This window comes from Acinonyx jubatus, chromosome A2 (assembly GCF_027475565.1).
Source record: "Acinonyx jubatus isolate Ajub_Pintada_27869175 chromosome A2, VMU_Ajub_asm_v1.0, whole genome shotgun sequence".
NCBI classification, from domain to species: domain Eukaryota; kingdom Metazoa; phylum Chordata; class Mammalia; order Carnivora; family Felidae; genus Acinonyx; species Acinonyx jubatus.
In genome coordinates this window covers 121,455,174-121,599,352 of record NC_069383.1, presented here as the reverse complement: position 1 = coordinate 121,599,352, position 144,179 = coordinate 121,455,174, and the positions used below count along the sequence as shown (strand labels likewise).

At 40.1% G+C, this 144,179-nt stretch overlaps 4 protein-coding genes across 16 annotated transcripts in view; 2 read left to right on the top strand and 2 right to left on the bottom strand.

Moving 5' to 3' along the window:
- Positions 1 to 36,326, top strand: part of LOC106969548 (contactin-4) — an 884,673-nt gene extending 848,347 nt beyond the window's left edge. For 7 of the 8 annotated variants that reach the window (XM_027042501.2, XM_027042502.2, XM_053219037.1 and 4 more), the window contains 11 exons: positions 8,118 to 8,293; positions 12,432 to 12,552; positions 16,674 to 16,832; positions 19,505 to 19,654; positions 21,181 to 21,251; positions 22,341 to 22,575; positions 23,522 to 23,634; positions 24,414 to 24,600; positions 25,033 to 25,145; positions 30,305 to 30,473; positions 33,150 to 36,326. In XM_027042501.2, the coding sequence (XP_026898302.1) occupies positions 8,118 to 8,293; positions 12,432 to 12,552; positions 16,674 to 16,832; positions 19,505 to 19,654; positions 21,181 to 21,251; positions 22,341 to 22,575; positions 23,522 to 23,634; positions 24,414 to 24,600; positions 25,033 to 25,145; positions 30,305 to 30,473; positions 33,150 to 33,250 (1,595 nt within the window). In that variant the 3' untranslated portion in view covers positions 33,251 to 36,326. The remainder of the gene's footprint in view (positions 1 to 8,117; positions 8,294 to 12,431; positions 12,553 to 16,673; positions 16,833 to 19,504; positions 19,655 to 21,180; positions 21,252 to 22,340; positions 22,576 to 23,521; positions 23,635 to 24,413; positions 24,601 to 25,032; positions 25,146 to 30,304; positions 30,474 to 33,149) is intronic. The other variant, XM_027042504.2, reaches the window with a different exon arrangement.
- A 4,198-nt stretch (positions 36,327 to 40,524) lies between these two features.
- On the bottom strand, positions 40,525 to 81,333 carry IL5RA (interleukin 5 receptor subunit alpha). Of its 2 annotated transcripts, XM_015066058.3 has the most exons (13): positions 80,707 to 81,333; positions 79,322 to 79,465; positions 76,196 to 76,250; positions 75,569 to 75,653; positions 73,926 to 74,071; positions 72,755 to 72,893; positions 69,585 to 69,738; positions 69,323 to 69,510; positions 67,139 to 67,284; positions 63,682 to 63,820; positions 51,445 to 51,541; positions 49,838 to 49,922; positions 40,525 to 46,659 (listed from the first exon to the last, which is right to left on the bottom strand). In XM_015066058.3, the coding sequence occupies exons 2-13, from the start codon at positions 79,354 to 79,356 to the stop codon at positions 46,573 to 46,575; spliced, it is 1,356 nt and encodes a 451-aa protein (XP_014921544.2). In that variant the 5' UTR covers positions 79,357 to 79,465; positions 80,707 to 81,333; the 3' UTR covers positions 40,525 to 46,572. The 2 variants fall into 2 exon arrangements, with proteins under 2 accessions (XP_014921544.2, XP_053075009.1); XM_053219034.1 differs by lacking the exons at positions 76,196 to 76,250; positions 80,707 to 81,333 and having other exon boundaries at positions 79,322 to 79,458.
- Positions 81,334 to 92,944: 11,611 nt separating this feature from the next.
- TRNT1 (tRNA nucleotidyl transferase 1) lies at positions 92,945 to 113,330 on the top strand. Of its 3 annotated transcripts, none has more exons than XM_015066062.3 (8): positions 92,945 to 93,063; positions 94,136 to 94,310; positions 100,607 to 100,800; positions 104,594 to 104,732; positions 108,841 to 108,967; positions 111,009 to 111,202; positions 111,978 to 112,231; positions 112,404 to 113,330. In XM_015066062.3, the coding sequence occupies exons 2-8, from the start codon at positions 94,163 to 94,165 to the stop codon at positions 112,656 to 112,658; spliced, it is 1,311 nt and encodes a 436-aa protein (XP_014921548.1). In that variant the 5' UTR covers positions 92,945 to 93,063; positions 94,136 to 94,162; the 3' UTR covers positions 112,659 to 113,330. The 3 variants fall into 3 exon arrangements, with proteins under 3 accessions (XP_014921548.1, XP_014921547.1, XP_014921549.1); XM_015066061.3 differs by lacking the exon at positions 92,945 to 93,063 and adding an exon at positions 93,070 to 93,344; XM_015066063.3 differs by lacking the exon at positions 92,945 to 93,063 and adding an exon at positions 96,373 to 96,436 and having other exon boundaries at positions 94,170 to 94,310.
- A 361-nt stretch (positions 113,331 to 113,691) lies between these two features.
- Positions 113,692 to 138,292, bottom strand: CRBN (cereblon). 3 transcript variants are annotated; one of them, XM_027042507.2, is made up of 11 exons: positions 138,135 to 138,292; positions 133,911 to 134,023; positions 133,071 to 133,273; positions 132,087 to 132,236; positions 128,033 to 128,192; positions 119,666 to 119,728; positions 118,361 to 118,445; positions 117,647 to 117,762; positions 116,947 to 117,011; positions 116,176 to 116,307; positions 113,692 to 115,198 (listed from the first exon to the last, which is right to left on the bottom strand). In XM_027042507.2, exons 1-11 carry the CDS (start codon positions 138,199 to 138,201, stop codon positions 115,018 to 115,020), a joined length of 1,335 nt encoding a protein of 444 aa, XP_026898308.1. In that variant the 5' UTR covers positions 138,202 to 138,292; the 3' UTR covers positions 113,692 to 115,017. The 3 variants fall into 3 exon arrangements, with proteins under 3 accessions (XP_026898308.1, XP_026898309.1, XP_053075010.1); XM_027042508.2 differs by having other exon boundaries at positions 133,911 to 134,020; positions 138,135 to 138,219; XM_053219035.1 differs by lacking the exon at positions 132,087 to 132,236.
- Positions 138,293 to 144,179: the final 5,887 nt, after the last annotated feature.

Genomic DNA, 144,179 nt, shown 5'->3' with positions numbered 1-144,179 from the left:
TAGCTGAAGATACAGGGCAGTAAGATGGGTTGGAGAGCTGTATGGAGACGTGGGTCTTTGGGCCCCAAATCCCAGGACATGGGATAGTTTTGAATGTGGGCGCAGAAATGCTGGGCTGAGGGGACAGTTGACAAAGTTGGGAATTGGTTAGGCTGAACAAAAAATAAAGTGATTAAGCAAATAAGTAAATGATTTTTGGTGTTTTGTTTTCATTTTTTAAATTTTAAATCCAGTATAGTTAACAAACAAATTTATGTTAGTCTCAGGTGTACAACATAGTGATTCAGTAATTCTATACATTACTCAGTGTTCATCACGATAAGTGTAATCATCACCCATTTCTCCCATTTCCTCCACCCACCGCCCCTCTGGAAGAAACTCCATCAGTTTGTTCCCTATATTTAAGATTCTGTTTCTTGGTTTGTCTTTTTCTTTTTTTTTCCTTTGTTCATTTGTTTCTTAAAATCCACATATGAGTGAAACCATATGGTATTTGTCTTTCTTATACTGACTTATTTCACTGAGGATTATACTCTCTAGCTCCATCCATATTGTTGCAAATGGCAAGATTTCATTCCTTTTTATGACTGAATAATATTCCATTATATATAGCTACTACAACTTCTTAATCCATTGATCTATGAATGGACACTTGGGCTGCTTCCATAATTTGGCTATAGTAAATGCTGCTATAAACATTGGTGCATGTATCCCTTTGAATTAGTGCTTTTGTATTTTTTGAGTAAATACCCAGTAGTGTGATTTCTGGATTGTAGGGTAGTTCTATTTTTAATTTTTTGAGGAAACTCCATATTGTTTTCTCGCTGGCCCAGTTTGCATTCCCACCAACAGTGCATGAGGGTTTCTTTTTCTCCACAACCTTGCCAACACTTGTTGTTTCTTCTGTTGTTGGCTTTAACCATTCTTACAGGTGTGAGGCAATATCTCATTGTAGTTTTGCATTTCCCTGGTGATGATGAGTGATGTAGAGCACCTTTTAATGTGTCTTTTGGCCCTCTGGATGTCTTCTTTGTAGAAATGTCTGTTCATATCTTCTGCCCATTTTTATTTATTTTTTGGGTGTTGAGTTGAAATAAGTAAATGTTTTGAGGGTAAGATCTAGAAAAAATTATAGATGTATATGTGTATTATGCATGTGTAGGTATGTGTGGGCACTCAGCTCAGGTCCTAGAATCAATAAACACATGGTGTCCACATCTTAATTTATCAAAACCATCTTCCACTAAAAAGAACCAGTCTTCCCTACAGAAATTGCTGTTTTAAGCACTACAGCAAAGTGTAAGATGTGCGTGGAACATCTTACTGGGCCAGAAAGTAAGGAACTATTCAACAAATGAGCATAATGTCACAGGGACATAAGAGTCAGCTTAAAAGGACTCCCGCTGGCCAAGATGGGTACTATTTGATCATCAAAATAAGTAACAATAGTAATGTATTACCACCCAAATAGGAAGCCAAGAGTAAACAGATGAATGAATGAATGAATGAATGAATGAATAAACATGAGAGAGAGAGAGAGAGAGAAGTTCTTCCTTTAAGGAAAAAGTCATCCACCACATGTACAAAGAATGATGGAAACAGACTTGCCATTCAGCAACCATCACAGAGGTGGTTGCTTCAAGCAAGAATATTTAACAGATCGTAAGTCTGTGGGTAAAGGTTTGATGAATATCAGAAAATTGGTACAGTTTCAGAATACCCCCCCCAACAAAATTCTAATCAGTTACACGGAGGGAAATTGTTCAATATGACGTAGAGAAACCAGAAACAGCAACATGACCAGATGATCAGGGTTCAGATGATCAGTGTGAAGATGAGTTCACAACACATCACCTGACCCAATGCACTTAAAAGATACACCACAGCATTTTAGCGTTGGTCCTGCTGAGAATATACGATCTAAATCAGGTCATGAGAAACATCAGATAAATCCAGGTTGAGAATAATCCTACAGAATGTAAGGCCTATGCTCTTTAAGACTGTCAAAGATTTGAAAGGTAGGGAAAGGCTAAAGAAACGTTCTAACTTGATGGAATCTTAAGAAGCATGACAATTAAATTCAGCACACATTCCTGGATAAGGTCCTGGACTGAGAAAGGTAGCATATTTTGAACAAGATCTCGATTAAAAAATGGTGATGTACCAATTTTGAGTTCCTTATTTGGAGAGTTGTGTGCTGTTAGGAAAGTGTTCTTGTTTGTGAAAATACGTGCTGGAATGTTTAAGGGTAACGAGATCTCTTGTATGTAGTTGCTTTCAAAGGGTTAAGCAAAAGGCTAATGATAGTGAGTAAACATTATATATTATAGATAATATCAGGTTTATTTATTATATATCATTACATGCAAGAAAGAAAGGAAAAGAAGTAAACAAATGCAGTAACATATTAACAATGGAGGGGTCTGTGTGAAAGTAAAAGAATCCTTTGTATTTCTGGATACTTTTGTGTAAATTTGAAATTATTCAGAGATAAATTGTTTTTAAAATAAATTGCTTTTTACAAGCAAGAAAAAAATAAACCCTAAATGTCGCCTTAGAGGCAAAAGTCAGTAATGAACACAGAGGAAGAGCCAGAGTATATAGAGTGAATGAACCCTTAGGTGGCTCCTTTTTTATGTTCTATGTACATAATAAGAAAATCAGCACAATACCTTCCCAATCTACAGCACTTCAAGGTTCAGGGCCTTATGTTTATCATTAACCAATATCACCATTCACAGTTTGTCAACAATTTATCTTAACCAGCCCTCATGAGTAGGTACAGAGCTAGGCTGCAGGGATTATAAAAGTATAGGATGTGGTCCCTGACCCCAAGGAACCTGATTGTAGGGGAGAAACTGAATATATGTAAATGATAGTCTTCAACAATGCTCAGGTTTAATGTTGAAGAAATAAAATAGTTGATGCTGACAAGCTTCACTAAAGGAAAGGATCACTAGTGAGTAAGGTGGTCAGGGAAGCATCCGTCTTCCGAGCTCTAATAGGCTTTATCCAGCCTCGCTGGCCTTCAGTGTAACCTGACATATCTTCTCTAATGGTGCCTACCTCTACTAAAATACTTTCAGAAATGGTGATTCATGTTTTCCTGAGGCAGCCCATTTCCCTGTTGAAAAGGTCTAATTATTGGAAAGTTCTCTCTTACACAGAGCCAGAATATACCTCTTTGTACCTTGTACTTTAGGGCAACACAAAATAAGTTTAGTTCATCTTCTGCCTATAAAGCCTTCACATATTTGAAGACTACTCTCCTATCTCCTCTAATTTCTCTTTCTGTTTCAAACATTTTGTTATTTTAGCTGTTATAGATTTATTAGGTGCTTCACTACCCTACGTGCACTAATCTGCCAAGGAAGCCAAAGGCTGTTCCTAGCAAGCTGTGGTCTCATTAATGCAAAATACAACGGAACTTTTACCTTTCTAAGATGGAATACCACACGCTATTTGTGCAACTTAAGATCACATTCGCTTTTTTTTTTTTTTTTTTTTGGCAGCTTCACAGACCCTGTTGACACTGAAATGTTCTAGTCTTTTTTACATGAGCTGCCAATCCAGTCTTCCTCCAGCCTGTACTTTTGTAGCTGATTTTTTTAAGGGTAACCTTTTGCCTTTATCCCTATTACATTTCATCCTAAATGAAAAGAAGTGGTCCAGCTTGAAATCATTGTGAATTTGGACTTTCATCTCATGTTTAGGGTATTCCTTTTAGATGTGTGTTTTGTGCAGAATTGATAAATATAGTTCATCAGACACAGGTTTTATTTTTATTCCAAAGATGAGACCAACTAAGAGTGCGCTTCATCCCTAGGATGCTACCTCCAGATTTATCGTGAAAATTAACCAACCATCTTTGTTGTAGCATTTAACTATTAAAAATAGCTCTCTGGCCATTCACCCTGTGTCATTTGAGGGGAGCTGTCAGCTTTGACTACCTCATGGTTTTGAAGAATCCCATGTTTAAAATTCCATCTATAAAAATGAATTTAAAAAAGAAGACACAACCTAACTAAAAGGCATCATCAAAACCATTATAGTGAAGAAATTCACTAACAAAAGGAAGAATGAAGAGGAATAAAACACACATTAAGTACTTTCCTGGTAGTCACCAAGTGAATATCTTGGCACTGTGAATCAAAGTATTTATCAACTGAAATGAAGGAAGGGTTGGTATTGTATAGGGGAAGCAAAATCAAAATAGAATTCTTACCCTGTGGACTCACAGGTACTTGTTTTTACAAATAATAAAAGCCCTGGATCAGAAAGCTTTTCCATCAACAATGAAAGTCTGAATATAATATGACTTGGATAATAATTTATGTATCTGTTGACGTAAACATTAACAGAATTGAACATAATTGTCTCTCTCGTGGTTGTCATGCTCTTTAGAACAAAGCACTTAGTTTATATTCTGTCCTCTATTATAGAAAACAATGTAGAACATATATATTATTTTATTTTATTTTGTTTTGTTTTGTTTTGTTTTGTTTTAGGGGGGTTAAACACTTGGTAAATATACACATTTCAAACATCATTCTTCTGGAGTTCTGAATTTATCATTCTCTGCAGGTTGAACCAAGAGCAAGCAGCAAAGTTTAGGTGTGTTGTTGGTCATGTTTATTGTTGGTATTTAATTATATCCAAATCCAGACATCAATTCACATCTTGAGCCCTAATTGCCTTTGAGAGTTCTATGCACAGAACAATAGCTGGAGTGACTCTTCAGAACAGAAGTCGTAAATATAGGTTCTTCCTCATCTTGATGAATTAAAACCCAAGGAGGGGAGACAGTTTTGTTTTGAAGAAGCCATCTGTTTATTTGTGTACAGCGTTTGTATTCAGATTTAAGGAAATTAATCAAGTGAAAAGCATCAGAATTCACAACATAGAAAGCAAGAGTACTGAACAAGCATACAATTTCAGAAAACCAACTAGATAATGAGGTTTCAACCTCTTTAGTTTAATTTTCTCTAGTCCCAAGGAGACCTCTCTGGTGTGTATATACTGCATGGCTTGGTTTGCATTGATTCTTGCTGCTTGAGGGCTCAGAACATGAATCGGTGACAAGTGTTAAGTTAATGAATTAGCAGCTGTCAGCCCAGACTGTACCAGCATAATCCTTGATTCAGGGAACTTTTCTAGTCCTTGGTTAACAGGCCACTGAGTTCACTGATAATAAAATCTGTCCCCAATCCATACATGTGCATAAAGGGATGAACATTTCTTCAGGAAACAAATGTCAATTAAAAGTGTGAGCCAGAATTGCATATGACTCTAGGCTTTGGAACATGTGCCAACTCCTTGTTGCTCACCCAGAAGTTGTCAGAAGTAGGGAGCGAAGACATTTTTATGGTCTTGAGCCTGGACATTTGACTCTGCTCTCAGAAGTCTGGTGTGTAAGCTTAGAGCTGGAGCCAGCATTTTAGGCATAAAGTCATTGCTGTTTTTTATACTTTGTTAAGGTAGTAACTTCATTACTCTTGCAATAAAGCCCTCTGAAACTGTCTTCACCCCACATCCTTCTCAGAATTTCTTCTGCATTTAATTCAATTCACTATTGAATTAAGCAAGAGTACAAATTGCAGTATTATGCCCTTAGACTTGTTCTCTGGATGATTCGTGAATGGATATCATGTTTTCAGCTAAATGAAAGGAGGCAGCTTAGCACAGTAGATAGTTCCTTAACTGCTATTAGGCATCAGTTTCCCTCATCCGTTAAGTAGAGATGATAATAGTACCTATTTCTTAAGAATAAATGAAATAATCCATGTAAAGTGTTAATACAGTGTCTGGAATGTAAGTGGCTCACTTCATTATTATGAATGCTTTTATTCCCTCATTCTTTTTTATATCTCTTTTGGTACCAAGACATGGTTATACCTACAATACACACTACACAATTGGTGGATGATAAATCAACAAATGAATGAAGGTTCATTACGATAAGAACCTAAATTGTGAAATCAGTAGACAGCTAGTTAAAGGAAAATTAGGCAAAAGCTTGCCGAATAAAAACCATACACACCTATGATTTTAACCAGGAATCACTCATTCCAGTTTCCATTTTATAGATGAGGAAAATTTAAATTTAAAAGTGAGAATTATTCTAAGATGTTTTGCTCTCAATTCGTTCCCTCATTTAAAAATCTCAGTCTGTATCTATAGCTGCAGGTCAGTTAATCAATAGAGCAAATTTTGATTATGTAACTTGTAAAGCCTCAGATTTTAAAATAAAGGATTTTACCTCCCATTACCTCTTATCTGACAATGCCTGTTTGTACCTGCTCATTTCGTGGACATCACTCATACAGCAATGAACGAAAACACACCAATCTATTTATGATCTTGTCCTATTTTTGGAAAACAGCAAAAGGATATCTCAACCCGAGATAATAATCTGTTTATGGACACAGACTTTCCTTTTCTAATGACTTGAGATGTTTGCTTTCCATGGTTGGATAAGAAGAGGGCAGAAAAACTCTTTTAAATACTCTCTTTAAAGAAATTGAGTATGTGTTGTTAGAAAGTAAGGCCCATCAAACGTGTTCTATGAGATATCATTTCAAAATTTCCAGCTGAGATTTTAGTTGGGGAGGTACACTTAATTAATATTTATATACCCCACAGCCTGAAATACAATCCTGTGAGTATTGAAGGGTATTAATATTTTTTCATTGTTTTGTTTGCTTTTGATTTGTCTTCTTTTTTAAAAAAAATTTTTTTTCATGTGTATTAATTTTTGAGAGAGAGAGAGAGAGAGAGAGATTGCGAGTGGGGAAGGGGCAGAAAGAGAGAGGGAGACACAGAGTCTGAAGCAGGCTCCAGGCTCTGAGCTGTCAGCACAGAGCCCAACGTGGGGCTCAAACCCACAGACCATGAGATCATGACCAGAGCAGAAGTTGAATGCTTAACCAACAGCCATCAAGGTGCTTCTGATTTGTCTTCTTTATTATGGTTTGTTTGGTTGATTTTGTCTGATTTGGTTTAGAGCGGAGAAATTTCTGGAATATGGCTGAATTCACAATTTCATTCTTTAGGTACTTATGTGATCTTTACGTTGAATTCAAGTTGCTTTCCACCATTGTACTCTCTGACAACATTTATGAAATAATGTTGCAGTGGAAAAATAAAAGATCATTGGCATGTGAATGTAGTATTGGGGTTTATAAACTGTCTCAGCTACACAAGCCCATTTCATTTTCAATTAAAATCATAATGTAAAGGGTAAATTTAGAAGTGAATTTGTTCTTATTTTAAAGATGTAATCTACATATACAAATATATATAATTTTGTCAATGAGTTCATTACAGAATTTTTATATTACATTTATAATAAAAGTTGCTAAACTGTCTTAGTTTCAAATAGGCTGAGACTATAAACTTAATAGTACATGATGCAGATTATAAAAATATGTGGATACAGAAATCTATATCATAGTAAGCAGAGGAAAAAAGATAAATCATATGTGTATTGTGTTTATAATAATGCAAAACAAAACAACTAAAAAACTATAAATCAAGAAGACAGAGGAAAATTATATCGAAATGAAAATAGAGGTTTTATCTGGACAGTAAAATAGTAAGTAGGATTTGTTTGGTTTGGTTTTGTTTGTCCCTTCTTTTAACTTTCTTGAATTTCCTAAATTTCCCATACTAAGCATTTATCACTTTTATAATAGGGAGAAAAATAGCCAAACAAACTTGAAATTAACATGGCTTTTCCCTGTTTGTACTCAACTGAATTACTGCTTTCTAGTGACACTGGGGAGATATGAAAACCTTTTTAAAGAGGCAATTTCTGAGCAGGACTGCCAGAAGTGGGCCCTTCCGTGAGTGTCTTCTGAGATCTAACCTCAGTGCTCCCCAGCTGAGTTTTGTTGCTCTGTGAAGGTTCTCATAATGAGTGTTTTCATCTTTTCATATTAAAAATGACCTCCTGGCCAGAGTCTCAGCTTCCTAGATGACTGAGGTTTGCTGGTCACAGCCTAAGAAAAAATAAAGCAAAACTACTTAGTGTTTTATCCTGCTCTTGGATCCTGCATTTTATTTCCACACAAGCTCTCAGGCTTTGTTGTTTGTTTGCCTTTGTTTTCACCCTCCAGATCCAACAAGGGTGATGGTCCCCCCTTCCAGTATGGATGTCACTGTTGGAGAAAGTATTGTTCTGCCATGCCAGGTAACACATGATCACTCGCTGGACATCGTCTTTACTTGGTCATTTAATGGACACCTGATAGACTTTGACAAAGATGGGGACCACTTTGAGAGAGTCGGAGGGGTAAGTATTAATATCAGACTATCTACGGGAAATTCAGTATGCAACTGAACTTCTCAAAAGTGACTCAACTTGTTTAGACTAACATGAAAACAAATGTATGGTTATTCTGTGATCATTTTGTTCAAGCACCTTATTTTAAGAAATTCTTGGTTAATTCCTGCTCCGTTTTGCCTGATCAGCATGGCTCCACTTACTTAGTAGAGCCTATACGGCAGTCCTCGTAACCCTCACAGCAATGCTATAGGCTAGTTATTCCATGCTATGTATGAACGAGCAAACTGAAGCTCGGGGGAATTGTATGGCTTGCCTTGGCCTCAAAGCCCTAAATTGCAGAACTCAGCTTTAAGGTTCAAAACCCGGGCTCTGTGCCCCATACAGTACCATATATCATGGCACCTGGTTAAGAAAAATATCTTAAGAATACTTTACTCATGTGTTTTTAGGCAGCTGATTAAACTCCCCTTGGAGCCACATCACTGCGACATTAGGGCTCTCTTTCTTGAATCTGAAAGTCTGATCAGAGTATTTATTATCCAGGTAATTTTGAATTCAAAAGTTTGAATTTTCAAAAGCCTTACTTTCCATAAAAATACATACTACCATTGAACACATGCCAAGATGAGGTTAAATCTGGAAACAATTTGTATTTATCACACTTGTTCTCAAAAAATTTTGGAGGGGCCTACCACAGTCCTACATGCTCACTAGTAATGAAGATTCACTCTGACTGCCATTCTTATGGAGGGTCCAACCATAAAGCAGTGGAAAATAAGAATGAGGCTATGATCCGAAAAGCCTTCCCCAGCCCCTGCCATAGGAATCCAATGTGCCCGCTTCATTTTGCCTCACCTCCCCCTTATGTTGAGAATAAGTGGGCTAGTTTATAAAATTATCCAGATGATAGGTTGAGGATCTGCTTTCCACTCGACCATATATATTACTACTCATGTTAATTACTTGACTTACATTCTTGCTGCCTTTTCAAATGATGTCTCTCACAGAACACCAAGAGTTATTTTTGAGCATTTTGTCCATTTTCCCAGATATCATATACAACTGGTACTATTTTGGATACGTAGGAGAGAAGTTAGATTATTCTATCTGTGGATGCCTTGGGTCATTAGGGGATTCCCTCTTGGAACCCTGGTTGAGAAAGGCTGTATGAAATTGCCAATATTAAGCATTATGGACTTCTTTGATATGATGCAGCTTGGAAACCAAGTGGGAGAAATATTAATTTCACAAGGGCATTGAAGATATTAAATACCTCCGGGTCTAGAAAAGTTCATAGCCCAATGCCTACCACAAAAGAAGTATTTGATACATTTAAATAGTTGTACTAATTGAAGGAAGAGTAACATTGATGTTAATAACAGGAAACTATAAATTGAGAAAACTTTTCATAGATTAAGCAGAATATTCATTTTCATACTAAGACCAATGTCTTGGGCAGGAGAGATGCTAAAAATATTATCTCCCAGAACAGCACAGGCACCAACCAATTAGAACAGCTGCCTGACTCATTGAAATAAATGCCCTGCCAGTCAGACACATGAGGACTTTATGCTGGACTGGCTGTTGATCAGCCAGGGCTGAGGCACAGGTGGAGACACCCCTAATGGAGTCAAGCTCTAATGACCACCTTCCGTAGAGAGCTCTATCTGTGGAATCACTCTCGTTAGCCTTTCCTGTGGGAAATGCTTGTCTGTTCTGTGAAACTCTGCTAACACCAATCAGTTATTGCTAATAAGTGCAAGATTCAGGACAGCACTACAAATTGTGAGAAATAAGTATATTAGCTACCAGGATCGTTCATGTCTGTAGAGGTAGGACTTGTCAATAGAAAAGGTAAGGAAGCAATTCTGAAGTCAAGCCATTTTGCAGTTTCTGCTTCCTGGGTCAGCATAGTGGAAGTTATGCTTGGGAGAGCCAGCCTAGAGCAGTTTTTGGAAAAGCTGTTATTCCATTGTCCTTTGACAGCCTCCAAGTGCTCTGTCAGAAACAGAACAGACCACAGCAGGGGAAAATAACCTGGTGCTGTTTTGTTCATTGTGGTGGGAACATGAATGTAGATCTCAGTGAACTGTTTGATCTGGGTGACTTCAAAGGAAAAGAGAAAGTTATTGTGGTCTCCTTGTGTGAGACTCTTTCCTCAATCCTGACTTTATTTTTTGTCTTTGTTTCAGTTTTACTTTAAAAACACAACTCTGGTCAAAATCTGTAAACAAAGACAGCACATTCTGTTAATACTTTGCTGTACTCTGAAATTTCCAGGCTATAGCTAGTCTCCTCGGCCCTTAAGCCCTTGGTGAATAAAATGGATTATTGGCACAGTGTATACATTTCCTTAAAACAAATATAGCTTTCTGTCTTCCCTGCACGTGCCCCCTCGTGAGGCATATTTTCTGTTGAAACCTATACTCAAGAGTCCTAACACACGAATGTCTTGGGTAAAGAAGTACCAATAATGGTGGCGATGATGGCTTCTGTTTGCAAAGTGCCTGCTGATTTATCAAGCACTTTCATGTATATAGGCTCTTTAATCCTCACAGAAAACCTGTGAGATAGGGTAACAATTATTATCCTGTTTTACTGAGCAGTTATAAAACTTGATTAGTAAATACAATCTGAATGAGAACCCAAGTGTTAAAAATGAAACAGATTTCAGGTAAAAAAAAAAAAATCACAGTTCTTCTTGAATTAGATTTAATACCTTTGACATGATCGCTCATGGTCATCAGTAATACCAATTTGCACTCTGTGCTTCACAGTTTTTAGGATTTCACGTACATGTACGGTCTCGTTTGATTCTCACAACCTCACCTAGTCAGTGAGCTAATACCCAGAGACTTTCATGAAATCACAGCCCAAGATAGCTGAGGACCAACCATCAACTTTCCCTTCACTGAATGCTTGAGCCTCTCTTCTCAACCTATTTACAACTATTGGCAGTTCCAGGTCTTCCATTGTCCTGGGTAAATTTGGGATGTGTTGCTCTAAAACAAAGGGAATTAAGTACACCTTATTTAGAATGAGAATAAGGTCTTTCTGGATGGTAGAGTGGCCTGACCTTATGGGTTCACATCCCAGCTGTGCCATTTACTACCTAGGTGACCTTAGGCAAGTCATAGAACCTCTTTGTGCTTGAGTTTCTTCATCTGTAAAGTAAGGATAACAAGAGCACTGACCTCGTAGAACATGTGAGTATTCAGCTTTAATATATGGTTCCCATATTCTAATACTATTAAGCATTATCCAACATTATTGTCATTTGGAAGAACAGCAACAGGGCCAAAATAACCTATGTTATCTTGTTATCCATTGGGAGGTTAGAAGTAAGCATAGCTTCCTGAATCTGGCCTGTAGAGAGCACTTATACGCAAGCCACCTGTTCTCCAAGCTTTTGAATAACCACCCTCCAAGGTGTAGCCATGTTCTTTGGTTAAAATGCCACCTTTGCGATAACCTGCAGAGACATCTTGTCATATTTATTAAAAGTACCATGCTGGTGGATGAGTAGAAATATTTCTGTGGCACACAGACATCCATACTGGGATGTAATCAGTCCTATTCATCTGCTAATCAAACTTGCATTTGGCATTTGAAAAACAAATTAGCAGCATTCCACACTAGGTGATGCTAGATTTCCTTAGAGAGTCTGGTCCTCATAATCTTTTAATTCAAATCTGGGAGCAATCAAAATGCTGGCTATGAGACAGAGTTGTGCAGTAAAATGCAGATGCCTCCAAATGTGGGCTTGCCTCCCCTTTCTAAATATAGAGTTCCAAAGTATTGGAATGCCAGTGAAGGCTTCAGGCTCAGCGCATATCTGAAGCAACGCACAGGACTAAATCGAGAGCCACCGTAAGTAGTTTAAGTGCTTCCAACATGGGTGCAAACTGCTCCAGAGACCCAGAGAAGCCACATACCTGAGGTCTTGTCTAAGGTGTGTCCTGAAAATGTTGGCGTTTTTATCTCTCAAGCAGGCTCACATATTCTTAATAGGCTATGGCTTGCATCACTAATGTTTTCATCAGCCAGTGTAAAATAAATCCATTAGTCACAGTGTCCTTCATGTGATAATGATATTTAGAGCTCATTAAAAAGTAATTGTAGCCACTTTCCCCTACTTTATCAGCAGGATTCAGCTGGTGATTTGATGATCCGAAACATCCAGCTGAAGCATGCTGGGAAATACGTCTGCATGGTCCAAACAAGTGTAGACAGGCTGTCTGCTGCTGCAGACCTGATTGTCAGAGGTATGTGGAATTCTGGTTTCTCTTCTTGAAACGCTTTTATGATATCTACCGCTGCACAGATTTCTAAAAACCTCACCACTTGAGAATTATGGAAGAAAGTCAGGTAGAAGCTGAACATTGTAAAAGTGGTTAACAGCCTACAGAAGTTCTGTGCGGATCTCTTTTTCATAGGGGTATCACCAGAAAGTGCAGAGCAAATCCGGTTACTCCATACTGAAAATAACTCCTGTGAGTGCCCCGAGTGCCCCGATTTATGGCTGTTGGAGTTGATATGACCTTCTAGAATAATTTTGGATTAACAAAAGCAAATAGTTTAAAGAAGGATCAAACTGTGCCTTTTGATGTTTCATATGGGCTAAGCCAAATTAGTGATTTAGGGCACTGATATAACAGTGGCTTCAGAAAAATCACCACATTTTCTCAGTTCCCTTTTTTCCCTAAAGTTAATAGTTCTATACAGTTCTTAAAATATGCCTTTAGAGGAACTGCCCAGGATGTAGTAAATAAGCTGGAGGCTGATGACAAATGACAAAATGACATTTGTGAGATTTTCTTGAGCACAATCAGCATGGCCTAAGTTCAACCTAATGGCTACACAGGCCCTGCCTGAGCCCCAAGAAACCAGTTTATAAAGGAACAGAAGTAAATGGAGTTTTAAAAAATATTTTTTTAAGTTTATATATTTTGAGAGAGAGAGAGAGAGTGCGCACACGTGTGCGCACAGAGGAGAGGCAGAGACAGAGGGATAGAGAGAATCCCAAGCAGGTTCTGCGCTGGCAGCACAGAGCCCGACATAGGGCTCCATCCCACAAACTGTGAGATCATGACCTGAGCTGAAATCAAGAGTCAGACATTCAACCAATGAACCACCTAAGTGCCCCAGAAATATTTTTATATTGAAATTAAAATCTTTGGGAAGCAGGATACGTACCAAAATCAAACCGATGCATGCACAAGGCTTTTCTAAAGTATTAAAAGTGCCTTTTGATGTTTCATCTGGGCTAAGTCAAATTAGTGATTTAGGGCACTGATATAACAGTGGCTTCAGAAAAAGTATTGAAAGTAAAGCCAAATCAGAACATCAAAATACTCTCTTGTCTAGCACCTCCTTCATCTGAACCCTAACTATTGGTGTTTAGGAATCTCTAGCCAGCAGAGTTTTGAGTGCAAGCATACAAAACTCCAGGGGAAATTAGTTGTGGAGGCAGGGTGAATCCGAGTGCAGGGTGAACAAAGTATTGTGGGAAGCAACTGAAGTGTTGCTGTGCCCTCTAGGCATAACCTGAGTGGGGGAGATGTGTGGGAGTTAGCTACTTAAACTCATTGTCAAGAGAGGTTAAAGAAAAATAGCTTTTCCATCCTGTCTGCTTTAGTTCCTCTTTAAATTGCCTACAAAAACCTTTCTGTAGGTAATGGTACAGATAAGAGTCAGATAAGAGAAAAAAAACTTGCAACCTGGGTTGAGCTGCCCATTGAATAACTTATAGAAACGTGTTTATTTCCACTTTAAAATACATGAGAGCTGGTTTGCTCTACCCCTGGGGACAAAAGAATTCTGTTGCTGAAAATTTATCCTCTATTTAATTAGGATAATGTTCAGATCAGCAGTTTAAACACCAATAAATTAGACTAATAAATATTTAAATCAGTAATACTTGAAGTTCTTAAATGATATTGTATACTTCATTTCACAGAAAATAACATTAAATACCAAGAAGAATTTGCAAACTCAGTCTAAAAGAAAATCTAGTCTAATCAGTTAATAAGGCCAATAAATTAATATGCCATTTTAAACCATAATCTTTCCTTTTATTTCCTTTAGCTCTGCTCTTGCAGCTTTTCTGCATATTACAGAAAGGATGCAGAAATGCATTCCACTGCCCTGTAAGAGATTTGTGTATCTGAAACTGGTAAAGCTTTGAGTCTCGGCTCCAGCTTCCTTGATTCTCGGATACCTGCTTTATTTAGTCTGTTGCACTAAGACAGGTGGAAAGGTCATTCATCACTGGGAGAGCAGCAGAATCACTGTTCTCACACCAACATTCCCTCTTCTGTTGCCTGTGACAGAAACATCTGTGGGCTCCTGGCCATGTGAACATTTTGTTCAGAGGATAAACATTTGCTCATTTTGTCATTTTGAAAGAGTGACCCAACTTCCCCAAGACAAAGTTGGTAAACATTCTGTGAGGTCATATCTCCACACTGGTCAGGAGCACACAGCGTCAACAAAGCTTGAAAGTACCATCTCATCTCCAATGGCCAAGTTCATACACCCTTTCATTTCCTTTATTTGGTTGACAGCAATGGGCTCAGATAATTCCTATCAATTTAATTTATTGAGGAGTTTGGAGGGGAACACTTTTGTGCTTGTGTACTTTGATTTTAAAGGCCCTGAAAAGAGCACCCATTGAAATGGGGGTGGGGCATAGATCTAGGATAAGAAAGCTAGTGGGAAACAAGAAGATGGTACTGTCTTCTGGACTTTATCTGGTTAAGACCAAAGTTTGCCTCCGCTCTATCCAGGTGGCATTAGACTGACATGTTCAAATGTCACCATGGAAAATTAATCAGTTTCAGCATACAGATTTCCAGACCTTTCATTCAGGAGTAGGAGGGAGAAGCTAAATTTAGTCTCACCTGTAGGTCTATAAAAATGATTTTTTAAAAAAGAAAGAGAAAGTTAGGACATCATAGGAAGGGTACAAGAGTGAATCTCAGAACAAAGTCTTACTTCAGGAAATTACATTGAACTTTTCAGCACTCTGCTAGACGTCTCTTTCTTCCCTGCCTGGTGACCTGGCCCAGTCATATTTAGCAGTACACTTGAAAGCTCTATGGGGCTGAACAAAGCCCTCCTAGGAATATCTCCTTAATCCCTCCTTAGGGACATGAGATTTGTCATCCTGTCTCCCTCACAATCACCTTCCTTCCTGAGGTGGTCACCTGTGCCTTGCCACAGATACATTTAACTGCCTACTAAGAGCTTTTCTGTTGGAATCTAGGACAGCTCCGGGTCTTTGCTTGGGCCGTGTTGATACTTTGTTTTTGCCTACTGCTTTCCATCCCTCTACTTATTTATGATTTCCAAGCCTTCGTTTAAAACTGATTTCCTCTTGCCTCCATGGTTTAAGTACATGGGCAGAAACAATGAACATCAGGAAGATAAGTGGAAAAATAGAGATATGACTTACGGAAACTGCAAATGAGAGAGAGTCTTTAGATTCCAGCCCCGTCCTGAAGTTCCAATGAAAAAGCCACAGTCTGGTGACTCTTTTGAGCACTGGTCATTTTCACAGCAGCTCCCTTGCATACAAGCGTGTGTTTGCATATGATGCGGGACAGCAGCGGGGTTAGTAATTACAGTGCAGCAGGAATGGGAATGTAGGAGCAGTGCTGCGACCACCAACATTCTAAAGCCCTCTCTGCTCACATCCGCAGCCTCAGTGGTAGAAATGACCATTTCCAAAAGACTCTTATCTTCATTTATCACTACTCTATCCACAGATAACACTGCCTGACCCATACCAGAAACCTGTAAACATATGATAGATGAATTAAGGAATTTGGACTTCTGTGGTATCCCAGTATTCTCTGCTAGCATTTGGAACAGATACTCTATTTTAATTCTGTTTACCTTTTTTTTTTTATTATACAGTGAGCCCCTAGAAAGAAGGGGCCGTGTCAGTGCGCCTGGGTGACTCAGTGGGTTAAACATCTGACTCTTGGTTTCAGCTCCAGTCATGATCTCACATTTCATGGGTTCAAGCCCCGCATTAGGCTTTGTGCTGACAGTGCAGAGCCTGCTTGGGATTCTCTGTCTCCCTCTCTCTGCCCCTTCCCCCCATGTCTCTCTCTCTCTCTCTCTCTCCCTCCCTCAAAATAAATAAACTTAAAAAAAATGAAAGAAAGAAAGAAGGGGCCATGTCTCGTTCATCTCTGTAGTTTCAGGGCCAGAAGAATTCTGGACACCCAAAGAGGTATTCAAAAGGGAACTGACAAGTGATAAATCTGTGAGTGGGTGAACAAATGGTTGAATGGATCAGCTCTGCATTCAATTAAGCAATCATTTGCTTGGACATTTGAACGCACTGCTCCCTTCTGAGGGTCTTGCTCTTTCACAGGTCCCCCAGGACCCCCAGAGGCTGTGACCATAGATGAAATTACAGATACCACTGCTCAGCTCTCCTGGAGACCCGGGCCTGACAACCACAGCCCCATCACCATGTATGTCATTCAAGCCAGGACTCCGTTCTCCGTAGGCTGGCAAGCAGTCAATACAGGTACCATATTGGATGCCTGGTGCTGGTCTTTCACAGGGGCTTCTGAAACTCAGCATAATGGACAAAGCACTGTGGCAGAAACCAAGGGCCACCTAGGTTCTCATTCAGACACAACTACAAATGTTTTCTAGACCTCATCTAATGGTACTATCATTCATTTAATGTTTTTCTTTATATCAGCTCTTTGTTTGTTTTTTAACTTATCCTAAGCAACAATGTCTATCACATGATAGATCTGTATGTTGGTTATATTTTTTCTTAACATACATGATAAAATACATTAGTTGTAAAAATAAAATGCATCAATCTGCTTATTACCTAAAATTATCTGTGTACTATTAATGATATACTTTGAAAAGCAGTGGATTATGCTAGTCTACATAGCCTTTGTAAAAGTTTATATAGTGTTCTCAAAAAAAACAATAACTAAAGACTGCCTGGAGCCCCTTGACTTGCTGCCCATTTTTATTTAGATAGCTAAATTTGGGCATAAAGAGGTATGAGATTTTGTTATATTAAAAAGTATGTCTGTGATGCCCTTAGATGTTGGGGGCTACACACGTACTACACTGCCTGGCTCAGCATGTGCCTACCCTACACCGGCAGGTACAGGTAACCCGTTGAACCCCACTCATGATGGGGATCAGGGATTGCAATTATTCCCCATGAACAAGGAATTCCCAGTAAGCGCAGGTCATAAACTTGTGTTGATTAAGCCCCTGCCCTTTGTACACATCGCCTGTCACTACTACAGATTGGATGGTTCAGCGAGGCCCTCAGATCTGCCCCACCAGGTAGGCCCATGGCCCTGGTGGAGCAGAGCCCTGAGAAGATGGTCAAACTTGAAAAATAAAGGAATGTGAGTTGACCATACCTTCCCTGCCCCCCCCAATTGACTCTTTTTGTTATTTTATCTAGGTTTCATTTGAGGAAAAATGGACAGACAAGTAGTTTTTGCAAGCAAGATACACACTCTTCTAGTTCCTAAGAGTTGGCTGTGTGACCTTAATGTCTTGAGGTAGAAATACATGGAGTGATAGGCCTGGTTTTCTGCAATTCAGATGAATCCTATTGATTTTCACAACCTCTTTTTTTTTTTTTACTTCAGCTTATCCAACCTCAGAAATGGGTTTGTGTGTTTCCAGCTCATTGATTTTCTTCTGAATCTCAAAAGTGCTTAGGAAGGAAAGATACGCAAAAATCTTAAAGTTAGGGGATCATTCTAGCCCTGACCCTGCTAATCAGCACATCTCTATACAACTATGCATCTTCCTCTTCTGTGAAATGGGCATGATAAGATTTGGTTATGACCCAAAAGAGAAATGATTGTGAAACTTTTTTAAAAATAGGAAGTGCTACAGAAATATAATGAAAGAAAAGAGGAGGATGAAGCTGCCGCTGCTGATGATAGTGATGGTAAAAAAAGAAACAAACAAAAAAAAAAAACACTAGAATTTGTTGAACCCTTGCTATGTGCTACATGATATGCTCTGCTAAGTGCTTTTCTTGGATTTTCTCAACAGCATTGTGAATAGATATTTTTATTAGCCTCATCGTATGATAGGGAAACCAAAGCATGGAAAGGTTAAGCGACTTGCCCAAGGTCATTGGGCTACTAAGTGTCGATTCAGGTTTAGAATCCAGATGATCTGACTCCAGAGCCCCACTTTTTACCTTTGTAGGCTAGGACTGTGTAATTGTGGTATAAGGAGGCTGGCAGCCACCGAATCCTAGTGACCAGTGTGATGGCCTCAGCTTTGCCACAGGGAACCTCCCTTTGAATCTTCTGGGCCACATGGGAAATCTTTATTTATTTTTTTTTGTTTTATTTTTTTAAGTAAATTCTGTACCCATCGTGGGGCTTGAACTCATGACCCCGGAGATCAAGAGTCGCATGCTCTAGTGATTGGGCCAGCCAGGTACCCCTCACGTGGGACATCTTTATGATAACCAGTTTAAAATTCAAAAAGTTGTTCAGTGAGCACGGAGGCAATGTCCAGAGCTTCATGGCTTATGGTGTCAAAACAGTGGGCCATGTCCTCTTGGGAGGGAGCCCTTCTCCAAATACTAGTAGGTGAATATTGTCAAATTCTCCCTCTCTGACTTCTTTTTTGTGTGCTTCGTGGCCATTCCTTTTGTGGTTACAGATTCTTTCATGAGATAGGTTAGTACAGCTCACTGTCAGCAATATTACGGAATTGTAATATTGTAGATTCATTATTATGTTAAGTTATAGAGCTTGGAACACACGGACAAAGGAGCAAATCCAGCGCAATCTTGAATGAGTAACAATCTTTATAAGGCGCATTTTCCTCATCTGTATAAATAAACACAGCAATTTTACTTTACTCATAGAATGATTGTAGAAATTGAACAGTGTGCCCAATACTATACGGTAAATGCTGAAAAACGTGTCAGGTAACAACAGTCATGATTACAGTCAAGCACTTTTGGGCCTTGAATACTGTAATGTCATCTGCTGGTGTCTCATTTGAACTTGTTAGTTTAGTATAGAGAGTTCTGGGATGACTTGCTTGTAACAGCTGCTGTACAACTAGTCTCAGACCACCTACAATGCCCTGCACACAGTAACAGTAATCATGACGGATGGAAGTTCCTATCTGCTTAACATGGAATCCTGTAAAGTATCTCCACCTTTTGATGTCTTTCAGTGCCAGAACTTATTGATGGGAAGACATTCACAGCGGCTGTTGTGGGTTTGAACCCTTGGGTCGAGTATGAATTCCGCACTGTTGCGGCCAATGTGATTGGGATCGGGGAACCCAGCCGGCCCTCGGAGAAGCGGAGGACAGAAGAGGCTCGTGAGTAGTATCTAGGACACGGAGAGTCTGTGCCAGTGGCTATTATTCCTTAGGAAAAGGCTTTGAATTCTTCCTGCTCTTCAGCCCTAATGAGGCTCTGTATTAGCACCCCCTTCCCTTGAATGTTCGTAATGATCAGAAACCAGACCGGCAGATGCTCAGTTTATTGAATTCAAGAGTTAAGTTCTCACTCATTCCTGGGTCTCCTTGTACAGGGAGAGACACTCTGTGCTTAGTTCTTCCAAACACCACCTCTTCCTTCAATGGTTCGTTTGTCACCAAGATTCTTCAACCAGGATTTACTTTTTAAGGCACACCCCACATTTCAAATGAATTCAACACACAGAAATCACTCGTCGCAAGGAATAAGTTCTTCAGAAATATTTAGTAAGATTTTTTTCTTAGAGTATAAGCCATTCCCAGAAGCTAAGATTCAGAACATCCTGCTCACTCATACGAGGCCAGTATGTATGTGTAGTATGACCCTCTGTAAGCACAGCTTAGAATGAGCACAGGGAGGGAGTAACATGAATTCATCTGCATTGGTTGTACATTTCCTTCTCTCATGTAATGTGGGAGGCCTAGGTGTGGGTCTTTGTAGAGTCCCCAGCTGTGATAATGCCAAATGTTTGTTGAAAGAATAATAGCAAGGTCCTTGAGCAGATGGGAAGTCTGACCCTACTCCTGCACAAAACTCCATCTAGACCTATTTCATTGGCTTTAACCAAGGGAACACACCCAGACACCAATGGGGTCTTTTGTTTCCCTGATGATAATGTAGCTAATCCCCATGCTTTCTTCCCCCCCACCCCTCCAAAACTGTAACTTAATTAACTCCTCTCAGCAATCTTGGGGAGGAAGCTAGCCTAATTTCCCCTCTTTTACAGAGAAAACTGGGGATCAGAGAGGTTAAGCACAGTGAGCCAGGGGTCAACCTATGTCCACCACTTCCTTCAGCACCCAGCTCAAAACTCACCTTCCTCCGAGACGCCATTAGCCCATCCCTACTCTGAGCAGCCTGCTACTTCAGAACGCCACTGCACTTCTCCATTCTCTCTGCACCGTGTTCTTTATTGTCACCATTCCTCTGTATGTTCTGCATGTGCGCTCTACCTCAACTAGGTTGTAAGCTCTGCACGGGCAGAGTGTGTATTGTCTGTCTTTTGTGTATCACCACCTGGTTAATAAATGCCTATCCAAGCAATAGAACCAGAACCTCTGTCCTTTCCTCCTGCCACTGAAGCTTGGCCTCTAGGGACGGAGCTGAACAATTGGTCACACATGTCACATAACATGCATATCTTGTTGAATGGGAAACAGGTAACTAATGGCAGTTTCCATGGTACGTTTCACTTCTTTAAGCTGATGCTTTGGGCCACTTGACCACACTGTTTCTGATCTCAAAAGACAAAGATATATGTTTATCAGAGTATTTTCTTAAAGTGAGTCACTTCTGTCAGGCAACCTTCTTTCCTCTCATTTGCTTTTAACACCAGATATGACTTGTTTTTTTGTCTCCTGCACAGTCCCCGAAGTCACCCCAGCTAACGTCAGTGGTGGCGGAGGCAGCAAATCTGAACTGGTTATAACCTGGGAGGTAAATGAATCATGGAACAAAAGGAGTATACATTAGCCTAGGCTATTTTTTTTCTCTATGTTAAACAAATAGAAGAAATTTTCTCATCTCTTGTTAAGAGCTGAAATTTACTTGAGTGCAAACACCCCCTCTCACATAGCTAATTGCCAGCAAGAAAAGGTAGCACTTGCCCATCAATTGTTGAGTTAAGTTTTAATTTGATTTAACACAGAAAAAACAATCATGAAATGGAAGACCACACAAGAAAAAAATACACACACACACACACACACACACACACACATACACACACACACACACACACACACATATATATATATAGAAAGCTGGTTCAAAGAAAACCAGTTTTCCTTTCTTCCTGAACTGATGCATGGCCAATTAATATAAAATGTCTGCCAGCAATAGATTCAGTGTACCAGCACAATTTCCTGGCATTTGGCTTTGCTTCTAGAGTCCTCTTTTATAAGGTGGTTTTTAAACAACTTGGAGGTAGGTTAGTCACCAATTTATTAAAAATTGATTTTGAGAAATGAGATTGGAGTTTTAGAAAGGTTCTTAATGTTTTTGGAAGATTCTAGACATTACCCCCAAAGTTAAAGATCTTGCATTTAACCAAAGCCCCAGCAGTGAAAGAAATCACCCGCTCCAGCCTCACTCCTCATTTCTGAGGGGGAATAGCTTTCTTGAGCCAAGACGGTCTTCTTCAACGAAGTCTTATGCCTGTTTGGCCCTGGAGGAAGATTCTTATTGGATGGTATATGTTGGAATGTCGGTTTCTAGATCAACTGTCCAGTGACTTTCATTTGCAAGAACTTCAGAGCTGGGTCTCCCCCATCAAGAAGCCAGGCTCTCCACTGCAAATTCTCACTGGGTTTTTTGTTTATTTGTTTGTTTGTCTGTTTAACCTACTTCGATACCTCATCCATACTGATGGCAAGCCCCAAGCCTAATACTCTTGACAAAACCCAAAGTAAGATAGGTGGGGAAGAATGTATGTATAAGATTGTGGGAGGTAGGGTAAAAGAAAACAATTGTAGCATTTGAATCGAACTGCTGTGATTTCTGAAGGCTGCCTCCCTTCTTTCCCAGACGGTCCCTGAGGAATTACAGAATGGTAGAGGCTTTGGCTATGTGGTGGCCTTCCGGCCCTATGGCAAAATGATCTGGATGCTGACAGTGCTGGCATCAGCCGATGCCTCCAGATACGTGTTCAGGAATGAGAGTGTGCGCCCCTTCTCTCCCTTTGAGGTTAAAGTGGGCGTCTTCAACAATAAGGGAGAAGGCCCCTTCAGTCCCACCACAGTGGTATATTCTGCAGAAGAAGGTATGGCTTATGCTGCCTATATATTTGTTATTTGTTCAGTTCTGAGATGCTGCTGATTTTAGGACTGAAGTGTTGACAGGCTCTCCTGAATCTCAGTCAAGTCATTTGGCTTCCCTTTGTTCTTTTGCTCTTATTTTCATAATCCAGTGACTAGGACTCTCACCTATGACAAATGCTGATTAAGAAGGATGTGTATTATGGGTCGCCTGGGTGGTTCAGTTGGTTGAGCATCTTACTCTTGATTTTGACTCAGGTCATGATTTCATGGTTCATGAGTTTGAGCCCTGCATCGGGCTCCATGCTGACAGTGTGGAGTCTGCTTGGGATTCTCTGTCTCCCTCTCTCTCTGCCTCTCCACTGTTCGTTCTCTCTCTCTCTCTCAAAATAAATAACATTTAAAAAAAGAGATGTTTAAAGAAGGGTGTGTATTAAAGGATTTGCTAGCTATGAAAACTTGGTGCTTGAACTTAAGGAATCCTGGGTTGCTTCCCTTCCAGCTACCCCCAAATTTAGAAATCAAAGACTTTGTCTTTACCATTTCTGTCACAATTACCTTCTAGCTGTTAATCATAGCTCTTCTATAAAATGAGTGTTAGTGTCCTCATCACTAAAGGCTGTAATATAACTATGGATTATTTGCTCGTTGGAATTTTAAAGTTTTTTAACTTTTTTTTTTTTTTTTTTTTGAGAGACAGAGACAGAGCATGAGCAGGGGAGGGGCAGAGAGAGATGGAGAATCCAAAGCAGATTCCAGGCTCTGAGCTATCAGCACAGAGCCCGACACCGGTCTTGAACTCCCTAACCATGAGATCATGACCTGAGCTGAAGTCAGCACTTAACTGACTGAGCCAACCAGGCGCCTCAATTTGCTCCTTATAATGCCAGTATCTAGAAGCTGTTCTGATGCAGTTGATAAAGTAATCACTTTTTCCACACTCATCTGCAGAACCCACCAAACCACCAGCCAGCATCTTTGCCAGAAGTCTGTCTGCAACAGACATTGAAGTTTTCTGGGCCTCCCCCATGGAGAAGAATAGAGGACGGATACAAGGCTATGAGGTAAGCAAGAGATATGTGCGTTGGGTCTGGGAAAGATGCACCCCTCAGTGAGAACTTCAACATACACTCTATTGGGAAAAAGACTCAGATTCCCATTTAGAGGGATTTGTTAAGGCTTCTAGCAGATACTTATTGAACCACTGACATTCTACACTGAAAGCACCCTTTTCCTGCTATACTCCAGAAATCTTTTTCAAAATAGATGCAGATCTAAGAATTTATAAGAAGAATGGAGAAATGAGTTTTGACTTTTGATACACCCAGTATACACTTGGACTCAAAACAAATGTGGGGGAAAGGTGAGAAATAGCCAACAATGGTTGTGCCCACTTTCGATCTCACTATGAAGCTGAGAACGGAAAGGGAGCCCTTCATACTGCCCAGGAGTGCTCGGGGCATACAAAGCCCTTGGCTCTGAAAGCTCTGCTTATGAGTTGGTAGGAAAACATCAACTCCATCATCAGAATCTGCATTTTAAAGATCAGATGAGGCGCCTGGGTGTCTCAGTGGTTTAAGCATCCTACTTCACCTCAGGTCATGATCTCGCGGTTCACGAGTTTGAGCTCCACATCTGTCTCTGTACTGACAGCTCAGAACCTGGAGCCTGCTTTGGATTCTGTGTCTTCCTCTCTGTCTGCTCGTCCCCTGCTCGTGCTCTGTCTCTCTCTCTCAAAAATAAATACACATTTAAAAAATTTAAAGAAAAAATAAAAAGCTGCTACCATTGGAAATATCTCTAATAGGTATGATTCCCACAGTCTTCCTTTTTATTTTCTCAGGTTAAATACTGGAGACATGATGACAAGGAAGAAAATGCTAGAAAAATACGAACAATTGGAAATCAGACATCAACAAAAATCACCAATTTAAAAGGCAGCGCGCTGTATCATTTAGCTGTCAAGGCATATAATACTGCAGGGACAGGCCCATCCAGCGCAACGGTCAATGTGACAACCAGAAAGCCACGTAAGAACATTCTTGTTCAGAAATATTTTAGGGATTTCATCAGACATATCCCAAGTTCATTCCCCATCCCCACCTCCCAGTGATCATTTGCATACTAATTGGTATCATTATGTGTATTCAAATTTACCTTAGCATTTTAACTGAACCTTTCCGAATACCATGCAAAATTCATTGCTCCAGAGGACAGAAAGATAAATGTTTTTCTCTTCATTGGGAAGGGCTACTTCTTTTAGATATAAATGTTAGGCGACCAAGTGAATCTTTTTCCATTTGCAATGCTGTATCTCGTCAGATTTTAGTGACCTTGAAGACACATATTAGTGCAATAGCCCATTAAATTGCCTCCACTCTTGAATTCTAGTAAGGAGATGTTCCTCAGAATCCATTGAGACTTAATAATCTGTGACTTCGTATATCTTAATTTTTTTATAGCACCAAGTCAACCCCCCGGAAACATCATATGGAATTCATCGGACTCCAAAATTATCCTGAATTGGGATCAAGTGAAGGCCCTAGATAATGAGTCGGAAGTAAAAGGATACAAAGTGGGTAATTTCTTTTTTGCAGAGGCTCCTAATCCTGCTGTTAGTGAGAACAGTCTCTTCACACAAAGTCATATGAACTATGTTCTCACTTTCCCTGATGATGCCTCACAGCCTCTCTAGGAGTCTCTGTCCCCAGAGTGGTTTGCTCTGAGTTTTATAAATGGTCCGTGGCCACAGGCCAGAGTTAGAGATTGCCTAATCTGATTCTTTGGACTCAGGCAGAGTCTTTCAGAAATGGTTGAAGAACCTATGGGTGTGTCTTCAAAAACTCAGGAAAAACCGCATCTGTAACATTTCTCCTGTCAGCTTTGTTTTGTTCTTGTCCTGGTTGTCCTTTTTTTTTTTTTTTTTTTATCAACAGTATTATGAATGGTTAATCATTTTTGTTCCTGTTCCTATCATTAGGGAGATTTATAGAGAGAAAAAGAAACTAGGGAGTTTTTAGACAATTCATTTGTCTGCTCCCATAGTATTAGTCTGACTTTATTTAGCTAGAAAAGAAAGAGTGTTTAGCCTTGGTGCCACAATTAACAGGAATTGTTACTGTCTTGTTTTGTGTTACTTTTAAGCAATGTGTGGGGCAATGCAATGCAGGCCAGACAAAACTGGCGTGCAAGCTGTGGTGTGTGGCATTTTTGCAGGAAGTGTTGAGAGTAGCATAGAGGCAGTGCTGTCAGGAGCTCATGAAAGGACATGGGCCTGTTGGAAAGTAGTTGATCAAAGCACAGCTGGAATTAGGAGTGGATGTAGTGGTGGTAGAACCTTGGGTAACATGAGTAGAGAAGAATTCAGGAAAATGCTCCCTGTCACGACTTCCTTTTCTTTCCTTCACGTGGCACAGTGATTTGTATTCTGCCAACAGAGCAACATTGCCTAGAAACTCATCTGCAGAACTTTTCCTGTGCCCTTTTATAAGAGCAAACTCTTCTGGAAGGGTCTTCTAGCATAAATTAGGAGGCCCACATTTTGGTCCTCTATTAACTCTGTGACTCTAAATCACTTAACGTCTTAGGGCTGCATTTTCTCTTTTATTAAAGGAGAAATTTCCTAGTATCTTCATTTTTCTCTGAACTTTTACTCTAGACATTTCAGTTGGGCCATGAAAAAGGAAAGAAGATAGGCAGCTCTCTGGGAAGGAGTGTTCCAAGCACAATGAACAAGATGTGCAAAGGTCCTGAGGTGGGCACATGCCAACGTGATGCAATAGGAAATATTGGAGACTGTGATGAATTAGAGATTTTCTCATTATCCAGAAGAGGCAGTGGATTCTGGGCTCTAGCCTATTATTACCAAACAGTGTGGCAATATCTTCTAATTTTTTTAGTAGAACCCAAAATTGTTTCATGTATAATTTGGGGGGGGGTGGTAAATGTTGACATCTAACTCAAAATAAAATAAAATAGCAAGATGAAATAAACACTGTAAGAGCGAAACACTTAACATATGCAGGTCAAATGTGACCCACGGACTGTCAGTTTTCTACTAATGGACCCCCTTGTTTTGCATTCATGAAGACAGAGACCAGAGTGGGGAAGCAATTTTCCCACACAGATGGTAGCCAAACTAGACTGAGTTAAGCATTTAGGCTATTGGCCCAGACCACCTACATTTGAATGCTAAATCTACCACTTACTGCTCATGGTACCCTGGGAAAATTGCATAATATCTTCAGGTCTCAGTGTCCTCATTTTTGAAATCAGAGTAATAACAATGCCTGTCTCAAGAGGTAACCGTGTTACTACTTACAACATACAGTGTTCTCTGGCCTCATTGAAGATGTCAGGCAGATCCCTCCAAAGCCACAGTGACGTTGCCCAGGGCCAGGTGTCACATAACATGGTAGAAGGTGGTGACAGATCTCTCGTTGCTTATGAAGACATCTCCAGGCTCCAAGTATATGTCTGTGTCAGTGAGGTGGGGAGAGGTTCTCTGCCAGATTCTATAGATTATGTTTTGAATCGAAGCATAAGCCAAAATAGCACAGTTAGGCGCTCTGATACCAACCACCGCCTCATCTTTCTCTCTGCTACAGTGGTCTCGAAAACCAGACCACTTGTGTGTGGTTGTAGCCAAAGAGTGGAAACAGCCATACAACATAAAAACACCTGAATGTCGTTTGTTGTAATATACAGGGAAACGGTTTGGGACGTCCAGTGAAGAACAAGGAGCAGAGAAAATGCACTTTGAGGCATAGGGGAAGGATGTAGCTGAGAGTCGTATTGTTAGTCTTGATTATGGGAGCATCTCAGTGATTTAAAAATATCCATGGACCACAGCTGCAAGCACAGAAGCACAGAACTGTGCACTAAGGCCATCCCTGAAGGGTCACTGAAGTCCAGGTCACAAGGCACACCTTTGGGAGGCGGTAATTTCACTTTCTTTTTGAGTACTGATGGTCTGGACACTTCATATATTGATCGACATTTAATAAGAAAATCAGAGATCCATTGGCTCCAGTTCAGTGGCTCCTACTGATTCTTGGGGAAAAACTCATCATCTTTGATAAATTAGGACACATCTCCACTTTGATGTTTCACCCAGACATTGAGAAATAGACTATAACTGAAATAATGTCAGGTTGTCTAATGTGATAAGAACAAAGTTTAAATTACTCTTACTTTTCACGTAAAAGAAGAACATAGAGTGTTGAAGCACAAAGTAAGCATTCAATAATGTTTGTTACTGTTATCATTACTTCCATGAATCCACTCTTTCTGCTTTTCTTCTGCCCTGGGTTATATGAAATGCAAGCACAGCCTTCAAGTCAATCAGCCGAACCAAGTGTTTGGTGTAAATAAAGGTTTTACAGGCTCTTATTTAGGTTCCAATGCAGTCCCTAATATTACAAGACTGATAAGCAGTGCTGATAGCAAGGCTGCTTTTTCCTGGAAGTGTTTCTTTTGGATTTATATTTGAAACTGGTTGAAGTCTCTGTGCTCTGGCAAGGACCAGAGGTAAATCAAAGAAGCAATTTATTCCTCAAAGCCAGATGTGCCCTTGCATCCCATCAGCCAGCCCGTGTTCCTGAAGGGCCGTGATGAGACGCTTTGACACTCCTGAATGTGCCTGAGGATTTATTTGAGCCTGATCATTAGTGAGGGGATGCTGAGTTTGATACAACTGATGTTCCGGAGAAGGAAGGGGACACTTATGAATCTTTCCACCTTAAGGAAATTGTGTTTTCCACCATGTATTAGAGAGATATAAATTAAGGTGATGAAATGCCAGGGAACAAATGGGATCTATACCATTTTAAGGGAATTTCATGAATTTTACTTGTGTTTGCTTTTTATTGCAGTAGTAGAGTGGCCTTATGTCCCTAACTTCAGCAGGTCAGAATTTTGAAATGTGAGCAAATCTTACGGTTCTCAAAGTGTGGTTCCTGAACCAGAGGCAGTGGCATTATTTGGGAAAATGCAGATTTTCAAGTCCAACGTCAGACCTACTAAATCATAAACTCTGGGGTGGGGTCTAGTGACCTGGGTTTTAACAAGCCCTCTAGGCAATTCTGATGCACCCTCAGGCTTGAGGACCCCTGAGTGAATGCAAGATTTACAGCCACATTAACATCACATCAAACTCGTTTTAAGTACCGCAGCCTGGCCCCTACCTCTGTAGCATTACCTCTGGAGTGGAGCCATAGCAGGCTTCCTGGGCCTCCTCACTTCTGCCAACTTGAGCTGGATAACTCTCAGCATGGAGACTGTCCTCTGCATTCATTGCAGGCTGTTTTGCAGCATCCCTGGGCTCCACCCAATAAACAGTAGCACCTGTTGTGACAACCACAAATGTCTGCAGACATCACCAAATGCCCCCTGGGGGAGAGGAGCAAAATTGTTCCTTCAACCCTCCCACCCTGTTGAGAACCCCTGAGCGTCAGTATTTCTCATGTTCCCCAGGTGTTTCTACCACACAGCCAAGACTGAGGACCACTGATCTCACCCAACCCTATGTTTCTTAACTACCAGCAGAAACTGAAGGTACTGGATTGTAGTGATTTAAGAGTACGGGTTAGGAATTCTCACTAGCTCTGTGACATCTTCCGGCCTCAGGCTCCTCATCTTTGGCAAGGACTAATAATGCCTGTCTTGTCAGACTGCTGTGACAGTTAAACATGGTGATGTCAATAAGGGACCTAGGTCACAATAAACATCAGAAAGTATTATCAGCACAGTCTTTATATCCAAAACAGTAGATGCACTTGTCCAGGCTTTTAGATTTTGTTTCTAATCATAGCTGATGGCAGTCAGAGTAGGAAATACCAGGCAGGCAGGTAGATGTGTTTTCGGGAGACCTAGTTGGGTACCTTGTCAAATGAGCCACCAACCCAGACCCAGACCCAGGGGAGGCCAAGAAGGGAACCATGCATGAATAGGACCGGTGAAGCTATAGACACTTCTGGAGTGACAGTGACTGCCACATAATACCCCGTTTTCCACATAGCTCAAAAAGGGGTCTCCGTGCAAGGAAAAGGGGTTCCCGCCCTTGCCTTTTGGAAATCTCTCCCTGTGCTGAAATGTGCTTTCTCCAAAGGATTCATGGTGATAATAACGTATGATGCCTTCCTTGTGCTTCTCACCTTTGCCACGTGTGTTTTTTATCTCTTGTTCCCTTTAAGCCTTCATAAATACTATGTCTTACATGCTTCATTTGAGCCAAGTCCTTCACTTACAGTCAGTCCTTTTGCAACCTTGAAAACACCCCAGAAAGGTGGGTGTCATTGTTTCCATTTTACAGATGAGGAAAATGAAGCCCAGAGAGGTAGTGAGGACTTTGGTCCTCTTTCTAGTGGCCAAGTTGATTCCGATGCCAGAGCCCCTCATGTATAACTGAGCTCTGTACATCTTCCAAGAGGTATTCATCTTCCAGGTGTATTATCTGAGCCTTCCAGAGGTTATGTGAAGCCACATGGCGTGGTGGGTGACTCATGCTAACCCCATCCCCATGCTGCAGTGTCCTGTAAACTCTTTCCTCATCATGAAATCGTGGCTGCAGATGTGCCCCTGGGTATAAATGAGCCTCCCAAATGCGTGCGGGCAGTCTGACAACCTCCGTGTTCCCACATTTCGCTGGTGCCCAGAGGTGAGAACGAATGAATGCTCCATCTTTGGGGCTTTTGTGAGGACAGCAGGTGACACCTGTTCTTTCTGCATTGGCAGGTCTTGTACAGATGGAACAGACAAAGCAGCACATCTGTCATTGAGACAAATAAAACATCAGTGGAGCTCTCTTTGCCTTTTGATGAAGATTATATAATAGAAATTAAGCCATTCAGTGATGGAGGAGATGGCAGCCCCAGTGAACAAATTCGAATTCCAAAGATATCAAGTAAGAGTGTGTTTTTCCTCCCTTGCCCCTCCCTGCTGTAGCTCCTAAGCCTTGCGAATGAGTCCGGGCTCAGACAAAGTGAAGGCCACAAAGAAAGTCTTCTCCAAAAATGGCAGTGCCGTCCCCTTCCATCAGACAAGTGATGTTCACTGATCACAGGCGGTTTCACACAAAAAGACGATGTGACCAGTTTTGACTGATTTTATCAGTTGCCAATCAAAAAATCAGATTAAAGCAGCCCCAAATCCATCACACAGGTTTTCCCTTGTGGACCTGTGTGGTGTGCATCTACAACAACAGCGAAATTGCAGCTTAGAAAGTTAAAAGCATGAGTCACTCAGGAGGAATAAACAAAGGGGTCTTTAAAGTGCTGTAGCAATTTGTCTTTAGCAGAACCATGTAACTCAATGTCTGTGGCTGAAAATCTTTTGAACTGGGCACTATTTTGAATGTGTGTATATAACGTGTACATAAACACACAGGTCCATGTATAGCGAAGATTATCTCTGTTGACAAAGATTGTTGAATAATATGTAAGAATGTTCTTTTTTGAGCAAATATATTCAATCCTGTTTTTTAAGCACTATGTTTGCAGATATCTCAGCAGCATATTATTTTTTATTGTTGTATGATTTCATTTATTAAAAAAAAATAGAAAAGGCAAATCCATAGACACAGAAGTCAGATTAGTGACTGGTAGAGGCTGGCCAGTGTTGTGAATTGCAGCTTAATGGGTACTGAGTTTCCAGTTGGGGTGATGAAAAAGTCCTTGACCTAGATAGTGGTGCTGGTTGAACAACATTGGGGTATACTTCATGCCCCTGACTCGTTCACTGTAAAATAGTTACAGCGGTAACTTTTATAACACATATGTTTTACCACAATAAAAAAAATTGCAGTTAGAAGTCTTAGTGTAGATTTTCATTGGCTTTTGGATTTAACTGCCTGGAGATAAGGGGTTCAGTGTAGGCTGGAAATATAGATTTTCAAGCCATCAGTGGCAACATAATATTTTAAATCATGGACAAAATTCTCAACATAGCGTCCTGAGTTTCAGCCCCTCTGCTAGGTATCCATCACATTATTTTTCAGATGAGGAAAGGGTCTAGTGTGTGTTGCTGATAGCAACTTATAGGAAGGCACTCACTAAGCAATTTTCACTGCATCTATAAAATTTGGATGCTTCCCATCAGAAAAGAAAATGTTCACTGGTCATTTAACCCTTCTCCTGAATAAGCATTTGCTAACATGGACAAATACAACAAGACTTCATAGGGACCCTGAAGCTGTTTCAAGCTATGCTCCCAACTCAGGATGATTTGCCAATTTCCAGATAAAGTTTATGTTTACTGCACCCTTTTTTCAGGTGGACACTAAAGGCATTTTTATCTTAAAAAAAACAAAAACAAAAAACCTGGGGAGAATTGGATTCTATATCTCACTAAAGCAAGGGCTCTAAATTCTGTTGAAAGGAACCAAATTTGTGGAACCTGAGATGTGGAAGTAATCACCAGGCCACAAAAACCTGAGATTGGGGTTTGTCTGGGAGTCAGTTCATCTCACTTTGTTAAAATCTCACTTCATACTTTCTTATCATTATAAGGATTGTCATTGTTGTTCTGTTGTTGTTGTTTAGACCAGTGATTCTTGGTTTAATTCATTACAAAAACGTATCTTAAGCAATTAAATTAATATAATTGATATTAGATAATAAGGATGTGACTGTGAAAAAAAAAACAAGTTCTCTTCCTCAAAAGATTGTCCATTTTGTTGGTCAAAGACCTTACAATTTTGGAGGAGCCTCAAACAATAGCTGGTAGCCTGTTAACTATGAAAACTGGAAGACCTGTAAGAAAAGGTGTTATGTGAAAGGATTGAGATTATTCTGGGGGAAAAAGGGGGTATATTTAGACAGATGTGGATTTGAATCCCAATTCAGCTATTTACTAACTCACTGCTCTTAGGCAAGTTTTCTTACTTCTCTGGATCCTAATTTCCTCATCTGTGAAAGAGTGTCACAATACCAGATTGCTTAAGGTTTTTGTAGGAATTAAGTGTCACAGTGCCCTGTGCCCAGCACAAAGGTAGAATTCAAAAGGGAGTAGCAACTTTTATTTTGCTGCATCACTGATGTAATAGTTATTAGCAATGTTATTAGTAATATTGAAGTTTCTTCTTACGTTAGATGTGGACATCCTCATGAAATGCTTTCACAGAGGTCCAGAGATGTCCCATAAGGTGCTCTTAGGTTCCTAGGTAGGTAGTCATAGAACTGACGTTAAAAAGTCATTAAGAGGGGCACCTGGGTGTCTCAGTCGGTTAAGCATCCTACTCTTGGTTTCTGCTCTGGTCATGATCTCACACTTCATGAGTTCAAGCCCTACATCGGGTTCTGCGCTGACAGCACAGAGCCTGCTTGGGATTCTCTCTCTCTCTCTCTCTCTCTCTCTCTCTCTCTCTCTCTGCCCTTCCCATACTCTCTCTCCTTCCCACTCTCTCTCAAAATAAATAAACTTAAAAAAAAAACTAAAATAAAATAAAAAATAAAAAGTCACTAGGAAATTGTTATTTCTGGTAGAATCTAGCCATTTCTACTGTTTCGAAAAGTGCTGTGGCCTCACTTTCCATTGTATCCCGGGCAAGGCAATACTGAATGAAATTATTCTGTCTTTCCAGATGCCTATGCAAGAGGAGCCGGGCCTTCTACTTCGAATGCATGCACACTGTCAGCCATCAGTACGATCGTGATTTCCCTCACAGCTAGGTCCAGTTTATGACAAAAGTTATCTAAAGGACTTGCTATTTATAATATAAGCAACATTTAGCTAGTTGTTTTGAAGACACCCAGTACTAAGTAATATTGTTGTTCAAGTACATCTTATTACTGGAAAAAAAAAATGTTTTTTGCTTCTTTAGGAATGGCATTATACAGTACTTCCTCAAAGCAAACCTAGCTTTGTCTGAAGTTTCTTTGGAAACTCTGCAATGCACTGAAGACATCTGTAATATGATGTTACCAAAGCAGTTTACATATGTCCTTATATGCATATTTTTTATTATATATTTAGTGTTTTATAGAATTTTTTAAAGTTAACATGAAATGTAGATATTAATTTTTTCCTCTGCTGTAAAATGCTATGGGCAACACAATCATACAATTATTATTTGAAAATATTTCCTTTAAAGAAAAAGTTTGAAACTCATATTGATAAATAAATTATAAACTGTACAGTTTTACAAGGATTCAGTGGCAGAACAGCTGAAGATTTGGTCTGGAACTTAAGGCTGCGATGTGTAAATGACTCTTTGGATAGTTAACACATTGAATCAAGTCCTTTTTGACATGTACAATATGTTTTCCCACCCTCTTGTGAATTTTGTTGTTCAACACAACTTGAGATGGTTTCAGGAATGGTTGTGAACTAGAAACCTAAACTAACTGCCCAAGAGGTACCTTGTGCAATATTCCCATCCCTGAATTTAGCATTGTACAGTAAGACTTTCTTTTCACTCAGCTAAGTTAGCATTGTGTCTGTAGTAGCATTATCTTAGGCATTAAATTTGAAGTTACCTATCCAGTAGTAACATAGACCAAAAGTTACTATAGTCAACCAACTCTTTCAAAGGATAAAAGATAATTTTACTATCTTTAACTGTATCTGTCTTGAATGTACATTTTTTAAAAAGGTAATTCTCTGTTGTTGGATTCATAATTTCTTTATATATGTGTATCTCTTTAATAATAGAGCCCTTCTTTTGAATCAAAATCATGTATGGAGTTTGGCACATTTCTCCTATTTCAGCAGATAGTTGCTGCGAAGAAATTTTTCACGACACTACAAAAGATCTTTAGTATAACTGTATATTATCTTGATGATTATCCTGTTTTGCAGTAAGTAGCTTAGTTGCTTTATAAGCTTTACCTTCTAAGTCTTAAAATCACATATTGGAAAATTACAGTATAAAAAACCACCTATTCTTATGAAAAGAACTATTTGTTATAATGGGGGAGGTTTTGTAAGCAGCTGACACTTGTGGAACAGTGCATATAAAAGGCAATGAAATTTTCTATAAAAATTTTCACATGTGAACACTCTGCCACCTTTTATTCTTTCTCAGAGAGCTCAAATTTGCCTGTAATTTGTCATTTTTTGCTTACAAATAATATAAGTTAACTTTTCAACCTTCTAACTCTATTTATCGAACAAGGTCCTGTCCTAATCAGGATTCCACTTGTGTAAAAAATAGGGTGGTAACCAGAAAAAAAAAATTATTGTCAGTATTTCAAGCTGTGTTCCTTTCTTAGTTTGATATGGTTACTTCTATGTTAAAATAAAACAAAACTTAAAATCACACACACAAAAAAATCAACAAAACAATAAAATGAATGAAAAAAAAATGATACCCCAGGTAGTTCCCGACCCCAGTGTAAATGATATTTACCAGTGATCTAGCATATGTAATCTTTTTTTAAAGGTATTGTTAATAAATATTCTGTCATTTGTAAAGATACTTGTCTTTTGGGAGCATTTTTCCTGCCTGCCTGTCAGGGAATTTGTTAGCTCACCCTTGTGCTAGTCATAATTTGACATGACAGAGGGACTCCAAAGTCTCTGGCCATGATCTAAAGCTAGGTGACTCAGAGTATCCCTTTGGAATTGACAACCCCGAAGACACCATTTCAAATCCTCTTTGCAAGCAGAGAGGGTCATAATCCACAAATAAATGTCCTGAAGATCAAACTTGAATATTTCCTCTTGATTACCTAAGTCTTTTGCATATTTAACCTATGGATATCTGTTGTTTTAAGCTTTCCTCAACCCCATAGCCAAAAGGATAAAATCTAAACTTGATCGTTTAAGGCCCTTAATCTAATAACAACTTAACTTTGTACCCAGCTACACTGAGCCCTCACTGGCCCCTGAACACTGCTTGCTTTTGATCTCACCTCTGTGCCTTTTGATGTATGGCTGACCCCTCCTGACATGCCCTCCCCACCCTTATTTCTCACCCAATTCCTGACTGTCCTAGGGTAGCTCCAGCCCCAGGCGTCTGCGAAGTCTTCCCACACCTCAGCCCTTTAGGATGTCCTTCCTCTGGGTTAGCTACATTCCCTGTCAATACCACTCATTTAGTAATTAATCAGGTACTACTTTTGGAAATCTCTTGTACTGTTATCTTGCATTTTAAGTTAACTCCTGTATTGTTACTTAATTTTCCTTGTACTTATGCCTTGTCTTCCCAGCTAGATTGTAAGCTCCTTGAGGGCAGGGACTTTGGTCTTATCTTCCATGTACTCTCCATAGTGCCTAGCACAGTGCCTTGCAATAAATAATCATTGATTAATTGAAGGGGTCTTTGAAGTAGCATTTTGCATCAGTTGCCTGCCTATGTACCCTAGTGACCCAAACAGAGAAGACCGTGTCACTATTTTTGTTAGGTGGTGAAAAGCATTAGAAGGCCTGGCTTCAAACTTTATGCTTTGAAAAAGTCCTGTTATCTCTCCGCTTCATCGTCTGGTAAATGAGGACCTGGATTAGCTGAGTCCACCTGAGCTGAAGGTATTTTAGAAAGTGCTTCATAGACACCTTCACCCACACGTGTCTGATTTCTTTGGCTTCTGTGTTTGTTGTTGCAGGTTGGGTTCACTGTTTGCAAGCAACAGAAAACCACTCTGGCTAAATTGAACAAACAAAAAGGAATGACACTGATTAGGTCACATGAGCCAAGAAAAGGCTGAATGACCAAGCCTTGATGACAATAAGAACCAGGCTATGCTAAGAACCAGACCACAGCAACTCTGAAAAGTCTATTCCAAGTGCTTTTTTGGGAATAAATTGGATTTGTTTATGAGTTTGATACTACTCTGTTCTATATGCAAATTCCTAGAAGAGTCTGATCTGTCCATTTTGTGTCCCATAGCCAAAGCACCTTGACCACACCAAACCTGCACTCATAGCAAAGTAATAGCTTACTAAAGAAAAATTGAGGCGATGTTTCCACAAGATGGGATGATAGATACTGGGAAGATCTAAGCAACACACTTTCTATGCTTAGCTATCCAAGGGGACTTCCCTGGACCATAGTCCCAAATAATATTCTCAGATGGAGTGTATTACTACTTGAGACAGTGACTCTGAAGCAAGAGCACTAGAAGGGGCCTATATGCTTTGGTTGTTTAACCTTTTCAAGTGCTTACTTTTACCCTTACTCTTACCTTCTTTTTGTGTGTGCACTCTACCTGTGATTTAACTGTGTAAAAGAAAACTCTCTGGCCAGATAATTGGGTTCTCTCAATGTTCCTGAATTTTTATAGAGCTCCCACACCCTATGTACAAAACAGCATCTTTGCATGGAGGCAGAAGACATGAATGATAAATTTCATTTCTCAGGTGAGCTCAGAATTCTTTCAGCCTGTGGGATGGGGGCTACTATAAGCTTTCTATCTGAAGATTGAATGACTGAGTTTTTCCTACCATCAGATTTTTGGTTATTTACATCCGAGAAGCAATGTTCAATCCTGATTAAACTTTTCCAGTTCTTTCTCACCACCCTGACCTTGTTGCAAAGTATGCTTAAAGAACATTGAATGTTGAGTGTTGAGTTATAAAAAGTACATAAATAGTACATAATTACCTACGAAAATGTCATGTAATTTTTAAAGTAATTTAATGTAATGCAATCAACCACCAGGTGATTTTTGTGCACTGTATTGGATTATCCATGCCACTGTTCTCCTCCATTAACCCAGATAATCAAGAATTGACTGTATTTTCCTGTTGTTACAACTAAAACAGTTCTCTATCCAACCACGGTGATTGGAGGAGCAAGCCTTTTCAAATCAAAGACTTATAGTCGATTTCTAGGCACACCCAAAATTACTCCATCACAAAATGAAAGACACTGGGCCTGACACAGGCAGCTTAATACAGTATATAAGAATACAGATTCTGGAGTCTGACCTCCTGGAATGCATTCTGACAATTGCTATTTATCATATAGGATAAGGTTTGTAAAGTCCTAAATGCACAGCTCTCTAAACATTAGCAACTATTTTATAGATCAGTTATTGTTCATTTTCTCAAGTGACTAAGATAGTCATAAAAACCAGACAAAAAATATACAGGTTTCCCATAGAGAAAATGTGTTGAGCTCAACGTACATGTCCATTATCATCTTGTGTTTAAATATTTTCACATCTTGGGGCGCCTCGGTGGCTCAGTTGGTTAAGCGTCCAACTTGAGCTCAGGTCATGATCTCACGGTTTGTGAGTTCAAGCCCCGTATCGGGCTCTGTGCTGACAGCTCAGAGCCTGGAGCCTGCTTTGGATTCTGTGTGTGTGTGTGTCTCTCTCTCTCTGCCTCTCCCCCACTCATTCTGTCTCTATCTCTCATAAATAAATAAACTTAAAAAAATTTTTTTCAGCATTTTCATGCCTTAAAAATATAAATATTTAAGTATTTAAATAATACAATTAATAAAATTAAGATATTTAATAATATTGATATTTATAAAACAAGTTCGGCAGTAGGGTCCTCACTGAGATGCCAGCTTTTCCACAAAGGCTTCCTCAGTTTCTCCATCTGGTATGGACCTCTTGTTTCTCTGACTTCCAGGGCGCATCATCAGTACCCTCACGTATCTATCATCCCATTAGCTGGTCATTAAATCGCTTCTTCTTCCCACCAGACAGACCATTTTACGATTAGAGTCTGGTTGTAATTCTTGAGTGGACTTCCCAAGCACCAGGCCCATATCCCACCATCTCTATCACTAACAAAGCTAGAGGGAGGAGAGTCTCTGACATCACTTCCGGTGATTTGCTCAGCCCCTGCCCTCCTGCCAGGGTGTGAAAGGAGGCCCCTTTCCCCCCTGTGCTAAATGAGCCGTGCAGATCAAACATTCCAATTCCACGACTCCCGTGTAGACTGCAGTACTCACCAGAGATCACAATTTAAACTCCTCTGTCCTTTATCACCAACAGTTATGGTCAATTGTAGATTAGTAGTGCTCTAGCAATATAGAACACACAGAGAAAGCTGGGTTTTTTTGTTTGTTTGTTTGTTTGTTTTTTAAGTCAACCGTATAATAGATCTGAGTGTCTGGAATCTTCAAGGCTGAGGTCACTTAATGTGATAGTCCAGTAGCTATAAATGGGTCTTTGGCTACATCTTTTTACCAATTGTTACGAACAGCACAAACTGTACCAGGAAATGTGTATGTCCTAGGATTTTAACTAACAAAGAATAATAGTTTAATTTGTTTTTATAGTTTTGGAAGTGCTCTTCACACTAAGAAGCGGGAGATGCCGGTTTTATTCCTTTTTCATTTATGAAATGGAGGTAAGGAGATGGTACTACCAGCCCAAAGTGACAGAGATGATTAGAAACTCAGGACTAGAATTTAGAACTGTTAATTCAGTTCATCTCGGCACCTAGAAATTAGCCTGTAGTGAGAGAATGAACAAGAGAGAGTTTAAGTTCAACTAGAAACCAGTCAGGACACTGAGTAGGCAAGAGGAACATGGTGAGGTCCAAGCCAGGCACATCCAAGGCTGAGACGTGGGAAGTGAACAAGTCGTGAATGATGAGCAGACTCAGGGCACAGCCATTTGGAGGAGTAGGTCCCTGAAGTGGTTTCGGTCAGTCATTCAGCAAGGGACTAGCAGTCCCCTTCTGGGTTCTAGGCACAAAGGAGTGCTGTGGCAGTCAGAAAGTGAGACCCCATGAGAGCCACAGAATGAAGGAGAGGAAGACACCCGAGGCCAGTGTGAAGTCGCCTGATTTGGAGTCAGACTATGGGTGGGGAAGCTAAGGGACCAGTACTGGCATTTTGTCACAGTGTGGAAAAACAATAATAGCTGACAACAATAATACTTCTGGTATGTACCTGTCTCTGTGCAAATCGACCTGCTGGTTTAGTTACTATTTATTCTTCATATTAGACACATGGGGAACAAAGACTAAGAGGTTTAGAGGTGTTTCCCAGGTCACAAAGCTAATAGAGATGCCAGGAATTCAGATGCTGGTTGGTTGACTCCAAAATGTTAGGTACATAGGTAGGTTGACAGGTAGGTGCATGGATGGATAGATATTGGTTCCTCTACGGCAATAAGAAGGAAGTAAAGTGGTGAGCTTCCCAGGAGGTTGTACATGGGCTGTTAAAAAGTGATCAGGGGGTCTGAGCCAAGATCCCAGGTATAAGATTCCCTCAGAGAAACGTCATATAGCTCAGCTGTGATTTTTCTGCTCCAAAGTGGTCCAGCTTGGCTATTTTTTTAAATGTTTATTTTTGAGAGAGAGAGAGAGACAGACAGACAGAGAGAGAATAAACAGAGAGAAGGGGCAGAGAGAGAGAGACAGAATCTGAAGTGGGCTCCAGGCTCCAAGCTGACAGCACAGAGCCTGACGCGGGGCTCGAACTCACCAACTGCGAGATCATGACCAGAGTCGAATCAGACGCTTAACTAACTGAGCCTCCCAGGTGCCCCAAACTTGGCTATTTTTCTTTACTGCAAAGGGTGTTTTTGGCTCGTTCGTTGTACTGGACTTTCAAGCGTCCTCAGAGCCATTTTTCAAATAGGCTGTCCTGCAAGTTCATAGTTGCCAGATAAAATACAGAAATCCAAGTTAAACTTGAATTTCAGATAAAAAATTAATAGTTGTATAGTGTAAGTATGCCCCATGCAAAATTTATCTTAAATTCAAATTTAACTGGGCTTCATCTATTTTTATTTGCTACATCTGGCAATCTCATGCAGGGAGGAGGATTCATCCTCATTGAGGTAATTAATTTCTAATGAAAAATTCCAGGATCTGGGGCGCCTGGGTGGCTCAGTCGGTTAAGCACCCGACTTCGGCTCAGGTTATGATCTTACGTCCATGAGTTCGAGCCCCGCGTCGGGCTCTGTGCTGACAGCTCGGAGCCTGGAGCCTGTTTCAGATTCTGTGTCTCCCTCTCTCTGACCCTCCCCCATTCATGCTCTGTCTCCCTCTGTCTCAAAAATAAATAAATGTTAAAAAAAATTTTTTTAAAAAGAAAAATTCCAGGATCTGACTGTTGCCTTATCAGGTCTCTCAAGGTCCATGGTTCTGAAGTGTGCAGGCAGGGGAATTCCAGAAATGTTTCAAAGGGGTATAAAAATGGGCTTGTCGCCCAGAACACAACCATAGCACAACTTGGGAAAAAGTTATGTGGTTGATGTACCACTTATCACTCTTTAGAACCAAATATCTGAGACCAAATAACCGAGAGTTTGAATTGGCCCAGTTGCTCATCTTTTATCTGTCAACAATTAAGATGTCGATTGCTTTCTGTGTGTTCAACACTTTTCTGGGCACAGGAAATCCACAGAAAATCAGATTAAGTCTTTCCTCTTCATGATTCATTGGAGGTGATTAAAATACACACTTATTTGAAAATGGTATGAAACATATAAACAGATGAAAGTGTGAACAGAATTCCGGACCCAAGTTTCTTGCAAAACCAACTTGTAACAAGGTTAAGTTCAAACACAACAAATGTTTTCACCACCACCTCCCCTCCCCACCATAGAAAGATTTTTATGTGATTAAACATATTTCTCAAATCGATTGCTTTGCTTTAAAATTAAAAAAAAAAAAAAAACAAGAAAAAAAGAAAAAAAAAGAAAGAGCACACTCAAATGTAGCATTTTGGATCCATTAAGCTATGTACAGATAAATATTGGCCCACAGTCCAAACCTGGCTCATTGCCTGGTTTTTGTAAATAAAGATTTATTGGAACACAGCCACTCTCATTTATATACTGTCTGTGGTTGCTTTTGTGCTATAATGGCAGAACTGAGTGGTTGCAGCAGAGAACAGATGGCTCTCACAGCTGAAAATATTTACTATATAGATCTTTAAGAAGAAGCTTGCTGACCTTTGAACTATGACAGGGATACTTTATTGTTGATTTCTTTCCAGCAATTGCCCCACCCCCCAGGTTTATATCTTCTTTCAGTTTGTCACTGACATCTACAGATCGTTGCTTTTAATTTTAATGAATGAAACTAATCTAATAACACACCTTCATGGTGAAAAGAATCCACTAGAACTTTAAAACAATACTCATGGGCCACGTGGGCTAGTTTTGTTGCACCTGCCACCCATTTATCGAGGGTAGTGGTACCGGCTACGAGTAGTAATACAAATGGGTAGTACTGGTTGATGGAATTTCAGCAAGAGCTCTGCAGAGCCCAAGAGATGTCCACCTGGTGAGGCAGAGAGAGGCATTTCTGAGGCAAAAGCCACACCAAACGTGAGTTCTTACTATTTCATTATTAAGCTTTGGTGATAATGTAATTTCTGGCTGTCACCATACAGCTTTAATAAGTGAGTCTACCCATTACAGCTCAATGCTCTAGCGCTAAATTGAATATACATAGTTTTCTGTTCTGATACACTTTTAAGAAATGCCCTTTGTTTTTCATTGTTCAACTAAATTCAGCCAATTCCAACTCAGTGGTTAAGTGCACGGTCAAGACATTGTCCTTGACCTCAGCGTGTTTCCACTTTAAATGAGACAAAAAAATTTCTTTTAAATAATACAGTAAACTGTAAAATAGAATCAACCAGAAGTTCCCTGGGGAATACAGAGATTTCCTGGTGGCACAGGACTGAGACTTAAAAGATAACTGTTAAGGGGTGCCTGGCTGGCTCAGTCAGTGGAGCACACAGCTCTTGATCTCGGGGTTGTGAGAGTTCAAGCCCCTGTTGGGTGTGGAGATTACTTAAAAATAAAATCTTAAAAAAAAAAAAAAGCATCATCCGATGAAGAAAAAGATTGAAAAGGCTTTTTTTTCCACAAGAGAAAGCTTACACAGAGGGATGGAGGGAAGAGAGAGCATGGTGTTTGTTATGGAGGGCACTCCTTGGGGTTGTGACTGGGGAGCTAGTAAGGAACTGAGCCCCCTGGGACTCAGCGCTGAAAGGAGCTTTAACTTGAAGGTGATGGAATTATCCGAGGACTTGGGACGGGGGTGAGGTAGGCAGATGTGCCTTTTATGTAGGTTTTTCTAAGAAAGGCAGTCCTGGAGGCCAGGATTTTAGTTGCATTGTAATGGTCCTAGCTGAGAGAAGATAAAGACAATGTTGAGTACAAAGAACAAGAAAATTTGGCGGGGGGGGGAATGAGAAAGGTAGTCCTGTTCAATTTGTGGACTTACACAATTCACTGTCATCTGTGTTAAACAGTTCTCATTCTGAAGTGAATTTACATTCTCATATATTACCTAAAACAGAAGAATACTGGAAAAAATATGATTGTCTTCTGGTTCAGTATAATATTCTTTAAAAAATGGCTTTCAAAAAGTTTGTGTCCTGGAACTTTATTTGCAGGGTGTGGAAGCAGGAATAATGACACAGTCACTGTCACAAAGATCCTTGGGTTAACATGAAGTCCTGTTGTCATTAGGATATTCACCTTACCTCATGCCACCAAAGATTGTTTTTGGTTCTCTGTTCTCGCTTCTAGACACCTACTTTTTCTTTAACAGATTAGCACCTAAGGTTTATTAATTCCACCAACAGATGGTCCTGACACATACAAGTCTCACCATGAAAACGTTTGGATTTTTAATCAGGATGTTCTTTGCCCATGTGGAATTCTTGCCCAGGCTGCATAAATATCTTGAGGCCTTGAAACATTTCAATAAGCCTCAGATGGTTGTACTGTTGGCACACTGAACTTCCCCTCCAGACTTCCCAGCACTTTCCCTATGCTGCACTCAAAGATTTCCAACTGCCAAAGAAAGACATTGGATTAAAATCCTTCCTGGAAAGGATGTCTTAGAGGAGCAGCGTTTGTTCTGAGCGTGTGACTAAAGGTTTTTTAGAAGACAGCTGGCCCTCTATCCTGTCCTGGTGGGAGATGGAAAGAGCTGGGTGCCAATGTCTAATCAACCTGTTGACGAGGGTATTTACTGTTAAGAGAACGTTCACACTCTGATCTGTCTTGACAAGGCTAGTGAAAACTGTACAGAGCACTCAAAACAGACCACATCCAAAGCCTAACTTCTTTTACGTGGCTCTTGATACGTCACAACTTAGACACATCATCAGCAAAGAGGAACCTAGGCTATACCAGCCAGATGATCAGGCACATGTGTCTCCTGGTTATTTCCAATCATGTTCTCATTAGACACCCGTCTTCCTCTCCATGATATTCTAGGCCTTGGTGATCTCTGCCAAATATCACTCAGTTCCGACTATGTGCAAGGAACTGTGCCAGGGTTGAAAGAGGGTTTAAGAGGGTCCAATACTCCTAGACACTGCACATAAAATAAGTTGCACATGAGCCCCCATCCTCCTGAAGCACACAGTCTAGTGGGGAGACATCCAAACTGTGAATCGTATAAAGTACAGTGTAATAGCTCCAGCAGAGGGGCAAAGCCCAGAATGAAAACCCAAGGGCAGGATCAACAAAAGTCTATTTTTGAAGGCTTCACGGAGAAGGAAACATAGGATATGGGTTTCTAAAACATGGGTAGGAGTTCATAAGCTGAGCAGTGAGGAAGAGGAAGGTCATAGTCCACTGTGGTCTACACTTTGTTGCCCTTGAAACATACCAAGAGTCAGATGGTGGTACTGGCTTAGTACCTCGGTGATGGCTGGCCAGTAAGGTCAAAGGAGGCATCTCTGAAGTGAGCACCACACCCAATAATGAAGAACCTGCCAAACTGGGGACAGCGTCCTTCTTCTCTTCCAGCCTCGTAGCAGAGGCAGTGGGCATAACCCTAGGTTTCCAGGCTCTAGTTTGAAAGAGATCAGAGAAGGAGCATTAAGCCCCAAAGGGGGCAATTTGGGGCAGGACTTTTCCATCACTTATGCCTTCAACGGTTGGTTTTCAAGTTTTGGTATTCATCAGAAATACCCAGTGCTGCTGTTTGTGATGTGTGGCTAGGAAACCAGCATCAGCATCACCTGGAAACTTTCTAAACATTTAAAAAAAATTTTTTTAAACATTTATTTATTGAGAGAGAGAGAGAGACAGAGCATGAGCATGAGCATGGGAGAGGCAGAGAGGAGGAGACACAGAATCTGAAGTAGGCTCCAGGCTGTCAGCACAGAGCCCGGACGCAGGGCTCAAACTCACAAATCGCGAGATCGTGACCTAAGCCGAAGTCCGCCGCTTAATCGACTGAGCCACCCAGGTGCCCCATCACCTGGGAACTTTCTAGAAATGCAGAACCTCCTACCCCACCCCAGATCTACTCTATCACAAACTGAGGATAGGGCCCAACAATCTGTTTTGATGATGCCTCCAGGTGATTCTAAGGCACTAGCAAGTTTCAGAATGCAGAACCTAAGAATATTCATTAAGAATGCAGGTTCTTGAACACCATTCACAGAGATAGTGTACAAGTCAGGTAATCACACATTTTGCCAGTGATGGCAGAGCACCTCCATGGGCTATGCCCTCTAGGTCCTACTGCTAAGCAGACTCCAACTTTATTCCAGCAGTCCCCTCTGCATTATTGGGATCACTTGGGACAGGAATTCAACCCTTCATTATGCATTTTCCTTAGTGACTGCACCTGTAAAAGGAGGCAGTAATACAAACAATGTGGGTTTCTCAGGTTTAGAGATAATGTGTGTAAAGTACCTGGCATAGTTGCTAACACTTGGCCTCTTAGTTCAGGCTGCTACAACCAAGTACCATACTCTGGGTGACTTATAAATAGCAAACTTGTTTCTCAGTTCTGCAGACTGGTATTCTCTGTTCAAGGTGCCAGAATGGCAGGGTTCTCAGGAGAGCCCTCCTACTGCTTTCAGAATACCAACTTCTTGTATCTTTACATAGAGGAGAGAAAACTCTCTGGGGTCTCTTAAAAAGGGCACTAATCCCATTCATGAGGGCTTTACCCTCATGACCTAATCACCTCTCAAAGACCCCCCCACTTCCTAGTACCATCACACTGGGGTGTATAGTTTCAATATGAATTAGAAGGGGATGGGCATAAACATTCAGTCCATAATACTTGGAAACAGGCAACAACTGACAGCTGTCTTACTGCTCTGCCTGTTGTTCTGGGTCCAACCTGCTGCTAGTTTCAATTGATGGTTACCAAAAGAGCACCCTCTGGAAGTATTTGGTAGTTAGTCAGTGTGCCCCATTATTGAATCCAGTTGACTAAACCAACTCTGGGAGGCATAAATCATCCTACAAGAGGATGTCTAGATTGGGATGTTTGATGGAATGTTTGTAGAATGTCTTTGGAACCTAAAAGGCTAGGACTGATACAGAACTACTTGAACAGCACCCAGGAGTTGCTCTTAAATCTTTGGAAGCAAGCATCTCTTGCAGAAAGTTCCTTCTTGATTGAGCAGTCCCCTTCCCAACCCAGTTCTGCCTTTCTCAGTATGTTCTTGAATATCAATGCTGTCTTCAGGAATACAATCTCAAACAATATCCTGTTCTCTGTTTTGGTTTGGAGTGATATATTAGCTCTTCATGTTTTTAATGAGTTTGCTTCAAATCATGCTTCCTTAATCATAGCTATAGAATTTGAGATCATGCTTCTCTCCCTCTCCTTCCCCCACTCCCCCAACACACTACTTGAGACAAAAAGTATTCTATAAAACAACAACAACAACCCACCATGGCTCCCACTTGCTCTAGCTTTAGGAAAGACCATCTCAAATCTAAGTTCATAATTAACTCCAGGCTGGTACAAAATGCTTTCTTCCTGATATTTTAGTTGAGTATTACCATTGGCAGCTTCACCTGTAAAACCAGCTCTGCCAGTTGACATCAGCCTTAAAAACTGACTCGTGTACAAAAGTTTGAGGTAAGTAATGTAAATCATAAAGACTGGCAGGTGAGGAGTTGGTACCCTGTAGAGTGGGGAGAAAAGACATGGCAGAATGATCAGATTAATCCATCACCCTGAGTGAGCAAGGAGTTTTTGATGAGGCATGTACACTTTTAAAAGATTTGTCTGAGTGTATTGCCTTGCAGCTAAATTGAGTGTTCAGTAAATTCTGAACTCTTCTTAGCCAAGAAACAACAGTTCCCGTTCTTCTTATCGCTGAGGCATGTGAGTGTGAGTTCATTTCGAGAATGCTGCAGTGCCAATCAAAACACAGAATCTTCCAGGGTCTCAAATCCAGGGTCTTCCACATAACTTATGACTTCAATTTCTGTTTCAGTGGAAACAGTTTTCTGGAAAACAAAACATCCTCCCTTAGATGTCTTTTAGCACATTTTTGGTTCTCTCAAATTTCTTTACAATTGGTTTTGTAAAGTGTATCTTGCTTATAAAAATGGTAAATGTTCACTCAAGAAAATATGGAAAATATAAAGAAAACATCAACTTACTTCCCAAACACAGCCCCATCATTTCTCTTCAGCCTTTTTTTCTAGGTACAAAGTTATATTAACAGGTAAATGAAGGCAAATGGATAACTAGCTTTATAAATTGCTTTCTGTGTAATATCATGTGATATTTTAAATTATATATTCTTGGGCTGCACCATTGAATAGATCCGTCACTTTCCATTTATGGTTTGTTGTAGTCCCCTTAAATTTGGATATGTGTTTGTCTAATTTGGGCTATTATGAAGATGTTAGTTAGAAACTTTGTGACAGAAACCACCTACAAGAGGTATTTATCTACGTTGTTTACTCATTCAACACATTTTTAATACTTCCTGTATCCTGGACATGGCTCTGCATTGAGGATGCAGTGACAAAGAGATGTGCTCTCTGCCTTATGTGCTAGAACTTTAAGGGTTTATAGTCTATTTAATTTTGGAAAGAACCCTCTCTGGTTACCATTGTAGAAATAAAGAACAGCTGGAAACTGGTATCTAACAAATTTAAAACATGGGATGCAATTTTTTTTTTAATACAAAAAGCCTTCTATTTTTTAACTGAGCTTGAGAAAGGCTGACTTCTGCCCCTCCCACCTCTCCCTGCCAGTGTCTGCCTCTTGAATGTTACAAAGCAGTCTCTGACTTCGGTCTGGACCAGCAAAAACTTGCTTAGTGAGAGCTCTGGGATGGCAGATACCCTCCAAATCCCAGGACCCTGGGTACCCACACCAAGCTCAGAGATGCAGGTTGTAATTAAAAGCAGATTTCCTTTGCCACTCACCAAAGGTGTCCTAGTGGGATGCAAAACTGTCCTTGCCAATAGCACTAATGGGTCCCCTCATCATCCTTGGGGAGAAAGCCCCAAGAGTCAGTTGGAAGGGCTTCACCTTTGGAGATACATGCTGGGCCACTGTTTACATATTCTTCCAGGTGGAGAATTTAGGCTATAGGGCTGACAGTATGGGGCAGTGCTTCATTTTCTAGGTTGCACTTACTGTCTTTGTCTCTGTCTCTCTGGTCTTTTTTTTTTTTTTTTTTTTTTTTTGGAACTCTACAATATGAGAAGAAAGTAAGTTGTCCAGAGGAGCCTAGCAGTGCTAAGTTCTGACATTAATCCTTTGCTTATTTTGAGACCAGCTTGTCAAACCCAAGTTGTTATTTATTTGGTGCACATGACTTGATTTTAATTAACAACACACCACAAGCTTCCACAATGAGCTTGTAAGCCAGTTTCTTTCACCAACCTCAGAATATTAAAGAAAATCTTTGGGGGGCTCTATAGGGAAATGAGATACCAGCATTAAGATGTTTCATTAAGAGGCCAAGACAAATGACTTCAGTGTGCTGCTGAAATCAAATGTAGTTTATCGGGGATGAGAATGTCACAGCAAGGAGGGATTGACAAATTCAGATGAAACAAAACAAAGTTTCATATCGGGGTCCACTGTTCTTCTGGAAAACAAAAGCAAAGCCCCGTTCCCTGATAAGGAGTATAAGATGGAACTGAGAACAGAGTGGTTCTTCTGCCTGACTCAATTCTTCGCTTGACTAGGTTTGTAACTACTATGGTCTATAATCACTCCAAACACCCAAACTGAAAACTCTAAATGTCACAGCTTATTGAAAAGATCCATTTCAGTGAGTGTTTGACCCTTAACTGTCCTAGAAACAATCACCAGTTATTCACCCATGAGTCACTCGATTAGAAAACTCGATTTGTTAAGAACATAGCTTGGTATGTACGTCAAGGGCCTGTGAACTATAGCCTGAGGGTAGAATCTGGCTTATTGCCTATTTTGTAAATAAAGTTTTACTGGCCAGAGACAAGCTCATTCATTTGCATATCGTCTTTGGCTGCTTTCATTGTGGTCAATGGCAACATTGGATGGTTGAGATGAACCATTTGGCTGTTAGGTACTCACTATCTGGCTTTTTAGAGAAAGTTTGCTAACCCCTAATCTGAATAACCACTCCATTTAAGGACAGATTTGACCAAGTGTATAATAACTGTACACTGAGAATCACAAAACATTGCTGAGAGAAATTAAAGAAACCTACACAGGCTGATGATACTACATGTTTGTGTTGTATGATGATGTCATGTTTGTAGATTAGGAGACTCATCTCCCCAAGTTAACCTACAAAATAACACAATCCTAATCAAGGTCCCAGCAGCTTTTTTGATAAAAATTGATAGAGTTGCTCTAAAATTGATATGTGAATGCAAAACACCTAGAATAACCAAAATAACTCTAGGAGAAAAAATCATATTTGGAAGCCTTACACTACTGGATCTCCAGGTTTGCAATAAAGCTATAGTAATCAAGACCATGTTGGTATAAAGGTAGACAAACAGATTGATGAAAACAAATAGATGGTCCAGAAGTAGACCCACACATATATAGGTAACTGATTTTCAACAAAGATGCCCAGACAGTTGACTGGGGAAAGGATGATTTTTTTCTTCACGAACTGATGCTAGAACAATTGGGTAGCCATAGGTAAGTGAGCATTCAGTTAAGTCTAACTGCTCTGAATGGCAAATAGGGCCTAAGGAAATGCATACTGGGGCAAGTCATTTGCCTTCTCTGTGGTTTTTTATATTAAGGGACTAGGACAAATTTCTGCGAAAAATGTTATTAATTAGGGTACCCATGCGCAAAAACACGGATTCTTATAACATCAGAGCTAAACAGGACATTGGACCATCTCATCTATACATAAAAAGAAGTCATGGGGTTGAAGGAATTGCCCAAACCCAATTAAGAGATCAGTGATAGAAAAAAACTCCAGTCTGACTGGTTAGGACGCTTATAACTGAGCAGGGCCTTCCCAATATTCCCAGACAGTCACGAACATAACACAACAGTGAGCCAAAGGGTATAAAGACCAAAACGACATAAATTTGGCTAGCACCCTAGGTAGTCACTCTGCCTTGGAATATGAAAAACCAGTAACCTGACAACCAGTCCATGGAGACCCATCCCTGGGCAGATCGGACCCTTCATAAGAACCTGCAACATTACCTCAGAGCTGACGATGACAAAGAAATCTTGAATACTACTTTTTGGTGCCGGAACTGGTGGAAACAACCTGGTCCATAAGTGACCTCTGAAGACAGAGGAAAGCAGAAAATTGGGTGAACAAGAGTATCCTTGCTTGTCTTTCAGTATCTACTCTACAAATTGACCTAGTTAATCTCAGGACCTGCTGTTCTATAAATTCAAAATCTTTATTGACCAAGAGTTATAAATATTTATGTTGTAATATTAGTTGGGGCTGTGATGCGGCTTCTGAATCATCTAAGAAAGACATAATAGTAAGTGCTTCATATTCATCTGTTTCCAAGCCTAATTTCTGAAAATGGGTGATTTGCAAGTGCCTGGTACCCCACTGCTAAATACAGTGCTGGCTGCAGGCCCCTACCCAACTGTGCCAGCTCGCAGAGTTCTTCCTCTCCTTGGAAATGCCGCCTTCCAACCCAAAGAACATAACATTTATAATAATGAGGCTTTTTTAAAACAAATGTTTATTTATTTTTGAGAGGGAGAGAGAGAGATAGAGCATGAGTGGGAGAGAGGAAGAGAGAGAGAGAGGGAAGCACAGAATCTGAAGCAGGCTCCAGGCTCTGAGCTGTCAGCACAGAGCCTGAAACAGGACTCGAACCCACAAACTGTGAGATCATGACCTGAGCCAGTCAGAGGCTTGACTGACTGAGCCACCCAGGTGCCCCAAAAGCTAGGCTTTTTAAAAGATAAGTAATTTTCAGGGCACCTGGCAGCTCAATTCATTAAACCTCTCTTAATTTGGCTCAGGTCACGATCTCACGATTTGTGGGATTAAGCCCCACATCAGGCTCTGCGCTGACAGCATGAAACCTGCTTGGGATTTTCATTCCCCCTCTCTCCCTCTGCCCCTCCCCTGTTCACTCTCACTTATGCACTCTTGGTCTCAAGATAAATAAACATTTTTTAAAAAACATAAGTAATTTTGTAAATGATGAAAGGGCTAAGATGGAACACGTTCTTAAGCCGCCTAAATGGCACTTTGCCTTACGGAATGCCAACATGGTTGAGGAGTTCTTATGGGGCCATTTGCAGGCTCTAGGATTGGTCACCAGATCTGTATGACATTTCAAAGGACCATCAGCCACTGAGGGGCCAGGTGAACAAAAGGCAAGTGTAGGACTTGGCACCTCGTAATTGGGGATCATAACATAGGAAGCACTGGAGTGATTTCAGTCTCTGGTGAGCTGTATTCCTTTACCGAAGACATAAAAGGAGTCTGCTAGTGGCTCTACTAAGACATCCAAATGCTGAGTGGAAGGTGGCAAAGGAATCAAAAGAACATGAATGTAAAAGCTTCACAGAAATGAAAACATTGCCAAGAAATTCAAGAGGGGTGTGTAATGGCTGAGGGCTATGTTGTGGTCTGTCCAGTTTCTGTATATCCCCTAAGGATGTTTCTCCCTTTTTAATGTGGTCCATACTCATCTTGGAAATGCTGTCAAGAAGACACCAAAGCGTTTCAAATTTGATCTGATAACAAGGACCCTAGTGGATACACAACAAAAGTGTGAAGATTCAATTCTCAGACCTCATTGGAAACACCCAAATATACAAAAATACTTAACGTTTTACAGATGAAGGAGAAAATTAACAAGATGAAGCAGATGGCCGCCATAAGCACGATAAGAAACCATTCTGTGGAGGGCTTCTGGTCATCACTTCCTGAGGGAAAAAGAAAGAAATCAGAGCTAGAATCTGTTGTAAATATGCAACATGACTAGATGCAGGCATCAGAAAACTTGGGTTTGAGTTGCAGGTGCTGGGTGGTGCTGGGCAAGTAGCTGAGCCATCCTGAGCTGGAGATTTCTCATGTGCATGAAATGAAGCCACTCTTAATATTGAATCATTGTGTAGTCAGCAGATATTTATGGACTACACTTGATGTATTAATGACTCCTGAATCCTGGAGCTTATCAGCTTTTAGTGGGTAGTAAGGATGCGTTTTAGATGGAAAAGCTACAAAACATAAGCCCTCTTAATAATGTAATTGCATTACAATCAAAATAATATACAAAGTTAGAAACTCAACTTTTAGAGGAAGTGAAGTCTGGAATAATACTCAGAGTTAACCCTAAAGGCATCAGACTCTGCTAAAAGTACTTTGCAGTCTTAATTATGCTCAACACCCCTTAGCATTATTCCCACTTCACAGATAGAAAAGTAGAAGAAAATTGCCATTAAGTCAGTACAGAAGGTATAAATATATCACATGCCACCTTATTCTCTAATTGGATTTGCTTCCAGTCTGCACTCAAAGACAGATTCTTCTATCAGTTTTGATGACATCATGGAGGTGTGTGGTTATTTTTAAGGTACTGGAAATGCCTTCAGGAAAACTCAACGTCCTTAACCACACAGTTTTTAAAGAGGTAATGCACTTGTTAAACTGCCTGATTCACTTCTAGAGAATAAGACAAAAACTGCATTACCTCCCTGATATGCTTCCTTTCTGTGGGAGAGACCACTCACTAATTCATTCCTTTCTTCACGTGTTTAACAGATACTTATCAGAACTCTCATGTGTTTGGCACTGAACAGGTTGCTGTGAGCTGGGGTAAAAGCACACACGTGGGCTCTCCCCTTCTTCTACCTAGATCCATCAAAGAAGAAAGGCTCTAAGCAAACAGTGACACAGGTAATGACTTAATGCCAGCTGTGCTAAGTGCACGGGGGGTGTTCAAACCAAGCTGCACGAGGAAAACCAGGTCCCAACCCTCAGTTTGCCATTAATCGTTTCTTTTATAAAATGAAAAGTGCCTAAGTGGAACTTTGAAGTGCTTGTAAATACTCTAAGACTCCCAAAAGCTCCAACATACTTCAAACTCAAAACATTCAGTGTATCAAGAGGGAGAAATGTCTCAAGGATTTAATGCCAGTGACTCCAACTTTGCCTTGATCTCTTGCTCTTTTTGCCTCCTGAGAAATCTTATTTGGGGTTTATCTTCTACTTCCCCAAAGCTTTAATCTCTCCTTCATCTCTTCCCTTCTGCTTTCAAATATTCATAGAGGCCTTTATCTTGAATAAGCCATAAGTCCTTTATCTTTGCTCTGCCATCGCTCCCAACTATCATCAAATTACCTTCCGACTTTATTTCTCAGCCTAATTTCTTGAATAAGGGTTTCAGGCTGCTTCATTTCCCCATCTCAGAAACTTTACTTGCTGGCGGTTGCCTCCTAGTTGAATCCAAAATACACTCCGTTTCTTTTTCCAACTTTATTTTGCTTGGCCTCCTTCCTGAATGTCACACCTGATGATTACTCCCACCCTGAAACCGAGTCTTTGGTTCTTTGACCAAAATACTCCCCTTCCTCGGTGGCATTTCCTTCTTCTCTCTTTAGGTTCAGTTGACCCTCTCAGCTCAGCCCTGGGCCTGTGGGTGTTTTCCAGTACAGTCTCTTGTTCCAGCACTGGCAAGCTGGTTGAGCACAGCTGCATCGTTTAATCCCACGTGTTCTTCTCCCTTGTCTTTATTCCTGGCCCAGCGCCGACACACAGCTCAGCTTCTAGATTTGAAACTTCCCTTGGGTGAAACCCACTTAGATGTTTCTCCAAGCTGACAATGTTGCACACTAAGTTCACACGCTTCTTCACATCAGAAGGACTTCTCTGACTTCCCCATGATGGTCTCCATTCTTCCAAGTTTCCATACTGGGATCCTTGGAAGTCACTCTGATTCTTCCTGTTTTCTACAGCCCTGCTTCCTTTCTCCATTGACTCCTGGTACACCATCACATCCTAACTTCTCATAAAGGCAAGAGATCATGCTTTTGTCTCATGCATGCATCCTAGCCTAGCATGGAAACCTGGGTCCTATTCTCAGCTTGCTGTGGAGGTTGCCCTTGTGGGGCTCACTTCCTTCATCTGTAAAAACAAGTGAGTTGAGGGGCACCTGGGTGGCTCAGCCGGTTAAGCGTCCAATTTGGTTTCAGCTCAGGTCATGATGGTTCATGAGTTCAAGCCCCTCGTTGGGCTCCATGTTGACAATGTGGAGCCTGCTTTGGATTCTGTCTCTCTTCCCTTCCCCTGCTCTCCTCTCTCTTTCTCTCTCAAAAATAAATAAATTAAAAATTAGAAAACAAAGTGAGTTGAAATACATGACCCTTAACATCTCTGCCAAATCAGCACCTTTTCCAATACCACTGACTCCATCCAGGCCACTGTGATTTCCTGCGTACTTACCTTTAACAAAGTTGATTTTAGAAGAGTAGTCCTCTGTATTGCTGAAGGTTTGAAAATTGTAAAGTATAAAATCTCAAAACCAGCAGTCATCAGAATTAATAGCTTACTTTCTGTACATATTTTCTTTTCCTTTCCTTTCCTTTCCTTTCCTTTCCTTTCCTTTCCTTTCCTTTCCTTTCCTTTTTCTGAGTGCTCCTAGGTACCAGAAACAATTCAAGGTGCTTACCATACATTTAGTGTAATTCTTACAACAATGCTTTCAGATGGGCACTCCTATCCTCACTTGGCAAACGGAGAAACTGGAGCAGAGAAGGGCAGTGTCAGTCAGCTAAGGACACCACTAGCCGGCAGAGCCCAAATCCAAGCCTATGACTGGTTGAACAGTAATGCTCCCATCACCATGGTGCAAGGATCCCGGTCCACTCTTCATCATCCCCAAACTGAGGACATATGATGTAAGCAGAAGCTCCACTTAAAACATCCTAAGCATTTCTTTATGATTGTGCAATCTCCTGAAAATCATCTTCCCAGCTGGATACCACTTCCCTGCAGGGAAGCGGTTTCACTGTTGTGTCCCCACTGTTGGACATAAGCTAAGTTGGAGGCTGTGGTCCAACAGAAGGGGGCTGCGTTGCAAGGGAGTCATTCTCCCTGATATTCCCTAGGCTGTGGTTGGGACTGAATCACTTTATTAAAAACCTATGACCATAGTACTTTTTTTTTTTTTTTACCTTTTAGGTATTTATATGTATTATTTTACAAAGAGGCGTTGGTCACAGTAAAATAATAAAAAGAGAGAGAGAGATACTCAAGGAGGCAAAACTTTTATTTTCCTAGATGCTATTGACACTGAAAAGTTCTAGGATTAATATTGCGTTGTCTGGGTTGTAACTGAGTGCCCTATTAAACCTAGTTTTCATTGCACTTGCTCATAGCTAATGTAAAGAGCAACAGGGATGAACTAATGCTGTCACGTCGAATTCTGTCTGGCTTTATTTCCCAATCTGATGTCCTGAATAAGGGATTCTGCCTGCTTCATTTCCCCATTTCTGAAACCCACCATTCCATGCTCTTAACCATTACTCACGTACCCTAATCAGTATATTCAGTAACTCTAGAGTCATACACGGAATGTAAATTTAGCAAGAGGTAGGTCAGCAGAAAAAAAGTTACCTCTTTACCAGTAGGCTTAACAGACAGATAAAGTTTGGGTCCTACAGAAAGCAAGAGCGGTGTTGTAAATATTATCAGGGTCGTACACTCGGTGCCATTTGTGTCTCAAATTGTGAAACACCTTGTACCCTGATATGTCAAGTGCTGATAATAGTACCGTTCACTTCTGACCAGGATTACAAAAATCTTTTCAGTTAAACTATTCCCTGATGATTCACTTCAGTTCTCACTTTGATAAAGTTTTCCACTGAATTAGCAAAAATACAAAGGCAACAGATTTTATTGGATTCAATCAAAAAAAGTTATCGATGCGTGCAAGGTACTATGTGGGAAGCAAAGTCATGGTCCCTGCCTGGAGGGAGTTGGCAAATTACTAATTTCTCCTGGCCTGGCTTCTGCAGTGTCCCGATGTGCTTTAGAATGACTCCCTAACCACCAACTGAGAACAGAACTAACCCTCAGAGAACAGAGCCAAGGTCAGCTTTACTGTGAAGAAAACATAAATAGGCGGGTAAAATTAGTACAAGAAAAAGCTTTCACATACTCACCGCCAAATGGAAACTACTTGTGGATTATCTACTGTTTAATTATTAATATGAAAACCTTGAGTACATTTTATAAATAAGTGAATTAAAGTTAGCATCTACTCTGATTTCACTGAAGGTAGAAAAAAGGCAACAGGTTCCAAAGACAGTATAAATCCTTTGGGTCAAAATCATAAAAAAGAAATTTTAATACTGTAAAAGTTGGGAGGCCCCTGAAGGTACCGTTAATTTGAATTCTGGGGTCTCTGGCCTTGGAAATTTTCTTAAGAAAAAGGGTTTCCAGATAACTTGAATCTTTTCTCTGACTCAAGGAGAATGCCTTTCCGACCCTAAAACGGAAGCCACAGATGTTTCTTTTCAAAACACTGAAGGGCACTGCTATTTAGTTATGCAAAGATGTTTTAGAAAGAGGAAGTCACAAGGCCTGTCCTTCTAAGGAGGAGAAGCCCTCCAGACCGTCCACCTCATTCCTGGATGCTCTTCTGACATTGTCAACTGAGAGCATTCAGGAACTCCGCCCTCTGGTTTCTGGTGGCCTTGGCTTCTATCATTTCGAACATCTCAACCATCTGACCCTGAGAATAAGCCAGCAGTTGAAAATTCTGCTGTTCTGTGACCCGGGAGTGTGTGGGGTGGGGCTGGGATGGCATGGTGGCAACCCAGAGGGAAGAAAAACGTAGGCACTAAACCTGACTTCATCCCATAATCTGCCTCTAGCTGCCTTGGGAGCTTTGTCAAATGGCTTCCCTCCTGGTGCTGCAGTGCCTCTTGCTATAGAATTCTGTCATCTGTGTAGTTCATGCTAATAACTCCTAAGAGGGTCAGTTTGGTTTGGGGGCTTGCTCCACCTTAAAGTGTCCATACAGGTACTACGTTCACTGCTTCCATACTGATTTTGAGTATGACTTTAGACTCAACAATAGGTTTCAAGGCAAAAGAGCTAATGAGTAAATTGATGGGACCCTTCCAGTGAGGCAGTCCTGCTCTTGGATCATGACACTGGCTGGTTCTGGGAGAAAGCAAGTAGCACCAACAGATGCCAGGTAATGTGGAGGATTCCCATGCATTAGCCTATGAAGCTGCCTGTGGCTTGCCACTAATTGCAGGGAGAAGCTGTGGCATCACCATGAAGGAGCACCCCAAACCAGGTGACTGGCTCCCAATGCAAGCAAAAGACCAAAGCAAACCTTTTAGGTGGGTGAGTTTTCCCAGGCAGCTGTCAAGGGGACTGTGGCGCTGCCTGGTTTAGGGAGAAAAAAGAGGGGGAAAAAGACTGTGGCTTTACCTGGTTTAATGAGCTAAAATATGGACAGGAAATGGAGACCATATGCATGTGTGCAAATCTATGTGTTTAGGATCCGCTAAACACTGCAGTACTCTGCTAGATCGCTGCAGTACTGTTCATCTGCATTACCCCTCATAGGACTAGACTTGAAGGAGAATAGAGAAATTATGGTTATTATTCTCTGTTTCACAGGCTTTCCGCCCAGCACTACCAAGCACCCCAGAACTGTGGTTCCTGTAAGGGGCTGCGGAGTCTGTTTCGTTAACCTGCTAGCAAGTCCCATTGAAAGCTGGCTGCGCTCATCACATAAAAACAAGAAATGAGGGGGTGAAGAGGTGTAATCCTGGTTCTGTTATTTGCTACTGAGGTGACCTTGAGCAGGATGTCCTCTCCAGTATCCACTGCCTGCTTTGTAAAATGGGGATAAGGACTGAATGAGTTGGTAGAGGCAAAGTCCTTGGCCCAGTGCTAGTACATAGTAGGTGCTTCACAAATACTAGTTACAATCATTAGACATGTTTATATGAGATCTGAAGAATCAAGATGATTTCCCTAAATCATCAAAGCAAGACTAAGACTCAAGTGCTGTCAGAATCTTCAAAATGCGGAATAATAAGCTCAGCCCTGGAGGGGAAAGGAACACACCAAATAATTGAGATACCAGATAAATAGGCACATAAGGCATCCAGGCTTCTAACTCTCAGGGATCTAGGTTAACGTGAAATTATTTACAAATTGGTCATAAGCTGGACGAGCATCACCCTTTCAGAAACCACAGCCCCCACTGCCCATCTTCCTGCCTCAGTTTCCCCAGCTAGCACCATGACCTATGGGATGATAAAGCATGGCAGAAAGAATAGGGTGAGGAACCAATCATGTGGCTTGGTTCCAGGCCCATGTGTACTACTTCTGTGCTCTGTCACTGGGGGCATTTCTTTAACTTCTCTGCATCTTTTCTCACATAATCTGTAAATCCATGTGATTAGGAAAATTCTTTGTTTGTGAGAATACACAAGATAGCACACACAAGAACAGGCCTAGCAAAGTACCTGGCTCAACAATTGTCTCTCCTTCCTCTGAGCTGTTGTCCCATCTGATGGCCCCATTGTGGGGTGGGATTCATGCATGGAAAGGCAGTGTGGGCACCACTAGAGGTGGCCCTCCTTGAAAACACAGTAGAAAGTGCCTGCTCCTGACAGTTGGGGACAGAATCTGAAAGCTTGCCTCTATCCCTCCTTCAGGCCACAGGGATCATCCAAGGGGGAGGTGGTCCTGCCCACCCACCCACTGAGAGCAAATGGTGGGACTGCCAGCGTTTGAAACCACAGGAGCCTGGATTGAAGGACACAGTTGACTGGACAGACTACCATGTTTACCAACTTGAAATCCCCGATTTGCAAAGAAAACCCCGAATCCCCATAAGTTCTCTCAGCCTCAGGTGAGCCCGACTGGGTTTTTCAGGTTAAGTCAACTATTTTTTTTTTTAATCAGTTTTGTCTGTATTAGTCTCTTCCCCATGAAAATTTTAGCATTTGCATTTTTTTTTTTCACAGGCCAAGGGCCATCTAATTTGGCACCTCTGCTGTGTTTCTTCTTCCTGTTTCCCATTGCTAGTTTTCTCTTTGTTTCACCACAGTGTGAGAATTTAAAAAGAAAGTGTGTGGTGACAAAACAGAAAATAAAGGAGGAGAGAGTGCAGGAGGTGTCCAGGGCTGAGGGTGGGGCTGCAGGACTTGACCTCGGCCTTGGATCCAGGTGACCTGGGCCCATGTAGGTGTGTCCTCACATATTCACAGCCTGTTAAAGCCAAGTCGAAGGACAAAGACAACAAGAGTTGCCTGTGGGAACCTTGCTTCCATCTCAACCCAAACTCTCAAACACATCCCTGATATTCTGGCCCAACCTATTTTCAGGCTGAAGGCTGGGTCATGTGGCCTGAAGAACCAGTCCCCCCCACCACTGCCCCATATTGTGACAGGAAAGCTAAGGCCAGGATTTCCTCTAACTCATCTTGTAGAAAGTGATGCCTCTGAAGGCAACAAGCGTCCTCTTGGCCTTGACCATCTTGAGGACTGTGGGAAACTTTGCTCTACTCCCGGAGGTACAAATACTACATGTCTCAAGCCTAAAGAATCTTAAAATAAAAGAAAAAAAAAAGGAAGAAAAACATTTTAATTGGTACCTGGTATTGTCATGGCATAGATCCCAGCCTTCAGATAGGGCTTTCATTGAGATGGGGCAAAGCCCAATCGCTGGTTTCCAGGGCAATGTCTGTGATTGGGGTTAAGACCCGTCTCTGATAAGCAGGTCTCAGAAAGACTCAGCCTTTAACAGTGACATGGCTGGGAATTAATGCAGGGTGGACTCACCTAGCAAACACTCTTTTCCACAAGTAAGGATATAGCTGAAGGGAATTTTATTTTTATTGCTTTTTTCATGCATGGCTTGTGAGCTTCATGTAGCACGGAGGAGGAGAAAGATGATGGACTGGACTGCAGGACATGTAAGGTTTCAGTAGAGCAGGGTCAGGATAGAAGAGGTTTTGGTAAACAGGAGACGGCAGAGATAAGAATCCAGGAAGTTGAGAGAAAGTTTTAAAAAGGAGAAAGAAAGAGGTGTGAAAAGTGGGAAGTCAGCTCTCAAGATAAGATGGAGAGGCCAAGTGGAGGAAGAGCAGTTGATAACGAGCACTGATAAAATGAAACTGCTATTTCCATTCGAAAACAAACAGGTTTCATGTGCTGGGAATCCTAGCACAGGAGGGCCCATCTGGGGCTGAGGTTTGGGGCACTTGCTGGCTCTACCCCCTCACCACTATCCCCTGTACCTCTTGGCCATCCAGGGACCTTGCCAACCCAACAAGACCCGCCGTCTGGTCTCCTCTGCCCTCCTTTTCTCAGTCAAGACTTACCTTTCCTGTGTCTCGCTATTTAATAACCTTGGGCCATCATGGGTTAATGAGTGAATGGAATGTATTCCACTTCACTGATTGACCAATATGTCACTTCTTTGAGACAATTAGCCATTAATAGCCACTTCTGGGCTGTTTGATAATTACTGATTTATTTAATATCTCTGGCTCTCCATTTCCTTAAAAGAGATGGAGTTAATAATACCTGTGAAAGAGGTGATATTGGAGTTGGGCTGCTGAGTGAAAATGGAAGGGGAGGGCTCCAGGTGCCATACACACAAGGTAGGAGAGGAGGAAGGTTGTCTAAAGGAAACGAATGTAGCAACAAAACTGCCTGATAGACTGCAAGCCAAGTATAATTATGGTTGCATCCCCAAGGGGTAAGGAAGAGCCATGCAATGTGTCCCAGAGGGGCCCGGACTTCCTATTATGTTTATTAATCATCTTGATGAAAATGGAAAGTCTGCATTGATTAAATTCACTAATGATCCTAAACTGAGCAGGGGAGTAAATTCTAGAAACGATGGATTTGTAAGGTGAATGGTAATATTAATCAGCTCATCTTATGAAAAGGGTGGCAGTAAATGAAATGGGATTTGCCATAGATAATGGCAGTGAGGCATATACCTGGGGGGGAATTATAATGAGCCTAGTTCCAAACTAGGAAGCTGTTATTTAGGAAATAATAATGGGAGGAGAGCTCTAAAGTGGAGAGTGAATAATAAATTAAAAACAAGCTCAAAATAAACTGTCATTATGGATCACAATTTCACTCTCAGCATTTTTGTGGTGGGCTGAGGGAGTGTAGAAGAACCTTGGGGGTGCAGCATAGACATCTTGCAGGCCAGGAAATGGGGACGCACAGAGGTTAGGCATGAGCGACTCATTAGGGGTGGCAAAACCCGGGCACACTCCTCACCACTCTGTGCCCTGCAGCGGTGACAGGAGATCGTCACTCCTGAGACACCTACGTGTAACACCACCCTCGAAGTCTGCTCAGATCACCCGGCTTGTGAGGAGTTGTCTTTTGCCATCTCTAGTTAGGGTCCTAGAGCTAGACACTGGCAGAGCCATGACTAAAACCTAAATTTCCTGATTCGTCTTTGCTTAGTCTGTAAGTTCTAAACTGCCCACCGTCAACACTGACCTGAACTACACAATTCAAACGCTCAGAAAGCAGAACTGGTGTCTTACCTTGGGTTTCTACCTTGGTTTCCACCACCTTCATTTGAAATCCTTGGACGGCATTAAAAAAAAAAAAAAATCTCAAACTCAGGAATCTCAATAATTTGGGCCCAAGTTATGTGCCCCTGGGGAATAACATACACCAGTTTTTTTCGTTTGTCCAAATGCAAGTAATGAAAATTAAGCTTTGATCACAAGCTTTTGATAAAATGAATAATCTTGTTAAAAATTTCCTGGGGCTCATAAATGTTTCTTCTGTTTGTTTTGCTCTTGGTAAGCAAAGTGAATTTTCTTTGTGCAGAAGCAGCCGTGTTGAGGGGGGTCCTGTGTGTGTCGGGTCTGTTGAGCAGGTTGGGGCATCAACCTCGGGAGGAGGGTAGGGAGGGAAGACTGGCCTTGGCAGAATTAGGAAGTGGGTGCAGCTGGCCCAGTCTTGGTTCCTTTTACCTCCTTTGTTGCGCCTCTTCCCAGGAAGGCTCCTGCTGAGCCCTGTGGGGTGATTTTGGGGGCCATCCCATAAGGCTGTGCTGATTGGGTGAAATACAAGTGCAGGAGGTGCAGTTCCCCTTAACAAACTCTGCAGCTCCGCAGGGCCAGCCCCCCTGAAGACTCAGAGTAACTCTGAAATTCTCAGGTCTCTCCTCATGTCTCCCAGTCTTCCGTGGAAATCTACCTGAGGCTCTCTAACCTGACTCACGTCCACAGAGCCTAATGGGTCACTGCCCAGGATTTTCCTAAAGAGCCACCCATTAGCCTAAGTGAATGAATTAAATGGAAAATTTTACAATAGGCCTGGAAGAAAGGTCTCCTTAAGGATGCTCTTCAAATGAGCATTGAATAGCCCATAGGAAGAGTGAGAGGTAACATTCACATGCTTGACCCTCCATAACCACGAAGATAGGGCCCAGGATCTCATAATCGTGTAATTTGTTCAACACCTTGCAGCTTGCAGAATCCTGCCACTCCAAGGCATACTGCTAAGAGTTTGGGCCCTACGTTGTGTCAGCCTCAGTTTGAATCCCATATCTGCCACTCGCGCATGCAGAGTTAAACAAATTGCCTAAACTTTCCAAAACCATTTTCTCATCTGCAAGTTAGTGCTGTTGATACGGTTAACACAGGTAACTCATGTAAAGCATTTAGCAGTGTTTGGCAAACCGCCATCAATAAATGTTATCTGAGGCCATCGGTTTTTAAGTTCATAGTACCCTGGGAGGTGGGTGAGGTGTATATTATCTTCTTTGTCCTGGGAACCCATGCAAAGTCATAGAGAAGCGATTTGTCCAAGGCTATGAGGTCAGTATGTGCCAAAGCTGGGTGTTAAACCTGACCTATCTGGCCAAGGTTCCAGAGTTCCTTCCGCTGTTCTACATTCTTATAGATCTTACGCAGCACTTAACCACGTATGTCCACATCCTCAGGCTACATGGTTGCAGTACACACAAGAGACCTATTAGTTGTTTTTCAACTGTCCACTTCTGTCCTAAAAGGTCTATGGATACCCAGGACACCCAGATGGTAAGAAACACAGGCTGTGAATTTTCTATCTTCAAGCTGCAAGGCCACATCTCTAGGTCATGGGATTGCCATCTGGAGCTGAGTAAGCATGGGAATGTGCCCTCACTTCCAGAGCATCCATGGAGTACTTCATTACCCTTCACAGACCCCACAGACAGATACGGTGATCTTCTTGCAGAGTAAACTAGCGATTTTAGTCATAAAGGAAAACAGGTGCAGAACACAGAAGTCCAGGCTACACCCAACCCTTCTGGTCCCCTGTGTCTGTTATGCTGAAGGCCCAGGAATGGGTCCAGATTTTGCAGGCCCTGAGTTGCTTCAATTTTGGAACTTTCTTTAAGCAAAGAAACAAAAATATGAAATCAAAATTAGCTGTGGGAAAAATGTAGAGATGGAGCTTAGATTAGTAGTTGGCAGGGGTTAGGAATAGAGACACGCAACAGAGATTGTGTTTATAAAGGGGCAACGGAAGGGATCCTTGCAATGGATGCATAAACCTGCAAATGGGGTAGAATTGCATAGCGCTCAATACACAAAAGCATGCATATAAAATTGATGAAATCCGAATAAGATCAGTGGTCATTACCAGTGATAATTCTGGTTGTGATCTTGTACTATAGTTTTGTAGGCTGCTACCCTTGGGGTAAAGTGGATGAAAGACACATGAGTTCTCTCTGTATAACATCTCGCAACTACATGTGAATCTACAATTATCTCAGAAAGCTTAATTATTAAAAAAAGAAAAAAGGATAAAAGTAGAATCAGATAATCCAAAAACAAGGCGAGGGGGAGTGGTATGGAGCTTTAGCAAGGCTCATGCTAGCAAGATGCTTGAACATGTAAGCTTTGTTGACTTGATGGTAAATCTGTCTCTGGTCAAAAAGGCAGTAGACTGACAGAAGATCAGCAAGTTTAGATTGCTAAGTGAATGTGTACACTTTCCAGGATCATCTGCTTTAACCATGAGGAAGGTCACTTGCTTTAAAATAAACAGAAGATACTTACCCACGTATATAGGTTGACTCCACTCGCTCCAAAACCCCATCTGTCTGCACATAGAACTCACGGTGGCTCTCACTTGAACGGAATACTTAGAAATATCATCAATTATTGAGATGAATGCATTCGTCATCAGTTTTTCTGTCTGAATGGAGAAAATAGCATTATAAGACTCTCTGGACACAAAATTTAAGAAATGCCAGTTACCAGAAAAGAAGGTCATACATAAGTAATCTCACTCGCTTTTATCTGACCCTTTTAAAATCAACAGGACCCACATTGCTGAGTTTATTCTAGAATGCTTCAGTAGAGATGTGTCACAGTTATCCTTCAGGGGAAAGTGATCTTGTAATCAAAATGAATAAAAACTCATTGGTAAGTTCTGGATGATTTACCTGGGTCTGTTTAAGGTTTCCAAATTAAAAGACTGGGGTGGCCTATAGCAGAACGCATAATCCCCCTCATCTTGTCCTTCCATATTCTGTAGCCAAGTTAGTAAACAATATCCGTTGGTTTCCATCTTATTCAGCAGGCATCAGCAAACTAAAATGTGGGGGCCGGTATGGCCTGCTGTCTGTTTTTGTAGGGCCTGCAGGCTAAGAATGGTTTATACGTCTCTAAATGATTGAAAAATATCAAAAAGAGTATTTCATGACACACGAAACTGAAATTTCAGTGTCCGCAAATAAAGTTTTACTGGAACACACCCATGCCTATTTATGTATTATCTATGGCTGCTTTTGTTCCACAATGGTAGAACTGAGTAACTGTTACAGAAACCATATGGCCTGCTAAGCCTAAAATATCTGGCTCTTTACCAAAAAAAAAAAAAAAAAAAAACAAAAAAAAAAACAAAAAAAACTCCTGATCCCTGATGTGCAGGAAGATCTCAAACAACTGGAGCATAGGGAAAAGGAAAGAGAAGAGTCATTGAATCTAGGAAAGGCTGGGTTTGAATCCTATACCCCAAACTACCTGCTGGACAACTTCCTTGACTTCTCTGAGCCTCTGTTTTCTCATCTGTAAAGTAGGCAAAGCAGCACCTAAGCATGGATTATTGAATTAAATGGAATTGCCCTTGTAATTCCAAGTTTAAAGATGTACTAGGTTGAATCCTATGAAAACTGCCAATATTCAACCCACTTTTGATGAGCAAAAACAGCAATATTGGTTCAATATAATAATATGTGCTTAGTATTAGTAAATGCTGGTTTGCTACAGGCAACTTAGAGTTACATAGTCTGGTGTTGAAACAAGGCTATTGTCTCACAAATGAGACTGTCTCTGATATTCTCTCTCCTGGTCAGTGTTCACACCACTCAGCTAATCCTTTGGGCCCGAAACCAGAGATGTGCCCATGACACCTACATCTTACATTCTTCTGTTGTGTGTTTCTCCTTTGTTCACCCTGCTCCACGACCACTGCCTGATTTATCTTGTCGCGTTTCGCTTGGACAATTGCCATAGTCATTAACCCAATGTGCCTGTCTCCACATGGCCCCTCCACCTGCATCCAGATTTCATGCTGTTACCAAAACTATTCTTTGATTTTGCAGATGTGGCCAGAGTTCTGAATGAATAAAACTCTTCAATGGCTTTCAGCACCTATGGCAATGGCTTTAAAAAGAGAAACCACTCCTTCCCCCCCCCCCAAATTCCAGTCATTCTGGGAGAAGTCACAGTGTGGAAGCTAGAGTTACTATTCCAATGTTGGCTTTATGTCCAGGCCAATTCATTTACTGCCACTTGGCTGAAGGAACCATGCTCTTTTAAGCCTTTGAGTTATGCCTTCTGCCTAGACCTCCTGCCACTTAAAGTGTGGTTGGCAGATTGGTGTGGGTCAGGAGCTGTTTATTACTGATTCTCAGTGAGGTAAACATAGGAATAGAGACAACAATTTAGGGGCTTTTGTAGCAATGTGACATTGCCACAGCATTCTAGCCCATGAATGGGTGTGTCTCTGGGCATATTTGATTTCCCTAGCATTTCATTTTTAAGCTATTTTCCAAAAGAAACAATTCAAAATTAAATTAGAAATCTAATTAAAAATTAGGAATTACAAATTAAAAAAAAGAAGGTCTTTTAGCATTGGTATTTTGGGAAGCACTGGCTACAAACTACCCATCCTTCATGATTTCACTCAGTTCTTCTCAGTGGGGGCCCTAACTGGTTGCTTTGCCCACCCCCTCCTTTGGACCCGTATTGGCCCTTCCTCTGAGGTGGTGAGTGTGTCCACTAGACTAGGCCCCTTGATGGCAGAGACAGTATCTTATCTTTTTAACTCCCACCCCGAAACCAGTGGGTAAATATTTGTTGAATCAGATTGGATGGAATTGAATTTGCTTTGCCCACTGTCACTGAGACATGAGTTGTAATCCCAACTTCCCTACAGCTTTGCCAGCTTGGTGACTTTGGGCAAGTGGCTTAATCTCTCTCTGCCTCACTTTCCTGTGTAATGGGGATGATAATTACTTAATGCAGTTCCTGGGAGGAGGGAATAAATTAGCATAATAAAGGTTGACACATAGTTGATGTTTCATAAATGCTGGCTTTCCTCTCAGTTCCTGTCTCTTGAACTCTTTGTCCATTAGTGCTTATGAGTATATCTCAGTTGTGGTGAGATACATAAAACAGAAAATTTATCATCTTAACTACGTGTACAGTTCGGGAGTGATGAGCACATTCGCACTGTTGTGCACCCACTCTCCGGCACGCTTTCATCCTGCAACACTGAAACTCTACATTAAACAACAGCTCCCCCATGGCCCCTCCTCCCAGTTCCTGGAAACCATCATTCTACTCTCTGTCTCTCTGGGTTTGACTACTCTTGGTATCTCACATAAGTGCAGTCCCACAGTATTTGTCTTTTGGTGGCTGGTTTATTTCACTTAACGTAGTGTCCTCAAGGTTCATCCAGGTCGTAGCGTGTGTCACGATCCCCTTCCTTGTTAAGGCAGAACAACAGAGCCCTGTATGTATACACCACAGTTGGTTTATCCATTCATCATCTATCAGTGGACAGCTGGGTTGTTTCTTCCTTTTGGCTCTTGTGAATAATGGTGCTATGAACAGGGATGTACAAATTTCTCTTTGAGACCCGACTTATAATTCTTTTGGATATAAACCAAGAAGTGGAATTGTTGCATCACACGATGATTTTCTTTTTGATTGTTTGAGAAACCTCCATACTGTTTTCCATAGTGGCTGCAACTTTTCATATTTGCACCAAAAAATAGTGTTACTGTGTTTTTAATGTGATCTTTTGTGTTATTTTGAACCAAAAGTATGTCCTTTCAAGACCAAAAGCCAGTAAAGCTTGGTTTATTTTTACAAAACTTGGGTAGACACGTTACCTTTGACCTTGTTAGTTCCAAACTGTAACCACAGCTGTTACTGAATATAATTTTTACAGTGTTTCTAAGAGAATGCTACTATCAAATATTGGAACGATCCAAAGAATTACCTGGAAATAATTTTTCCTGGTGTTGTAAATTTTCACTTCATATTCAAAGCAGTGAATTGGAAAGGCAGAAACTGGTTTTTCCCACTGAATTGAAAGACAGGTTCCTTCAATTTCTGCTGTGACATTCACTGGAGGATTAATGCGATCTAGGTTAGAGAATAAAAGGTCAGTGATCTAGGCTGATCAATCCAATCCACTCACACACCCCAAGGCATTTCTGAGATACAATCTTCTCAAGGATCTACCTTCAGGTTTTAATTAACTGATCTCCAAGTCATAGGACCCCAGTGGCTCACAGATGACTCTCATAGTTGTAGTACTGAAGAGATCCTGCCTCTAATCTTAAAGGATTCCTATTCCAAATCACACTGAAGGGTTGAGTCCCTTTCCGCTTCAGCTCATTCCAAGACCCATCGCACCATCCCTGTTCCTCAAGCTGGACCAAACTAGGTAAACCTGACCCTAGAGAGAAACCCTGGAGCTTCCACAAAGCACTGCCCCTACCAAGCAGGTGTGTGGCTCTGGGTAAGAATCTCCTCTTTCTGAGCTTCAGTTTTGTTTCATTTTGTCTCGTTTCGGTTTGTTTGGGGCGGGGGGCGGGGATGGAGTGGTAAGGTTCAATTTTCTCTGCATAAAAAGAATGGGCCACATTTGTCTAACAATTGTAGAGCTCTTTCTCCTGAGTTATCACCTGATTATCTCATAGCCTTGTGATGTGGGTAGAAATTATTTTTAAGCGAGTGCTCTTGTCTCAGGCTGTGTGACTTAGATCTCACAATTAATGAATCATAGGGACGATCTAAGAATGGGATGTATTGGTTCCAGAGCCTCCCATTCCCTAGGCAGAAAAATTTTAACCAGGAATCTATTTCTTTTAGTAGTATGAGGAATTTATCTCTAATAAATGAAAATCATACAGGAAAATGAATCCCTGTGGTCTGTACCAGGTTGTGCCCATTTTCATATTAGTATTGTTTCCCATGTCCTCCTCAGCATAGTTTATTACTTATTTTTAGGAAAGGGACATTTTTAGGTCATCTGAGAAATATACTGTTGAGTAGAATTATATAACCTCTTTTGTGAGCTGGTTCTTTAAACCAAGTTATATACTTCATTTGATAGAGATATAGATAAATCATGTCCCTTTAAATAACACCTTGTCTATAATTATGTATCATTACGAGGCATTGTTCTAAGCACTGTAGAGTTCTTAACACACTTAGTTCTCACAAAAATTTTGCAGGAAATATTAATTTATCCCCATTTCTTTCTGATGAGAAGACCGAGGTACAAGGCAATGACCAGCTTGTCTACGGTCACTCAGCTAGTTGGTGGTGGAGCCAGGACCTAAGCCAAGGCAGCCTGACTCCACAGCCCATGCCAGTAAATACACTACCGCTGAAATCTTGAGGGTTAGTAACAAGAATGCTGCGTGAAAGGCTCCTGATGAATTTCATTAATACAAGCATCTAGGATGAAGGAGACTACAGTATTTCTATTTTGAGAATGGAGCCAACGAAACCTTAAATAATATGCTGACATCTGAGAATCCCTATGCTGAGAGAGACATTTTAGGACCACCTGGAGGAGACAGACCAATGTGGCAAAGGGTCCTAAGAGGAAAGCATGAGAAATTGGGGGTGGGGAGCTTGGGGAAGAGAAATCTCAGGATGAGAAAGCTTGCTGTATTTTGCTAGCTCTGAGACCATCTTGTGGGGAAAGGGATGAGAATTATTTGGAGGTATCACTCCATCACAGCACCAGAAACTTCATGAAATGAGTCAGAGCTGAAAAATGAAAGGGATACTCCCTTCAGCAGTGGGTTCACATTCCCTGGTTCAGTGATTCTCACATGGTGGAGATTCTGTCCCCCATGGGACATTTAGAAATGTTGGGAGATATTTTGTTGTCACAACTGCAGGGAGGATGTTACTGGTCCAGTAGGAAGAGACCAGGGATGCTGTTAAAAATCCTGCAAGGCACAGGACAGCTCCCACCAGACAGTTACCCATCCAGAATTATCAGTATTGCTGAGGCTGAGAAAGCTTGCCCCTGTGATTGTCAGGCAGGGGACAGATGATCACTTAGGGTTGAAAATTAGTCAAACCACGTGATCTTTATAAGCCCTTCGAAGCTGAGATTCTGCGATTTGGTTAGTCCAACTCTGAGTTAAGTCTACCTTACCGATTGCATGAAGAGCAAACAGCTGATCAAAAGGCTTGATTGGAGCATGCTTGCTTGAGCCATTAGCATGCACTGCGAGTGCCTCACTCCCTCTGCTGCTGATAAAAGTCTTTGGAAACCAGCATGCAGTATTTCTGTTCAGGGTGTCTCTCCTGTACTCCTGGCATTCTTCGGTCCAGGAGCCATACCTAAATCAAAATGCTCATAAGTTTTTAACGCTATAGGAAAGAATGCATTTACTTAAGTAAAAGTAGGTACTCACCTATAGTAGAGAAAATACTGTGTATCCTCAGGGGCATCCTTGCCAGCTAGCCAGGAGCAGTGAAGAGAAACTTGGTATGGCCTTAAGGGAGTATGATTATTCACTGTGGTGTTTGTGGTACATGTTAAATTCACAATCGAGGTTCCAGGAGACCCTAGATGGTCAGTAAGATGGCCAAAAATAAGAACAAAATGTTGCCATGACAGTCTTTAAATCTCGTACTTCCTCTGAAACTGTAGTGGTTGGGAAGGTCTTACCATGAAAAAGTAATTGTTATCACACATTGATAGAAACCTATTTGCAAAGGACCAGCTCACTGTGGGATGAAGCTAGGATTATAAAGCCTGAGTTTCTGACAATAAAAAACCTGTCAGGGCACCAGGGTGGCTCTGTTGGATAAGCGTCTGACTTCAGCTCAGGTCATGATCTCACAGCATGGGTTCAAACCCTGTGTTGGGCTCTGTGCTGATAGCTCAGAGCCTGGATCCTGCTTCCGATTCTGTGTCTCCTCTCTCTCTCTCTGTCTCTCTCTCTCTGCCCATTTCCCATTCATACTGTCTCTCTCAAAAATAAATATTAAAAAAAATTTTTTTAAATGTTCTGTCTGGTGTGCCTGGGGGCTCAGCCGGTTAAGCCTCTAACTTTGGCTCAGGTCATGATCTTGCGGTTTGTGAATTCAGGCCCCACACTGGGCTCTGCACTGACAGCTCAGAGCCTGGAGTCTGCTTCGAATTCTGTACCTCTCTCTCTCTGCCCCCCTCCCACTTGTGTTTCTCTCTCTCTTTCTCAAAAATTAATAATAATAATAATAATAATAACCTTCTGGCTACTTGGGGCTAAGGGGGTGTACATGTGGGATATGCTTGTATGAAAATTTAACTACAATAGATTGTCATTCAGACCTTGGTGCCCAGCAACCTTGGTATTATAATACCACATCTTTCCATAGCTAACTGTGACACTTTAAGCCCTACTTTTCTGGGCCTCAGTTTTTCCACCTGCAAATGACAGCGTTGGTAGAGGAAGGTCTCCAGGGCCACTTCCATCCGAGAATCATGGGAGTCATTGTGTTGCATCATGCAGATGTCATGAATAACACAGATTGCTGCTTGGAAGGAAATGGGTTCTGGCAACACAGCATCATAACAACACTTCTTTGGAGATCCTGTGCACACTTGCGTGCTGAAGGCCTCTTCAACATGCAAAGATATTAGAGAATCTTGTGATTTTCCACCATACCCATCATGTTACATTCCTTTCTGAAGATGATTTCTGAAGATCTCTGAAGATCGTTTGTCTGGAAAGCCTTGTTTTCATTTCAAACTGCATTGTCACCACATTAACTGGTGTTGTTCAGAGCACACTGTGCTGACCCTGGTCTTGTGGTTGCTCAGAGGAGGGAAGAAGCACTTTGGGCTGAGGGTCGGGAAGGACCTCATCAAAGTGAGAGCCTTTTGACTGAATCTCAAACAACAGAAGGGGTCTCTTCCCCTTAGTTTAAGTCAATTGTGTGATCATATTTATCGCTGGCAGCCAGTGTAGTTCAAGGGGGAGAAGAAGACAGGCCCCTTTTGTCTTCAGTGAAGTTAGAGAAAAGGGACATTGGCTACGGTATATTATTACCATGTGCTGTCAGAGATGTTCGCTTGTATATATCCATATACAACAAACATACATAATTTTGTGTCTATGCCTTGTAGTAAATGTACTGTCCATGCACTAAATGACCAGATGCTCCATGCCCAAAGTACAGTTTAGACTCTTCCTGCAATCTGTTTGTCTCTCACCTCTCTTCCCAGGAATTATTTGGTATGAATTCAATTTGATTCAAGGGAGAATTAACTTTTCGTTAGTGTCAACGTGTAGTGGCATGCTCAGAGAATAATTAGAATCGCAGAAATGTAATTCTGAAAGCTGCATTACTGGTAGAGTCCTGTTACTGACTGAGACCTGGAAAAGCACTCTAACATAAGACACACAAAGGTCTGTATCCTGTGTCTACTGTGGATCAGTGTCTGTACTTGGAATCATGGCCATTGTGAATTGGCTGCTATCTGGTCTAGGCCACATGTTATAATGAATAAACGGGAAGATCTTTACAATGCTGCTCTCAGTCACTGGCACAGTTCTGGAGGTATGTTGCTTTTTCATTCAGGGATGTGACAAGACAGTGGTTGAACGATGACCTATGGGCCAGACTGGCTAAGACAAATTGTTAGGAGGAGCACTCACATACCCTGGGACTTGGTGATCCTTCTCTCTTTACTGTGTGTGTGTGTGTGTGTGTGTGTGTGTGTGTGTGTTTCCAAGGGTTTAATCACAAGTATCACTGATTCTAAGTATTAGAAACCCCAGTTTTCCACAAAAGGACAGTATACAGACAGTGGGAGCTGTCTTCTTTCTTCATGGCAGGTTGTTCAGTCTTGTGGTTTCTATGAACCATCAGCAGCTTGCTTCAATTTGGTATGAAAAGTCATAGCATTCAGAACATACACACACACACACACACACATAAACATATATATGTACTGCTTGTTCTCCTGGCTGTAATCAAGCATGAGACACTGTCCCTGCTCCCAACAGGCTCCTAGTCAGAGGTGGCAGGATATAAATCTATTTGTGAAAGATAATGTCATATGTGCCAAATGAATAACACAGCCCATGAATGGGTTCTGGGGAGAAAGCATTCTTCAGTGTATAGGATGAAAAGTATAAGGGCTTTATAGAGGAAGTACAACTTGATCTGGGCTTAGACATATGGGAAGGATTCAGGAAAATAGACAGAAGTGAATCCAGGAAAGCAAAGCCTCCTGGCAAGAATGAGCTGTCAGGTGGGGGTCAAGGTTAGAAAACTATCTGAGAAAAACCGAGGAATTGTGTAGGGTGTGGTTGGAAAATGTCTCAGAGAGACCTGATGGGTCCTGAGTTCCCTGATGACCCTGTGACCTTTGGAGCAGGGCACTGATAAGTGTAAGCTATGTTTGCAGGGGTGCAGCAGATGGGATTGGCAGGTTATGACAAAAAGAAGTGATCACAGCCTCAGGACGATGAGGAGGAGGAAGGACGCTTGGCAGGAACTGCTGACTGACTCCAGAAAAGTCACTTGTCCAACTTTCACCACACCTGCACCGTCAGGAATACAACAGGAGGCCATTAGGAGCCTGCCTTACCAGGTGGGGCTTTAAGTTCAGCAGAAACCCAGCGGCTTGGTGGGAGGGGCTGGCCGTTCCAAGGGACCGTCTGCACACTTGCTGAAAAGCCTTTATGAAGAACGGTTACCCGTTTGCTTTCAGTGTTCCTGGTTTCATACTAAAAATAAACCCCACAAGTCATGATACATAAAAGGGAAAGAGCATTCAGAGAGCTATTTTAATCCAATAGGCATTTTCTTCCACTTTTTAAATGGCACATGAATGAAACGCAATTAAGTACTTTGGCTAGAAAAAAAAATTAGGCCCGTAGTTTCACAGGTATGTAAATGCTTATCCCCAAAGTCATTGAGTGATGAAAATATGCACAGCTTTTTGCACACCATTTGTACCTCAACAAAGTCTGATTTTAAAAAATAAGCACCTATTTGGGATTCTCTCTCTGCCTCTCTCCTACTTGCACTGTCTGTATCTCCCTCAAAATAAATAAACTTTACAAAAGTACAATAATATAATAATTCCTCAATGGTACATGAAGACATTCTTATAAAAACAAAAAACTGTAATTGAGGCACACATTTACTACAATCATCATCTCTAGTGTCCTAGTCTCTTCCCCAGAGGTAACTTTCTAAAAGAAAATTCTCTAGAATTCTGTGTTGGCTGAAAAAATAGTTACTACCAATTGCTTCTCTCTTTATTTGATTTTACTGTGCATCTCCTAGGTATCAGGTGCCTTCACGTATGCCCTGTAGTGGGATACCCCAAAAGTGCATCTCCCAGACCTAGAGTGGTTGCCCGGATTTGAACTTGGCTTCTCTGGTTAGGCACCCGCTGCCTCCCACCTTACTCCAGCACTCTCTTCTCTTTTTCTCTTTGTCTATTTTAAAGGGAACATAAAACCCATATCAAATTCTTTTATCTTCAAAGTGACTAAACTTTCTTTGCTTACTGAGAGAATCGTGGCAAAGTTAGAATGTTCTGTGCTGCTGTTGAATGCTAACCAACATGCATGGTACCAGATCAGGGTCTTTTCAACAGACACCCTACTCGGTTGGGCACATGCCAGAATACCCTTGAGTCAATTCCTCCCCCCCCCCCTTTGTAACTTAGAATTTCATTCAATAGGGAAAATGCAGTCAAAATGAAAATTTGCCTCTAAATAAAGTCAGCTGTCAGAACAAATACTTACGTCTTCTTCTTGTGGAGCATTTATTCTCACATGATAGCCTAGCTCTATATTCACTGGCTCTTGATCAGGATTTGATTCCCAACGCAAAAGAACTTGGGAAAGGCCAGTAACTTTGATAGTGAAGTTGGTAGGTGGGAGAAGTAAAGCTGTTGATGAAAAGGACCAACATGATATTCAATTGTATGGAAGTAGCACTTTTAAATTTTAAAAACTTTTTATTGTATAGTATAGGATTTTAGGATTATTAGAATATATAAAACTCAAATAATGTTGGAAAAAGTTGCTTTAAAACTGCTTTTAACTCATTATCTTTCTAATTTTGCCCAAGTGTTTACCTATAACATATATAGGCATTTTACTGAAAAATGAATATCTCAATATTCATTATAACTATACTTTTCAAACTGAGGGCCATTTATCTATTAATTGCCTGAGGAAATTTATTAGTTTGTGGCTAGAATGTTTTCAATGACATGGAAGAAAATAGAAAATCTCAGGGAGCTTGACATATAATTACTGTTCCGTGAACCTCTTGTTTCCACTACATGAATCTACTTAAATATTTGTATATGCACTGGTTCGTGATGTACAATTAATTTATTTCTCATTATGATTCAAAGTCAAAAAAATGCGTGAGTGAAATTACACATTTATAGAAAAGAGGGCTCTTTTTTCTTTAATGAACCACTCTGTTTTCAAAAGAAAAGCTTTCCTTTAAACTACCAAATCAATGCCTGTTCATTTTAGAAATTTGGGAAAGCACAGGTGAGTAAAAAGAAAAATTGCCTAAAATCCTGCAGCTGAGAATAGTGTTAACACGTGATATAGTCATTACTTTTTGTCCTTGGTATACATTGATACAACTTGTTAATTCCCCCCTTCCCCCCCACAAAACTAGGACAACATTATACATACTATTAGGAAACAGACTTATTCATTTGCTAAATGGTTCGGATGTTTCCACTAACTTTTAATATTTAAGAGCCTTCTATAACTCCTACTTGATGCTTGCTGCATACAGCCTTGCAGGGTTCTGTCTAGATTAGCTGTCCATTATGTTACATAAAATCAAATGTTTATTACCTTAGTTGCATGAGCCATATTTCAACTCCTCTGTAGTCACTTGTGGTTAGTGGCTACTACATTGGACAATGTATATATAGAATGGTGTCATTATCATAGAAAGTCCTCTTAGACAACACTACTTAGGGACCATGTGAAAATTTTCTTTTTCTTAGACTCTGTCAGTACACCATATCCATAGATCAGTAAGTTTCTGAACCCCACATGGTGGAAGGTTTTTATTCTTTGATTATGAGGACTTGTAACCATCCCCTTGTATGGGAAGGCATTCCATGTGTGGTCACCAGCTCCAGCTTTATTCCATAGTGTCCCATAATGCCTGTACACCCGCACATGGAATATGATTCCTCCTGTAGCATAACATTTGCATTCCAGTCAACTTTGCTTTCTTAAAGTATAGCATATTTAAAGAGTTGTATTCTGATATGAATAAATATTCTCCTTTTAAAAAATCCACACAGAATTTCCTAATTGAGGATTATTTGGGAGAAAATAATGTCATCATTTTTGTGATGTATTTTTGTAAAGAAACGCTACTGAACTTAATAGATGTTACCTACATTTTTTATCAGAAAGTGAGTCTGCTCTCAGTATCACTGTAGCCCCCAAGAGAATCAGTAATGCAGGTGCCATGATAATCACATCCTGTAGGAAACAGAAGGATGAAGATCCAAATCACCACCTGTTACCATTTTTAAGAAAAACTGGCAGCTACCTTTTAACATAAAATGTAGTCATTTGCCCATTTGACAAACAGTACTGAACAATCTGTTATGTGCTAGAAATACAAATATGAATGAACAAATCTTGAGTTTTATCCTTAAAATGTAGATGCATAGTTGGAGGGGCAGAAGGAAATGTAAGTGATTAATTGTAGTCCAGTTAAACATTGTTGCAATAAAGGTGTGAATGGAGCACAACAGGGGCACATAGACTTCTGAATTGACTCGTGAAGAAATATCTAGAGTGACAGAGAGGGCAAAGCCAGAAGAGCAGAAATTATGTGGGAGAGGTATTGAGCAAAAGACCACAGCAGATGTTTGAATAGTAAAAACTCCTGGGCACAGTTAATCAGACTGAAAACAAATACCATAACAATTTTCAATAATGAGTATTTAAATATAGGCCCAGAAGCTTAAGTCTAAAAGAATCCCAATGTGGGAAAGAAAAAACTTTGTATCACAAACCTGCAATAAACTTCTGGTACTTTGAGCTGTGGAGAGGCTGAGTTTTCTGATGAATCTACGTGGGGGCAGGGCATAAAAGGAATGAGAAAAATACTTACAGGTCTGAGGAAAAATAAAAACCCATTTCCACCTACTTGAAATAACTGGACAATGAAAATGAGAGTAGAAATGTTCTAATAACTCAGTGCAGCGGTCTGGAAAGAGTGGGTATCATGCCAGCATCTTGTTTTACAAGTCGTCAAAGAAGAGATTTGATCCCTTATTGGGATCTATAGGTTAGAAATCTTGAGTGTTTCCTCTGAAAACATGGAAAGGCATTTTTCATATGAACTGGATTTCAAGGCATAATATCCACAGCTTTCCCCTGTTGTGCACCGCCCTTACTTTGGCAAAGCACTTCCTCCTATTCTCTCACGAACCCCTTTGATTCAGTGGGTGGCCCACAAGGCTATTGACCAATTTACAGTGAAGAAAAGGAGTCCGAAAGGTTAACTAATTTGCCAGTGGTCAAACAGCTAATAAATGATGGAATTTAGACCCAATCTTGCGTTTTCTAACACCAAAGCCTATGTTCTGCACTAATTTAAATGACTTCTAGTTTTCAGTTTAAAAATTTATTTAAAAAGGGACTCAATCAGAAGAGCATGACTCTTGATCTTGGGGTTGTGAGTTTGAGCCTTCCACTGGGTATAGCAATTACTTAAAAATAAAATCTTAAAATATTTATTTAAATGGGTTGGTATTTTGCAAATATAATGCTGGTAGAACCACAGAAGACAGTCTTTGTCTAAGTAGCAAAACAACCCCCAAAACAAAAACAAAACAAAACAAAAAAAAACAACTATTTTTTTAGCTTACTATTTAACCAACTTACTACTTAACTTACTACTATCAGTCTTAACTTGGTAATGAAATTAGTAAAATATCACAGTATAAAAGATAGAGACAGAATACAAATCCTTCAATTTCTTTTTCAAATAAAAAATACTTGTGATAATAATAACTTCTTTTACTCTGATTCCATACTGGGTAGAAAAAGAATTTTTAAAATGGCAATGACCATAAAAGCAGGTATTTTAATACTTTAAAATTTTTTAACAACTAAAAATGTTAATGAGTTAAAGGGAAACATTAGTAATTTACTGAACCTGAGAAGCAAAGATGCAAAAATAAAACCAAAAAAAAAAAAAAACAAAAACCCTTTAACAAACAACACTGTTTGCTCTGCAACTTGAGAAGGTCATGTCTTTGAAATGTCAGCACTTCCTGAAATGATATCGTATATGCTCTAACTTTGCACTAATTGTCATTAATAGGAATTCCAGGTCAGAAAAAAAATGCAAAATTAATATTCCCTAGTGACTTTTACTGACGGGCAAAGTAAGTAGTAGGTTGTAACCAAACGCCTATATTTGCCCTTTGCAGTTAAATAATTGACATGATGAAACTGTTGATTATCTAAGTGGGGGAGATAATTGAATATTTTACATGACCAAGAACCTTCTCTTCAGATTTGTTGTGTACTGATTGTATAGCTGCTGAAAACAGAATTACTTTTCATATTTGATCACTCACAAATTTTTCAGTGGTTAACTTTTTTGCTATAAAACAGCCATACACTTATTTCCACATCTCATTGTGATAGTTTCTGTTCAGTAAGGTGATGCTTTTGAAGGGAAATCACTTGTCATATAAACACAAGATACCCCAATAGAAGTCTAAATAGTAGTGAGAATGACAATTTTTTGTCAGCTAGACAAATTCCCCTGAAGACTGGATATTACTGGAGCTTCAGCAATTGATGTATTTTCCATAATCCTGTGTGCTGTCTTCTGTTCCCTGAAAGCTCTTCCAGCTTCTGTCCATGGCCCCTGAGTATTTCTAGTCGCACGCATAGCAATGAGCCTTTGTAGAAAAACAACCCACATCTCTCTGGGCCATGTCTCTAATACAAAGATACATTGTTCGATAGATGTCAACTGGGCAACATATCATTGTACAAGAATAGAGTACATCTTATCTTAAAAAATACATCAAAATGACAATATGATCAATTACTTCTCATGGCTGCCAATTAAAATCTACAAGAATACGATCAAATTGTTAAAATAAGATTCAGACTAAGCAGAATGAAGCAAACATGGATTGCCTACCTACAATCCTCATAAATACAAGCTCAGCCTTGTAGACATATCATAGGCTACTCGTTCATGTGACATTTCATCGAGTCAATGTAAAATTCCTCGAGTGCTCTCTAAGAATCTGGCTTCTGGTAAATGTTAGATTCTTTGAAATTTGGAAGAAAACAGGAGTACAACCTGTCACACTACAGATGTTTCCAGAGAGTTGGGTCAAGTTTTAGCAATTGGCAATGGATTTCCCCAGTGTTCCTAAGAATTGGTCAAATTCTACCGAAGTTCAGACTTAAACACACTTTCCCCTCTTTGTTCCTTTTCAACTTATTATTGTTATTTTTTTTTTTTTTTTGCCTGGGACATTTGTCTTTAACCAAAGTTGTATATGCAACCCTGTTTTTAGAGCGTTTTTGAGTCATTTGTGGTGACATTTAATTCCAGACTCACGCTCAGTGTACAGAAATTGAAGAGTAACTGAGAGGATTCATGCTCTGTTAGGCTCTTAAAAGTAGAGAGTTGACTTTGTACTTCCTCTTTTTTTTTCCTGTGCAATGTAATCAGCAATAAAACTCATTGAGGGAGGAAGAATAAATAAATAAACCAAGGTGTAACATGCAAATGGCACCTTTAGCCCTTAGGTATAATGCATTACCCACCCCACCGCCCAATGAAAAACTGTGCAGGCTTCCTAAAAATATAAATGAGTTATAAGGATCCCATATAATGCATGATTTTTTTTTTTTTTTTGGATTTGGGTGAATTGTCTGAAGTAGTCATAAAATGTAACTCATGGGTTCAAATTGTTGCCCTATCTTTTGCCATAAATGATCTTTTGCCAAGGTAGAAATGGTGTTGCCAAAATGAGCAGATAGAAAAATAAGCAAGGAGGACTTTGCTGCTAATCTCCCAATGGTGATTAAATGTCTGCCATCTAATCGCCCGTGGTGTGATGTGTCATCCCACATCCAGGATCCCCCCTCCCTGGGCTTACCTGCCTCTGGGGATCCTCTTGTTTCCAATGAGCATGCTCAAGAGCAGAATTCAGGGACTAGGTCCATCCTATTGGTGCATTCAGCTGCAGCCCCAGCACCTAGCACAGTATCAGACACAGGGCAGATGCTGAATGTGTCTGGCCCTGTATATAAAAGAGGCAAATTAATACAGTAGCCTCACCAAGTCAAGCTCTGTAGGGTAAAACCTAGCATGCGGACAAAATAGACCACAGCAAGGCAGGCTGGGCGCATGTAGCAAGGATGGTCCATTTGTGGGAGGTGTGATACGTTTGGTACCTTGTCTAAAATTTCCCTAAGCAGCATTTCAAGTACCGAAAACAAATGAGGTGATTTGATGTTCAAATCTTTATTATGTTTTGAAATGCAAGCTTTTAACCAATAGCTACATACATTTATATATTTTTTCAATACAAAGGAGGACATAACCTTTCGTACACAATAAAAATTGTACCAGGTAGTGAAATTTTTGGCATGATAATTCACTAAACTGGGTATCAAACACATTAATCAGTAATGGCTTTGAAAGCAGTCACTGTCATATGTTTATAAATGTTAGGCTCATAGGGTACTGAAGGATTTTGATTTTTCTCTGTTTATTAAATTTTTCCTTCAATCCATTTCTTCTGTGTGTGTGTGTGTGTGTGTGTATACATATATAGTAAGTTTGTAACTTTGAGTAAATAGTTCACAAAACCGAGTGAGGTATTTCAGCTCTTTAGATTTCAGCTATTTCATTTTTTTGTACATTTTATATCAAGTCAAACAATCTTCAAAATCCCAGAACCCCCAGGAGAAACAAAAGGCTGGATGCCTTCAGTTAGATACAATGCGATCTCCTTTTTGCAGCTGTTTCTTAATTTGTAGCTTTCTTAATTAACTCTGAAACTTCCTCACCAAGATATTTAATTAAATCCTATGCCCTGTTCTCCAAACTCATGTATTTTCTGAGAAATCTTGGCAGAGTATATATTTTCATTTTAATCCCTACAGTGTTTGCGGCAGTGGCAAAGCAAGCCCCTGTAATAAGTATCAACAAAACCGTAGGTGTTTTGTTAGTATGACTCGCCTTGCCATGGGTTTGCCCTCCCCAGCTACTTGGCCAATATACAAGAATAGAACGCTGTACTCAGAATCAATATGACCTGCCTGATAGACATTGTATATAGCACCATTATTGGTTCTGTCTCTGCTAATAATAGTTATGAGGGGTTTTGTTTCCCCTTTTTATTTAAAAATTTGCCATATATTTATAAATTATTATTTCTCACTTTTCTTATCCCCCTCCCCCCACCCCCACGGAATGAAATTGTTAGGAGGTGGAGCACAGGGTCATCTTGGAGGGGAAAAAAAGGCATTTACTCACTTTGCGATGAATCAGCCTTGGATCCCCACTTGCTGAGAAGTGCGGTGGCCATGCCATCAGACGCAGCTGCAGGGGCATTGAAAATGAATCTTATCTCTAGCTGCACTTTTTGACTTAGAGGAGGTTCTTCTTTATTGTTTCATCATCAACAGCTGTAATGGTTACAAACTCACAGGCAGTTGGCTTCACAAAGGGAGGGAGACAAGGCTCCTCTCAGTATAGATCCAGGAGCATTTGTAAGAGCAATGAGGGGCCAACCCTAAAGGAAACTCCCAAGTGAATGAAATGAAAGAAACTCTCTTGTGCAGATAGCCACTATCTGATAACGGTCTCATCTGTGTTTTCCTTCTCCTTCCAGATGTTTGGCTCTGCTCAGGAGCTGAAATGAACATTTATTCCTGGGTGGCAAGGTAACCAAGTTTTCGGCGGGTACTCTCAAGCATTGCGTTCCTAGGATCTTTATATGTTTCATTCAGCGAAGGTATGTATTGTGCCCTGGTCACCTACACAAGTCCAGGCACAGAATATGACAAAAAGAATGGCGCCCCAGGAACAGGTCTTGCTTCGTGCTGAGCATTAGCCCTTCCCTGCGTTGCTAGCAGGTCCTGTGCCTGCAAGTACGTGTGTGCGGGGGAGGAGGATCAGGGGGAGGGGGGTCAGGGAGCGTTTCTGGGTGTCATAAACTGTTGGCAGCTGGAGCCTGGCTTGTACAAATGACGACAATGGCAGTGTGGGCCTGCAGCAAGGCCCGGGGCCTTCTCCCTCCTGTCATTCCCCGGTTCCCAGCAGGGCACCTCACTGTCCTCAGTATGCTTTAAGTAAACTCGGTTGCTTTTTCCTTTTCTTTGTTCCATTTCTGTCCAGGAATTTTGAGGTGACTGACTAGCAACACTAATTTAAACAAAACAAAACAAAACTATGGCCCAGGGTGTGTGAATGGATAAGACAAGCACTTATCGTGTTTAGCATCTGAGCCGGATACTAGTCCTTGCCTTTGTAAGGGGACCTCCAGTCTTACCCCAAGGAGCTGAGTGATGATGGCCCGTGAAAAGCCAATGCAGGGGGAGTGGGAAATAATTTGGCAATTGCCAGGTGAGATCAATTCTGTGTGCAGGGTGGGGAACCACAGGTTCCCTGAACGAGCCTTCCCAGGAGGCTCAGTGTTTATGATGAGTAAGGACGGTGAGTGGGGTTCTTAAGGTGCCCGTTGTAGCAGTTGCCAAAATGAAACTGGACCAATCATTATTGGAGGACCTAAAAAATGTGATTTCCTCTGGGGAAAAGGAAAGTGGCAGAAGGAACAGAGCGAGATCCATTTATTTGCTAAGAATTCCCCAGAAAAGTTGAGGTGGAGTATCAGCCTCTGACCTCCTCTTTGATGTCCTGCACATCTAATTTTAGGTGTAGCATACTTGTCACTATAGAAGCCCTAAGAATAGTTATTAATAATTGTAAGGGCCATGGTTTCTGGCCTCCAAGTTTGCTTTCACGTTCTGTTTCTTACATTCATTTACTCAAGAAGTATTTACTGAATGTTGCGGCTGCAGGAAGTTTTACCTCAATACCCAGGATTCGTTGTCTTGCAGCTTTGCAGAATGAATAGGTGGACACAGAATAAAATGAGCAGCAGAAAGGGTGCCCGGGTGGCTCCCTCGGTTGAGCGTCTGGCTTCGGCTCAGGTCATGACCTCGTGGTTTGTGGGTTCGAGCTCCGTGTCAGGCTCTGTGCTGGCAACTCATAGCCTGGAACCTGCTTCAGATTCTGTGTCTCCCCCTGCCCCCTCTCTGCCCCTCACCTACTAGTGCTCTCTCTGTCTTTCAAAAATAAATAAATGTTAAAAAAGAAAACAAAAAAAATGAGCAGCAGGCAAAAGTTTATTACAGTATAAGATCAGAAAGGAAGAATAGTATTAAAGAAAGCTCTCTTTACAGAGAGGGGGCATTTGAAAATGAATGTCTGACTATAGGCAGGGGACTTTGTTGTATAGGGTTTGGGTTGGCCCTCTTCCTTCCCCCCTTGTTCCTTCTCAGGCTCTACCCTTATTGGCTAGGTAACTCCAAATGCCTAGTCAATCCTTTTTGATTGGCTCGTTTCCATTGTATGAAGGGTGGTCTATGGCCATACTGTTACTTGTGGGTCATATGTCTTATGGTTTACTTATTTTTAGTCAGGTTTTTTGTTAAATTCCTGAGGGAAGTCTGAGGGGGAGTGGGTGGTGTCTTGTTGCATTCTTAAGAGGAACCTTATGACTGAGAGAGTTTGCTTCAGGTCATATATTCCCAGAAGAAATGTTGTAAAATATTTTCCCCACCTGGAGACTTTTAAGCCCTAGCCTCTCCCTTTCTGCCTATTGATTCCTATCATACTGCTATGCACAGTTCCAGGAACTGTTAAGGATATAAAGAAAATTAGATCTGGCTACTACCCTGGATACCATCTTCTTGGGTATATGATCCTTTATCAACTCTACCGATAATAATTTTTAAAATGTGCTCACATTTTGTCTCCATGTCCTATTTCTACTTTAGCCTGAGGGAAAGTGAGGACTTTGTAGAGTTTACTTTTTGTGGCAACAATTTTCTTCCTTAGAATAAAGTGTAAATGTCTAAAAATGATATGATGGAACATGCGTGAAGAATCCCCCAAATTGTTTTTGTTGTTTTTTTTTAAGTGAAATCCAATCTATCTGTATTCTTTTCTTTTATTTTTTTTAATATTTATTTATTTGAGCGTGAGCAGGGGAGGGGCAGAGAGAGAGGGAGACAAAGAATCTGAAGCAGGCTCTAGTTTCTGAGGTGTCAGCACAGAGCCCAACGCAGGGCTCGAACTCATGAACCATGACCTGAGCCCAAGTCAGAAGCCCAACCGACTGAGCCACCCATGCGCCTGTGTCTGTATTCTTTTAGAAGAGAAATAATCTGGGTTTAGCCAAATAGTATAGGTGAAAATATGAATGGAATAACAGGAGCTCAGGATTCAGTGGCTCCACCTGGGACCCTTGTTACTGAAGCTTACTGAGGGTATGTATTGCTAGGAATCCATTCCATGGAAATAAGGTGAATTGTAGACCAAGATGTATTTGAGCGAAAAAGAGTGAAATTCATGGTAGCTTTACTTGTAAAAAGTAATACAGGGATGATAGAGAGATAGCTTTCAAAGGTTGAAAGATGTAGATAATAAGTGCTATGGAAAAAGGTTAAAAACAAGAGGAGAGCAAGTGTACACAGATAGACAGATTTTTTTTATGATTTCATTTTTTGATCAACAGACCAAACTGATAGGAGTGGTTATCTCTAAGCGGTAGGTTATTAGTTAGCTATTGCTACAGAACACCCACCCACAAACACCACAGCAGTAAACATTGATAAGCATTTGTTTCTTGCCCAAGTGTCTGACTTTTGACTAGAGCCTGGCTAAATTTGGCTGGCCTCCAGATCGTAGAGTGGGGTCATGTGCGTTCGAAGCACCTGTCCTTCACTTGGAACCAGTGGCTACCCAAGGCAGATCCTTTTTACAGGTGATAATGAAAGTACAAGAGAGCATGACCAACTGCACAAGGCTGTTTCAAATATCTGCTAATGTCATATTCACTGACATCACAAGAGTCAGAACAGAATACATGGTCACACCCAGGGTCAAATGGACTCAGCCCACAGTATAGTCCACCCACATGATAAGGCCATAATAAGGGTATGGATGTATACAACTGCTAGCCAGCAGTGAAGAATGGGAACCAATGATGGGGTGCCTGGGTGACTCAGTTGGTTAAGCTGCCAACTCTTGATCAGGTCATGAATTAATGGTTCATGAGATTGAGCCCCACATCAGACTCTGTGCCAACAGTGGGGAGCCTGCTTGGGATTTTCTGTCTCTGTCTCTCTGCCCTGCCCCTGCCCGGTGCTCTCCCTTTCTCAAAATAAATAAGTAAAATTTATTAAAAAAAAAAAAGAATTGAAACCAATGGTGTATCTACTGTACTGGGATGAAGATATTCTTTAATTTCTTCTTCTGCTCCTGTATACACAAATATTTTATTCTGTATAAATGGAGGAGAATAAAGCATTAGAGACATGCAGATCAATGGAGTAAAACTGCGAGTCCAAAAATAAGCTCTCACATTTATGATTGATTGATTCTTGATGAGGATGCCAAAATAATTCAATGGAGAAAGTAACAGTTTTTTGACAAATGGTGTGTAAATATGCAAAAGAATGGTGTTCAAGCCCTACCTCATACTATGTTCAAAAATTAACTCCAAAGAAATCAAACACTTAAAAGTGAGAACTAAAACTATGAAATTCTTAGAAGAAAATGTAAGCATAAATCTTAACCTCACATTAGGCAGTGGTTCCTTAAACATGACCCAAAATCATAAGCAATGAAAGGTAGATACATTGGGCTTCAGCAAAATTAAAAGTTTTTATCCTGCAAAGGACATAAATGAAAAGACAACCCACTGAATGGAGGAAAATATTTACAAATTACATATCTGGTAAGGGACTTGTAACCAAAAAAATACGAGAAAATCTTCTAACTCAACAATGAAAAGACAAATACCCCAATAAGACTATGGATAAAGGATTTGAGTGGATATGTCTGCAAAGAAAATGTACCAATAACCAGCATATACATGAAAAGCTGCTCAACATCGTCCATCGGAAAAATGTAAACCAAAACCATAAGGAGGTACCTCTTCACATCCACCAGGATGGTTAAAATAAAAAGGACAAATAATAGTGTTGTTGAGGATGTAGAGAAATCAGAACCCTCATAGACTACTGGTGGGAATGTAAAATGGTACATACACGTTGGAAAAGTCAGACAGTTCCTCATACGGTTGAACAGTCACTATATGACTCAACAATTCCACTTGTAGACAAATACCTGAAAGAATTGAAAACTGAGATTCCAAGTTCTCAAAAATTTGTGTGTGAATATTCACAGCAGTGTTATTCATAATGGCCAAAAAGTGGAAATAACATAAATGTCTGTCAACCAGTGATGAAGAATATGTGGTATATCCATCCAATGGAATGTTATTTAAGCAATAAAAACAAAGTACTGATAGATGCTGGAACATGGCTGATCCTCGAAAACCGGAAGCTAAGTGAAAGAAGCCACTTCACAAAAGACCAAATGTTATATGATTCCAATTATATGAAATGTCTAGGATAGGAAAATATATAGACATAGAAAGATTAGTGATCACCTAGGCTGGGTAGGGGGAATGTGTACCAATAGGAAGTGAATGCCAATGGCCGTGGGGTTTCTTAGGGGGTAAAGAAAATGTCCATAATTGATTATGGTGATGATTGCCAACTCTTCGAATAAGCTACAAACCATTGAATTATATACTTTATATAGGTGAAGTTTATGATCTGTGAATACATCTCAATAAAACTGTTAAAAAAAAAAAAAGAAGACGCCCTAACGAGATGTAACTAGAATCCTAGATAGGTATTAGAAGAATTCCAGCATAAAATCAATCTGTAGATTTACCATGGAAAGCTAAAATTCACAGCATGTCTTTAGTGAGTAAAGACTCTCAGCAGCTGAAGCATCATGAAGTGTTAGTAACCTGTTCTTTTTTTTTTTAACTATTGCTTTTATTGCTTTTTCACTTACACTGAGATATAATTGACATAAAATGTTATATAAGTTGGTGTACAACATAACGATTTGTTGTGAGTACCTATTGCAAAGTAATTTTGCAGGGACCCATTCTTTGCTTGCAAAGCCAGATACAGGAAATCAACCAAAATGTGAAACAAATGAACCATACAATTAAGCTTACTTTATGAATGTAAATTACTATTCACTTTCAGTCAGAAGATAACCTACTTCATGCCTGAGGCCGTGGATTGCTTTATACATTTTATCATATCACAGCCCTATAAACCTATTCTACAGATGAATCAACTCGGAGAACTTAGCACAGCTCCATTGTGATGCTCCCTACAGTTACACTGCCCACAATGGCAACACTTCAGTTGTTTAATTGTCATAATTATTTTAAAAGAAACAATATAACAAATACTCAGTAAGGACTAAATATCTTACTTGGTTGAGGTGCAAAGAAGAGATTCCTCTTGAGAAATTTCCAATTATTTTAGGTTAAGTCTGAATATGATTTCCTATGGGAAGACTTCTCTGACTCGACTCTCTTTCCCTCAAGTGTTCATTCAACAGCTAAGTCTATTTTATTTCTATACTATACTGAATATTATGTTTATATCTCTGTCTCCAACACTAGACGTGAAGGCAGGCCTTAACTTGATCTTGCTTGGTTTTGTCAGAATCCATCATAATATCCAGTTTTAAGGAAAGAAGAGGCAGTTTGTGTTGTTACAATAGGGAATTCTGTGTGATTCTACATTTGAAGGTAGAAATGCAACGAGAACATCACAAGGAAGCTGGTTTTAGACTCTTCTTGGTTCTGATCTGAGGCTGCTGCTAAGTCAGAATTTTGAAGGTGATTATTCACAGTCTTTACCCTTGGGCCTCTGTTCTTTTAACTATTATTGAAGTCCCATCTTTTAAAATTAATGACCCAGTATGAAATTTCAGAACAGCTAAAATTGATTTGTCTATTTACTTACCTCTTTTAAATGTAAAATAAAATTGCATTTGTGTGTAAAATCCCCCAGCACCAATGAAAATGGCGATTCTACATTTTCTGAGAAATCTCTTTATTTGTCCTCTGGGAGATCTTAAACTTTAGTTGGCTTCTATTAAACTTTTATGAGAACAAAACGAGTGGATGACTTTTCCTTCAAAGAGGTAGTTTCTATTGTTTCAAAGAAACAACACATTGTTAAAACAGAACATGTCTTTTAAACAAATTACTCAGTGTTGCTTCCCAAAAAAAGAGGGTGGGGGTGGGGGAGGAGTTTGAGGAGATAACCAGCATCATTCCCAAATTGCATAATCTTAAAATTAGGTCAAAATTTTGTTATTTATTTATTTATTTATTTATTTATATCCAAGTTAGTTAGCATATAGTGCAATAATGATTTCAGGAATAGAATCCAGTGGGGTTTTTATCTGACTTGTCTGAATATTGCCTCAAATATCTTCCTCAGGGGGCCTGAAGTGCTATTATAAATTATTATCTTTATGTGAAGCATTATTCTCCTTTCACTGTCCTGTTTCAAAATGTAGATACTCCTTGGAGCAGCGATGTATTAAGGACACTGACACCATAGGTCCTGGAGTTGGGCGCTGGCAGGTGGGGTAGGGAGCTCTGATCTCAGGGTTATCACTCTGCTATTTAATGGTTTTTAACCTCTGCTCAGCCATGTGTTTTTAATTGAAATCAAATCCTCTGCCTAAAACCAGAAATAGGAACAAATGGAGCAAGGAGTTAGCATATTAAGGTCGACACAGTCAATGTCCCAAGTTGACCAGCCAGTCATTTTGTTCTGGCTTTCAAGATGGACAGAGGGAAACACCGGAAGCTGGAAAGGACCAAAACCAAAACCAAAACAGATTCTCCCCACGTGCCTGCAGAAGCAATGCATCCCTGTGGATCCATTTCAGACTTGTGGCCTCCAGAACTGGGAGACAATACATTTTTATGCCAGGCCCTTCCAACCCATTTTCCATGCTGCTGTCAGAGTAGTCACGTGAAAATAGAGTAGGTTTATGAAAACCCCTACTTAAAAAACCTTTAATGTCTTTATATCATCATTAAAATGAAGTCCTAGTGTCATCCTGTGAAGGGCCCAGCCCTGCATGATCTGGTCCTGCCTGTTTCTCCAGCTTCATCATGTGCACTAGTGATTCTGAGTCAGAATGTCTGAGTTGAGAATTTTCCTTGTGTTCCTCACTACCCATGTGACCTTAGACTAATTAACTTCTCCCTGCCTCTGTTCCTCAGTGGGAAGTATCTCATTGGATGTTCCTGAGGATTAATAAGTTAATACGATGCCTGGTACTGTTTAAGCATAGTATAAATTACTAGGTAATCTCATCATTACTATGAACATTCACACATGCCATTGGCACATAGTAGACACCAAATAACATTGAATGAATGAATGAATGAATGCAGTGTGACATTCACAAGTCTTTCATACACCCTGTTACTTCTCTATGATTTGCAGACATGATTCAGTTTTATTTTTATTAAAAAAATTTTTTTTAAATGTTTGTTTATTTTTGAGGGAGAGTGAGAGAGACAGAGTGTGAACAGGGGAGGGGCAGAGAGAGAGAGGGAGGCACAGAATCCAAAGCAGGCTCCAGGCTCTGGGCTGGAACTCATAAGCAGGGAGATCATGACCTGAGCCACCCAGGCACCCCAGAGATGACTCCGTTTTAAGGGAAACTTAGATGAACAGAGACAACCAAACATTTGGGAACCACATTTTCGTTCCTAGATATATAAACTGGAATAAAAATATTTGATTCACTGTAAAGAAAAATGAAGGCCATCTACTCCTGACGGAATATTTAACCATTGCAATACATACCAACCAACATTAATGGGTTTTCAAGCCAGCATTGATAACTAAGACCTGAAGTTTGTATATACAATAAATCTAAAATTTTATCTCATTTTCTTTACTTTTTAATAATCCGTTGCCTTTTTAAAAAGTTTATTTATTTACTTTGAGAGAGAGAGAGAGAATGCATGCATGAGCGGGGGAGGGACAGAAAGAGAGGGAGAGAGGATCCCAAGCAGGTTTCAGTGAGGAGCCCATTGTGGCCTTGAGCCCACCAAGCATGAGATCATGACCTGAGCTGAAATCAAGAGTCACATGCTTAATTGACTGACCCACCCAGGAGCCCCAGTAATCTGTTGCCTTCTAACTGAAGAATAATACTCATGGCTTTGGTGTTTCTATGGCGTAACAGAAACTTGCCCATTCCTAACAGTCCCCTGTGCTCATATTCACTTTTGGGTAGGTACTAGACAATAAGAATACTTCCCATGGGATTTTCATGTAGTAAATGTCAGTTCTGTCAGTTCCTTTGCAGGTAAAGTTATATTTCCCTTAGGAGAGATAATAGTAAACATCTTGTATGCAGGGGAGAGAATATTTGGATTGCTTTGGCTGTCCTTACCAGTGTCCTGGAGTGGGGTGTTGAGGGGCATTCTTTCTACAGAGTTCTCTTCTGCTTTAGTTTAATGGCCTTAAAGTTCTTCATTCTACCTTCATATGTGAATGCTTTAAGAGTTGAACTTATTTGAATAAGCATTTCTTGGGAGGCTAAAGTATGTTTTTTAAACTTTCACTTTCTAGTTTTTGGCTAATATATGGAAAGAAAATAGTTTGGTCAGGTTTTTTCAGGTATAATTTACATACAGGAAAGTTTACCCTTTTTTAGTGTACTGTTCCCGTGGTTTGACAGAGACAGTCAGGAAATCACCAGCATTATCAAGATATATAACATTCCATCACTGGCCCCCAAATTCATTCATGCCACTTTGTAGTGAACCCCTCCTTCCAGCTCCAGTTCCTTGAAGCAAATACTCTTTTTTCTCTCTCTGTGGTTTTGCCATTTTCAGGATGTTACATGAATAGAATCATTATGTAGCCTCCTGAGTCTGGCTTTCTTGATTTTACATTTAGATATATTGTTGTATATATGAGGAGTTAACTCTTTTCTATTGCTAAGTGATACTTCTTTTTATGGATGTACCACAGTTTACTTATCCATTTATCTGTTGGAGGAACTATGGCTTATTTCCAAGTTTGGATGATGATCAGTAAGGCTACTAGAACCATTCACACACATTTTTTTAGTGTAAACGTATGTTTTCATTTGTCCTAGCTAAATATCAAGGAGTAGGATTGCTGGGTTGTATATTGAGTAGGTATAACTTTATCAGAAACTGCCAAACTGTTTTCCAAAGTGGTTGTAGCAGTTTGTATTCTCACCGATGGTGTATAAGGTCCCGTCAATCCACATGTCACCAGCACCTGATATTATCAGGTTTTTGATTAAAATATTCTAATAGGTACGCAGTGACATGTCACTGTGGTTTCAATTTGCATTTCCATAATAACTGATGAAGTTGACTATCTTTACATGGTTGGTTGACAACCTTATAGTTTCTTCCGTTACAGTTATTCCTACGTTATAATCTATATCTCTATAATTTTAGAGATACTATTAAAATTAGAATTTATTTATAACTATTTGCTGCTACTGAATAAAAATACATGTGTTTTCAATTATTAAATGTGAATCCTAAGACCTTGCTAAATTCATTAACTCTAATAGTTATGTTGATTCCCATATAAACCATTATGTCATTTGAAAACAGTGATGCTTCTTTCCTGATTATTATATCTTTTACGCCTTTTTCATGCCTTATGTTAATGGTTATGAAGTATGGTAAAATGTTGAAAAGAAGTCATTAACTGGGCATCTTTTTCTTGTCATCAAGGGAAAAGTAGTCAGATTTTACCATTAAGGATGATAGTTGTGGGACACTCGGGTGGCTCAGTTTATTAAGCGTGTGACTTTAGCTCAGGTCATGATCTCAGTCCTGAGTTCGAGCCCCATATCTGGTTGCTGTCAGCACAGAGTCCACTTTGGATCCTCTTTCCCCCTCTCTCTGACCCTACCTGCTTGCACTCTCAAAAATAAACGAACAGTAAGTATGATAGTAGCTATACATTTTTCATAGATGCCCTTTACCAGATCAAGGATGTCTTCTAATTTCAGTTTTCTGAGAATAATCCTCATTAATAAGTGTGGAATTTAAGTGCTTTTTCAGCATCTATTGGGATGATATAATTTTCTTTTTTGGTCTTTTAATATGGTAAATAACAATGATTGGGTTTCAAATGTTAAATCCACCTTGCATTCCTGGGATAAACCAAACTTGATCAAAATCCAATTTGCTTGATTCAGTTTTCTAATATTTCATTAAATATATGTGTTTCTAGATTCATGTGGCTATTGATGTGTAAGTTTTTTTTTTTGGTAATATCTATTTTAGGTTTGTTATCACTGTCATGCTGGCCCCAAATAAGAGGAAAAGTGTTTCCCCCTCTATTTTCTGAACAATAATTGTGCAACATTGGTGTTATTTCTTCCTTAAGTGGTTGATAAATCTGACCACTAAAACCATCTGGGCCTGGAATTATCTTTGTGGGAAGTTTGTTGAACAAACTTCAATTTCTTTCAAAGTAAAGGACTATTTAGATGTTAAATTTCATCCTGTTTCACTTTTGATGCATGCTTAAAAGAATTTGTCCATTTCATCCAGTGTCAAATGTGTTGACATAAAATTGTCCATAATCTCTTCTATTATCCTGTTAATGTCTACATTTCTATAGCGATATGCTCTTTCACACTAAATTCTCTGTATTTTTTTCTTCAGCCTAGTTAGGATATATGAATATATATATTTATTGCCATGTTAAGGAGCATAAATCAATGCTTTGCCTTTGAATGGCAACTTGGAAAACTGGTTCTGTGCTTCTCAAAATGGGATAGTTAACACCCCTGAAGAGGTCTGATCATTGGAAACCACAGAAATACCATGGCATATGAATTTTTCTACGGAAATTAAGTTATTTAAAGTGATGTTAGAAAGACTATGCTTAAGTAAAATCTGCATCATATGTTTCATTTTTAAACATAATTGGGAAATTTCTTGGAAATGTCCTTTTTTAAGGATTTGGGACTTAAACTCCCACTCCTTTGCCGCTTTATTTACTCTTCTACAGCCCTGGAAAAAAAGAGAAAATCCAAGAGAGAACCCAAGAAAGAATCCATTCCAAGTTCTTCACTTTGCACCTGCAACAGCTTTCTGACTTCACATAAACCAGGTGGGAAATTAAAACATGACCAGTCATTTCATTTGACCAGAGGGCTTATATTTAGAACAAGTGTGTCTCGAACCCTGTGCTTAGGTCCTGATGAAATGTCTCAGGCAGGAATAGTAATACTAACTGAGCATTTCCTCCTTGCTGGAGAGTAACATGACATGTAAGCCCGGCAACCTAAAACAGGTTTTATTGACAGTCTCGTTTTACAAAAGAAGACAGTGACACTTGTCCAAGGACACACAGGCATGCAATGCAGATGGGCGTCTGACCACCTCAGGGAAAGAGAAAGGTGTGGGGAGATGGGATCAAAGTTAAGTAACAGACCCTCGCCCCTCAAACAGCAGCACGTCCCGGGTGACGGCGGCCTTCCGGGGCGCAGGAAAACTGCGCGCTTCCACAGGCGGCGCCTTAAGGAGGCCGGAGGGGCAGAGAGAGAGCCCGCTGGGCCCCGCCCACACCCTGCTGCGATTCCCCATTCGCCGCCGACAGACGCACGGCGGAGGCGTCACGGCGCACGCCGTCCGGAAGTGCGTGAGCTGCGATGACGACGAAGGCTGCGGCGGGGCTGGTAAGTGGCCGCGCGGGGGGCGTGCGGCAGGCGTGCGGACGCGCGCCCCAGGAAGGGCTGCTGGGCGACTGCAGCGGCCGACTTTCCCCCACGCAGGGTCACCTGGGGCGACCCTGAGGTGGTGAGAGGGCTCCTCTACACCGCGGAACGGAGCCTAACGTGGAGGTCGTGCGGCCGTGTCCCTGCCACGTTCCAGTGACTGCAGGCTGATTCACCGGGCTTCCCCGGGAACTTTCCCTTCCTCGAGGCCGGGCCCCGGAGGGTCTCACTAAGCTTTTTCGGTCCGGCACCTGGTGTGGGACACGGCACATACCACTTCAGGGCCAGGGTCCTTAGCGCGTTTTTCTGATTTGAGGCGGAGTTGGAAGGAGACTGTTTTTCTTCCCCACGTGGTCTGGATGAGCGGAACTCGCTCCTCCTGGTGGGCAACGCCGCGTTTTGAAAGCTGCTTCCCAAGGAAAAGAATGGTTCTCCAGTGGTTTCTTTCGGGGTCAATTGGAATCCTGTTGGTCCCTCAAAGAGGCCCACTTTACATGGAAAACAGGGTGTGGGTGGGACTCAGGAGCTGGCATAATGGGAAGGAATGGTGAATGAGGAAAAAGTGGGAAGCAAAGACAAGTCTTGGGGAAACATGTTTTCTAGTGTCTAGGAAATATCCCTGGGTCATAAATCTCAGGGGCAGGTGGGGAAGTACAGTGATAAACATCAGTGATTGTCCCATGTTTTGGAGGAGGCCAAGTGTTCCTGCAAGTGTTTGAGTTACATTTTCTGCAGCCATCTGTGCTTAGCAGACCGCTCCCCTCAAGCCTTAACCGAAACCCACCTCTCCAGAGGGTATTGTAGCAGTAAAATGTGAGGACGCGAGTATAGCAGTAAGTGCTTCAGGAGTACAAAAGTGGACAGCTACAAGCATAGATCTAGTATAGGTGTCTGCCTCTCATATTGTCACTTTTTTCAGTTTTTTCATCTGAACAGGAGATGAGAGTCTCTCAGTTAAATAAAATTGCAGTAGATCCCTTTGTTTCCCTTGACTTGTAGATTTCATTATTGTGCATGCATGTTTCTCTCCTAGATGTATAGTTGGTGACTTTGTCCCCAGATGCTGAGGTGCCTGAATCCCTGGCGCAGGCCACTACTGAGCTGTAGTTGGAGTAGGCTGTGCCTTTTCAAGCAGTATCTGTTTACAATGAAGTTGCAGTCTCCAGAATTCCAGTCACTGTTCACAGCAGGATTGAAGAGTCTGACAGGTGAGAGATTAGGATGCTTTCTTGCTTTGGAAGCCTGTGTAAATGGAGGAGCATAGGGTTAAAGTTTTTTAGCCAACACCCGAGGGTTTGGTTTTGTTTTTGTTTTTGTTTTTGTTTTTGTTTTGCTGTTGACCTAACGAAAGAAAAGTTTACCGTGGGTAATCCAAAAGTAGCCAAAATGTAAGAGTCCAGCAGTGACTTCATTTACAAAGCACGGCTTTTCTGTATATTGTGCTAAGTACTTCACGTACATTACAAGATTCGGCTTACTAGCTTAATGCGTAGATATATTTTGTTTTGTGGATGAGGAAACAGTCTTAGGAATGTGCCAACATTTTTATAATAACTGGGGAGCTGAATTTTGAACTTGTGCAGTCTTGTTTTCAGAACCCAGCTTGTAACCACCAAGCTGCATTTCCTGCCTAGGCAGAGGAAGCAGAAGGAAATAGGAGTCCCCTCTGTGCATGTGCAAAACTTACCTGGAAGGAGCACGGGAAATGACTTTAGCTAAGTGCTTGATTATACAGCAGCTTCCATTGCTTGTCACAGTTTTCTCATTCCTTACCTTGGAATATCAGCCCAGCTGTTGCAGAAGCAGCCACACTGATGTATTTCAAAACCTGTGGTATTTTAGTGGCCCATAAGAAATTCACAAAGGTAGATATATGTAGGAGCATGACTTATACAGTGGTTTGCAACCCTAGCTGTCTATTAGATTCATTCACTTGGGAAGCTTTTAAGATCTACAAATGCTGGGATCCTACCCTGACCCACTAAACTGAAATCTCTGGGGAGGATGGGCATCTATAAATTTTTATGAAAGCTCCACTCTATTAATCTGATGCATAAAAGGTGGAGGAACCATGGCATTATATTCATTCCTTGTATCAGTTTATTCCCAAAGCTACTTTCTTACTCTTGAAATTAGATGATTTAAAAAAAAATTTTTTTTAACGTTTATTTATTCTTGAGAGAGAGAGAGAGAGTATGAATGGGGGAGAAGCAGAGAGAGGAAGACACAGAATCCGAAGGAGGCTCCAGGCTCTGAGCTGTCAGCAGAGAGCCCATCGTGGGGCTCGAACCCATGAACCGTAAGATGATTAGAGCTGAAGTTGAATGCTTAATCAACTGAGCCACCCAGGCACCCCCCCTTTTTTCTTTTATTTTTGTTTTTTTTGTTTTTTTTGTTTATTTATTTTTGGGACAGAGACAGAGCATGAACAGGGGAGGGGCAGAGAGAGAGGGAGACACAGAATCGGAAACAGGCTCCAGGCTCCGAGCCATCAGCCCAGAGCCTGACGCGGGGCTCGAGCTCACGGACCGCGAGATCGTGACCTGGCTGAAGTCGGACGCTTAACCGACTGCGCCACCCAGGCGCCCCTAATTTTTTTTTTTTTTTTAACGTTTATTTAGTTTTGAGAGACAGTGACAGACCATGAATGGGGGAGGGGCAGAGAGAGAGGGAGACACAGAATCTCAAGCAGGCTCCAGGCTCCCAGCTGTCAGCACAGAGCCTGTCACATAGATGATTTTTTAGATACACGTCAGAGGTCAGTGGTCCAGAGCTTGTTGATTCATATAGATTCTTCACGTGGTCTTGAAGTCGAGGGCCTAAAGCTGATACTTGCCTGTGAGTTTTAATTACAGTGAAAAATGCTAGAAACTCCCAGTGCAATAGAAGTATCAGTCACAACGTGTGATGTAAAGTTTTCTAGTAACCACATTAAAGGTAAAAAGAAATGGGTGAAATTAATAAATTATGTAATAAATAAATTAATTAATAAAATGAAAATTATTTTAGTATATCATTTTATCAACTTTACTTAAGATACCATAATTTTAATATAAAATATGTGTAAAAATTATTAAGGAGACATTTCACATCCTTCTTGTAACAAGTCTTTGAAATCTGATGGTTAGCACATACTAACCATCTTAATTCACCACATTTCAAGTGCTCACTTCAGTAACCACATGTGCCTTCTATTTGAGCAACACGAGTTTAGAAGCTCCAAATCTGAGTTGAATTCAAGCTTGTTCTTTCTTTATATGCCTTTCCCAGCTCCTAATCTTCCCATCTTCAATTGCAAGAGGCCTCTTGGAAGAAAGGTGCCAAATGCTTGGATGTAGGTAATTAACTGTTGGTGGCCTGTTTCAGGTCCTTCTGCATTTTTCTTTTGGAAACAAGACTCTGGATATTGATTACTATAAGTTCTTGAGCGTCTTTTATTTTAACAATTTCATTTGGCTTACTGACTGTCACCTCAAGAGTTGAATTGTCTCCACTTTAAGAGGTGAAATCCTAAGGATTTAGAAACTAAATAGGGTGGAAAGATACAGGTAGTTTATCGACAGGGTCTTGTCCTTGAAAGACTGGCAAATGGGAGCATGGACATTTTCTAGACTTGACATTTTTAGGCTATAGTGGAAGTAGCAAGAATGGAATCTTTTAGTGCAAAGCTCAGTCAGTTAGAAAATCAAATAATTGGTTTTGTTTTTTGCTACTTTCTAAAGACCTGGGTGTCCTGGTAAATAAAATAAGATGTTCTCCATGAAAACAACACTCACAAACACACACACTAATGATGGCTATTGTGTGGTGATACTGTGCAGTTAAATACCATATCAGTTCTCAGATCTTAGTAGCTTCTTTGCCACATGTGAAATTAGTTTCCAGTATGTAAGAATTTGGGAAACTAGGATAGTAGATTTTCTGTACCCTATATAGGATTTTATTATTTGTCAGTTTATGTCATGTAATTTGTTTTTCCTCTTGCTTGAGGACAACACTGTAGAGGTATATTAGGGGCATATAAGATTTTTTTCTTCATTCTGTACATGAGAATGAAATTCCAAACATAGTGGTTTTTGCCTACATTACGTGGTAGGTGGACAAGCCAGAGCTTCTGTGGCCACTTGGCTATAGTCCATAAGCAATGCTGGGGATGAGTACTCAGCAGTTAGCTTTTAACTGCTTAGGTATGTGATGTCATAAAACCATCAAAGTAACATTTGGGACAGTAGGAACACCCGATCACTCTTGAAGTTTGGGAGCTTCTGTATATTGGTGGTATGTGGTCATGCCATGGGATAGTCTTACACTTTGACTCACTTTCTGTACCCCCAGCCTCCAAAACTCAAAATTCAAAACATAAAGCACAGAAGTTTAAACTTTGAAAGTTAACATAAAATTAAAATACAGACACATAGAAGTTTTCTGACACATGATGTCCCATGGTCTTTTGTATTGCTAGCCATAATTAAAAATCGTTTATTATCAGATGTGACAGTTGAAGCAAATTAATAGCTTTGGAATGATGAAATTATGCATTTCTTGAGTCTTAGGCTTAAATTTACAATTAAATTCAGTTGCATTAGGTATTTCACTGAGTATGTAGTTTATAAAATTTGTTGGAATGTGGATTTCTGTAAGATTGAATACAACAGTAATTGAGGGAAAAAGGAGTGTCTAAGCCTGATAATCCCTACTCTTAGGTCTGTATAAAATCATTGGTTTCTTACAGTTTTTATGACTGTTCCACACAAGCATATACATATGCCCTTATATGCCTTTCTCAATTGTATCATAATGTTAGAATCGTGAGTTTTTTGGAGATAGTTATCTATTTCCATACGGCTAATCAAAATGATGACTAGATTATTTTGAATTCTGGATCTCTTTCTATAATGCAGTTAATTTATTAGGTGACTTTGAACTTAAAATTTTATTTTAGTGAGCCAGCATGAAAATCTTATAACAGAGGTTATCTTGTATTCAGGCTTGACCTTCTTCATCCTGTTAAAGTAGGTTCAAATGAAAGTAAAACTTGCTCATTTTTTGGATTTCAAAATGGTTTCTTACTGTGTTCATTTGAAGGAAGAAACCTGTAAACAATACACATTTCAACGAGGCCACTCTAGTTTTTTTTTTTTTAATTTTTTTGAATCTAGGATATCACAATTAAGTTCTCTGGTGAGCCATGTTGGTGTAAAGATGAGTAGGATAGGTTTTCTACCCTGAGAATGAACAGGAAATTTTAGTATAATTAGTACACATAAAACTAGGTTACTGTGATAGCTTAGAAGAAATTCAGTCAACTCTGCCATCAGGAGAGGCTTACTAAACTGAATCGAAAAAGATGAGTAAGTATAAGGATGAGATAGATCAGTGTTTTTTCCCACTCTGGGTGGTGCCCATTAGTGAACCATAAAATCGATTTAGTGGTCATGACCAGCATTAAAACACAGGGAAAGAGGATACAGTAGATGAGATTGTGTGGTATGTATTTTGTGAAACTTCATTTTAAGTACAAGTGACTGCCATGCAAAATGCCTTTCTTGGTGTGGGTTGCGCACCAAGACATTTCACGGCCAGCTGCTCAGCTAGATCAGTAAGTGGGGAAGGTGTTTAGGTGAAGTGACCCGTACGAGCAGTTAGATGGAAACTACCAGGAGAGTTTGGTGAATGTAAAGTGTGATGCAGAGATTAGTGAGAGATGAGACCGAAATGGGTCCGGAGGCCCTTGTGTAATGTACTGACGAAATAGGGATCTTGCACTGGGAATAGTCAGAGGAACAATGGCATAGCTTAATCACGTTGATAATTTAGAGCCCTATGTCTGGACTGTGGAAGCTGGATTTAAGGGGGCTGGTGTAGCCCTCTTGTTCAGGAAGGAGATAAAGAGACTGTGAACTAGGGAGAAATGAGGGTAGTGTCCAGAAATAGTTTGGCAGTCCTTCACTTTTTGGGTCCTGGACCTCTATAAATCTCATGAAAACTGGAGTAACATAGTTAGGGGCCATGAACCCCATATCAAAGGAACCCTTAATAGCGACAGTTGATGGGACTTGATAAATATGGAGTGAAAGAAGAACACATACTCCTGGGAAGGACTTAGCTCTGGGAGAGCTTTTAAGGTAAGGCCAGGAGGCAGAGGGTGGGAGCATTTGTTGCTTTGTAGCAGACTGTTTTAGATAGTCTGCAGAGAGTGGGGCTGGAAGGTTTAGGAAGAATAGGTAGAGGAAGAGGAGGAGCAAGAGCAGATGAGGGGTAGGGATGGAGGTTAACGTATCGGGTTGTGATTAGGAATGCCACAACTCTGATGGATTTCCCTCAGTGCTAAATAGGTGAGAGTGCCCACCAGCCAGAGACCACAAGGAACACACCAGGTGCGTTGCTACTGCAGTGAGGGAGAACACCAACCAAGGAGAACCTTGGAGTATCTCGCAAAAGGTTTTTAGAAAGAACTTCTTGTAGGATTTGTGCTTGTATCGTGTTTTGGGGTGGGTGTTAAGAAGTGGGGCTTTGCTGTGGGTTAGGTGGTATCAGGCAGCAAGGATAAATCTGATGTGTGTCTTGATTCTTACCTAGGAGACGAGAACCCAGCACTCTGCTCTGTTAACCGATGGGTAAATGAGGAGCAGTCCCATGTATTAATTGTCATAAGGTGGTGCCTCTGACAGTGTTTGTGTCTCTTCTGTGTTCAGACATGATTACTAGTTGTCTTGTCTTCACTGATTCATCATGGTCACCGAGTGGACTTGTCTGACGTGGATGTTCTCTGAGATGATGTTCAGCAGGAGAGCGCTGGGGCCCAGTTGTGGGTGCCAGGCCAGCTCGTGTCAAAACCAAGGCTTAGGGGGTCATATATGGCCATTTCCTGGATGTCATTCTCACTAGGTACCATATGATGTCCTTTAGTCATTATGTAATTATAGTAGACTTTGTCTTGTCCACTCTGGGTTTCCTCTACTGAGGCCCTTACAGTAGTTTCAGCGTTCATATGGCTTTTCTAGAACACAGATAGGAGCAGATATAACATCATGTGCACTTTTTTTCTTGGCGGATTCTTCGTTGTAACATTATCATACTTGGTGTGGTAGACTAATGTTGTTTGACAGTTCCATAGTTTTATGCATGAACATACAGTTTCAGCATCAGTACCCGAAGAGAAATAGGTGTAAGAACACCTCACAGTTCTGAAATAGAAAAAGCAGTTATTCACTTTACTTTTTGGTTGTAATTCAAATCTGTATCGGTGACATCGGGGGTATTGTGGAATTCGGAATTATCTTCCAAATCTGCCAAGAAAATTTCTGCAAGTTCCCTGTTCTCACAGTTGTGACAGGCATTCTACTATAGGTAAGTCACTTCATTTCTGTGGGCCTTGTTCTCCTAATTTTTATCTGAAAAGGTTCAGTTAAATAATCTCTGCTGTTCCTAATAGATGGGAAAAACTTTGTACTTATGTAATTCTTAAATACATTGAAGTAAAAAATATTCTTTCTCCTCTCAGATTTATTTGTGAAAGAAAATCATGAATTAAGAATAGCAGGAGGAGCAGTGAGGGATTTATTAAGTGGAGTAAAGCCTCAAGATGTGGATTTTGCTACCACTGCTACCCCTGCTCAGATGAAGGAGATGTTTCAGTCTGCTGGTATTCGCATGATAAACAACAAAGGGGAAAAGCATGGGACAATTACTGCCAGGGTGAGTGAAAGGTTTGACAGCAATTGCATTGCCTCTCCTTTAATTTTTAGAATTTTTATATGTTTTTTTCTAGGTTTTAAAAAAAATCAAGTAACAAAAAACTAAAAAAATATGTCAGTCTTGGGGTGCCTGGGCGGCTCAATGGGTTAAGCGTCTGGCATCCTATCTTGGTTTCGGCTCAGGTCATGATCTCGCAATTTGTGGGTTCGAGCCCCACGTCGGGCTCTGTGTTGACGGTGCAGAGCCTGCTAGGGATTTCTCTTTACCTCTCTCTGCCTCTGCCCTGCTCTCTGTCTTTCTCTCTCTCTAGATAAATACACATTAAAAAAAAAAAAGTCATTTTCTATCTCCCTCTTAAACCCTGCATCCTCCTTTGCTGTAGCCTCCTCTGCCGTAGCTAGTTGTTATGGTACTTACCTATTAGCCCCACGGTTCTAAAAAAGACCTTTCTTTGCTGCAGTGTTTGTCTTTGTTTCAAATTTCCTGGGTGTAAGATGTTGTCTGCTGATGTCTGCACAGGAGAGCAGCTCAGCTTTCTTAGCAGCAGCACAGGCACTTCTCCCTTGTCTTCTCAGTGTACATGTACCACCATTTTTGGTTGAATTCATATTCAGTGTTTACATTTAAAACTATGGTTTACTGCTGGATTGTAAAGTGTATTGTGACTACCTTTCTTGGGTGATTTCGGTTTCCCTGCGTTAATAACATTTTTCTTTTACGTAGCTTTCTGTGTGCCACTGATTCATTCCTCTACTCTGTGAAATTCTTAGTAGAGTAAACCAGAGTAAACCCATCAAGTTTCAGTTCCTTGTTTTGAACCACCTCACCTGGTGCATTCTCTCCTCTCATATCTGTATGTTCTGGGCGGGCTCCTCATTCCTCATCTCGAGATTTCCCTGCACCAGATTCTGGGAATTTCCCGGCCTCTTCCTTACTAGACTGCCTTGGTCCTGAGTCCTGTGTGATATTCTTTCTTGGTTTTGCTCTCATTAAAAAAATTTTTTTTTAATGTTTATTTATGAGAGAGAGAGAGAGAGAGAGAGAGAGAGAGAGAAAGAAAAAGCAGGGGAGGGGCAGAGAGAGAGGGAGACACGGAATCCGAAGCAGGCTCCAGGCTCTGAGCTGTCAGCACAGAGCCTGATGTGGGGCTCAGACTCACTAACCTTGAGATCATGACCTCAGCTGAAGTTGGACGCTTACCCAACTGAACCACCCAGGTGCTCTGATTTTTTGCTCTCATTTTAATAGTTTGAAACCTGGAAAAGCCTTACATGTCTGAAAATTTTTTTATTTTACCTTCACACTGGTCTGATAGTTTTACTGGTTGTAGAATTTGAGGCTGGCAGTCATTTTCACTCAGAACTGTAAAGACTGTTTTCCACCTGCCTGCGTTGCCACTGGGAAGTCTGAGCTCATTCACATTTCTCTTCTGTTTGAGACCAGATTTTTTGCCTGCCCTGAAGCCTTCCTGATCTTTTTATCAGGTGTTTGTAGTTCCAAGATGCCGTGCTTGGTTTGTATGTGTTTTTTCATTCATTGTGTGGGGACTTAGTGGGCCTTCTTGTATTCCTCTCCTCATTTCATCCCTTTTGTTCGGTATCTTCAGGTTTGGAAACTCCTGTGATGTTGGATATTGGATCACGGGGTCTGAGCTTCTATCTTTACCTTTGTCTCCTAATTTATATTCTCTTATCTTTGTCTTTCCATGAGATTGCCTTAGCTTGATCATCCAGGTTTTTTTGTTTTTTTACATTTATTTATTTTTGAGAGACAGAGGCAGAGTACAAGTGGGGGAGGGGCAGAGAGAGAGAAGGAGACACAGAATCTGAAGCAGGCTCCAGACTCCCAGCGGTCAGCACAGAGCCCGATGCAGGGCTTGAACTCACAAACCATGAGATCATGACCTGAGCCGAAGTCGGACGCTTAACCAACTGAGTCACCCAGGCACCCCAAGAGGTCTTTCTTCTTTTGAAAACTTCCTTTTCTTGTTTCAGATGCAGTATCTTATTTCCTTTAGGATACCAGTTAATAGTTACTTGGATAATGTCTCTTTCCTCTGAGCTTTTTCTGTCTTTCCTGTTGGCTTTCTTTAACTGTGGGTTTGGTTCTTTCCTTACGTTTGTGTGATCCTCTGGTGTTTGTAAAGTGACTTCAGAGATTTACTCTAGTTTTGTGTGGGAAACATCAGCCAGTTGTGGGACCATCACTGTCCATATGAGTAGGCCTATTCCTTATTCCAGAATAAATCTGGTTATTAGCATTTTGAAAAACCAAGTGGGGAAAGGGAATAAAGGTCATGTTGATTTCCTTTTTTTTTTTTTCCCCACTTAATCTTGTTTTCATTGGGGTGCTTCACTCCCGCTGTATCTGGTGTCCCAAGGTGTAACCATTTTTAGGTTAGCCTTTCTAATGAGGTAATCTCTGGTTCTTTGCCTGGGTAAGGTAGGCATTCCAGGGGTCTGTTTCTTACAGTGATTTTCACACAGTCTTCATATTTCTTTTTTAAAAAAATTTTTTAATGTTTATTTATTTTTGAGAGAGAGAGCACAAGTGGGGTATGTAGAGAGGTAGACAGAATCTGAAGCAGGCTTCAGACTCTGAGCTGTCAGCACACAGCCTGACGCGGGGCTCAAACCCATGAACTGCGAGATCATGACCTGAGCTGAAGTTGGACACTTAACCGGCTGAGCCACCCAGGCGCCTCAGTCTTCATATTTCAAACCTTTTACTTACCACTTGCCTTGAGAGAAAACGTGTGCCTTAAATTCTTGAGTTCTAGAGCTAACTTGTTTCTAGAAAAGAAATGAGATTGAGAGGAATTCCAGAACAGACTTCCAATGATCAGTAGTGGTTTTCAGCTCTTAATGAAGAGATTCCAAATTCCTGCATGGCATGTAAAACCCTTTGTTGTCTACCCCTCAGTGCTAACATGCTCTTTGTCAGCTATACTTTTTTGAGCAGATAATATCCCTCTTTCTCTCCACTGTGCCTTTGGTCATCTTTTCTCTTGATTTGAAATGTTATTCTTACGTGTGCATGTGCAGATCCTACTTAGTTTTCAGGGCTCAGCTCACATGTCAGTCGTTCTTGAAGCTACTCAGCTTTTCCCAGCTGAGGTAATCTTTCTTCCCGTGACATATGTAGCACTTTATTTCGACTTCATTGATTACCAGTAAGTGAGTTGCAGGATGTGTTAAGGGTTTGTGTTTTTTCCTCTTTCGATCCTTTGCTCAGTGGTATATATGTTGTAAATTGATAATCAGCTCTTTGCAAACCAGAGTTATTATAAAATATTTCAAAGTAGCCTGAATTGAAATTGGAAGAACTAGAATATACTGTTCTAAAGGCCTCCTCACTCCTGTGCCACATTTGTTAGAGTTGTCTTTTTTTAAACATCAGACTCCCCCCCCCTTTTTTTTTTTTTAAGTTTATTTACTTATTTTTGAGAAGGGGGAGGGCAGAGAAAGAGAATCCCAAGCAGGCTCTCTGCTGTCAGTGCAGAGCTTAAATTCGGGGCTTGATTTCACAAACCGTGAGATCACGACCTGAACCGAAATCAAGAGCTGGACGCTTATCTGACTGAGGCACCCAGGTGTTCCAAACTCATCTTTTCAAATTAAGATGCATTTATTTTTTAAAAATATTCTTTGGCTCTGTCTTTGAATATTGTGGTTGTCTTTCTATTTCAAGATACATGTGCAGTAGGTGATTTTGACAAGAAAGATGTATGTGTCAGAACTCCTTTTTTTCAGTTCATCCAGTGTTCTAAAAACTAAAAAAAATTTCGTTACAGCTTCATGAAGAAAATTTTGAAATTACTACACTGCGGATTGATGTTGTCACTGATGGAAGACACGCTGAGGTAGAATTCACAACTGATTGGCAGAAAGATGCTGAACGCAGAGATCTCACTATAAATTCTATGTTTTTAGGTAATATCTGGAGATCATGTTTTAATCCATTCTGTCTGTGAAAGCTGCCTTTTAAAGTGAATCTGCATTCTGGAAATGTCCTCCAACCTGGGAAGTTGCATTAGTTTCATCTAAGAAACAGTGTAGCATATGGGTTAAAAGATGATTCTGGAGCCAGAAGTCCCAGGTTCAAATTCTGACTCCATGACTCACTAGCTATAAAAGGAGGATGTTAATATTAGCTTCCTTTGTAAGGCTGTTGTGAGGATTAAAGAAGTTAACAGTTTTAAGTCCTTAGAACAGTGACTGGCACATGTACACATTCAGTGTTAACTTACTAATTGCATCTAAAAATGGTTAACATTTCAGGTAAGAAAAATGCATGTCCCCATGTCACTCTCCACTGCACATCTTTTGTGGGTTCCCACCCTAGCTCTTCTTCTTCTGGTGCCTGGGTGCAGACTGATAAATGACTTCAGCAGCCTCTCTGTTGCTGTGCCTCGGCACAACATCAGATTCTTTCATGGCATTGCATTTTAGGAATCATCTTGAATCAGAGTTTCATGCAAGAGAAAACCTGTTTATCATCTCAGCTTGATTTTTGTGTGAATGAAACCAGTGAGACTCCTAGTAGGTGAATTAAGTTAGTGCTTAATTGAAGCATTATTTTTTGTACTTTAAGTTTTAGGCAAGCCCTTTATGTTTAACACTTTGGATTAGAAAAGAGAGGTGAAGCATCCACTTTTCATAACCTGGTTGTGGCAGCAGTAATAGTGAAAGGATGAAGTATAGGTTTCCTCGCTATCCAAAAGTATTCTGTGTCACCTTTCTTAAGTTGAAATGGTGTAAGGTGAGGAAGCAATTACTATTTCATCAAAATGAAAATCCTTTTCCAGATTTCTTTCAGGTAGTGAAAACAGCTTTTAGAGTAGGTCTTTTGTAAAGGCAGCGTGGCCTAAAGTGAACTTTCAGATAGTGGAGGAAACCTGTAATAGTATTTGCTTCATGGGATGGAGAAGGGGGTTGTAGGTGGGATCTCCTGCTAATTACATTAAAGATGATGTCTTTAGAGCACCTGCTAGATTCTGAGTCACTTGATACACTTTATCTCATTTAACTGTCAGGAAAACTTCACTGAGGATAAAATCCATTTTATGAGGAAACAGACTGAGATGTTAAGTAACTTAGCTCAGGTCACAGACTACCATGGTTGGACCTTGGGTTTCCACAGCCTACATGATTTATCAGTCCAGTTGGTGGCATGTTGTCCCTCCATTATGTGATCACACTCCCGGTGTTCATTTCTTCTTTCTTAAGATTTTTTTAACATTTATTTATTTTTGAGAGACAGAGTATGAGTGGGGGAGGGGCAGAGAGAGATGGAGACAGAATCTGAAGCAGGCTCCAGGCTCTGAGCTGTCAGCACAGGGCCCGACTAGGGGCTCGAACCCATGGACTCCCAAGATCATGACCTGGGCTGAGGTCGGACACTTAACCAACTGAGCCACCCAGGGCCCCCCCCCCTTTTTTTTACCTCATTCTGACTTAGGGTAAACTGCTGCAACTAGTGCAATGTATGAAATCTGTAGCTAGCTTCTCCTAAGCATACCTGACTAAGAGAGGTTAATAATTCTTTTTCAGTATACTGTTTTATAAAAGTAAAAGCTGTTCTTACTGGTACTACTGTTTCCTTTCTTTTTTCTTTTCTTTCTTTTTTCTTTTTTTTTTTAAAGTTTGTTTTGAGAGACAGTGAGGAGAATCCCAGGCAGGCTCCATCCACATAGCGCAGAGCCTGACACGGGGCTTGAACTCATAAGATGTGAGAGCATAACTTGAGCCGACACCAAGAGTCAGACACCTAAGCAACGGAGCTACCCAGGTGCCCTGTACTACTGTTTTCTACCATTTGCTGAGCCCTTGTAATGTGCTGGGCATGGTTCTGAGCACATCACAGCAATTGAATCTTCCCAGCATCCCTATGGAGCAGATACTGCTATTTAACCTATAGTAATTTTCTTAAAGTCATGCAGCTGGTAAACTGTAGAATTAGGATTCCAACCTAAGTGTCCTGGCTCTGGAGGTCACGTTCTTGACCACTACATTATTCTTAGCAACTCTGCTTTATTTCTTACTTTTATGCATTATATTTTGAAAGTGATATTCAGAGCAAAAAACAAAGTGCACACCTATCAGTGTGTATTGTCACTAATTTTTACTTTTTCTGTCCAGGTTTTTTTCAAGCCTTACTGGGTGAAGCATTCCTAGTTTTGCCATTTCTGGTTACTTTGTGTCTCACACTTTGCTCGTTTTATCCTGTGTTTTGTTTTGTTTTGTTTTGTTTTTTGTTTTTGCCTCCAACATTGATTTTTCCTTTAGTGAAAAGGACTTTAGTATTTCCATGCTCACCAGGGAGAGCCGTCTCTTCATTAAGAGAAATTACATTAAGAGACCGATAGACCTCATGTATTTGCCACTTTGTAAAGATATTTTTTCCCATTTTCTGTTATTTCTTTGAATTTTGAGCCTTTCAAATTTCTATATATATCAAAATGCTATATAAATCAAGTTTGGGAAGTGTTATGCTTCAGCTTACCAGTATTGCATTTGGGATAATCAAAGAGCATTAAAGTTCAAACAGAAATAAATTGACAAGTAGTTGTTCTTCAGAGGTAGAGGCAGTGCCTTTATAAGGTAAAGCATCTCTCAGGATCACTGACAACCCCCCCACCACCATTTGGATGATTGAATGGTACCTGTCTTTGCTCTGTTTTTTTCAGTCCCTAGAGTGACCAGCTGTCTGATTGCCCAGGACAGGAGATTTTTAATTTTTAAAACTAGCAAAAGTTCAAGGATAACTGAAATGAACTGGGCACTCTACTACTTGAGGTTTTATATGCCTTATGTTAATTTTTTCTTTTTGTTTACATATGAAAGAACATATTATAGTGGGATTTTTTTTGGTTACATTTCTTTGAATGGGTGTTAGGTTCACATGGTTCAGAATTCATAAAGCTTAAAAGGCTGCAGAGTTGTCTCCTGATCTGATTCACCATACCCTTGCTCACAGTGCAGTCAGACTTGGATTTTTGCCACGTGATAGAAATGTGAAAAAATGTTGCCTCAAAGATTTATAATTTTTATGACTTAAGGTTGCAAAATCTTCATTTTTTAAGGTTTTTAAAAATATTTCCTTAGCTTATTTCTACCGATTTCTTCTATTTATATGTGGTATTTTTATTTATTTACAAAAGCTTTTTGTATATTATGGAAACTTGGTATTTGACTCTATTAACTTAGTATTTTTCTCAGTATGCTTTTCATTATGGTGGTTTTTGCCATGAAGGCACCTTTGATTTTTGTGTGGTTGAATTATTTCCTTAAGGCTCTGGTGTTGTGGGTGTGTGTATCTAATTTTAGTTTCTTGGTAAATCCCCATGCAGTGTAAAATCTGCATATTAACTTTGACTCCCCCGTCCCCATACTTAATTATTAATAGCCTATTGATAGGAAGCTTTACTGATAACAGAAACAGTCAAGTAAAACAAATTTTGTATGGTCTATGTATCATACACTGCGTTCTTACAGTAAAGCAAGGTAGAGAAAAGTGTTAAGAAAATAAGAGAGAAATCATTTATAGTACTGTAAAAATCCTCTACATGGACCCATGTAGTTCAAACCTGTGTCAAGGGTTAACTGTATATTTTTAAAGGTTTTCCCCATTCCAGGATCATAAATGTTTTTTCCTATGGTTTATGATTTTAGTTTTTCCATTTTTTTTTTTTGCTTTTTATTTTTTCCCGCAGATTATTTTGGCTATTCTTGTTTATTCTCTCATATTTACTTGAAAATCAGCTTGTTTCGTGTCTCTACCCCAATTCATACTAGCGTATTTCTTATTTAGTTCATTCTTGGATATTATCTTTTTAGTTGGTGTTATAAATACAGCCTTTTATTCCATTATGTCTTCTATTTGATAGTGGATATGGATGAATGCTATTCATGTCTATTTTAACTTTGTAACTCTTCACTTAATTTTTACTGTTTATAATAGTTTTTAGCTGACTTTCTTGTTTTCTAGGTCTTACTTGTTAACAGTGATGATATCTCTCCCCTCTTCTTTAATGAATAGGTTTTGATGGTACCTTATTTGACTACTTCAGTGGTTTTGAAGATTTAAAAAATAAGAAAGTTAGATTTGTTGGACATGCTAAACAGAGGATACAAGAAGATTATCTTCGAATTTTAAGATATTTCCGGTAAGAATTTTTTTAAAATAATGGTAACAGTTTTTAATACCCTGGAGCACAATTCTGATCATGTGAAACGCACAGGTGAGTGTACAAAATGGTGACATCCCAAATGTCTGTCCCTGATAGATTTAGTAAAATGTGACTTACTTTGAGAGATTAGATGCTTCATATTTTCTTTCCCAAAGATATTTACTGCATTCTTTGATGGTTTTATAGAATTCAGCTTTAAATCATTTTTCTTGTGTCCAGTGTTCTTTTTATTTCCTGCACTCATCATTCATTTCACAGATAATTGAATGCTCACCACAGGCCAACCACTGTGGTGGGTGCTTTGAACACGGAGTAACCGGTCAAAATCTTTGCCTTCACATGGGTTACAGTTTGAGGTGGTCATGGGAAATCCCTCAGATGAACTTAGTAAGCATGAAATGCATTTGCGTGGTTTTGTGGATAGAAATGATTTTTAAAGTCTGGGTTTTAACCTTTTTCACATTTTTTTTAATGTTTATTTTACTTTTTATATATTTAAATCTGGGTTAGTTAACATATAGTGTAATAAGGATTTCAGAAATAGAATTTAGTGATTCATCACTTACATATAACACCCACTCCTCATCCCAACAAGTGTCCTCCTTAATGCAACCTTGCCAATTTAGCCCACCCCCCCCATCCCTCCAGCAATCCTGTTTGTTCTGTATTTAAGTCTCTTATGGTTTGTCCCCCTCTCTGTTTTTGTATTATTTTTGCTTCCCTTCCCTTATGTTCATCTGTTTTGTGTCTTAAATTCCACATATGAGTGAAGTCGTATGATACTTGTTTTTCTCTGACTTATTTTGCTTAGCATAATACACTCTAGTTCCATCCATGTTGTAAATGGCAAGACTTCATTCTTTTTGATCACCAAGTGATACTCCATTGTATATATAAACCACATCTTTATTCATCATTTGGACATTTGGGCTCTTTCCATACTTTGGCTATTGTTGATAGTACTGCTATAAACACTGGGGTACATGTGCCCCTTCAAACAGCACTCTGTTCTTTGGATAAATAGTAGTGGAATTGCTGGGTCGTAGGATAGTTCTATTTTTTTTAAAAAATTATTGTAAGTGGCTAGTTTATGTGTAGTAATATTTTTTACTGCTTAGGATCACATTTGGAGTATTCTGTAACAGAGCCTACATATTTTGTTAGTAAATGTTCTTTAAATTTCAGTATTTGCAGACTCTGTCTTTGCAAATAATAGAACACAGGCTGACATCCATAGTTACTGTCATTTAATGTACATTATAAATGAATTTTAAAGATGTGTTCATACAGGTATACTTTAAGGCTTCTATTTCTGAGATTACAAGAAATACACTCCTGTGTCTGCAACTAGATGTGTCCTATTTGAAACTCTTTATTAAAAGTATTGAGGGGTACTAGGGGCTCCTGGGTGTCTCAGTCAGTTGAGCGTTTGACTTTGGCTCAGGTCATGATCCCATGGTTCATGGGTTCGAGCATCTCATCGGGCCCTGTGCTGACAGCTGAGAGCCTGGAGCCTGCTTCAAATTCTGTGTCTCCCTCTCTCTCTGTCCCTCCCTCACTCACACACACTCTCTCTCAAAAAATAAGCATTAAAAATTTTTTTTAAAAAGTATTGATGGGCACAGACAGGCATACTTTGTACCCTGCTCCATTGATGGCATTCTGGTGTTGTTTGGGTGCCTTTCCAAGAATGCTATTTTATTCATCCAGTATAGGTACCAGTTCCAGGAAGTACATTTGATAGCCATTCTAAGTGGCTCAGTGATTTGCAAATCAGACTGAGCAGAGGGTTTTACTTCTTGCTAATTACAGAACGTTATTTACATTTTATTGGATCTCAGTTTTGTTATCTGGGAACAAAGAGAAGGTAGAGAGAATTGAGCAGATGATTTCTAAGGCCCCTAATTCTGTTGTCTTGTAGTAGACGTATGGAATAGTACCAGTAAAATGAAAAACTAGATTTTTGCTAGTGATATGCCAACTAGGGGTAACATGGTCTGAAAATTTTGTTTTGTAGGTTTTATGGGAGAATTGTAGACAAGCCTGGTGACCACGATCCTGAGACTTTGGAAGCAATTGCAGAAAATGCAAAAGGCTTGGCTGGAATATCAGGGGAGAGAATTTGGGTGGAACTGAAAAAAATTCTTATTGGTAACCATGTAAATCACTTGATTAACCTCATCTATGATCTTGATGTGGCTCCTTACATAGGTGAGAAGAAGTTATAAAATATTTGAGATTTTGACAATGAGATACCTGGTTTACCATTTCATAAGAATGTTTGACTAATTCCAAAAGGAGAAAGAGTATTTTAAAGTAGGATAAACTGAGATCACAGGTAGGAGGACACAGCTGAAAGACAGCACAGCACTGAAGTAGGACACAGTGGCCTCTGGTATCAGACCTGGGTTTGACTGATGCTTTGCCGCATATCAACTTTGTGATTTGGGTTAGTTGTTGAATCTAAAAAAGGGGTGTGAAAATAGTTGCATCTATCTAAAGGAAGGGCTGAGACATTCAGTGAATTAATACATGTGAGGCACTTAAAGGGTAACATATGGAAATTAATGTTACAGTGTTCAGAAAGAACAGTGGTATATGCTACCGCATACTTAAGGAAACTTGGGTGTATTTCAAATAGTTATTGAATGGTGGGTGGGGGGTGGATGTTGTGTGACAGTAGCTCGGTGAGAAGTCAGTGGTAAGTGTCACTTGTGCATCTGATACCACCGCCTCTGCCTCTGCCTCTGGAAATTAATGTTTTAGGGCTCCTTACTGTAGGTCTTGAGGGGATTATAGGAAAGAATAGCAACAGTTTATCAGTGGTTTACCTGTAAGATGGGAGCATCACACTGAACCAGTGAGTTCTAGCGGCAGGACATTTAGTATACTATAGCCGTGATTGGTTGAGGAGATTAGTGTGTTTTATTAAACTTATCCACTGTAAAAAACAAAAATAGGTGAAAAATTGTTTTTGTCCCTACAGGCTTACCTACTAATGCAAGTTTAGAAGAATTTAACAAAGTCAGTAAAAATGTTGAAGGTTTTTCACCAAAGCCAATGACTGTCTTGGCCTCATTATTCAAAGTACAGGATGATGTCACAAAATTGGATTTGAGGTTGAAGATTTCAAAAGAAGAGAAAAACCTTGGTATATTTGTAGTTAAAAACAGGAAAGATTTGGTTAAAGCAGCAGATAGTTCAGAACCATTGAAACCCTATCAAGACTTCATTATAGATGTAAGTATATACAGGCTTGGTCAGAACTAATTTATTAATACTAAGACCCAGTGTGTTCTGTGGATTTCATTTATTTTAAGTGAAAAATTTCACATTGGTTATTTACCTTTTAGGATAAGATGATTAGCATTCTAATGTGTGGTGAAACTAAGTATTTGATTTTGGCACTCAGTCTAGGGAATCTGATGCAACGACCCGTGTGTGTGAACTCCTGAAGTACCAAGGAGAGCATCGTCTTCTTGAGCAAATGCAGCAATGGTGCATTCCTCCATTTCCTGTGAGTGGCCATGACATCAGAAAAGTAGGCATTTCTTCGGGGAAAGAAATTGGGGCTCTGTTGCAGCAGTTACGAGAACAGTGGAAAAAAAGCGGTTACCAAATGGATAAAGATGAACTCCTAAGTTACATAAAGAAGAGTGAAAATTGATGAGAGCTGATATTAAATAGCAGAAAATTTTTGGTAAAACTAGTTTGTTCGTTTTTTTTCCCTTCCCTCTTAGATTTAAGAGACTTGAATATATAGCAGAATAAAAGCCAGCGTAGAGGACCTCTTCAGATGAGTAAAGGTCTTAATTTGTGAGATCTAATTATATTTCAGGCAGTAAACTGAAGTCTACCTCCTCTTAATTTGATTTATATCATTGAACCCTGTGATTCTTTTGGAGTAGTTCCTATTGCAAATAGTATAGTTGTTTTCCCCTGTTGTAATCTGTCTAGGCTTTCTTCTTTTTTTTTTTTTGGTGTAGCGTGTTACTGATTGATCTTAAAACGTGGTAACTCGATAAAAGTGTTTCTTAATGTTTGTAATTGAAATAACTGCATTATTTTATCGTTCTGGAATCCAGGTAAGAAGTGAAGCTTACAAAAGTGTGTTGATAACACAGTAGTTGACAAAATGGCCTATATAAAATAATGAAGACCAGATGTGTCCCAGGTGGCTGGCATTCGTACACCCAAAACTTGGTTCTAGCAAGCTGTTTTAGTACATAGTTGATACTTTTGTCATAATTTATGCATGCTAGGCCTGAGAAAGATTGGCTTGACAGTTACTCTTGAGCCTATATTTTAATAAACATTCCCTTTGGAATTGGAAGAGAAATGTGTGTGGTATATGACAGTATATATCATTACACATACACATATTCTACATACTGACAAATTAAGGTCAGTGTTAACTTTTTAAAGATGTGGCCTACATTATAATGTCCGTGAACAGGCCTGTACATATGGTCTTTTAATTTCTTTTTTTTAATGTTTCTTTGTTTATATTTGAGAGAAAGGGACACAGAATCCGAAGCAGGCTCTGAGCTGTCCGCACAGAGCCCGACGTGGGGCTCGAACTCATGAGGTGTGAGAGACGCTTAACCGACTAAGCCACCCAGGTGCCCCTGCACACATGGTCTTTTAAAGTAAAAGGTTTGAGCTCTAAATGTTTTCAGTAGGTAAATGGGTGCAACGTATTATTTCAACATTGTGACATTATATTTTTGTGTAGCCAGATAGGTCAGTAATTTAAGTCCCACTTAAAAATAGTGTTACATGCTTTTTTTGTTTTTTTTTTTTTAAATATCAGAAACTTTTATTTGCAAGTGTCAGTAAACAAAATAGAACATTCTGAGGTTACACCTTTCAGATGGCAAAAGTAAAAGCAGCATTCCTTCTCTGTGACTGGTTTCAGTGTAGAGATGTGCTTTGCTATTGGAAATAAGTTTTAGTTTAGTGTAAGACTGAAGAACTAGTACAGTCCTATAACCCAATGTTCTCAGTAGTAGTAATAGCTTAGGAAAAAAAACTACAATCTTGGCATATACTCTTAAAGAACTGACAGCATTCTTGAGTTGCGTTTCATTTACTTCCTGTATATAAATAATGCAGCATGAGATTCAGTTGATGTTTTAAGTCTAGGCAGTCACAGCCATGGCATGTTTGGTAAAAGAAAATAATATATTACAACATCACAGATTTTAACAGTCTGCTTTTGGCTGGGCCTCATACATTTTTCCCCCCTTGGTTGAACTTTTTTCCCAGTTAATTTTGTAAAGCAATGAAGGAATATCAAAATTACACAAATGTGAAAGGATCCAAAAAACACTTGAACATATAAGCAAAGAGGTAGGTAGCAAATCAGTCTATCTAGAACTTCATCTTAAATTATTGGCTTGTGAGTAAATATTTTACATTATTTAAACAATGAGGATGTGTAATATTGTTTGCTCTTAAAGTTTACTTACAATTTTTTTCAAGTTACATGGAACAAAATTGCTTACAAAATAGAGTCACTGTCACTTGGAGCCTTACTGAACAGGGTATGTTTTAGCATCCCTGCTCCATAGTTTAGGTTCAAATTAAAGAGTAAATACATAAGTTACTGTTTTTCACTAATACATAAGGAAATGAACACTTTTTTGGGGCTCAAATTGCATATTTTAACTCTTTAATATTTTCAAAATTTACAAATCAGTATGAGAGAAACTAAAGAAAATTAAAGCCTTTCTTCTTTGCCTCTTTCAAAAAGAGGAATTTCAACTATATTTTCTGCAGGAAACCATCACTTTCAGTGAGGACTTCATGTCCTATCAGGGACATTCTGGCAAGCCAGAGTATAATGGTACCAAGGTACTAAAGTAGATATTCCTAATTTTAATTTAAATCTTCAAATACCATTTGGAACCTTCCATGTAATGTTGCTTTTTAACTTAGGTATGCATCAAAAGCAGGAATTTCCAAAGCAGATCTGATTTTTAGAAGACCAACTTGATAAATAACTTTATCCCTAATGTATTTGTTTACAAGCAAAGTATTACTTTGTCTGGACTTATCTCATCTTCAGTGTCTGGGATTGTGGGCAACAGAGCAGATCGAGTCAAACCCCAAAACTTCTGAGGTGACATGTCTTTTTTGGTGGCTGTAAATTTCCATCCAATATGGCTTGCACAGATCCTACACTGGGCAATAGTCCAGGCGTACCTAGAAAATTAAAAAAAAGGTATCAGGTAAGGAAACACATTTTTGTATCCCAAGCTATCACGGTAAATCTGTTAGGAAGACAGAGCCAAATTCTGTAATTTTGACTGTGCTCTTAAGCTGTGTAAAACTAATCTTGTTAATGTGGATTAATTCACAGGTACTTTTCCCTGGTGGTTTCATATTGCAGTCATGTTAGAAAACACCAACCAACCACCTCCATAAATATACTGGTGTCAAGTCAAAATGGGGGGTAGGATGGAGAGAGACCTGTATTTTAGAACTACTCATCTACAGTAAGAATGATTTTGTCAGAAGAGTCAAACTGTAACTAGAAAAATCAACCAAACCATATCTTACTTCCCTAGGGTATATCTCTTAATTCTAGTTTTGTATCAAATAAGATACAAAGACAGTTCGAGTCACATGGTCCTAAGTCCAAAATGGCAAGTATAACCACTAATCCATACTCAGCTTACCTCTGACTACTTAGACTTTCCTCAGCCTTAATAGTATTTTCAACAACCCTAACAAGTTTCCAGGTGGTGCTGTATCAGGCTCATACTTTGGAGGCCATTCAGCAAAACCAGGACTAAATGGTTTCTGCATCTGTTTTGTCTATTACCACTTGGGGTATTCTCTGGTTTGACACATTACGGAATATACTGGTTCAGATACAGTTTTGCTGGGTCATAAGCCAGCTGATTTTCAGAATGAGCTAAAATGAAAGAGGTCTGGATTAACTGTATAGCTAATTTAAGGATAACTGCAGTTGCCAACTTTCCAACTATACATTTAGTGAGACTATGCAAAAATACTGTTACTAGCCATTCTCAAAACAAACAGCATTTAAATAGAATTATTCATCTTAGTGTCTATTTTCGATTATAATTCTAACAACTCTGCTTAGAACTCTGGATTTTTCTGCCCAGTTAAGGCAGCAAAACCAAAAAAAAAAAAAGTAACCACCACCACATTACCCAGGAAACCAGCTGTGCTCTGTAGAAGGTCGACCTATCAGATTCAAGTTGCAAGCCTTATACACAGTAAGCGTCTCATGCACGTATCCATGAGGATTCACGTAAGCTGCCATCGGCCCACATAACGATAAACTACAAGAGAGAATCAGCACAGAGGATAAGTCAAAATGGGAAGAAAGAAATGTCTAATGAGGTTATAAGAGGGAATAGCTTAGAATCCCGTTATGAAAACAGGAGGTTGGCAGCCCAGTTTCAGTCTACATGTTTGTAAAATAGGGAGTTAAACTTCATCTAAAGGAGTCTTTCACAGAGGGAGTACAGTGAAAATGTCCTTTTGGTCATCCTTGGGCTGCTGATTACTCTGTAGACAACAATTTCTCTATTGTCCTACACAATAGTGTCCTATTTGCAGTAGCAGTACATGTTCAGAAGCACGTCCTACTTTACCTTTGGCCCTGAGTGTAAGATACTAGCCTAAAGCATTCATGTTATCCTTATTCACTAAAAAGATACACAGATTTTCAAGCAGGAATGGGGAAGAAAGGATTGCCCCTTATAATTGACCATGCTGATTAATACCTTACATAACTATTGCTGCTGAGTACCCAATCAGGAAGGGTATTAACCCCCTCCTATTTCATTTGCTGAAATGACTGTAATTTAATGGAGGGAAATATATGGAGAATGGATATATAGTCTTGACTATAATTCTGTTATAGGAGTTGGGAAAATATATCCAGAAGTACACTAAAAATGTAATAAAGCTCTCACCTGAATATTTCATTTTTGGTTGTTATTTCTGTTTCTTGACATTGTTTACAGCAAAGAGATGTACACTAAAAAGTTTAAGGGAAAATTAGTGGGGAAAACTCACGTTTGTTTAATTATGTAATTACATAGCTCATCAAGAAACTTTAGAGAAAGTACTGATCCCTCTGAATAACGTTTTCCTTCCAATCATTAAAAACTACAGTTTTTAGAGAAAGTGACACATACTCATTTCTAAAACTAATGACTTTATAGGACAGTGACATATATAATATATAACCACATATGCTCCACATACAAATCAAACTTGAAACGTTTAAAGGATGTAAAAACAATCTGAATGTATGTGTGATCCCAAATGAAATGTCTAAATTATCCTTTAAATATTTTTAATGTAGGGATGCTTGGAGGGGGGCTCAGTCAGTTAAGCATCTGATTCTTGATTTTGGCTCAGGTCATGATCTCACTGCTTGTGAGTTCAAGCCCAGTGTCAGGCTCTGTCCTGAAAGCTCTGAGCCTGCTTCAGATTCTGTTTCCCTCTTTCTCTGCCCCTCCCCCACTCATGCTCTCTCAAAAATAAATATTAAAAAAATAAAAAATGTACATTATATAAAACTAGCAAACAATTAGTTTTCTAACTGCATGACTGGATCCCACAGATAATCTAGCCTAAGACACAGGTGTCATGAACATGGTGACTTACTTTATTCATAATATCTAGTTCACAGCGGAGTCGTTGGATGGCACTACCAATTTTAAGGAGCTGAATCCTTAATACATCATCGATAGGAAGACAAGCAGCTACTCTGTAAGAAAAATCTTAAAGACATGGTGGTTTTTCAAGTTTTATAAAGCAGATAATAATGTCTTTTTGAAATAAACCCTCCCTATAGCATTCACAAAGAACATATTTCACATAAACAATACTAAAATATACTAGCTATCAAGTATATACTCTTAGGAAGTTCTAAAATTAACTTCTTATAATTGGTTTTATAAACGTATTTTAAACATGAAAATCAAGCCCATGTTAATAGAATTTCCTCAAAGACTAGAAAAATGGCTACAGTAACTACCTAATAAACAGTATGTACATAAGCTACATAAGTCCTAGAACTCGGGTCATTTTTAATGCCACCTTAAAGAACAGGGAAAGGAAAGTGTTAACGCTCAAGTTTTTCGATAAGAGCTAGTTACTGCAAGTTGTGCAGAATAGGAAAACTGCCTAAAATTAGAGTGCTCACAGAATTTAAGAGCTTTGCTACAATTCACTAAAATACTTTCTTTTAAACTGCTTAAGACAAATGTGTATGCTTTTCAGAATAAAACTATGAAACTAAAATTTTTGGTTTCATTACACAGAAAACAGTAATTTTAGTAAAACAAAAGCCACAGGAAGGAAGCAGACTTTTCGTACCTATTGGATTTGAAGGAAGAGAATCGTCTTTTAGATTTTCGTCCCATTCACGGAGCTGTTTCTTAATTCTATCCATTAAAGTTTCCTTGTTTAAAGTAAAAGCAGCCATAATAAGGTTCACAGACTTTTTACAATTTACTGCCAGATTTTCAGCTAGAGTTTCAATGTAAGTCCTCACTCTATGTACTAAAATCCAAGTCCCGGTTTCAACTCTGTTGTCTCGCGCACAGATGGTCACGGCCCCGGCTCCTCCACCTGGCACTAAGGTGGCCTTCCAGGCTTCTGTCCTGCACTGTCTTTGTAGTGGCACGTGATCCTGACCTGCTGCCTTCTAGGTGTTTTCTTACGAACTGTGTGGAATTGGCCTCTCTTCCCCCTTTTTCTAGGAAGGCTTTCCTGACTCTGTCCACAGGGATAGCGGCCCCTATAAATTACAGGAGCACTTGCTATTTACACCTTACTTGGCACCCATTTAGTACACAAGAGCGCTTCCTGTCTTTTCACAGATGTCTGCCAAAAACACTTGTCTGTTGCGCATTTGTAATGGCCCAAAGCGCTGAAGGGCAGAGTGAACTGTAGTTTCTTGCTGTTGTGCTTGTGAGAAGTGCTCAAATTTCAGTATTTACTCTTCCTAAGATTCCAAGTCTTAGGTGAGGGGGTTCACTAAGGGAAATGACTAACATTTGTTGAATGCCTACTGTGTGCCAAGTACAATAACTATCACTCTCCCCATTTTAAAAATTGAATTTATTGAGATAGGTAATGGTTTGCCTCAAACCATATGGAAAATGATAGAAGTCAGGCTTTTAAAAGTCTTTGTGTCTAAAACCCAGATTCTTTGAACACTTCCAGTCTGCCTCTTACTAAGTTTTGCAAGGTATGGTGATGCCTAAGTACGACAATTTGAGGAGAAAGAACACTGGTGGATGCAGTAGACTAACTGGGGTCAGGAGACCTAAGTTCATCTACTTGTTTAGGAAAAAAAACAAAACACGGTTACGGGATTCTTTAATTTTCGAAACCTACCTACCACTTAACACATTTCAAATCCTTAATAGACCCTAAAACATCTCATTACCTTGTCCTGAATTTATAAGCCACTAGAAACTGGGAAAACGAAAAATTCTATAAAGGGGAAGTAAATCCAGCAGAATTTGATTCCTTTGCATTCTACTTAAATGTAAAGAAGGGCATTAGTTCTGAAAATGAGATACCGCTGAGTATGAAAGCCCATGTTTCATTCTAATGACCCTTGATTATGACAAGGCTTACCCTAGAGATAAAAAAGTACAAGGTAATACTTACAGCATCATATAAGGAATACAGCCAGCGAGGCCATGAAGTCAAATTTGCACAATGAAACTTTCTCTGAAAACAGAAAAAAAGTCACTTAAACTCTACATAGATTCTTACGGTGGAAAGAACAGTATTTGAAAACTGATTTTGGCCCTGGAAAATATGTTCTAAATTCAAAAATATGGAAAAATTTTGTAGATAACCCTATTAACAGATGATTCATTACCTACTAAATGTGACAATCATGGTTTTACAGCTTTCAATTTATACTGCAAGTAGAATCCTCATTCTTACTGGGATGGTTTAACATTTTAATGCTGAGGATAACAGTGAAGTTATGATGAACTTGAAGAGTGACTAAACGTAGTTATGTTACAGCATAACCTATCACATTATATGCCTATTAATCATTTGTTCAATATATGCAGGGAAACTAAAAATATAATCCAAATTGTCTTTGTGTAAAACTTTAAATGGCTTTAAAGTGAATTACTGTAGAGGCACATATAATAAATGAGCCCATTCTAAGAAAAAAAATGATCATAACTTGAGAGTCCAGGATAAAGTCCCCCATTTCATAGAACTCCGGGAAAGGGAAAAACCACTGGGTAGCTCTTCCAATTGTTGTATTTTAGAATCCAAATGCAAGCATTCCTAAATCCATAGAAAAGTGTGAGTTAAATTCCAGTAGAATTTGTTTTTGATGGGAAGACTCAATAATTAAAATGTGAGTCCTCAAAGCACATATTCAGTGTAATAATACCAATGAGATTGGAATTTAGAAGCATAACTTAAAGTTCACCTGGAAGAAGAAGTGTGTAAGAACTCCCAAAAAAGTTTGGGAAGAGAAGTATTCTACAGGATACAAAAATATGATTGGGAATGCGCTATAGCAGTGCTATTAATAGGAACAAATTGTAAACAACCTAAATGTCAACGAACAATGAATACATTAGAATATGTAATACACTAGGGGATACTTTGCACCTGATCAAACAAGGCATATCAAACCTACAGAGCATAACGAATGATTACATCTTCCTCAATAAAGAAAACAAAACCTATGTAAGTACAGACATTCATAATTTTGTAAACTGTTAATGTGGGGCATGACACATGAAAAGTGGGTGGGAAAGGAGTAAGGTGGCTCAAAAAGGACTGTCCCAGAATAGAACAAGAAAAGCAAGCTGTAAGATTTAACAGAATGAAAGGGAAATCCTGTGCTTGCACCTGCATGACCAAATGAATGGGCATGAAATGAGGAAACATGGGTACACCACACATGTGAAAAAGACTTGGGGGACTCAGCTGATAGATGAACTAACCAATGTGCTGCAGAGCTCACATCCTACTCTCCCTGCAATCTTAGGCTAGAAGATGTCCAGAATCTAAGAAGAGACAATAATGTTACCCTTCTGTGACAGTCAGAAATGGGAACTTTAATTGTCAGGGGCAAGGATGCTAAGAGGAGGTCAACAGTTTGCATTAGGGATGTGTAGTTTGGAGCTGCCTCTCAAGGGGACGTGGTAATTTCTTTTAAATAATTTTAGGGAACTACTACATGGATGAGGATGGACTTGTTTCTCAAGGCTCATCCACTAAAGCTCAAACCAATGGATTCTTTAATGAGAGGAAGTTTTGGCTCAATCTCATCTTTCTTATATTTGAATCTACCAAAAGACGGGTCTGGGATGGCCTCCAAGTACATGTTCAAAAAGTGATTTAAGCCAGAGGAGCCAGATTGTAAGGCACTTAACTTACTCTCCAATCAGTTCTTTACTTTTAAGACGAAAAACTAAGGCTAAAGAATTTTGTCACACTCCAAATAAATGCTACAGAATAAGCACACAGAATAAAGAACTACAACAGCCTTTCAAGTAACTGTGAATATGTAGTAATAGCAATGGCAACCACTTTATTGGTCTTAAAATAATTCTTTAAGGTTGGTAGTATTATCATCCCCATTTGAAAAAGAAGGAAACAGGCAAAGAAGGATGGTAAAACTTGCCCAAAGTCACGGTAAATGGGGAGCCGCTAGGCTGTGCATCCAGGGAGTCTGACTGTGACCATTATATATTCAAGAAATATTCTGAGCACCCAGTACGTAGGTGTCAGGCATTATCTTTACACACTGGGAGTATACATACCAGTGACTAAAACAAAAAAAGGCCAAAATCATTGGAGCATACATTTTCTTGCAGAGCAGCTTACTTTCTAGCTGTATACTTAGAATTACAAAGTGACAAAAATCCAACAAAGCTTCGGTCTGGCAGACTGACACACTACACACTCCCAACTCAGTTATTACTATATACTTTACACATCAGAATGATCATTTTTATATTACAAAAGTGTAGCATTTTACTTCGCATCCATGTCAAGATAAAGAGAAACCAAAGTGTAATTTATTCATATTGTAAACATGACTTCCCACTGTAACAGAGAACAGAATGTGGCACACTAGTGTATTAAGAGCAATGCAGCGGGTCAGGATCCTTACCATTCGCCTGCCACCCTGCATCCTTTGTGAATGTGAACACACTGCAACTCATGTGTCTCAGTTCTGTAACTTTTTAAAGTGAGAACATCAATAAAATTCTTTTTCAGGATTATCTTGACAGATTCTAAAGTTCTACTTACAGATCCATTACATGTTTATCCTTAATATTTGTGATGTGCTTTATACAGTCAACTATGCAAACTACAGCTAGCTTTTGAGCCAACGCCCAAATTTAAGCCATTTCAATATCTCAAGTTTAAGAGTCCCAGTTTAGACTTCTGGCACAATGTCAATGGCTCCTGTCTTCTATCTGGGTAACAATGATGGCAAGTTCTGGCAATTTATGAGCATTCTTCACATGTATCAACACCACAATTTACTTCATAAAAGGGCTACTCTTCAAAAAAATTTTTAGTACTAGCCTAAAAGTTAGGTGCTTACAAGTGACCGAAGTGTGATTCTCTAGGAAAGAAGTATTCACTCTGGGAACAGGATTTACTATGGAAAGCAGGCAGAAAGGCCCTGAAAATGAATCTGTTCCCTAAAGGCAATCCATCACATTCTTCCATTGTAAAGCCTGCTTCAGATTTGCCTTCCAACAATGTGGAATGTTAAACAAATGTGAAATTCCACTTCAATGGCTCTTTGAAGAGTAATAAAATCAGAAAAGCAATGTAAAAGGCGAAACATGAATAATACATCATTGCCACTGATATACACAGTGGTCAAAGGTGGTCATTTGTTGTATTAAATCCCATCAGCATCAGCAATGTAAATAATAAAAATAATTTATCCCAGGAATGCAAGGGTATGCTCTTTCCTGCTCCGAGACTGCTAAACTACTAATGGCAGATACACAACTACAAGGATATAACATACGCCTGGGAAATCACTGCTCTGTCCAAGGAAGTCCCTGACTACACACAGCCTAAGCTCTCAAGACCTTTTTTTCTCTAACATAAAAAAAGCCAACAAATGTTACTGTCTTACTGCTACTGTTACTATTCTGGGACAAAGCAAAAAGTTGTCTTCGTAGACAAGTTCCTATGGAAAGGTAAAGCAGTAGTAGCCAGCAAGACCTTGAAAAAAGAAAAGACCAGTAATATATACCAGTCATACATTTATTTACAAAAATTAAAAATTGTCAACAGTTAGAAAAGTGTTAATGGAGGTACATAAAGAGACTGACAACAAAGCAGAAAAAAAGTAAAATAAAAAACATGAATTTGGTCTATGGTAAGGGGGCACCTTGTATCAGTGAAGGAAAATAGGGGCTTTTCAGAAAATGGTAATAGGACAATGAAGAGCCATCTGGAAAAAAAAGTGGAGTTGAATTCATACCAGGATAAACTATATGTGGATAAAAGCTTAAAAAGTTTTGATGACATTAAAAAGCAATGAAATCAAAGTCAAAAGTAAAAGATTACATTCTAAACATTTAAAAAAAAATTCCTTTGTATGAGGAAGTAATTTCTAGCTATAATTCAGAATACAGAAGCATTAACAAAAAAGGTAAATTTAACTACCTAAGGAAAAAAAAACCCTTCTGTGGGACACCAAAGACAAAGTCAAAAGACAAATCACAAACCAGGGAAAATGTGTGGAACTTACTAATTCCAGACAAAGGGTAAGTTTCCTAACATATGAAAGACTCCTAAAAATCCACAAAGAGCAAATACTATGAACAGGCACTTCCTAATAAAGGAAATACAAATTGTTATTCAACACAAAATGTTATACCTCATTTCATATCCAAAGAAATTCAAATTAAACCTCCAAAAAGATTCTGTGTTTTACTTATCAGATCAGCAACAATTAAGTTGGATAGTACAGTGTGAAGCCATGATGACTACTGCTGTCAGACTACACACAGGAACAACCTCCTTAGTAAGGTACTCCAAGAACATCTGTCAAAATTACGAATGCAGATTCCCTGTCATCCAGTAATCCCACTTCCAAAATTTATTATATATTTTTGCCTGTATGGATGGTCATTTGTATACAACACTTAGTGCAGGTCTGTCATCCAGAGGTGACTGGTCATGTAAATTGTAGCCTAGCCATAGAAGGGAACACCGGGGCAACTTTGAAAACAAGGAAGCAGTGCTCCAAAAGTTGATACAGAATAATCTCCTGTAAGAGAGAGTAAGGTCTAGGATAGTAGTGTATTTTTTCACCTAACAAAATGGAAAGAAATGAACATATTTGTGTCTTCAAAGAGAAATTCTCGAAGACCGAGAAACTAACATGTGAGCCCACTTTCAAGGGCTTTGCTCTTCAGAGCCAGAACCAGTGTTCAATTCTTTCCTGCTCCTGCTCCCTATGAGCACCATTTATAAATTTAGCAAGACTAGAAAGATAAGCACCAATCACTTTAATTGGTTTCCACATTTCATTTCTTTTTACATTTCATATGCAACTCTTTTCTCATCAACACAATAAGACTATATAACAAAGAGAAAGTCTGGGTTAGGAGGGGGTGCACTTAAAAATGTATGTCATATTCCCAAGTACGTTAAAGAAAAGTTTCCTTATTGTGAGAATCCCAATACAATCAACCCAGCCAAGAGTGAAAGGCACTGTGACAGGAAAGGAAAGAAATAAGTATTAGTTTCAAAGATCAAATCACAAAATAAGGAATGTTTCCAGATGGAAGTGAGTTTTGGAAGAGTGTTCCCTGATTATACTAGCTAGCTTCTTAATCATTAGGGACATCTTATCAGATGCACCCTTGTCAGAATGGAAGATTACAAAGGAATACTTGTGGAAGCTTAATTTTGTCATTTGGAATGTTCAGTTCTCAAGGGCAAATGTTAAGAAAAGTGTGTGCAAACAGTTTCAAGGTTAACTGAATACATCTCAGGAAGGCCACACTGCCGGACCCTTTAAGTATCGTTTCTGCTGAAAAAGTATTTGGCAACCACATAAGCTTGAGTTGGCTTAGAATCATCTAAGCATCTCCCAATTCTGACTACCTTAACTACCTCTCAGACGTGTAGACAAATGGATGCACTGCTTCATATCCTGGTGAGATGTAAGAGTCAGATTTGAATAAAGTGAATCAACCCTTAGATCTGTCCTAGGACAAGCAGTGTTATGTAATCCAGTCCCTGATAAGTCAGCATCCAGCTAAAGGCACGGTAAGCTGAACCACTGAGACACTATCAATCAAAGCACATGGAGTTCCGGCCAATGGCACCTACCACCCCTTTTCCTTCACGCGGTGAGTGGCTCAAAGCAGCCTCTCTAAAGTAGAACAGAGTTTTTAGGTCATGTGCAGTCCAAAATAGATCAGCTAGCCATTTGTCTTGGCCTAGTGATCCAGACCCAAATTTCATAATCTAAGCAACTTTACTCAAATTTTAAAGAAGGAAACCCATTAAACAATTTGAAAAATACATGGGATGAAGGAATTGTATTTCCTTAAACCTTTCATACCTCTCTCCTTCCTTAGCACCTTCTGTTTAGTCCTTGGCAACTCTGAATATGAAAATAACATATTATATACATATTATCATTAGAGAAATAAATATGATTATTATTAAAGAAATATCACAAAGGGGAAAGAGGACCTGGTTCCAAACAAACATATGCTTCCTTGGTCTTTGCATTTCTGGCTTTCTTGCTCTTGGTCTGCCAGTGACAATTGAGCTGCAAAGGCTTAATTCAGAACTAATATGACAAGCTAAGAGTCTTTTTTTTTTTTTTTAACGTTTATTTATTTTTGAGACAGAGAGAGACAGAGCATGAATGGGGTGGGGGGGGGGGGATCAGAGAGAGAGGGAGACACAGAATCCGAAACAGGCTCCAGGCTCTGAGCTGTCAGCACAGAGTCTGATGCGGGGCTTGAACTCAGGGACCGAGAGATCATGACCTGAGCCGAAGTCAGACGCTCAATCGACTGAGCCACCCAGGTGCCCTGACAAGCTAAGATTCTTTAGCCACAGAATAGAAGAATTCAATCAGTAATACACACAAGAAGTAAAAAACCAGTCTTATTTGTTTAACCCACAGACAGGACACACAACCAGTACAGAGCATTTAAGTCAGGAATCAACTACAATCACTCCCACCCTATGCTTACAAATTTACAACAAGAGTTAAGTTAGGGTTTTTTAACTGTTGCTTTTTAGCAACCAGTCTTAGTGTGGAAGAACTATGATATAAATCGAAATACATTACATTGCCTAAAACCCAATCCTGTGATTGAAATACATAATTATTTAAATACATAGGCAGCACCTTGATGCAGTTTCCTTGCCACATAACACCCCAGCAGCACCCAGTGCTAAACACACTATTGGGCATGAGATGACTTAAAAAATTCCAAAACCATTCCCTTGGAGCCCATGTACATCAGAGCTGACTCTGACGTACTTATTTCAACAGTGACATTTAAAATGACTACATGACAGCAAAATCTTCCGCTGTTCTACCCTTAAACTTAAACAAAAGTAAAAGTGTATTTGAAGTGTCTGTATCAGGTTTGAAACAAGTACTGCCTAGCTATAGAAATCTGCAAAGTTAAAGCATACGTATCTGTTAAATCTTCAAAAATATTAGTTTCAAGGTTGTGTGGGAATCCTTAAGCTATCTATTTCTACATTTCCTATTGGATTCTTTTTAGAAACGCTTGTTAAAACACACAAAACCATATCTCAGACTGTCCAACTGAGGTACAGATTACTAAAAACAAGAAGCCTACAGACACCTGGTTATAAGCCTGCTGCCCCCGCAAGGAGCCATCCTCACAAAGTCCTCTCTGAAAACTGGATGAATTCTACCTTAGGAACATTACAAGTGGTGGTACACTGGCTAGTTTATAAGACTCCTTTATCAATTATCTATATTAATTTATATCAAATTAGGATCCTATGAAAATTTATCCAAAATTAAAACCTGTACCACTTCCTAAAGAGTAAGGAGTGACTGATCAATGTAAGACTTTTCAGATTAAAATGGAAATGTCTCCATATTTTTAAAAGATAGACCTCAAAGAGCCGATTTTTTTCTAAGTTTAAAGACTAGTGATCATTTCCTTTATGCAGAAATCATAAATATTAGCTATTTTCTAAATTTATTTAGGTTTCATTTTTTGAGAGAAAGAGAGAGCATGAGTGGGGGAGGGGCAGAGGGAGAGAGAGAATCTTACACAGGCTCTGTGCTCAGCACAAAGCTTGAACTCATGACTGTGAGATCATGACTGGAGTGGAGAAGAAGAGTCAGACGTTTAACCAAATGAGCCACCCAGGTGCTCCACTATTAACTACTTTATACTCAAAACTGATACATCTGAAAAATGAGTAGGAACAGGCTTCATCAAATTTTTTTCTGGGATAAAGAGTGATCTAGCCTAAAGGATTATGTGTGAGAATTAATGCCCAAACAAGCAGTGCTTTCACAGAGCACACAGTATCAAGCCAATTTTTGTGATGTCAACCATGTTATATAAAAAGAGAGCTAAAATGCTTTCAGAAGTCTAAAAGATTTGGAACATACTACTACCACTTGGAACTCTCCTCTCCTTAAGGTGATGTGTTTATGATTCAAGAGCCAAACATGTAATCTAATTAGAGTTTAGCAAGATTTCCACAGAACTAAAAATCACACTATTAACTAGTACACAGCTGACAGGAATAAAAGCAAGAACACCTTACAGTACTGTGACATTTGACTATTTTTGCAAACTGCTTTTACGTAAATGGCTGCCTATGAAATTTTTAGAAGCTCTAGCTTTGATCAAATGCAGCCAGAGTATTACCACAGAAGGTGTCTGGGGAGTGAATCATGAGACTTGTTTGTGTTCCTTTCTCAAATACAGGAAAAAAGCAACCTGTCTTCATTTTCTGAAGATGCACAAAAAATTAGTTTCTCACCTTCTGGTATTTCTGCCACCATTTATATGAATACTGGTCTTCCCATGAGACAGGTTTTGAAGGAAATATCTGGCATTTATTGAGGGATTCTAACTGAACTGCAGACATGGTTGAAGGCAACACACACTCGGGAAGAATTTGCACTTTAGCTTGCTGGATTCTAAAATAAAGAGAACCAAGCATGGTGTTCATTTTTAAAATAAACTAACTCAAACTACTAAGTTTCTAAACATTATGGGTAATTTTAAATACTAAGATTTTCAGTTTTTTTCTTAAATTTCAGTATTCGTCAAATGCCGACGTTAATATTATTGCAAGAATTTTCAGAAAATACTGTCGTTCGTAAATCATAGCAAAGATAACCTCAAATACAGATTTTCAATCTCACTGTAAAATGGAAAGTGAGATTTGTACATGTCAGACAAACAGAGTTTATTAATGAAACAAAATTTAAAAAATCAATATACAACCATCTATTACCACTTGATACTTCTAAATTAGTTTCTCAGACATTGTTGGACACTCCACCTCTTCCAGCTCTCCACCTGCTCCCTGGCTGTTACACTTGTCCCTTAAGTCTAATCTTACTGGAGGAGTAGGCAAGTAAAGAAAGAGAAAATCAAGAACCCATTTATGTGAACAGCTAAAATAAGACTACAGAATTACATGTAGTCTGTATTTCTATGTGCATTCTTTTTCTCCTTCTCAAACATTTAACTTGAAATGCAAAGAATCAAAATATGCATTGTATTATCCTCTTTTAATCTAAAAATTAAATTCCCATGAGACTGAAGTCACCATTTCCAGAATGCTATCTGAGAATATCATAACCGCAAACATCTTAATCATGAGCAAATGCCAATAGGAACACCGTACCTATGAGCTATTTTGTCTGGAAGCGTATCTCCTACAGTACAGCTCTTGAAATGTAGACTGTATTATACATTCAAATGCTGGAACAAAAATCTGTCAGATTGCCAAAGTTCAATATATTAAAAGGTCTTTGCTTCATTATTAAGTATGTTTAGAAATTCTTATGTGGCTTTTCATATTAATCATGGTCCTGACCTACAAAAAGTGAGGAATGAAATTTTGATACTTCTGCTTACTAAATGAAACTAGCTAACTTGGTTAGGCTCATTTCACTAACTTCTTTTCTTTCCTGCAAGATCAAAGATATGTCTACACAACTTCTCAGAATGTTAAAACAAACGAACATGTTCAAACTGTGTTCAAATGTTATTATATTAGAACTCCTAAAAACAATAACATCTTTATTTTCTTCACCTGTCACATGAACACAAACACTTGGTTATCATATTTTTAAAACAAAAGTGTGTGGCATTCTACAGAAATGTTTAGAAATCCGATTCTTCTTTAAGGTCATCAGTAACTAAATTAAAAATGATGTTTAACTCAACTATCACATAAGATTTTGCTGTATATGGATAAAAACATTAATGCTGTTGAAAAATTGGTTTACTGATCATTTTAATAATCAGTCTGTGGTGCCAGCTGTCTGAATTGCCTTGCAGGCCTGAGCAACACTGTCTGCTCCTCTTGTTAGACACGCCTGGGGTCAGCTGCACACACAGGGCTGGTTCTTTGTTTTTAACATAAGCTACTTTTGTTTCTTCCCAACATGTTTATAGCAGTTGTTCTGTTATTATAGTTACATAAGTTACATAAATGTTACAAAAACCAATGAAATGTGACTTAAGAAAAATTGCTGTAAGAAACAAAGTTGAGCAATAAAAACTGCTTTCAAATTAGATTTAGATAGTTTGAATAATTCTGATGATTAATGGTCTCAATTACCACAAGAGAACTTCTATAATTCCAAATAGGGTATTAATCTCCTCTTCTTCTCAATATGCAAAGGAATACTCAGGAATTTCTGAAGGGTTCTACAGTGATTCAATGACATACTTACACTTTTTAATTTTTCAAAAAAACCAAAAAACCCTTTTGTGTGTTCAGAAAATGCCAAATAAATAAAGGCTCTTAGAAAAGGTTAGAAGGCAACCGTATAGTTTTTATAAATGAAGGGTCACTTACGTAAAAGACAAATGACTATTATCTCACACTACTTGACTGGAGAAAGGGAAATTGGCTTGAGTTTCGAAGGGGCTATGGAGGAGTTCTGGTAGAGTGGAAAGAGCATGAGTTTGGAAGTGAGGGGGCCCAGAACCAACCAAAAGTGGCTTACTACCCGCATCACTTCAGGCAAATCACTTAACCTCTCTGGTACTTGTTTGTCTTGTTTGGAAAAAGAAAAAACTGCACTAGATTATCTACCTCCAGAGTGCCTTCCATCTCACCACTTCTACTGAAGGCAGCTACAGGGCTAGAGGGGCAGTGGAGCCAGAGAAATCTCACTCCATGGAACCTTTTTACACTAAAAAGACTCACTTTTGTAAGAGGTCTTAGCAGTGGGCTACAGAATAACAGAACGTGCCCTTTCCAAGTTTTGTTTAACCCTATCAGTTTCATGTTAATCTAGTCTTTGACCTGTTTTCAGAGTTAATTGTCTACTGCCATCTTGTGTTCAAAACAGTCTTCCCACAGTCAAAAGTCAAGAAAGCCTCAGAAACCTAACTTTTCTCCCAAGTTTCTTTTATAGTTCCTATAACATAGTATTCACACAAATAATCAAAGATTTAAAAGAAGGAGGATATGAAGTACTTTAAATATGGAACTGTTAGTAAAATCTGTAGTAACAAAACAGTTTGCTAATTATCACAATACACAGCCATCAGGAGGACACTGTTTGATTCATTCATGTGGCATTTATAGTCCTAACTATAGAACATACAGAAGTGTTAATCATTGATTGTCCTCAGGCAGTTCATCTATTGAGGGAGATAGACATACAATCCTGCAATGACAATACAACATGTTAACACCATGAGAGTCTGCACCGTGAAATGTTCTGGGGGTGGGGGGGCACCAGTGAGAGCTCTGGCACCTCACCCCTCATTTCTCTAGCCCCAAAGGGATGCCTCACCCACCTGTACTTACACAATTCAGTGATATTTGTAAATGCCCACCATGAGAACAAAACAAGACAAAACCTCTGAAGTTCTACACGTTCAGAGCATATCTGTTCAACACAGAGGTCAGATAAAATTGTCAGCTCTGGTTAGGAGACCAATTCACTAGGACTGGGTGAACCCCAAGAACCTGTATCTTTGCAATACTTCACAGGTGATTCTTATGTGCCAGAGTTAAGAACCACTCTCATACGAGGTAACATGCAATCCTCAGGACAAATGCATATTTTGTTTTGCTTTGTTTTTAAAAGAATAAAACAAGGTGAATTGGATTTTTTTTTAAGTGAGGTTAGTGGTCCTTTAACTTGTGAAAAAGCTCAAACCGTGAGAGCTATGCCACACTGTTAAAACAATTACACTTAGAGAATTTCTAAACTTTGTAAGGTATAGAGACAACAACAATTTACTGATCACTTATTACATAGTTAATACATTTGTGAGTGATATAAAATTCACACCAGAGATGGGCGCTAACTATAAATGGTTCCTACAGCTCAGATGGCGCACTTCGCAGGTGCAACCACTGTGGCTTTCACTATCACAGGAACGCTGCAAACACCACAGCTGTCCTGGTGAGCGCACAGACAGCTAAGAAGCCTGTGGCCTCCCCACCCTTTTTCACTCTGAAGAGAGGCCTTCATTCTCAAAGAAGCCATATCCCCAAAGACATTGTTCTTTGGGTTTATGTTACTATTCTCAAATGTGGAGGGACATGAGAATCACCTGGAAATCAGGACAAACGATGCTGCAGACTCACCCCAGGTTAACCACTCTCTAAGGGTGGGAGATGAGAATGAAACTCAAGCCTCTATAGTTTTAAAAACCTCCCATGTGGTTCTGATGCATACCCAAGTTGGAAACCACTAGGCTATACCTTCAAAGGGAAAGAGAACAACTAATCAAAAGTTAAAAAATGTCAAGGGTCAGTACAATAGGAAAAAAAATCTAAGAAAACCATCTCATTTAATGATACACATTTTAAGATATATGGTATTTCTTACCCATCTGACTGTGTTCTTAGCTCAAGAACTTTGAACCTTTGTCGTCCAATTGCTTTCACTTTCACTATCTCAATTCCAAAATCCTGTTCTTCTCGATAGGCATATATCTCTGCTGTTGTTCCAAACTGTGCTTCCCTCTCCTGTACATTACTTCCAAGGTAAATTTTAAAAGAAAATAGTTTTGAACATTAAATTTTTAAATATGCAAAGCTGGCAAAAGCAATACACATGATGAAAAAAATATTACAGCAAGTAGCCCTTATTGCAAAGCTATCCTAGTTTTATTGTAAAATCACATGGGAGAATATAGATATATAATAAAACTTCAGAATTACAATTCGAGCACTTCAGGAAAATAATAGATTTCTAGTTACTAAAGATGATCTAGGATCGGTAGGGGTTTAAAGTCTCATTTCCCAAACCAGGAATTCTTTTACTTCAGTAGACCATCACTTGCTGGTTATTATTAGCAGCATTGTACTGGGGTGGGAAATTCCTGTATTCATTTCTTGCTTCTACTGCTGCTTTCCTCCAGGTGCTATAGGATACTTGAAATTCAGCTTCAGTTTGCCACTGGTCTATAATGTGACAATGTATGAATTTTGAGAGAAAGAAAAGAACAAGCCACTCCTTTGTAAAGGGAACCCTTTACATTAAAATGGAAAAGCCCTTTTTCTCCTTAAATAATGAAAGTTACTGAAAATCCAATTCCAGAAATTTTTATTAGGTATTAATGATTTTAAAAATTTCAATTACCAGAAAGCTTAATGTGTGTGACAGGACATATCTGATTTGGATGGTAATGAGAACAATAAAAATACTCCTACTTGTACCTTCAGTCTTTTCATCACAATTTCTTACCTCACATTCGTATCCAATCTCTTGCGCATACAAAATAATAGTCAGTTTTGGCTTTAACACTGACCTCTGCTGTGACTCTACATGAAAGAGAGTATGTTAAGCAAATCCACTCTAATATTTTACCTGTATGCAAGAACCGCAAAGGTTCTGTCTTTCTGAATTAAATTCCGCACCATGCTGACTTCCTGAGGACGAAAGAGCTGAAGAGGTAAGGTCTGCCCAGGAATCAGGATCATCATCACCTGTGGCAGAACTGGAATAACCTGGCAGCTGTCGTCATCATGCAGAGTCCTGCCATGAAATTCTTCCATATCAGAGCCCAGATACTATTTAAGAACGAACACAATGATACACGGTCAGAGATATGTCATAATAAGACAAGCTCAACAGACCAAAGAACAAATCAGATTAAACGAAATATAAACGATAGGTACAACATTTCTTTAAATAGTAAAGTTGGTGTATCAGCATCCCACGTGAAAATCTCATTCTGATCCTTATGAGTAGAATTTCCATTATCTTGTGAAGATTGTCTCACACACAAATTCAAGAGCATTTTTCAGTTCAAAATATTTTATTTTGACTAAGATAAGAAAACTCTATGTCCAAATATCACAAATGACTACTATAAAATGTCAGCATGTTAGCTAACACCCTGGTACCAAGTAGTATAGAGAGTAAAAAGTACTTTTGTAGCCCTACCACTAGAGGAAACGTATGAAGGATGAGAATTCTTCAAAGAATGAGGACATAGTATGAATCTAGGACATAGTATGAAACTGCTGGAAAATAAGAGTTAATTAAGTATGGGTATCAACTGGCAAACAGCGCACGTCCTCCTCCACAATGTCTACCGTGAGGTAATATCCGATGATGCTAAACTCAGTTACTTGTTTTTAGAAACCTCTGTCTACTGTTATATTAATGGATCTATTAGAGAAGATCGGCTACTAAATTACATACTGTATGTGATGTTGGCAGACTGGTGTCAAAATTTATGACGTTTGGTTTTTTGGCTTCTTTGCTATCCTGGTCTTCAACTTCCATTTCAATTTCATCTTCTTCCTCACTCTCTGCTGTAAAAGTAGAAGATTTTGAGGGAAAAAACAGATGCAAGAAAATGTCAAAGTGATATTCACCTTCAAATGCAGAGTTCTTTCATGAGGCTTCTGAGCCCAGGAGAAGAGGGCTTCTTCTAAACACTACTCGCATATTGTAATCTCTATAGTACTGTGAAAAGGCAGCTGGAGGGCTGGGTGTATGTATGGCTCTCCCATTAACTACATCTTTTTTAAATCAACTATTTTTTTTTTTTTAAGACTAGTTTAAAATTTACATAAAGGCTGCAAAAATAGTACCGAGATTTCCTGTTTATCTCCCATACACTCTCTCCTCTAACTTCTTAGCATGGTACATTTGTCTAAAAATCAGTGTTGGCACATTACTATTAACTAAACTCCACATTTTATTTGGCTATCCTTATTTTTATCCAATATCCTTTTTCTGTTTCAGGATCCCATCAAGAGTAGCACATGACATTTAGTTGTCATATCCCCTTAGCCTCCTCGGGGCTGGTTTCTCAAACTTTCCTTGTTTTTGATGGCCTTGACAGTTTTGAGTACTGCTTAGGCATTTTGCAGTGTCCCTCAAACAGAATTTGCTTGATATATTTCTTATTATTACAATGAGGTTATGTACTTTGGGGAGAACATCACAAGAGGCTAGAGGCTGTGTTTATCATATATCAAGGGTGCATACTATTAATATGATTTATCACTGCTGATGTTGCCAGTGATCACCTAGCTGAGGGATTGTCAGATTTCTCTACTGTAAAGTTACTACTTTCCTCCTTTCCACTTTGTACTCTTTGGAAGCCAATTACTAGGCAAAAGTCACACTTAACAAGGTGAGGGATTATGCTCCCCACTCCTTGAAGGGGAACTATCTACATAAATTATTTAAATTCTTATGGATGAAGAGATTCCTTTCTTCTCTCTTGCCAGTAACTAAAAGGACTTAGACAACTCATTTCACCTGATTATGCCTTAGATTCCGCATCTGAAAAATGACAGGCAGGAACAAGACAATCTCTAAACGTCTTTCAAACTCTTAACTTTAAAGAATTCTTGCAGAAAACAGAAAAGAGGGAAAGAAGGAAGGAAGAAAGATCCTTTAATTAAAATAGGAAAAGATAACATTAGTACCCAGTAAAAACATTTTCATAGCAGTGACACCAATTCCCTGGCTGTCACTATACTATTAAAAAATGAAATGTCTGTCATCATTTTCATAGGAATTTCGCTTTGGAATTTTAAATTCAAAAATAAAGTTCACTTGAAACATAAAACGTATTTTAAAGGAAACATTTTAGAAAACTTTCCCCACACACAATTTTTAAATTCTGAAAACTAAACTTATCTACTTTAAAAACCTGATGTTACTGATAATAGAAATGAGAGTCAGAAAAAGCTACACTAAATAGGCACTATTCTACTAAATGGAAGTCTGTCTTGTTAATGCCAGTGGGTAAAATTCCTATCCTAGATCTGCAGTTCTCAACTAGGGCTGATTTTACCCCTCAGGGAATATTTGGAAATGTATGGAAATATTTTTGGTTGTCACAACTAGGGAGCCCTACTGGCATCTAGTGGGCAGAGGACAGAGATGCTGCTGAACATCCCACAAGCTGCAGGACAGTCCCCCACAACAAAGAATTTTCCAGCCAAAAAACCCAAAAGTGCTGAGGTTGAGAAATCCTGGCATAGACAAAGTGAATCTCGTTTTTGACCTCATATTTCATGTATTTTCAAATGCCCCAAATACACTTCTGAATAGATAAAACGTTAATGCAAAATTGTCATTTTCTTTTGGGTATAAGACTATTTAAATCAAATTACCTCCAGCTAGGTTTCTGACAAGAAAAAAACAAATGTTTTCCAATGCAGTAATTGCCTTGGACTTTCTATTAATTCTTAGAAATTCGTAGGTATTAGGATTTGTCAAAGAGAGTAGTGTAACTTATTTAAACTTATATTTAAATGGTGAGTGGTCTAACACTTCATACAAATTTTTGCTAAGAACACAAAAGTTTCACCAAAAGATAACAACAACAACAACAACAACAATCTCAAGCGCTTTCCTTATATACGGTAGCCTTTGTCATAAATATGGCCAAAACCCACTTCCCCCTACTCAACTGTTTATTTATTAATGTTTCCCTTGGCCAACACAGATTCTTTGCATCTTAAAGTACTTCCTTTTCACTTAAAGAGTATTACTCTTCAAAACAACTCATACTACATAGGGGAGCCTATGTGGCTCAGTCGGTTAAGCATCTGACTTCAGCTCAGGTCCTGACCTCAGCCCTTGTGAGTTTGAGCCTCGTATCGGGCTCTGTTCTGACAGCTCAGAGCCTGAAGCCTGCTTCGGATTCTGCGTCTCCAACTCTCTCTTCTCCCCCACTCATGCTCTGTCTGTCTCTCCTTCAAAAATAAATAAGCATTAAAAAAATTGAAAAAAAAAAACAAAAAACCTCATACTACATGAATTTATGGACAATCCAATGCTTCTTCACAAAACTCACCTATGATTTACAAAAGCCTAATTATTATATCTACAACCTCTCTGGGCCTTCTCACTCCTGATTCTTTTCAACAAAACACATACTGACTGTTCACAACTATCAGGGTGAAGTCTGATGACTCATCTCATGCAGGAGCAGCATATGAATGCCAACAGAACATCAGTAACCTCCATGAAATGGGATTTGGCACATTCAGAGTGGGGCTGATGTCTCTGAAATAAACAGCTCAGCTCTTCAGTCAAAGGCTGACAGACTTACCTTTATGTCAATTCAGCTAGGTTGGCTTCAGCAACAACCACTGTGGTTTATTTTTATATAAAAGGTCCCTCCTACATGGTGGGCATGCAATCAGTCTTCTCCAATGCACACAACTCCCAGTGGACAAATTAATCCTCCAAGCAAAGCTTTCCTTGGGCAACTCCCTATAACCCACAATTGATTCTTGGCAACCCACAGAAAAAAGCCCCAACCCCACTGGCAAGAGACGCAAGCTCCCCCAGAACTGAAACACAACCTACCTCCTAAGCCTTCTCTTCCACAACCCCATCCTAAGTATGTGCTTTTGGATGTCTCCAGACCCATCTCACAATGCTTTACCCCAATCTCTCTGAAGGACAATACGAGCATCAACTTATCTGGCCCTAAACTTCTGCCTCATACAGATTATAAACCTCCTCAAGTTCCAGACTGTGTATCAGACCTCTTCTCAGGTCCACAACACCTAACTGGCACACAGAGAAGGAACTCAGCTAAGAGCCCCAGTTTGTCGGATAACCTCTTGGAAAGCATATCCTCTACAGCCTTCCATGACAAGTCTGTACAATTATTCCATGTATTTTTTTTTCTGCCCAGGATTCCAATATAAAGCCAAGGTCCAAATTTTCACAAAACAAAGGAAAAAGAAAATTGAATTTAACATCACACTTACAAGTCTCTCTAATCAAGCATATGAAATACATGCTTGAGAAAAACATGCTAGTACTGTCTTGTCAGTGAAGTGGGTAAGCGACATTGGCTATGCTGACAAAAAGACTCAAACTGCAGTCCTGGGGCTGCTACTGTGTCACCTTGGGCAAGTCACTGAACTAAACTGCTCATCCATTTCTCACTTACCAAACCGGAATCAGAAAAGTTATGTGGGGAGAATTAAACAGAGAAATGCACTCAAAACGCTTACCGCAGGGTCCGTGACACGTTAAACGTTTAACATGTTAGCTGTCACTCTTACTGAACGGAACAAGTCCAGAAAAAGTAACGGTTGCTAAACTGACCAGATCCCCCATATCCCCTCCCTCCATCCCCCTGGTTTTAACCCATTTCCTAGGACTCAAGTTCTGAACACAAAACGGACAGGGAAGGGTCCCTGTCCTTAGGAGCAAACCCCCTCCCCGGTCCAAAACCCTCGTTCATAGCCTGAGGCGATCCAGCATGAGACAGAAGCGCCAGGACTAGGTCGCTGGCCAAAGGCCTGAGGTGAGGCCGCTTCCCGGGGCGCCCCTGCAGGCCTCGGTGCTCCACCCCGTCCGTCTCCCCAGCCCTGCGGCACCGCTCACGGCTCGAGCCTCGCCCCGTCCCGCCGCCAAGGACCGGCCCCGGGAGGTTACCAGGGAGGAGTGGCAGGTGGTTGCCCATGTCGTGCGCAGCGTCCTGCGGATCCCTCTCGTCGGCCATGTCTGTTTACCCGCAGAGGAGGCTGGGACAGGGCGGCGCCCGGCCAGCCGGGGGAGAGTCCGCCCCGCGCCGCCGCAGCCGCGCACGGGGGCCACAGCGCCCTCTGGCGGCCCCCAGGGTCCACAGCTCGCCGGCCGCAGCCGGGAAAGGGAGCTGCAGGCTGGAAGACTGACTGGCCGCGGGGGCTGAAAGCTGTCTCTGCCAACGTGACCTCGTGACTTTCCGTCCGTCGCACACACTGCGGAGCCCTGGCCTGGTTCCAGCCCCCCGGCGTGACATTTCACCTGTGGGGGAACTGAGGCTCAGGTGCTTGTCTCCACCTCGCTCTTGACGAAGCGGGCGGGGGACAAATAGAAACCTGTTTATACAGCGTAAACTCCAATTCTGTAAAGTACACAAATGAAGGCTGGAAAAATGCATCAGTTTTTCCGAAGGTAGTTAGATTATAGCTGATATTCTTTCCAACAATTTTCAGTACTTTCCCATATGTATTCCAAAATTAACACGTATTAATCAGAAGCAAATGCTTGAAATGATGATTCCACAGAATAGAAAAAGGCCTATGATTGACTGGTGAAGTAAGATCGTCTGAATCTGAAAGAGCCGACTCATGATGACTTCAACTAAATAAAAATAAGTTATTATATGGCAAAAGAAGTAAGGTTTGCAAAAAGGAGCATAATTCTGTTACAGTACTGGCGTTGTGACGGGTACGATTTTTGTTTTGGACAATGGACAAAAATTTTCATAGTGTGTTTTCACCATCATTTTTCCAGCAAAGGAGGAAAGCTGAAAATAGCTTTAAATAAAGTAGAATATTTCAACATGGTGGCAAGGGGAGGGGTAAAAAACCAGCAACATTGCTCTAGAGAAAACAGTAATAAATCTGAGATTTAAATAAATGTTCTGAAAATGAGCCTCAACGGAAAGTTAAAAGCTAAAACCTCCTAATGTGTGAGACTCACATGAACCCAATTCTGTGTCACCCTACCTTCTTTCCTCAAATCACACTGTGGCCTTGGGAGAATCATTTATGGCCTCAGTCCTCACTTTCTCCATTTGCAAAAGGAGAACGGACCAAATACTGCCTCAGATTTGTCCTAGTTACTAATGTCTGCAATATTAATGACATTAATGAATGGTACTAATTACGTTCAAGTTAATGACAGTTACATATAATATATTATGTTGATGGTTAGTGAGGTTGAGATGACCACTCTGGCCAGTTGAAGGGGGAATCCATGCCAGAATGAAGGAAAAGAAAAATGCAGAAAAGAATGACAGAATGATGAGGGAATGGGTGGGGTATGGGTGTCAGAGAGAAGGCGGGGGGGGGGGGGGTGGGGTGGGAAGAGGGTGAAAACAAATGTACACATATACACGTTTGATGTGGTAGCATTATCAATTTCACTGTAATTTATAGAATTTGACTAAATTGTGCTTACCTGCAGAAGACATCTCTTTACACATCAAGCATCTGATGTCTAAATAAGGAAGCCCTGACCTGCTCACGGTCCTTCCCAGAGGTGGCCCCCGAACTGCAACCTGCACCCTAGGTCAACCAAAAACCCTGTGGACAAGAAAGGACAGGTTTTAAGTTTGGCAAGGTCAGCAGATGTGGCTGCAAGAGCATTATTTGGTTCTTTCTTCTTTTGTGCATTGTTCCAGGGTCACTGAGGCTACCATCTGCATATGTTTTACTCCCCACTCTCCTCCTTTTTTCTCTGACTGTTCACATTCATCATCTGCTCCCTCCTTCATTTCATCGCTCCAGAGTCTACCCAGTCATCCAAAGCTCCCTCTTTCAATAGGGATAGTAACAAATGATCACTGAACAAAAACATCTAAGCAAGCGGGTTTCTTGGATTGAGCCCTGGTTATTAAAACCAAAAAGGAAAACATGATCATTCACCATTTATTTTTAATTCAGTAACTTTATCCTGAACAGAGTATCATACTGACTTCCTCACATTTCTTCTTGCTTGCATGAAATGTGTTTCATTGATAAACAGCTCTGCAAACCAGAACGGAAGGAAATATATAATGTTTTTGAAATATGTAAGTTCATAGATGGTTTCCTGGCAGCTCGAGAAGTGACTTTAATAGGACATAATTAAGGCTGGTATTAGATAAGAGAAAATGAAAATTAAAAGCCCACTGCTCTTTCAATTTCTGGGTTCTGCACTTTATTAGCAGCAAGGGATACACACACTGGGAAAAGAAATTTCTGGCTCCCTTCTGTTTTTTTTGTATTCTCTCTAGTTTTTTAATGTGTTAAAGAATGTTCCTACTTTGGTCTAAGAAGTCAATTATCTCTTGTCTAGATTATTCCAATAGCTTCAGTATTGGTCTCTGGCCTTCTACCCTTGTCCCCTATAGCTCATTCCTTTTTTTTTCTTTTTTTTTTTTTGTTTAATGTTTATTTATTTTTTAGAGAGAGAGAGTGAGCAGGGGAAGGGGGGGGAGAGGTAGACAGAGGATCTGAAGTGGGCTCTGTGCTGACAGCAATGAGCCTGATGTGGGACTTATAAACCAGGTCATAAACTTCATGACCTGAGCCAAAGTTGGATGCTCAGCTGACTGAACCACCCAGGCACCCCTACAGCTCATTCTTAACAAAGCAGCCAGAATGATCCCAGGAAAGCACAAGTCAGATCATGTGACTCCCTTGCTCAGAACCCTCCCTTCACTCCCCATCACATTTTTTTTTAAGTTTTTATTTATTTTGAGAAAGAGAGAGAACAAGCATGAGTGGGGAAGGGGCAGAGAGAATCCCAAGAAGGCTCTGCACTGTCAGTGCAGAGCCTGATGTGGGGCTTGATCCCATGAATGGTGAGGTCATGACCTGAACCTAAATCAAGAGTTGGACAGTTAACCAAATGAGTCACCCAGGTGCTCTAAGCCAATTCTTAATAGGGGCCCACAAGGCCCTAGTAATGCACAGTGGGCTTCCACATCCTGCTCTAACTCCCCTTTGCTACCCTCTCCAGGCTCTCATTACTCTCCATCAACTGGTCTTCCTATTCCACAACCAAGTAGGGGCCATTCCCATCTCAAGGCCTTTGCACTGGCTGTTGCCCTTTCCTGGAATGCTTTTGTCCCACATAGATGCATGGCTTGCTCCCTTGTATCTTCTAGGTCTTTGATCAAATGTCCTCTCCTTGTGAAGTCCTTCCCAGACTAGCTAGTATCTAACTGCAACCAGACCCCCAGTCTCTCACCATTCTCTCTCCCCCTTGTCTGCTGTATTTTTCCCTCAAAAGCATTTGTCAACATCTAAAATCACTATAAGACTTAATTTTAAAAATTGCCCTTACCCCTCCAAGAATGTACGCTCATTGGGAGGTCAGACATCTCTGTCTCTTTTGTTTACTCAAGTGTCCCAAATGCCTAGCTCAAGGCCTCACACTTAATAAGTGCTCAAAAAATGTTTATTTGTGAGTAAACAAATGAATGAGTGAAATGCAGTCATGCTGCCATGACATTGTTGACCGACCTAACATCAATTCCTCTCTTCTTCCTTGCTAAGAACCCTCATTTTGTTTGGGGCAACAGTGTATGTGGCCCTGTGGGGTCATGTTTGCACCAAGGCCACCAGAGCCCCCTCCCATTCCCCATGATCCTTTGCAGCTTGTGGTGGTTGTACGGCATGACTGTCTGATGTGACCCAGAGAAAGTCTGCTGGTCAGCCATGGGGAATACTGAGAAGAGGACAGCTTCCAGCAAAGATTTCCCTTCATGATTAAAGGAAAAGATTTCCTGTTCACTTCTGCAGGGATGGAGGTTAAGGTCCAAGTGGTTTGATTAATAAAACCAGCCAAACAGCCAAAAGAGTCTTGAAAGGAAAGCACAGATTTTAGAAAAACCAAAGCTAGATTTCCTTGTAGATATATTCTGTTAGCATTTAAAAAAGATGTTTATTTCTTTATTTTTGAAAGAGAGATAGAAACAGAGCATGGAGGGGCAGAGAGAGAGGGAAAGAGAGAATCCCAAGCATGCTCTGTGTTTAGCGCCTGGAATCCTACTTGGGGCCCGAATCCACCAGCTATGAGATCGTGACCTGAGCCAGTCAGATGCTTAACCGACTGAGCCACCCAGGTGCCTCACAAATGTCTGTTTATTAATGTTCAGAACACTGGAATTACAACATGGGAAAAGAGTCTGAAGTGAATGAAGATTTTTGAATCTGGGCTTCTGCTGTGCTGGTCTTTTCCTCACTCCTGCTTCTCTGCCCCCTCCCCTTTGTGAGGCAGCAGTGGAAGGAATCTTGTACAGGGTGCTGATGACAAGCCCGGGGGAACAGGAACTGTACTGGAACTTTCTGTCCATTCTCCTGACACAGTCTGGATGAGCAGGCACTATTTGGGGTTTGCTGAGATTTTTTTTTACTTTAACTCTTTCACTCTGTGCAAAAGCACTGCTCTGGGCCCTTCCCTCATGACCAGTGGATGCCAGGGGAGTGACTGGGGCCTTGCAGCTGGGGTGCCTAGGTAGGAAAGAGAGACAGGGGGTACACATGTCCTGCTTCTCAGCTCCAGCCCCTCTGGCCTGTGCTGGATCCTCTGAAGGTCACCTGGGGGTTACAGCTCTAGAGTCTGCTGGCCCCCAGGTGCTTGGATAGTGGGAGAAGCCAGAGTCCCAGCCCACAAATATGGCTCAGTGGTGCCCCCTGGCTGACAGCTGCTGCTAAATCTCTGAGGCAACGCCCAAAGTGGCCTTCCACTGTTGGACAGCAACCTCAAGGGTACACAAGGGCTGGCTGTGCCCACCAGAGGGAGGGTAGCCCTACCAGCTAGAAGGTGAGGCCTCGGTGACCCAAGGGGCAGTTGCAGGTTTGTGTCTCCTCCTTCCACCTTTCTCCACAGCAGCCCCAGAGCCTGGAGACCTGACATTGGGCTGATAGGATGGGCAGCCTCCTCACTGGTGGCCTGTGTTCAAGAGATTTCTTCCTGCCTGTCCCTCTTCCCTCCTGCTGTTTCTGCCATTTTCAAGGGCGAGTCTTGCATAGAGCAGGGTGGGCAGTATGGAGCCTCTCCAGGCAGGGGCCACAGCTTACATTTCAGTTCCCAGGCAAGAGGCCCAGCCACCAGGGCAGTGAGGCGGGGGAAACCTGACCCCAGGGAGGCTCCATGCTGCCCTCTGAGGCAGTAGAAAAAGAGTGGTGTTTCTTCTGTTACTATTTATAATTAAGAGATTAATTTGTTAATTTTGGAACTGAATACACCTTCCAGTTCTTTACTGTTTGGTGCAAAAGCACGTATAAGTAACACCTTTACCTTGTTCCAAGAGTCCTTACCTCCTTCTGCATGGTAGTAGCTCTCTCTACCACTCTTTTTTTTTTTTTAATTTTTTTTAAAAAAATCTTTTTCTCAACGTTTATTTATTTTTGGGACAGAGACAGACAGAGCATGAACAGGGGGGGGGCAGAGAGAGAGGGAGACACAGAATCGGAAACAGGCTCCAGGCTCTGAGCCATCAGCCCAGAGCCCAACGCGGGGCTCGAACTCACGGACCGCGAGATCGTGACCTGGCTTAAGTTGGACGCTTAACCGACTGCGCCACGCAGGCGCCCCATCTCTACCACTCTTAAGAAAGAGGTCAATGGGCACCTGGGTGGCTCAGTCGGTTGTGCAACTGACTCACGTCATCATCACGCACTTCGAGAGTTCAAGCCCTGCATTGGGCTCTGTGCTGACAGCTCAGAGCCTGGAGCCTGCTTTGGATTCTATGTCTCCCTCTCTCTTTGCTCCTCCCCCGCTCATGCTCTGTCTCTGTCTCTCTCTCAAAAATAAACAAACATTAAAACAATTTTGTTTTAAATATATAAAAAAAAGAAAGAGGTCAAATACTAGTGACCTCTTGGCTAGTTATGAGGGTCTGTTTAGTCCTTGTGATATCTTGAGTTTTGGTATTAGTTGGCAACATGTGGAAATTGAAAAGTACACACACAAATATTAATCTCTTTTCAAAAACTAGGA

Coding starts and splice junctions, on each gene's coding strand:
- IL5RA (XM_015066058.3), bottom strand. CDS start 79,356: ATGCTCATTGGAAACAAGAGGATCCCCAGAGGCAG. Junction 69,739..72,754: donor TGAACTTAAAGCCCCACCTG/GTAAGGCAGGCT, acceptor CTGACCATCTAG/GGTCTCCTGGAACCTCGATT. Junction 51,542..63,681: donor GAGTCAACCTATATACGTGG/GTAAGTATCTTC, acceptor TTTTTCCCTCAG/GAAGTGATGACCAGAAGCCC.
- TRNT1 (XM_015066062.3), top strand. CDS start 94,163: ATGCTGAGGTGCCTGAATCCCTGGCGCAGGCCACTACTGAGCTGTAGT. Junction 104,733..108,840: donor TATAAATTCTATGTTTTTAG/GTAATATCTGGA, acceptor TTTAATGAATAG/GTTTTGATGGTACCTTATTT. Junction 111,203..111,977: donor TGATGTGGCTCCTTACATAG/GTGAGAAGAAGT, acceptor TTGTCCCTACAG/GCTTACCTACTAATGCAAGT.
- CRBN (XM_027042507.2), bottom strand. CDS start 138,201: ATGGCCGACGAGAGGGATCCGCAGGACGCTGCGCACGACATGGGCAAC. Junction 116,308..116,946: donor ACCAAAAATGAAATATTCAG/GTGAGAGCTTTA, acceptor TCTCTCTTGTAG/TTTATCGTTATGTGGGCCGA. Junction 115,199..116,175: donor GAGCACAGCTGGTTTCCTGG/GTAATGTGGTGG, acceptor TTAATTTTCTAG/GTACGCCTGGACTATTGCCC.